This window comes from Balaenoptera acutorostrata, chromosome 10 (assembly GCF_949987535.1).
Source record: "Balaenoptera acutorostrata chromosome 10, mBalAcu1.1, whole genome shotgun sequence".
Taxonomy (NCBI): Eukaryota; Metazoa; Chordata; class Mammalia; order Artiodactyla; family Balaenopteridae; genus Balaenoptera; species Balaenoptera acutorostrata.
Window position 1 is genome coordinate 64,345,431 of NC_080073.1, and position 144,179 is coordinate 64,489,609.

The window sequence follows — 144,179 nt, forward strand, 5'->3', positions numbered from 1 at the left end:
AATATTTGTATATATAGAAATGTAAGGTTTTTTTTTTTTTTTTTCTTTTTTCTTGAGCTTTTCTTCATGTGTTCTCAAATGAGTCACTTGCCACTGGTTCGCTTCAGGAGATGACCCAAGACAAGAGTCAAACCTATTTACCTGTTGGCTAGGGCTGGGCTGGAGAAGGTCAGCGAGGTCTGTAGGGCATGGCAGGCGGTGGGGCGGAGGTTGGCCCTGCTTGGCTAAGGTGGGCCTGGGGGAAGGACAGCAGCCTCAGAAGGGCAAGGCCCAAGAGGTGCTTCGAGAACTTTCCTCTGTTACTTCTTTCCCATTCCTGGCCACTGGCCCCGATGAAAGTGAAGCTGAGTGATCTCTCTTCATGACTCTGGGAGGAGGTTTGGCCAAGCACCTGGTCTGTGAAATGGATCACTCAAAGCAAAAACCCTCGCTGCTAAAACATCTGGTCTTTCCTGGGATTTCACCCTGAAAGTTTCACTTTATGTTTTGAAACCAGCCCACATTCAAATCTTATTTCCCTGGAAGGTGCCAAGCATTGACCTTCCCCAGTTTCTATGGCTCCATTTTGATCAAAGTTAGAAACAACAGTGCTGAATAAAAATGGATTTTTAAATTAAAATCCTTAGCCATTGATTCCACAATTTATCAGAATCATTTAGGTGAATGGAAAGCAGAAAGTATACGTTTTAAAATTTATCAATGAACTTAAAATAGTCTTAAAAGTTTAGATACAATGACCAAGAAAAAAATTGCTTATTTATGTAAATGCCATACTTACTATTCTAATAACAAATTGAAAACCACAAGGTCATCATTTCCTCTAAGTGAAAACAAGACTAAGTAAATCTCTTAACTCAGATAAAACTCCTATATTTAATGCTCTATGTAGGCAGTTTTACATAATTTTTATGAAATATTTATTAATTCTAACCATCTTTATTATAGTACCTGCTCTTAAAAACAACATTAAAAACCTTTTATATCATGATTTTCCCTGGTTATATAAACTTATTGGGAAAAATATTTTGGTCATTAAGTACTGCACCAGAGGGCTTAATTCAATCCTTAACTGCAAAGATTTGACACTAGTTATGAGTGAATATCCAACTTATCTAATGAACAACAGCAAGATTTTTCATACAATAGAGAGGGCAGTGTGAATGTGATTATAGAATTCTCGATATGGTTTTTACTTTAAAACTACCCAAACAGCATCCTTCCGGGTAGTTGGTGTGCAATCGTGTTGGATTGGATAAGAAATTTCTTCTTGAAGACATAGTAAATCAGGCATAAAGAACTTTAAATGTATAAAATAACTGTTAAACAAGTGACATGATGTTACACATGTGGCATACAACAATTATAGAAATACATTTCATGAAAAACTTAAAAGGCGTTCTAACTCCAAAACCTACAAAGAAATTTTGAGATCATAGAAATACGTGGCAAGAGGGCGGGAGTAATTTTCTCCCCCTTTAATTGCAATAGGTCTCTAGAAAATAATCCCCTTTGAACTTGGGGAGATAACAGTGTTTTTCATGCCTTTGCACTTCACTTTCTATGTACATAAGATAATAGAATAGACTTAAATTAACAATATTTTCTGTTTACATATATTGCCTCTAAAAAAAAATCTATAATTTTGCTTCATGCCATTTGAAAGCTAATTGCACATAACCTAATAGAATTTACTCTTTTTTGACTTATAACTTGTAGGAAGTAGAAAAATCTTCTATTGTAAAATTAATTGGAATTGAAAAGTTTTCTAAATTATAATGACTGCCCAGATTGTTTTTGAAATACATTTGATTATTATTATTTATATCAAATGTAAAACATCTATTATTAACTAGCATTAAAATAGTAATAGCCCTCTTCACAATTTGTGTCCAAAAGTATCTATGAGGTTTGTCATTCTGATATTGTCATTCAGGTTTATGTATATTCAGATTACATTTTATAAGCATATTTTCCTTTATCTTCATTAAAACAATGTACACTGGGAGTGAAGCTCAATATCATTGTACCTGACACTTTTGCAATTAACTTATCAATGATTTATAACAGTTATTTAATACCTAAGAAATGTTCCAAGCCTTGGAGAATTTAGAAGCCATTTTCCTCAGAAACTGAGAATCACCTTTTTGCCAAGAATGAATGAATTCGAATATCAACATTATCATAGGTTTGTAGAAATTCAGAAATAATGAAGTTCAAATGGCTTCTATATTAGGTAAAATTATTATCACATTCTTATTGATAACAAAATTTCAGTAAAATTAATGTCGTTTTACATTCAATCTGTGAAATATAGCAAAACAAGAGAGATCCGTATTCTATGTGTAGCATCAAACAGTCACAACACACTGCTTTCAGAAGTCTTCTAATTTGTGTTATTAGCACGTAAGGAGGTACGTAGTTGACCCTTTGTTCCATAAGACTGGCAGGTTTTGGGAACACCTGTTTCTTTCCCATTTGCCCTATGATGGTCAGTACCAAATCCAGACCTCTTAGGAGGATTCCTGTATCCACAAGTTGACAGCAGTGTGCCTGGGCTGCTATTCCATTCCCACAGTTTCTTGTAAGGACTGGTGTGTGTTTGCTTTTTCCTTCCGAGCAATGCTCATTCTTGGCAACTGTCTGCTTCTACAAACTTAGGCTTTTGTAAGGGTAAATAAAACTGGAGATTTGAAGGTTTTAGTTAGAAACTCAGGGACTTCCCTGGTGGTCCAGTGGTTAAGACATTGCCTTCCAATGCAGGGGGTGTGGGTTCGACCCCAGGTCGGGGAGCTAAGATCCCACATGCCTCGGGGTCAAAAAACCAAAACATAAAACGGAAGCAATATTGTAGTAAACTCAATAAAGACTTTAAAAAAATGGTCCACATCAAAAAAAATCTTAAAAAAAAAAAAAGAAAGAAACTCAAATCATCCAAGTAGCCATAAAGCACACCGGGGCTTTAAAACCTGTCTTCTTCCAAACTGCACTTGTAACACAGGGGCACTATTTCATAAGGCATTACCTCTTTGAGTGAGATAATGCTGAGTGACTTTCAGCCTCTTCTTTCTGACCTCCAATCAGGTTGACAGTAGTGATGACGGTGGTCCCTGTTGTAGATACCTGGGCAGTAAAATACTTTATTTCACATGGGCTAGTATGCCAGTGCCAGGTGGTAGTCTCTGGAGCAGTGTTTCTCAAATTTTAAGGCCCTTCAGAATCACCTGTAGGGCTTGTGAACATACAGATTCCTGGGTACCACCCCCAAAGTTTCTGATTTGGCAAATCTGGGATAGGGTGAAGATCTGCCTGTCTAATAAGTTCTCAGGTGATGCTGAAGCTGATGATTCAGGAATCACACTTTGAAAATCATTGATTTAGTGCAAAGGAATTCTGACTTCTTAGTCTGTTCTTCACAAAATCACACAACTACTGCCTCTCTGAGCCTCTCCCTCTGTCTCTCCAGCTCTGGCTCTCACTTTCTTGCTCTCTCTCTCTCAATCTCTCTTCTTAAATGACAAATGACTAGATATATTAGGATCTAAAACATTTAGCTCTTACTCTGATCTCAGAATTTCTGATTCGGCAAATCTACTTAGCTATTAAGGCATATGATCAATATTATTTGACATTATCCTCCCAACAAAAGTGCTAACGTCCATAGCAATGTGAAAATCACAACTCTTCTTTCATGCAGCGTAAATAAGAAAAAAAGCTCTCAGATGTACAAAGGGGAGAAAGCAGAGAGTTACAATACTTTGCTTTCATTGGGATTGTTCTGATAATTAACAATATAATTTCAATAAACCTCATATTTGAGGGTAGTTTTTGCTTTGAGTAGTAAAAAGCACAAAGTAATCCCCAGTTCGAAGACAGAAAAACCATTTGTGGATAATTTGGTTATATTCTTTCCGAAAGTGATGAGTTGGAAAAAAAAAAAGTAAGAAAAGAGCAAGATAATTTTTATGTTCTATGAAAACCTTTCTTAAATATTCTCCATATCTTTTATTTCAATAAAATAAGAATGCCTGCTACTATACTATAAGAAGAAGAGCAACGTTCCATGAACATCTCTTTTACTTTTAAAGTGACTATTTGAATCAGGATAATTTTGCAGAGAAGCAAATTGAAAATATTCGGTTCTTTGAACCCCAGATCTTCCATTTGTACGAAACGTACTGCACTCCTGTTCATTTGTGGGTGAGTAAGAGCAAACCCCTCCATTCTCCTAGTCACCTAGCTCTCAGCCACAGGCCCAGGTAGAATTCACTAACATCAATGGAGTCACTGTAATTAAATAGAAACAAAAAAGTGCAACCTTCCTGTCCGTGTCATGGTGAGGACCACCATCATTGGTTGCTTCCTGCTCTGAGTCTGAATCATCTCCCAGAATGCTTTGCTGCTCTGCAGCCTCTACCAACAGGTCCCCCTCTGTGAACTGGAGCTCTCTTGAAGGCACATTCACACCCTAGCACCTAGCACGGTGGGTGCTTTCTGGGAGGTGTTTGATAGATGTTTACAAAACGTAAATAAATGCAAATATTTACCATCAAATCTCCATGGCATTACCCTGTCCAATATGGGACCCAGATGTGATTTGATACTCTACTACCCTTTTTCTTTGTAAATTGAATTCTTAATTTCATCTACCAAGGCCAGTTACCTCATTTTTATTGGTTAGAAGAATACAATAATGGGATATCTTAGTCTTAAATGTTGAAATCTTTCCTTAGAGATGGAAATTGTGTGTTTATAGTTACTCCACAGTTTTTACATGAATACAGTCTTATTGGTCATATGTTGAAATGATAAATGCTAGCAATGGTAAGGTTACAAACCTAAGAAAACTGTGTAAATGAGTTATAAAATTAATGGAAAATAAAGTTGAATAGTATACATGTTTATATAGTTCTGAAAGATAGCTTTTGAGTTATCTAATATAATATGTTATTTTGTATATAAATATACTCTCAAATGTCACACCATAATGACACTCTTTAGTGATTTTTTTAAAACTATAAAGTCAGCTAACATATCTCTTGTTAATCCAGAGTTAGTAATTGCTACTTCTTTTAGTAGCCAAAAGAAAACCAAAGGATAAGTTTGGGTAACTTTTAGCCACCAATTTGAAGGTAAGATTAAAATAACAATTAGAATTGGAAATGCTCATACATTTACTTGACACAAATCCTAATACATGAAGCTAAAAGTGAAACAGCCTGAAAATAAGTTCAGTGGAAGTTTCAACTTCTAACATATCTCAATCAAAAGTTGAGAAATGATTTTAAACTGACTTTATTTCCAAAGAGCAAGAGATGATTTTCTTTTCTAAAAAAAATGGGTCCACAAAGTAATAAAATTTCTGTGTACAGAGATTTAAAAAAAGAAGAGTGGTACTCAGGCATCCCTGTCCTAGGCATCAATCTTCTACCAGTTTTGGAGTGTCCCCGCACCGTTGGCCGCTGCTGGGAGTGTGCTAATGCTCGTGAGCACGACCTGCTCGGACAGTTTTGATATGTTATCAATGTTGCTGATCTGGGTGGTCAGGGACTTTCGGCTCTCAGTGCTTGTCCGTCCCCGGGCCAGCGGATCCTCCTGGCGGTGATGAACTCCAAGGCAACAGCAAGAAAATGCAGCTTTAAATTCCTCTCGAAATTTTCCTGTCAAACCAGTGAGAATGAAAGGAAAAAGAATTCAATATGTTTTAACCAATCATGAATAAAATACAACTGACTGGATCCTATTTTGGAAAAGGAAATTGGTTATTGGAAGCTTGGTACACCGTTTTTTAATAGTTAATTAATTATTTAACTGAAGTATAGTTGATTTACAATATCATGTTAGTTTCAGGTGTACAGCACAGTGAATGCTATATATATATACACTCACACACATATATATACATATATGCATGCATACGTATATGTATATTCTTTTTTATATTCTTTTCCCTTATAGGTTATTACAAAATACTGAGTATAGTCCCCTGTGATATGCAGTAGGACTTTGTTCTTTATTTATCTTATATATAGTAGCAGTAGTGTATAGGTTAATCCCAACTCCTAATTTATCTTCCCTCCGCCCCTTTCCCCATTGGTAACCATAAGTTTGTTTTCTATGTCTGTCGGTCTCTTTCTGTTTTGTAAATAGGCTCATTTGTATCACTTTTTTTAGATTCCACATATACGTGATATCATATGATATTTGTCTTTCTTTGTCTGACTCACTTTACTTAGTATGATAATCTTTAGGTCCATCCATCTTGCTGCAAATATATACAATGGAATATTACTCAGCCATAAAAAAGAATGAAATAATGCTTGGTACACTCTTGAAAGACTGACACATTTCCATAAAATAGTGAGGCTGCTTTTTATGCCCAATGTTTGGAGTTTGTTTCATGCCTTTAGAAGCAAACCTCCTATACTTGTGAATGTGGGTTATTTTTAACTAGATAACTATAATAAAGCTGAGTATCAGCAGAAAGGTACCCAGAGATATTTAACGATTTAAAAAATGATGAAACCTAAGTTATACATGGCCAAAAGTACACAGAAATTATCCCTGCATTGTACTCTGAAGAAACTGTTCTATTGACACAATCAGTTCAACAAAATATCTAGAAAATTTCGAACGTTTCATAATCTGCATAAGGCAGAACAAACTGAAAGAAAAATAAACAACTTTAGAAGTTTTTCCTTATCTTTAAATTATTGATATGACGTTGGAGATGGATAAGGATTAAACACTGACCTTTTAAGCCTCTAAGGGTAAATGGCAGTGTTGGAAATCACCAGTTCTTTTCTCTGAGCTTTGATTACCTACCTGGGTTGTTGAGTGATTAAAATTGGTGCCCATTGATTATCAGCTGCCTTCTTGCCTCATCTTAACCCCCATCATGGCACTTTGACTTGGTTCTGTGACTTCTACTTCAGATAATTCTCCCTACGACCCTCTAATAGATTTTCCCTGTTTAGTGCAAGCTCAGGGCCTTAGTCATCCCTAAGCCCAGGGCAACTGTCTCCCCACTGCTTTTTAAGCCACAGTTCCTCACGCCCTTCTCCCTTCAAACAGCACTGGGGCGGTGGTATCTGCTTATCCCAGTCTGAATGTAGTCTTTATTTTGGAGACTGGGGTTGAATGTGTCAGGGGAAGGCATGAAAAGGGGCAACTGAATACAAACCACCTCTCACATATACATCACCTGATTCACCAAAAGGTGAAGCAAAGCAGGTATATAGAGGGTACATGCCATGACTGAAAAAAAAAAAGTTATTAAAAAAAAAAAGCCTAATTGACTGGTTGTCTTTTTTAATAACCTATATAACCTGGAAGACCAAAGATGAAGTTAGAAAATGCACACCCTTTATTCAGCATGCAATAAAATGAATTGTTTATTCTTTCATATAAAATCATCATATATTTGGAGATGGAAATAAAAAAGAAATAGCCGGGCTTCCCTGGTGGCATAGTGGTTAAGAATCCGCCTGCCAATGCAGGGGACATGGGTTCGAGCCCTGGTCTGGGAAGATCACACATGCCGCAGAGCAACTAAGCCCATGCGCCACAACAACTGAGCCTGTGCTCTAGAGCCCACGTGCCACAACTACTGAAGCCCGCACACCTAGAGCCCGTGCTCCACAAGAGAAGCCACCTTAATGAGAAGCCTGCGAACCACAACGAAGAGTAGCCCCCGCTCGCCTCAACTAAAAGAAAGCGCGCATGTAGCAATGAAGACCCAACACAGCCAAAAATAAATAATAAATTAATTTAAAAAAAAAAAGAAATAGCCAACCAGTTGGAAAGAAGACAATGTAAAAATATAGCTAATTAAAACACAATTCTAAAACTTAATTAGGCAAAATGTTGGTAGATAAAACAATATTTAGTTAAATGATTTTTATAATTATATTGATTCATAAACAGATGGGTGAAATCAATTGCAGAGGTGTGTATGTGTGGTTTGTTTAGCTTATGTGTTATTTAGGAGGAATATACTTTTTTTTATGGTCATGAGAAATCTTGAGATGAACCCAAGAGATGTTACCCACAAGAGAATTGTAAATACATAGAAATACCTAAAAGTGGAAAGGTTCCAATTCCATTTCAATTAGGCTACAAATGTTGGCAAAGGAAATGATACAAGCAAGGCTGTTTTATTTTCAGATAAAATGATTTTACATCTTTATAAATCGTAAGTTTAATGTATGACAAGCAAGATTCTCTTATTCAGTTCTCACAGTTCTCACCTTCGTCCTATTTCAAATTTTCTTCTAAATTTTATGGAAAAAATTACTTAGATAATTTTTTCTGATGCGTTAGGTAACACATGTTCCCTCTAATAAGGGAAAAAAACTCAAGACCAGTCAGATCAGGGAAAAATATTCTCATTGTATCACAACTAATATCTTCATATTGTTCAAGAGTGTTCAAACCTTCTGGTCATCGATCCTTCACCCTGGGCTGTGGTTTGTACAGAAGAAAGTTGAAAACTCACCACTGAGAAAATTATAAATAATTGGGTTCGCAGCACTATTGGCGTATACAAGCCAGTGTGAAAATGTAAACCAGGCATATACAGTCTCTCTGTCTTCCGTGTGGGTAAACATCCCAAATACTCTGTAGGAAAAGAAACAGTAACATGAAATGTAGTGCGACTCTGGAAAGTACCTTTTAAATAATTAAATTCAAGGGTGAACACAGCCCTTGGTGGCAGTTCCCTGACTCCAGTGCTGCCCTGCAGGACAGACCACTTGCAGGTTTAGGGCACACAGTGGGGCTAGAATAACTTCAGTACCTGAAGGGCACCTCCAAGGCACAATTAGTAAATCAAAAGCCAAATCAAGTCAGAGAAGAAGGGGCTTTCTCTCCTGTAAACAACAACAATAAGAATACAAAGGTTGAATATATATCTATCTCCCTTCTTCCATTTTGTTTCTAAACACAATGGAGCAGCTTTTGTTACTATTTCATTTTGCGTGCATTTTATTTATTTATTTATTTAACAGTGGAGTATAGTTGATTAACAATGTTGTGTTAGTTTCAGGTGTACAACAAAGTAATTCAGTTATACATATACTGAATACTATGTTTTTTCAAGTTCTTTTCCCATTTAGGTTATTACAGAATATTGAGCAGAGTTCCCTGTGCTATACAGTAGGCCCTTGTTGCTTATCTACTTTAAGCATAGCAGTGTGTACAAAAGCACTCCTAAATTGCAGTCTGTAAGCACTACTTCCTACTTTCATTTGTGCATTGATCAATGTTACATTTCTTCAACGCCAATCTTCCAGCCTTGCTGAAATTTGGCTTCTTTGATTTCTTTATACGCAGAGAAGAACTAGTTTTCAATAGGCAAAATTCTGGTAATTTCTTAAAGTTCATGAGTTTTAATTTTTTTTTATTATTTTAAACTCTGAAAAATATGTTATTATTATCTCCTTAAAGGTCATTTTTAAGATTTGTTCTGTACTTCAAAATACCCATTTATCAAATTCTATTCACTAGACAACAGGAGGCAACTTGCAACTACCCGATACATGTATAGGCTGAAGATTATAATGCATTTCCTGCCAGAGGGTCCATCACTGATTGTGGAGTTTGTGCCCGTGATAGAAATACGTTGCCAGAATAAAGTGGTGTTCTATGGAGTACTACAGTTTTACAAAAATATAATATATAGTAAGACAACATGGATAAATAAATTAATATGTTATGATCCTCTACCACAATGTATCTTTGAAATCCTAGACAAACCAGACTTGCTTTAAAGAAGTTGGTTTTGACTAGTCAGGCAAAACACTAAGTTTCAAAGAAAATAATTTTGGACTTTATTTGTAAGAGAAAGAAAACACGAGCATAAAATGCAAGGACAAACAGAGATAAGTATTTGAAGAAAATATGTGTGATAAAGAGAAAAACAATTTTCAAGGTTATTTTGAAATTTTTATTTTGTGACAAAGAGCAGAAATCTCAAAAAATGGAAACTATTTTAAATTTAACATGGACTTTCTCCTTAGAAAGCCATTTATTTTCCTTGGAAAAGGAGGTCTGTAAGTCAGAAGAATAGAGAAATATTATGGAGAAGTAGGTATTTGGAACCAGCTAAAGGGAAGGTAAAAGCGCTGAGATGCAGGAAATCCAAATGAGTCATCCAGAGAGCAGTAAATCCAATTTTCATTGAGTTTAGATTGACTAAAATAAAAGTACAAAAAAAAAAAAAAAAAAGAGAGAGAACCTATCCAGTATCCTGGCATGTTTACAAGGTTCTTAAGAGCAAAAATCATCATCTAGCATCAGACTAGAATACATTTGTATGGGATTTCTGTGGGCAAGAAAAATAAGAAGGGAATTATGAAAAAATACGGAGGGCAAAGTTGCTTTCATTTTCCTGTGAGCCAGTATACATCTGAAGGACCCAAGCTGCCACAAATCTTATACCTTTAAGGCTGTGTCTATACTAAACAACATTTCTGAACAGAAGTTCATTTTCTCTTTCTTTTCCATTGAAAAAGTCATTAAGAATAGATATATGTATAACTGAATCACTTTGTTATACAGCAGAAATGAAGCCAACATTGTAAATCAACATTACTTCAAGAAAAATTTATTTTAAAAAAGTAAAAAAGAAAGAAAGAAAGAAAGAAAAAGCCATTAAACAATCAAAAACAAGGCCCAAAAGAGAATGACAAATCTTTGCAGCTGGTTATACCACCTTTAGACTGTGTGATTCCAGCCAAAGCTGCCTCTCTTCAGAGTCCCCAGCCGTTAGGAATGGGATATTGACTCTGGATCCAGGAAAAATGAGAGAAGCAATCTTAGTTTTAGTTCAAAGTCTCTGATAAACAGAATTAGTATTACCTTGGGACCAGTCTCTGTGCAACTATTACGATAATTCCCGATAAAGATGGTTGGCCAGAAGGTTCCTGGGTACCACTGCCCCTGCATTGGTTGATCATGTTGGTTGTTTTAATAGTGTCTCTGCAGCATTACAAATAACATACCTTCTCTCATTGAAAACTTTTGTACTGATTTTTATTAATATTCACGCTAAACTTGATTCAATGACATCAGGAAATGAATTTTCTTTCTTTCTGTTTAAACATTCAAAACACAGTATGTGCTGTGATTCCATTTGTTTGTGTGTGTGCTCACAAATGCACTTTTTAAGTATAATTAGAAAGCTAAGAAAATTCTTATCTCTTTTTATCCTTTAGATAAAGTTCTGTCACCGTTTCCTATGTCTTTGAGAACAAAGTTTGGAAAACCCATTTGTTCTGATCAAAAAAGAGCTCCGAGCTGTAAATGAGTTTTTTGCATTAGAACTTCTTCTGCATCTAAGGCTTAGCAATTAGCTTGAAGAGGTCAGGGGAACATCTGTTTTATGTCTGCCATTCAATAGAGAATTTGCATGGATAAGAGCATTTAAAATCCCAGCGCTCTAAAAAACTGTGCTCCCTACCTGCTGGTAACAACAACACATTGAGTTATCTGGCCTGACAAGCTATCTAGGCAGACGGTTTCCACTTTTCTCTGGCTTAAAAAAGTCCTTAATTAAGAAACAAGAAAAATGGCAGATCTCTTCATTTTCAAATAATAAGTGAACTTTACCTCTTCAGCACATTGAGGATGCTAATTGGTAGATAGCAAATTGCAAACACCAAAAGCACAACCATCAGCATCCGGGCTGTTTTCCGTCTGGCTCGGATCTGCTTTATTTCAGCGGCCACAGCGCTAATCCTGGATTTGGTCTGCTGTCCTGGCCCCCGAGGCTGTGAAAGAGGCTGCAGGGACTTCCATTTTCTCTGAACTACAGATGATGTTCCAGGAATCTGAAAGGAGCGGATACCCTTTATTGTTATCTGATTTAGGAAAGTTCCACTTTGGAGGAGTAATTGGAAGACACAGTAAGGAGAGTATCCCAGACACCCGTGGTCTAGGAGGTTTGCGAGCCTCTTTCCCCAGAACGTTTGCTGAGTGGAGTGTATCCTTGAGTAATACAGCCGAGTGCCAAATAGGAGTCTGGGTGGAAAAAAAAAAGTTGCAACATCACCATTTTGTCGAGGTCTAAAGAGAGCTGCAAATGGAAACGATATCTCTTTATAAAAAGAGTTGTCCACTCAAAGGAATAATATTCAACACTAAAAAGAAATGAGCTATCAAGCCATGAAAAAATAGAGAGGAAACTTAAATGCATATTACCAAGTGAAAGACGCCAAATTGAGAAGGCTACCTATTATAAAATTCCAACTATATGCTATCCTGGAAAAGATAAAACAATGGAGACAGAAGAATGATCAGTGGTTGCCAGGGGTAGTGGGGGGGAGGGATGAACAGGCATAGCACAGAGGATTTTTAGGGCAGGGAAGATACTACTCTGCATGATACCATAATGATGGATACCTGTCATTACACATTATACAATGTATTTGAATACACCATCCAAACCCATAGAAGGTACAACATCAAGAGTGAACCATAAAGTAAACTGTGAACTTCCAGTGACTATGATGAATCCATGTAGGTTCATCAGTTTTAACAAATGTATCAGTCTGGTAGGGGATGTTGATAATGGGGAGGCTGTTCATGAATGGAGGTTGGGGAGAGATGGGGAATCTCTGTACCTTCCACTTCATTTTTCTGTGAACTTATAACTACTCTAAAAAAATATATGAAACCAAAAAAACCTTCTTAAGTTAAAAGGGAGAGAACTGAAAACTGGGGAAGAAGAGCTCTTGCTAGGAATTCTGATTCAGCTCAGATACCTAGAGTTGAAACAGAAGGAAAACCTAACAGGTAATTGCAAAAGTAACCTGCATAGTTTTTCATGCATCAATACTGCCACCTGCTGCCAGATGGAGAGATAGGACTTAACTACCTATTGCTTTTTATTACGTTTTCTGCTTCTCAGGTTTGGTTAAGGCAAACCTTTGAATAAAAGGAATAAAAATAAAATAAATATTCTCTGTTGCTTGTCATTTGTTGTTATAAAATTGCTTGAAGGCAATTTTGTGGACCGACCCTTTAAAATGCACATAAAAACCTTGAATATCCCTTGTGGTCTTCCATGAACGTTTCAAATAGCTGGAATTTGTAACAACAGTTACACAACTTGTACTTTTCCACTTCTTTTCAAAGTTATTTGATAATAGCAGGGAGTCCCTCCAAGTATAATATTGTCTTAATTATAAGCTCATGAAGATTGATAGGGTTTAGTGAGCAAAACAATAAAATTCAGCATGTGTAATTTTTTGAGTAAAATGTGCCAACAAGCACACCATAAGAACATCCTAGTTCTATTAAGATTATTCAGCTGTTGCTTTTATCTCTGTGCTGCAAGCCAGAACAGACCAATGTGTCTCTCACAGTGGATGTTGGATGGATTCTGTTGCTTTATCCGTAACAAGATCCAAGTCTGTTAGATAATCTTTAATTTGAGAACAGAATTTTACTTTGATTTCCACACAGATGAATTAATGATAATTAATTAATTATGGTGCTCCTTTTGAATATAACTATTCTCTCTCAAAAAGAAGCAAATGATGTTAAGGAAAACCTGTCCTTAAATTGAAAAACACCTGATAAATAATTTCTGCTTTTATTCCAATATCATAAACAAACTTTAAAATCACCTTTGAGGTGAAAATACATCCTGGAAGAGGTATTATCACAGTTATGAATTTGAACTATCATGTAAATGATGTACGTTGAAACCTGTCTTGTCTGAAGAAGTCTTTGTGGCCAAGATAAGAAAATGTGCTGCAAACATTAAAAAGGGGATGAGAGAATATTATGAACAACCAGTAAATTTGAAAACTCAATGAACTTAAATGAAATGGATAAATACCATGAAAAAAAAGATAACCAAAACTGACAATGTCTTTACAAACCCTGTTACAAAAAACAAAACAAAATAAAAAATCTCCAGGCCCCGATAGGTTCATTGATGTAGTATTACACTGACATGTATACACTGATGTGTATAAAATTGATGATTGATTAAAAAAAAAAAAAAAAAAAAAAATAAGGATAAGCTAAAAAAAAAAAAAAAAAGCAGATTTATTCCAGCAATGCAGTAATGGTTTAACATTTAAAAACATCAATCAATGTAATTTATCATATTAACAGAAAAAGCTATGATCATGTCAATAGAGAAAGGAAAAGCATTTGAAAACTTTAACACCCTTGCATATAAACTAGTAATAGAATCTTTCTCAACCTGATAAAAGGCATCCATGAAAAGTCTTTAGGGTATCATCCTACTTAACATGAAAGATGAACACTTTCTTCTAAGATTGGTAACAAGCCAACAAAGATTTCTCTCACCACTTCTACTCAACATTGTACTGGAGATCCTAACCAGCATAAGAAGAAAAGAAAAATAAATAAAAGGCATATAGATTGCTTCTATTGAGAAGACATTATTGCTTATGAAGAAAGTCTTAAGGAATCTACAAAAATGCCACTAGAACTAAACATATGAATTTAGCAATATGCAGGACCCTAAATCAATAAACAAAATCAACTGTATTTCTATATACTAGCAATAAATGATTCTAAATTTAAATTGAAAATAACACATTTCAATAGCAAAATGGATTCTAAGAATACATTTAACAAAATGTGGACAAACTATGTGTACTTAAATTATGAAAATTGCTCAGAGCTATTAAAGAAGACCTAAATAAATGAAGAGATATACCATGTTCATGGATTATAAGATTTAATATTGTTCATATGTCAATTTCCCCAAATTGATCTATAGATTTAATGCAATAAATCCCATTCAAAATAATAGCAATCTTTTAACTTTATCGCTCCTTGACAACTTTTTTTTTTTCCACCTTGGCACTTCTCTTTTAGAATTTAGATGCACATGCTAAGTTCTTATGATCAGGATCATAACTATTTTCTTTGTCTCATTGTAGCAAGAGAATGTACATTTTTATTATTTCAATCACTTAAAATGCTTTGAGGCTTGCTTTATAGCCTATCATAAGATGTAACCTGAAGACTATTCCAAGTGCATTTGAGATGAATGTGTATTCTGCTACTTTTGAAGAGGTATCCCATAGATATATTAGGTCTAGTTGGTTGATAGTTTTCTTCAAGTCTTTTATGTCATTGTTAATGTTCTGCCTAGTTTTTCTATCCATGACTGAAAGATGAGTGTTGAAGTTTTCAATTATTATCATTGAATTTTCTGTTTCTCCACTTAATTCTTCTAGTTTTGCTTCCTGTATTGTGGGCTTCAGTTGTTAAGTGCATATAGGTTTAGAATTTTTATATCTTCTTGATGGAATGATTTATCATTTGAAATATCCCTCTTTACCCATAGTAACACATTTTATTAACATTTCTTTCATCTGATATTAGTACAGCTACTTCAGCTTTCCTTTGGTTACTGTTTGCATAGTACCTCTTTTTCATTATTTTACATTTAATCTATTTGTGTCTTTGAATATGAGATGTGTTTTTTGTAGACATCATACAGTTGAATCAGGTTTTTGTTTGTTTGTTTGTTGTTTGTTTTATCTATTCTGCCAACCTCTAGAGTGTTTCATTCATTTACATTTAATGTAACTATTGAGAAAGTGTAATTTACATGTCTCCCTTTGCTGTTTGTTTATATATGTGTGCATATACATATATATATATATATATATATATATATAGTTTCTATTTTGTTCCTCTATTCCTCAATTGCTTCTTTATTTTGTGTTAAACAGATATTTTCTAGTATAGCATTTTATTTCTGTTTTTGTTTTTTTCGCTACATTTTTTTTGAGTTTTTTTTTAGTGGTTGCCCTGAGGATTATAATTAACAACTTAATCTGTTTGGATTAATGCCAACTTGATTTCAATAGTATACAAAAACTTTGCTCCAATATAGCTTCATTCCTTCCTCCTTTCTTTGAATTACATCTTTATACATTATAAGTTGAAGATTCACAGTTTTATAATTATTGCTTTACAATGTTATCTCAAGTCAAAGAGGAGAAGAAAAGAATTTCAAACAAAAATATATTTATACTCTCTTCTATATTTACCTACATAGTTACTTTTATCTCTCTGTGTGAACTTGTGTTACTGCCATTTGATTCTGCCTCTGCAATTACAATTTGCTGTTTATTTTCTCATACTAAACTGACTTGTTATCATCTAATGTCAATTATTTTAAGTTCTTTTTGAAGAATGTTGAAGAATAAAGGGCAGTAGATGAGAATGTGATAAAAATTGGAACAAGGAAGTTCTTTCAAAGTTTTAGTCCTTGGAAAGTTGAAATTTAGTTCCAGACTCAAGTATCAGTACAGTTCATCCCCAGCTCCTCACACAGTCCCAGACACATAGTAGGTGGTCAATAAATATTTGTGGAATGAATTAATATGAGTTCATATAATGAGTAAGATTGAAGTGTTGAATTAAGAGTTAAGATTTAGTGAGTCTTAAAAAGAGGAGTTCTAGAGAAGATCCTGTAGAATTTCCAGACTGAATGAGTTTTCTGAGACACATTGTCAAATAAAGAGAATATTTAAGTCTTTGATTAGAGCAAAACATTGGATAATTCTTTTCATTGTAACCAAGCAGGACCCTATGGGGCCTTCTAGGGACAGCTTTTCCCCATATCCTGAGTTGTTTTACAGATGTGAAAAACCCCCACCAAATGGAAGAAGTTAACTACTTGATAATCATGAGCACATAGCCCCAGGCCTCCTGGAGTCTATGGTAAGGACTGATAATGTTAAGCTTTGTGACACCACCCTGTTACCTCACCACCAGCCAAACAGAGAATTGTACATGAGCTGATCACATACACTGCCGACACCCCTCCCTCACCTGGCTTTTAAAAATGCTTTGCTGAAACCCTTCAGGAAGTTCAGGGGCTTTGTAGGGCATGAGCCACCCATCTCCTTGCATGGCCTTGCCATAAACTTTCTCTGCTCCAAACTCCAAAGTTTTGGTTTGTTTCACCTCACTGTGCATGGGGCTAATGAACTTGTGCTAACATAATGAGGTTTAAAATTCTTGAGAAAGTCAGACAAGGACAGACACTTTGCTCATTAATAATCTTACACTTAGATATTTCAAAGACTGTAACAGATTCCATGCATCTCCATAATTTTAAGCAAATAAGACAGACCCTCTGTTTGATGGTTCACTTGATGTAGACTGTGACACACATAATGCCTTGGAACTCTGTTTAGAGAAATTAACAGTTGGAATTTGAGAGTTGTTCAAGCAGAATTCTACATAATCACCATTTGGGGTTAATTTACTTTATTGTGGCTGCTAAAGTGAACTCAGATGAACTTGCTGTTTTCTATTGCAATCTGTTTGTAAATGTTTTTAGTTTCACAGCCCAAGCATCTTACTGCAAATCTTCTGGATCATGTGGCTTGTACTAACCAGGACAATTCATCAAAAGAATGTGGATTATTTCTAAACCTGCAATACAATTTTGAGCTTACTTTAGAGTTTGAGAAATGGAGAACTATAAGCTTAAATAATGAAGAAGTAAACTGGTTGGGACTTGGTAGTTATCTAATTATTTAACAAACATTTTTTGAATACTTTTTTGTGCAAGGTAACATGTTAAGTGTTGGGAAGATGATGATGAACAAGACAGATTTATGTACATCCAAGAAATTTTTAAGTTATGCCATTCTGTAAATAAATGAATAAGCAAATATAAACATCTCTTATATTTAATGTACACTACCCAGCAAAAATATGGAAGTAGGAAATGCACTTAACACTGAATATTCTTAGTCAAAATATCAATCTAAATTATCATTATGCCTACATGCTCATCAAAGTTTTTTCTCCTTCAAGAATTTTTCAAATTCTAATTTTTCTATGAACTTTGTTCTGAGTAACTGAGCAATGGATTCCTCTCTTTCCTCTTCTATCTAAACTTTCCCAGCACTTTCTCTTATTCTTCCACTAAATTTTTTCTTATAAAGTATTTATCAAGCAACTGATATGTGCTATGCATGTACTAGCTGGAGGGCTACAAGATCAAGCCTAGTGTGTACTGTCTCCATCTTAGTAGATTAGAGCAGACAGACAAATAAAAAGTCATTATCATGTTACTTAAAAGTACTATGAAAGAAATCTATCTAAGAAAGTAGTCACAGACATCAATTCAACACATGCTTATTATTTTAGAAATATAAGCAGAATGAGGTGAAAGGCCAAATAACAGCATATACTATTAAGATATTTTTTTTTAATGAGCACTTTCCATGCTTGAGGCACTTGAGTTAATTCATCTAATAAGTGTGAGGTAGATGCTATGCACCCCTGCTTGGCACAGAAGTTTAAGTAATTGACAAAACTCCCGCATCTGTTAAATGGCAGGGTTAGAATTTAAACTCATGCAGTCTGGACCTTGAGTCTGTGTTTTTGACTTCTGTATTATATCAGTTCTGGTCATTCACTCCCACTGGCCAGGTGGAGATTGTTGAGGAAACTATCTCTAGGATGTGGAAAATCACCACTCATGGTTTACAGTGATACACATTTGTTATTTTAGTTACAAAGACTGGAGAACAGAATGCATTTATAAGGTCAGAAAAGAAGTGACTTCTTTACAAAAATAGAGGAAATGAAAACATTTGGAATTATGAGACATATGGGGTTGAAAAACACAACTGTTGCTCATATACAAGAAGTAAAAGATGATCTTGAAAATCGCTTTGAATAACAAGGGTTGAAGAAGACCCAGATTAAGACTCATCCTCAGACAAAAACCAAATAAAAGTTTTATGAAATCCTTTAAATGAGTAAAGTGGCCCAGTAAATTCTTTCAGTTGGATAAAATATGTCAGAGCAAACAGACTAAGGGTGTGGCTTTCCACAAGCCTGATAAGCTCAAAATACTGGCAATAAATTTAGGAAAAAAGAGATACATTTCTAAGAAATGTGGCATTTTAAGATACAATTTACAAGTACAAGAAGTTGAGTTATATTCTTTGTCTGTACCTTTACATGTTCATCAATTTCCTTAGAGTCATCATGATTCAGCTTAAATGTCCCCTGGTCTGAATTAGATCCACCTCCACTAAGTTTTTCTCTGATTCCCTGTGCTTATATTTATTAAGGTGATTTTTGTCCTGGAACTGTTTCCTTCCTCTAGACTATGAATTCACTAATGACACAGACTAGAACATTTAGCTTTTTATCAGACATGCATGCAAAAGAAATATAAATATTTGACGAATGAATAACTGAGTGAATGAATATATTCACTGAGTTAATAAATGAGTGAATGAATACATAGCAAAATTATCTAAGATTTCAGTACAAATTAGCATTATAAACAATTTTTAAAATTCTCAATTCTGCCTGATTCTTCTACTGTTCTGAAAAAAAAAATAAAAATAAGATCTTTAAAGTTGGAGATTTAACCCTATAATAAAAATGTATTACATACATCTCATCAAAAATGTATTACATACATCTTTACTTACAGTCTCAGGAAACTTTAAAGGAATTTTTATTTGTTATTTCTCATAAAAAGTAAAATTTACAATATTATTCCTAGACAAAAATCAAGTCGATTAATCACAGAGGTTTAAAATTTAGTCATTAAGGCAGTTCATAAATAACATTCCCTAAACATCACCCTAAAAAATGCCTAGACATATGTTCATGACTAAGGCCTCATTATTTTAGAAGAACACACAATCCTTTGCTAAGCATATTATATTGGTTCAATTCACTCTTAAATTTTGTTTTTAAGGACATCCTAAAGAAAACACAAGAAAGTTATTTGAAATTACTTACCTGTCGGCACCAGAGTTTACGAAATATTTGCAGATAGGCCAACACCATAAGACACAGTGGTGCCATGTAGGTCACCAGAAAGAAACAGATGTGATACATCTTGGGGTAAATTTCACCTGGAATGAAAGTTAAAATAATAAAATATTATAATTCATAGACTTTTTAAAAGTACATCTGTCAATGTTTTGCCTTCAAAATTACCTTCTATATGATTTTACTCTTATGTTATATACACAAAAGGGAAAAATGATTTATAATATTAACTACTTACATTTAAGTACTAAATGCAAAGTCTTAATGTCATATAATCTACTCAGAGAGGAATAACAATTAGCCATTTCTTAATTTGTGCTACTACAGTCTATCCAGTCAAGTGTTCATTTATCAAAAAGCCTTTTTTACTCTTAATTACATCTGGTTAATCAATAAAAATTAGTTTGGATTGTCCTATACTTGGATTCGCAAGGAGGGACATTACTCAATCAAAACTTAATTGCTAATGCTTTTGTTAAAATGGAAAAAGACAGTAAACTAAGTTGATTCCTCTTCATTTCTCTCTTGAGAGATGAGAAAATATTCCCAATTGTATCTCCAAATATGAATTCGGAAAGGTTTTGGAAAAATAAAACAGCAAACATTTGATAATGATTATTTTTATTGACTACTAGAACATATACAAAATTCCTCTTTAAGTAAGTTGTGCATGTGTGTTAATGCATGTACTTTTAATAAAAATGAGATTTTTAGGGTTCTTTAAAGTTAGATTTCAAACCAATATGGGAATATTCTTTTTTTGATATCCATCTTACTTATCAGGCATAAGCACATATAGGATTGTAGTGATTGCTTATTTGTCATTAATTCTATGTGCACAGGTAATACATATCACAGATTAGGGCATTTATAAGGAGTCAATCAATTGAGTGGCACTGTGGCTTAATATTAATTTTTAATTTTTCTAAAATGTATCCATTACTGACTTTTAAAACACTTTAAGGGATATTTCCCTTTAACTCGTATTTGAATATATCACACTGATCAAGCTACTTTTACTTAAATGTAAAACAAGAAACAATATATCCTAAATGGATACCATGGATATTAAATGTCAATAATTTGATACAATTCTAACTAAATGCTAATAAAACAAAGGTTTTTTTAAAATTCTAAAAATTACGTTACTTACTTTGACTTTGCTATTGGCAATGGGATTGGTTCTACACTATTATGGAAGGATAATGCTGTCACTTTCATGGATTTTATTATTTTTGTTACTTCAGAAAATATGTAGAAGCATGAAGACTCAGTTATGTGATCAAACGTGGTAAGAGCAATTTATACTGAGGATTAACCAATAATAATTATGATGATGACCATAATGACTGATAACAATTATTGAACATTCATTGAATTCTTACTGAATATATTTTAAACATATCAACATATCCTCATATCAATATGTGATACATATTACCTGTGCACATAGAATTAATGATAAATAAGCAATCACTACAATCCTATATGTGCTTATCCCTGATAAGTAAGATGGATATCAAAAAAAGAAAATACCCATATTGGTTTGAAATCTAACCTTAAAGAACCCTAAAAATCTCATTTTTATTAAAAGTACATGCATTAACACACATGCACAACTTAGAGAGGAATTTTGTATATGTTCTAGTAAGTCAACATATCCTCCACAGTACTGATTTCATAATCTTGTCTTCTAGAGTTTAATATTCTTATTTTTACTCCTAAAACTGTCTTCTTTCTCAGACAGATGTTTTTCTCCACTACAATCTTTAGAGCACACAGCAGGGTGTGTGTGCTACCAGGAGGTCTAAGAGAACAATCTGATGTGTCATTATTAGCTTCTCTGGGGCCCAGGTGGCTCACATCTAGCTCATCAGCTTCAGTTTCTAACTTCCTTTCAAGTTTATCCTGTAAAACAAGCCAGTTACATAAAAAGTGATAGAATCCGAGCAGCCTGACTGGAGGAAAAGCAAACAGTTTTTCCCTTTGAAGTGCCACAGCATTCAAAGTGCCATGCAGCGTTTGCGGAGCCAATTTCAAAGGAGCTGGAGAGTGACCTCAGCACTTCCCAGGCACCTGAGTGGCTTTGAACTTCTATTTGTTTTGAAGAAAGTGTCGTATAAGCTTCCCACAAAAAAATATACCTTTAAAGCTTACATACCTGTGAATCCCTGATGTCTGCATCAGACAATTAAATTGAGTGAGTGGAGAAAGGTAGATTTGGTAGGTCATTTATTTTTAAACTGCAGAGATGGATACCATCGCTGTGATAACAGTCTGGAGTTTTAAACAGACGGGAAAGAAAGCTCACTCTGCAACCGGTATATTTATAAATAGTTAGAAAAATATGTAATTGGCTGGTAAATGCATATTATGATAATGAACACCAACACAGAGAAAAATTGATCAAGCGAAATTACACTTGCAGGCTAAGATAGATTGTTTTAATAAAGAGATTATTATAGATAATTTGGGAAACATGATCGTCTTAGATTCCTCATTTCATGCTTAGAGTCTAAGCTAATTGAAAACCCAGAAATGCCATTGAAAGTTTAAATTATATGTGTTGAAAATATCTTTGAAGTTTCTCTGCACTTGATAAGCAATATCTTTAATATATTGTAAGACATTCATATGTCTAGAAAGTAGCTACATGAAATTTGTTCACTTAAGCATTCCCTAAATTAGAAAACAGCATTTTAAAGATTGACAACCGTTAAAATTTTGTGTCTCTACTCAACTGATGAATAGGCATAATCTGAATACATTCTTGGATGTATATCAAACCAACAAATAAGGAGCAAATGTGGATCTTTCTTTAGTCTTTGAAATCAGAGATTAAAGAAAAATGTCATATATTAGATAGATAAAGCTTAACTTCTCTTAGGTGAGTTAAGGTACATTGTAGAGCGAACATGTTAATATAATTATCTAAAAATGACAAACATTTTCTCCTTCATGTTACACCTCTCAAGGATTCAATGGAAAATTAAATTAAATATAATTTTCCAAATATTCAATTTGGACAGTCTTTTCCAAGTTCATGTATCCATAAAAGTTTATCTGAATCTTTAATATATTTTATTATCTTCTCCCTAATAAGTGTTTTCAATAAATGTTCCTATTAATAAACACACATATGTATATACTTTCCAAATCTCATAATAGGCCAGATACCATAACTAGCTTGAATATAAGGAAGGGCTCCACTATTATTATTATTTTTCAGACCACCAAAGAATAATTTGGCAGTACAGTCCAAGACGAGGGAGATTATAAATCCCCGGCATCCAAAACAATGTTTGACAAACAGTACATGCTCATTAAAAGTTGGATGAATTACTGGTAAAACATATCTTGGATTGAGTGGGAAAAGAAAGTTAATTTCTTCCAATAGGATCTATCCTGTGAAACTATGCATTTACAAACCAAGCAATCAAGAAAGTATGGTTATAATTCTGGAAGAATTTTAAACTTTCAGAAGTGTGAATTGATGTGATTGATGCAAACAGTGAACAAACACAAAAACATAATTTAAACATCATTAAAATAAATATTAACACATTTTATTTGTTTTTGAGCGTCAAGTGTGTCTGCCAAGAACTGAACAATTTGTGGTCTTTTTTTGAACAAGCCATAGGCAATGATGAACATAATGAGTTGCAGAAGTAATGTATCCATAAAATATTACATATTTGTGGTCTTATTTCCAGTAAGACGGAGTTCTCAGTTATTTTGCACCATGAGTGAGACAGCATTTGCAAGACTTTTCCAAAAGTTATTTGATAGATATGAATCAAGTGACCACATAGTTTACTGACTCTTTCCACATTGTAGTATTGGTTGTAGGACAATAATGATATTTCTGTCTACTTTTATAACCAAATCATTGATTTAACTTAGGATAAAGGTAAGAAATCAGTTTATGAGTTAATCGCAAATAAAAGATATTTCACAACAAATTTTTTAAAATTGGACTAAATGGACTTTCAAGATGTTTGAACTTTAGAGAGCTAACCCTGTAAAATATAATTTTCTATGGTGATTTTAAGTTGTGACTATCACATATGTGTCCAAGCTTTAAAATTTTAAGTTAAACCTAGGTTTATAAATAGCTTATATTAACAAAGCTTATGCTAATGTAAAAATCATTAAAATAAACTAAATGTCTAATGAGCAGAATAATAAGAACCTGCTTTTAATTTTTCATATTCTTCTTAAAAAAATGAAGTTATGATAATTTCATAGATTTTATTGCTTGATTTTGTGGATGATCAACTCAAGTCAGTATCACTTAGCTTTTAAAATCATTTTAAGTAATTATACGCTAATATAAAATCACTTTCAAATAGCTTTCCTAAATGACTTCTGAAGACTGAATTTAGATTTTTAGGTATTTGACAATAATTTCTTTTTTTTAAGGAAAATATCCCTTCTATAGTTAGGTAATAAAATGTGAGAGGTTGGGATGCCTTTTATATATTTATATCTGTTGCTCAAAGTTAATTAGAAAATGATGCAGCTATTAATCATGATGACTAACGGGATTCCCTAGTTCTGCAATCCTTTTGCTCATGGGAGTTAATGCAGCTTGATCATTCAGGGCAACACTAAAAAAAGGACAAGTTTATAAAATCAGTACACAGACTTATAAATGAAATTAATTACCCAAATACTTTAGAGAAAATACTACTGACACATATTGAATAATAGGTGGGAATTTTAATCTAATTACCATCTCCGTAAACTTAAAGAATCCCAGCTTGTGAGTTGAAAGCTTCTGAAAGCAGCTCTTTTGCCCCTTTCTTGTTTTCCCATTTCTGTTCCCCTCTAACCTTAAAAGAATCTAATTATAGGAATGAGATCACTAGGCAATTGAAACTAACTCCTGACTTATGCTCTCCTGAACACACACGGTGCCTTGCCTAACCTGTGGATTCTTTTCCTAGATTAAAAGAAGTAAGAATGAAGAATTAAATAGTTAAAGAATGACTAGCTCTCTACCCCCAACAGCCCCCTTAGCAATCCTGCAGGCAGCCCACATGGGCAAGATAAAGAAGAGAGAGTCAGCCAGCCTGCACTCAATGGAGAATGATGCAGAATCCAAACTCCTGCCTAGATGATTCACTGAGATTCTTCCCCCTTTTTTCCCTTCAAAAACTGTCAGGGCTGAGCAGAATCTTTGGAGGTGGTCTCAGGACATGAGTCCACCTTCTCCCCAGATTGCCAGCTTTTCTGATTAACACACCTTTCCTTTCTACTGACACTTGCCTCTCGAGTATTGACTTCTGAGTGGCGAGCAGCCGAACCTGGGTTCGGTAACACTTAGATTTAAATGTGCTTGTTTGCTTCATAATATTGAGCAAATAATTTAATTTATGGTTCAGTTTCATCATGATTAACTAAAACATTCAGATCAAGAGATCTTTAGGCTCTTTTCCAAATATAACTCATTGCATAGGAATTAGATAATAATAAGAGATATGTCACATTTGGCCCCCAGCCCACCTTTTCCCAAACACAGTTCTTTAGACTGCATTCCAGAAACTACAAGTTTGGACTCTCTTCCTTTCTTCTTCAAGGGATGGTGTCCATTGTGTGAGTTTTCCTGCTTCCTAGGACACCCTTTTCCCTCTTCCTTGTCTGGAAAAGCCCTGCTCATTTTTTTTTTTTTTTTTTTTTGGGTAGATTATCGTCATTTAATTGGCCAAATTATTAAATTGTACATTGAAAGAGAATCTCACTCATGCTAGTGAATCTCCACATTTTTAAAGTCTTTCTTAAACTGAAAAATAAGTGAGATACTTAAACGTTAAGACATAGTCAAATCAAAAGGCAAAACAAGTTCATTCTGAGAGAACAGAGTTCAAACCCTGAGCAAATGAACTGCCCCGTGAGCTTCCTCCCTGCTTATCTTTAATGCTTTGCTGAAATGTTAGCAGATCCTTATAAACTTTTGTTCACATGGCCAGGACTGAGTCTGTCCTCTCACTTGTGCTCCTAGCACTTTGTGTATAAGTATATTAAAATACTAATCACACTATAAACCTTTATTTATTTGCATTTCAGCCTCGCTATATACCACGTGTTCCCTTGGGCAAAGTCTATTTCTCTTCAGGTTGGCACAATTTCTGGCATATCCTAAGTACTCAAGATGTTGTTTGAACATTAAATAAATGGGACCGAAGACACTTAAGAAATATTTCTATCATTCTGGAACTTTCCACTCATCTTGTTTTTGTCTTCATTGTTAATGGGGAAACGGGAAAAACTGGAGAAGATCCAGAAAGAAATACAGCAAAAGAATTGCAATTGAAAGGAAGGATAAATCTCATTTTTTAAAAGGAGTATTTAATATTTACAGTAATAGATAAAGCAAATTTTGAAATTTTAATTATTATAGGTCTTTGGATAACATATGGAATAATCTCAGTGTCTTTTGAGTTTTATCTTGCTGCGGTGAAAACATATGCCTAATTTTTCAGTTCCTGATTTTCCTCTTTTCAGTGTTCCAATAAAAGAATCAAAGTAGGAATTAACATGAATTCAGAGATTCATATGCTTGAAAATACCAGGTCCATGAACAATCCTTGGCATGCACTCCCTCTGTTGATACATCTTTCCAATAAACAAATGCTTTCCTAATGTTTACAGTTTAAATATGAGCCATTGTAATATACTTACCCAGAAGAGAACAGATTGTTTCCTTTAAATTCCGTGTGATAATTTTGTAACTAGTGCTGAAATGCAGGATTATTTTATTTTCTTTCATGCTTCGCTGTGTCCAGATTTGTGCCATCACCAGGCATTGATAAAGGTGTTTCCACTATTACAGAAAAACCTCAAAGACTGTTGCTGAGAGTTTTGAACCAAAGGAGCATAAGGCCTCCAAACTTGATTGTTTAAATTTAACCACTGAACATATCAGATGGGAAACCAAAAAAAGATTCATAATTTCATAATTAGTGTAATTCTTAAGTCAGAAAATAATTATGCCAGTGATAAAATGTATCAGTTTACTATATTATGAATAGAGAAAACGTGTGTAGCTAATCTGACTCAGAGAACAGCATAGGTCCATGGGCAAGACATCCATGTTCCCAGGCCAGACATGGTTTTAAAATGAAAAATCCAGTTGTATTTGAAGCCCATTAGGGAACCTGACACCTGAGGCAATACTATGTTCTACCATGTTATAAAATAAACGATATTAACCCTTGCCAATAAAATACACGAGGCCAGCTTTACAAGGACTGTGCAAATCAGATTTTCAACTTGCAGCTGTCATATAAATGCAAGGGCCACAATGGACTTACCGCCCCAGTGCTCATCACAGACTGTAAAGAGAGTGGTTTTATTGGCTAAGCCAGGGAGCATGGTGCTGCACTCCATGACGATGGCCTGAGGGATCATTATGATGCAGGACACGATCCAGATGATGACGATGCTGTTCCGGGCCCGCTTGGCTGTGCTCTTAAACATCAAAGGGTGACAGATCGCATACCACCGATCCAAGGCAATGCAGCTCAGTGTGAGAACAGACACAGACACTGACACAGTCTAGAGAAGAAAAGAAGGTAGTACAAGGGAAGCACCGGGTGTTACATGGACCACTCTCAGTACTTTTACCCTATCAGAAACATAGGCACACAGATAACCAGATACAAAGTTGTCAAAAAACATTTCACGCAAGTGCTTTCTATTAAAAAAAGAAAAAACTCTGCCAAAAAATACTAGAAATGTATTAGGAAAAAGAATACCTTTTTTCCATCAAACATAAAAATGTACTATACAAGCCTTGCAATCTTTTTTTATGCTAAATGTTTTAATCTATAATATGGCATTCTTTAAATAATGACAATCATGATTTTGTCTTGAAATTTTTCTATTGATAGGGGAAATCTTATCTTGGAATGAAAAAATAGTAAAATATATATGTTTAGTCTGAACTGGAAAATTCTCTGTCACTTATAGAGAATAATACAATGACATGTATTTCTTTTAAATTATCATATAAGAAACTGATTGAAATTGCATTTAATTAGCATTTTTGAATTATAGGTATCTCATTTCCTATTTTTAAATAATCAAGGTTATTTGTACATTAGTTCATTTCCAACATGTTGCACCCAAAGAAAGGCATGAGTCATGATAAAATATAATTCTCTATATGAATCTCCTTACCATAGTTTGCTCATTGCTGGCATAAGCGACCTGCCTCTAAATTTCAAATAGGTTCACCCAATCCAGATTTCTATATAATAGCACCACAAACAATACTTTAACTTGGAACTTTAAGAAAATAGTAAAGAAACATGTCAAGCATGCTTATCCCCACATGATCAGTTTATGTAATTATATTTAGTGTATTCTATACTAGATGATTGGACCATTGGTTCTGACAAAATCAATTATCTCAAAACTCTCTCTTTAAAAACAAGCCTCTTGCTCTTTTCTGTTATTTTTTTTTACAGATTTCTATTTATTTTCTTCTCAAAATTTATAGTACAATTATTTTGTTTAATTCATTAATTTACTGTTTATCTTCTCTATTGGAACAAAGACCAATGGCAGGAGGGACTGTTGTGTTCACAAAACAGTACCTGATGCAGTGCTTGACGTGCTTAATAAATATTTTTTTTGAATTAAGGAATAGTCATAAGCCTCAATCTAAGGTAATATACATGGCACAGTCATCTTTCTATATTTTTCTGTCCTAGTTGTACTGATCCCATAAAATATGAATGAGCAGGTCTCTCTGCTTCTTACATCAGGACCTTCCTTGTCGATGCACTGACTGTAGGTACAGATGAGTGAGAAGGATCTAAGGGCTAGTCCAGCACAGAAGGAAAGGCTCTGGGTTAAGCATTAGGACCACATATCCATTCTCATCTCCTCCCAGCTAGCTGCACAATATGGGTCCCCTACTTAAGAGCTGTAGGTAAAATGTGGATGGGTTATTGTTTGTTCATTTGGTTTTCTATTAAATGAGTGAAATGATAGGATAAGATGCTTGTCAACTCTGATTCTTTTGATCCTCTTTGGAAAAGGCAGCAGAGTGTGGTTGGAGTCAATTCCACTATCAGGTTTCCTGGGTATGTACCCCACTGCACTTGCTAAATGCGTGATCTTGGGTAAGTTACTTAACCTTTCTATGCCTCAGTTTTCTCATCTGTGTGAGAATGCATGATAATCGTAGCTGTCCATGGAATTGTAGGAACTGTCAGTTGAGATGTGAAACACCTAGCCCAGGGCTGGTATAGAAATGCTGTGTAAGTGTTTGTTATTCCTTATTATGATTATGACATGATGATGGTCATTATACTATTAGTATTATTTTCTATTCCTGAGCTTGGAGTTCTAGCTTTTAATAGGAACAGACTGCTTTTTGGTGAAGTGCAGTCATAGAAATTACAAATAAAGGTGTAAACTATGCTAAATTCTTGGAGATTAATTTCATTTTAGGTGTAATCCTAAAGGGATGAACTCTACCAGAGAAGGCTTGGTTGATGGAACCTGGAAATTCCTTGGTGCTGCCTCAGAGAGCATTCACACCTCCTTCTCAAATGTCCCCTTCTCCTCCATTCCTTCCCTGAGAATGTGTCAAGCACCCAGGGCCCTTCCATACCCTTGACAACCTGGGAATAGGACAGTGGTCGTCTAGCTCTGCACAGTTGACCTTTCATAGTTGCTGAGCCAGGGCTATATTTATGCTCTCTAGCAATTAGAAATGTAAAATGCTCATCAAGACCTAGTGTTTTACTTTTCATGAATTCTAATCAACATGGGTGAATGGGATAGAAGTAGTGTGGTTCAAATTCTGAAGTCATTTCTATTAATTCTCTCTACTGTTAGATAGTAATAATCAATTCAAAACAGTGCACTTGAGAGATGGCTGTCCAGTGCCAACAGTGAACCAGGGTGCTGTGCCTTCTCATGAGAGAACATGCTGGTTCAGTTAATCTAGCAGTAGAATCCATTGCATGGACCCTTGACCATCAGTGATTTAATAGTTACTGTTTGAGTACTACATTTGCTGGTGTATAATATACTCTAGTATACAATTATCATCCAATTTACATGATTTTCTTGAAGGGGATATATAATTGCACCTTATCATAAGTGATTATAAATGAGAGTTTTGTTGTTGCTTTTCACTCGTAGGAGTGCACTTCCAGGTGCCTTTTTCATTGAGATTTTGATATTAGCTCAAGTCAACTTGATAATAAATCATTTGAGAAATGAATGTAGTGAGAATCATGAACATTGTGAGTGAAGTGAGATGATGTGAACTTTCTTTTGCTGTCGGTGCTTTATCTTGCACCCATCCTATGAGTACCCTGTGTTCAGAGCAACGTGGGAAGCTTTCTTTGGTAGAGGACTCAGTTTCACACTAACATATAGATGTGACAAAAGGGACTCAGAGATCCATGACAAGTAGAAATGGAAATTTTGCCAAATCACAAGTTTGGATGACAGGCATTAATGGATTGGAAGGTGGAGAAGTGTGACAAAGAGTGAGGGAGTCTGTCCCATCACCCAACACCCAAAACTCAGTTGGCTTTGGTTCTGCTTTTCCTGGCATTTCCTATGCAGAACTTCTTCTGCAGTTACAAAAAAAAGTCACTCTGAAAAAGCAGTCAACTCCGCCTGTACGTGTGAGAAGAAAAGTGAAGTATTTTATATTTTTTCTAGAAATTCATGATAATTATTCAGCAAATAGCCCAATAAATGTTAATGGTAGTGGACCTATGGAGTGATTAAAGATATAAAAGGGACATTTTAATTATTTAACTAAGTTTTATTATATTTGTGAGATTTTTAAGATTGATGAGAGTTTGCTGAAATCTTACAGCATACCACTCATAAATCTAAAAGTTGCACTGAATTGTATTTAGAAGAAAAAGAACATATAAATAATAGGAAATTAGTAAATGTCCAAAGAATCTTAAATGCAACCAAATAACCTTAAAATTTGGCTGGGTGTTTTGCATATGTTTTTAAATACTCAGTAGGACATAAATATCATATGAGGGACCATTGGTTTCAGAACATCACAATTAAGGGGAAAAAAAACTACTCAAATGATTGGCTTATTGCACATTGGCCCTATTCCTTCTATTTGGGAAAATTCTATGGAAAATGGACAATAAATATTGAGAGAATTTGGAGATGTGAGTTATACCAGTGCCTCAATATTTTTGTGCATTTACAACTTTCCATCAAGAAGTAATGTTGAATGAGGTAATGAATGGGTCAGATCTTGTGGTTATCAATAGTTTTGTCCTTGATCTATGGAGAAGAGGATCAACTGTTGATCCTCTGTTGTTTAGTCCAGTTGACTAAACTGGACACTTTATAGAGAAGCAGATAGAAGCTATCAAGAGATGAAGATGTTCTTTCAACTGTAAGACTTGTTAAGTTGTGCTGCTGGAAAGAGTACTGTCATAATGAACATTAAGAGAGACCCATGTCCTGCATCACTCATAGTTGCATATTGCTTTCAATCTGTCCTTGCATCCACATAAGACAATCTGGAATACCTAGTCTATAAGAAGGTATTGCTGTGCATTAGAGCAGGGCTGCACCTATTACAGGATGATGCATCCCTCTCCATCACCCCACTCTCCATCAGGGAAACTTCTGGTTTGCAGAGAGAACAACTCAGTCAACAAAAGATTCTGGGCAACTTAAGCCATCTTAAAACTTAAGAAGATCCCCCAAATTTCCCCCTGGGTGGTTACTGGAACCAAGAGAAATTTAAAAAAAGCTTTCTGGAAACACCACAGAAATGGTGACATATTAGAATTCTCTGCTATTTATGATTTTCCCAGTGTCTCCACATAAACATCATAAGACCCATTGCTTACTGATTTTTTTCTATGGTGATATTTTTCTCTGTTGCTCAATGTACTCTTTCTCTCAAAAAAATTTGCAATAGTTTATTTTTGTAACCCACTCATGATTTTCAGCCAACTGACAAAACTAACCTTGCAGTTAAACTTAATGCTTGCAACGAGGCTTATAACTTTCATGGCATTTCCCACTTAGTAGTCTATCAGTGAGGTCTGACCTAAAAATTTATTATTTCTGTTTATAATGAGTCATTGAAGAACTATTGAGATAAAGATCTCTTTGTAACATTTCAGATCCAAAAGCCTAATTTATATAATTTCTAATAATGAGCTATTTGTGGTCTCTCTCAACTTTTGTTTTTCCTAAGACTTTAGTTTTGGAGTACTTTTAAGACCACAGCAAAACTGAGGAGAAGGTACAAAGATTTCCCTATACCCCCTGTTCTCACATAGCCTCCCGCATGTTCAACATCCCCCACCATAGTGGTACATTTGATATAACTGGTGAACTTATATTGGCACACCATAATCAGTACACTCTTGATGTTGTACATTTGGACAAATGTATAAGGACATGTATCCAACATTATAATATCCTACGTTATACTGCCTTAAAAATCCTCTGTGCTCTGCCTGTTCATCCCTTCCAACGCCTGACAACCACTCATAATTTTTACTATCTCCATAGTTTTGTCTTCTTTCCTAATGTCATATTATTGGAATTATGCAGTACATAGCCTTCTCAGATTGGCTTCTTTCACTTAGTAATAAGTATTTAATGTTCCCCCATGTCTTTTTATTGCTTGATAACTCATTTCTTTTAATCACTGAATAATATTCTATTATTGGGTTGTACCCCAGTTTGTTTACCCATTCATCTACTGAAGGACATCTTGGTTACTTCCAAGTTTTAGTAATGATAGATAAAGCTGCTGTAAACATTTGCATGCAAGTTGTTGTGTGGATGTAAATTTTCAGGAATGCAATTGCTGGATCATATGTTGGGACTATGTTTAATTTTGTAAAAAACAAAAATCAGTCTTCCAAAGTGGCTGTAACATTTTGCAGCATTCCTACTAGCAATGAATGAGTGTTCCTGTTGCTCCACACCCTTGCCAGCTTTTGGTATTATCAGTGTTCCATAGTTTGGCCATTCTAATAGGTGTGCAGTGATATCTCATTATTTTAATTTGCATTTTGCTTATGATATGTGATGAGGGACATCTTTTCATATGTTTCTTTGTTACTTGTATATCTTCTTTGGTGAGTTGTCTGTTAAGGTCTTTGGCCCATATTTTAATTGGGTTGTTTGCTTCCATACTGTTTAGTTTTAACAGCTCTCTGTATATTTTAGATAAAATTCCTTATCATCATGTCTTTTGCAAATATTTTCTCCCAGTCTGTGCCTTGCCTTCGCATTCTCTTTACATTGACTTTTGCAGAGCAGAAGTTTTTAATTTTAATGAATTCAGCTTATCAGTGATTTATTTGAAGCATCAGGCTTTTGGTGTTATATATAAAAAGTCATCAAAACACCCCAGGTCATCTAGGTTTCCTTCTATGGTATCTTCTGGGAGTTTCATAGTTTTGCATTTTACATTTAGGTCTATGATCCATTCTGAGTCCATTTTTCTGAAGAGTGTAAGGTCTGTATCTAGATTCAATTGTTCTAACTGCCCCAACTTGTCATTATCAGGAACATATTGTCATTTCCTCCAAATATTATGAAACCAACTGGGAGCCTGGATGGAATAAATACCGAGGGGTGGAGGGTGGTCAAGGGAACCAGTAGGGAGTGGCCACCATTTCACTCACTATCCAATTGCTAAAGGAAATCTGTGTCTTTTAAAACTGTGGCTCTGGACACCAGCTTGGGAAAATTTTTAAAGATTTTAGAGCTATCAGAATATCAATCATAAAATTATTTTCTGGAAGTGTTCGTTCTTAATTTCTTATAGAGAAACTAGTTATAGCAAAGCTGTTTTCAGAAATGAACAATAAAACATCTAATTCTGATGACCATGACTGATGTTTACTGAGAACATACTATGTTTTTTTTTTTTTAAGGATATTTATTTTACTTTTTTTTTTTTTAAAGGAATTCCTTTATTTTTATTTTTTATTTATTTATTTATTTTTGGCTGTGTTGGGTCTTCGTTTCTGTGTGAAGGCTTTCTCTAGTTGCGGCATGCGGGGGCCACTCTTCATCGCGGTGCGCGGGCCTCTCACCGTCGCGGCCTCTCTTGTTGCGGAGCACAGGCTCCAGACGCGCAGGCTCAGTAGTTGTGGCTCACGGGCCTAGTTGCTCCGCGGCATGTGGGATCTCCCCAGACCAGGGCTCGAACCCGTGTCCCCTGCACCGGCAGGCAGACCCTCAACCACTGCGCCACCAGGGAAGCCCCATACTATGTTTTTATAAGGTCATCATCTTCCAGAGAGTAATCCCTATGCCAAGTGGTTCATATAAATTATCTAAGTAAACTAATCCAACCACCATAGGAGATAGCTATAATTAAAATTTTTAATCTTTTAAAATAAGTGAATCTCAAAGAGCTTACGTATTTAGCTCAATAGCATACAATCAGTGAATGGCAGAATAAAGATTCCAAAGATTCTCTACCAGATTCCTGGTAGTTTAATTCAAAACCTGCACTAAAACATGTTCCCTGTACTGCTTTGATCATATAGCTCTTGATTTCTCAGTAGTAAATGAGACTACTTATAAAAACAGACAGTCCTCAATTACTTGGACTGGGAAAGGCTGAATCATTAATTTGTTCAAGTTCCTTATTTTATAATGAGAAAATTAGAGACCAAAAAGGTAAAAGGTTTGTGCAGGATTTATTGATGACTTGAGAATTCTGACACTTTATTTTTACCCAGAACTTACCTTGTTTACCTGGTATTACTTTCCTTAAGTCTCTGGTATTATTTTCCTTAAGTTTACCAGTTCCTTAAGCAAGTATATTTCTCTCTTAGCTCACTAGGTAATTTACCAAGGGGCCATGACTATAATTGAAAATGACTATACTTTTTCAGTAGTTTCTGAGTTTGGACCCCAAAAGTGTGAATAACAATTACCTGTAAATAAGGAATCACTTTACAGAGGGATTGTCCAAAGAACCAGGTCTCAGTGATGTCCACTACTAAAGTGGCTGGAAGGCAGGTGATGGTCACAAGCACATCAGCCAGAGAAAGGTTGACGATGAAGTAATTGGTCACTGTCCTCATGTGGTGGTTCTTCCACACGGCCACACAAACTAATTTGGAAAGAAAAAGGAATAGTAACTGTTATGGACTGAATGTTTGTGCTCCCCAGAAATTCATATGTTAAGATCCTGACCCCGCCCTAAAGAAGATGTGGTACATATATACAATGGAATATTACTCAGCCATAAAAAATACTGAAATAATGCCATTTCCAACAACATGGATGCAACTAGAGATTATCAAATTAAGTGAAGTAAGTCAGAAAGAGAAAGACAAATACCAAATGATATCAGTTATATGTGGAATCTAAAATATGACACAAATGAAGCTATCTACAAAACAGAAACAGACTCATAGACATAGAGAACAGACTTGTGGTTACCAAAGCGGGTGACATGGGAAGGAATGGACTGGGAGTTTGGGGTTAGCAGATGCAAAGTATTATATATAGAATGGATAAACAACAAGATCCTACTGTATAGCACAGGGAACTATATTCAATATCCTGTAATAAACCATAACAGAAAATAATATAAAAAGAGAATGTATATATATATGTATAACTTAATCATTTTGTTGTATTACAGTAATTAACACAACATTGTAAATCAATTATACCTCAATAAAATAGAAAGATCCTCACCCCCAATGTGATGGTATTAGGAGGTGAGCCTTTGGGAAATGATTTGGTCATGAGAGTGGAGCCCTCATGTCCTTATAAAAGGAACTCCACAGAGATCTTTTGCCCCTTCCACCATGTGATGATACAGCAAAAAAGCTGCTGTTTATGAACCAGGAAATGGACTCTGATCACTGAATCTGCCACAGTCATGATCTTGGACTTCTCAGGCTCCAGAACTGTGAGAAAAAAACTTCTGTTTTGTATTAGCCACTCAGTTCCTGGTACTCGGTTACAGCAGGCTGGACAGACTAAGACAGTAACTAAACAAAGAAAATAACTATTGATGAGGGAACACCATCAAGCTAATTGGTACCCCTGCAAATCCACAAATAAATATTGCCAAGGGAGATAATTTAAGGCTGTCCTGTGTTTTCACCAAAAGGGTCAATATGTGTGAATGCTGAATATATGCTTAAAATCAGTTCATTTACTTTGCAAGACATTTTTCAATGGATCATAAGGCTGTGTTTATTTTTACTTGATTTTGAATTTCATTTTCCAGGAGTTAAAGAACAATCTTTGATTTATCCTTCTACTCCTTCAGTGGTCAGCAAATACTCAAGAAATATTTACTGAGTTGAGATGAATTAGGAGTTCACTAGCTTTCAATGAACTGCAATGTTTGCCTCATCCATGACGTTGACCCCTACCTGCTCCCAAACTCTGCCTTTGGGACGTTTAAGTGATGAAGAGGCTAAAAGACAAAGTCAACAAAAAAAGTCCTTACTATTGCCTTATACTGAAGTGGATGGCTCATATCCTTAGGTCGTTTAACTTCAATGACAATCCCAAGGGAATTTATCATTACCAATGTTTTATACATTATGATGTCAGTGAGACACAGGAGCTTGTTGAGGACAAATGGCTCATAAAACACAGAACCACAGTTACAACTGGCTTATCCACCAAGTGAAGAGCTGGTCTTTCCACCACACTGGCTACCTTCTTTTGTGAAAATGAAGGAGTTATAAAAAAAGCACATATAAATTCTAGAAACTCAATCTCTCTCCTTTCTATTACTCTTGATGGCCTCTAAACATCAACTCAGATGAAACATACTTTCTCAGCCAAGCCTTCCTCCTTTTCCTTCAGTGTATCCCCCTGTGTAAAAGTTGTGCTATCTCATTCATCTTCTCTTTATGGAAAAAACACATAGTTCTTTGATTCTCTGTCCTCCCTCTGATGTATCCAAAGGTTACATAATCACTGGTTCCAGAATTATATAGGTGTAAGCACTGCTACCTACATCTATTGATGGGTTTGCTTCACTGAAAGGAACTGTGAATTTACCTGGGGTATCATTACCCTGTCAGAGCTGTCACTTATGCACCGAAATGATGCAGTGATTAGTAACCTTATGCAGTGAAGATATAAAAGCACATTTGTTAAATTTAAGTCACTGAGTGAGGATTCCTTTTTGACAGTTATGTACCAGTTTATTATGATTTTCATATGCTGAAAAATGCTTTTACTAGTTCCTGAATCTGAAATTACCCTCAGTCATGAACAGATGCCAATTTAATGAAATACCTGAATTTCTGAGGATTTAATTGTGAAAACTTTGCATCTTCCTTTAACTCCAGCACACAAGTACCAAAAACTCAAGTGAGCTTTATTAGGGTAAATCATAGTCTTTATTATCTGAAAATGCTGCTGCTGAATCATTTATTTCTCAGAAACGCTTGAAACGCTCACACACACACACACACACAAACGCATCTTAGCAGTCGACTAACACATTATCACGGCTTGTTATGAGAAAATTGACAAAAAATATCACACTTCTGATACTTGGTCAATAAATGGTCCAAATGGTGCAATTTGGGATCTAGAAAAGAAAACAAGACTTAAAAAATGCAGTCCATTCTAGTTTGACTCCCAATTCTCCCTATTTTGGAGGTGAGGAACAGCAGTGATGGGAGGATAGTGTTAATGAATGATGTCTAAGCAATGCGAGAACAAGTAGGTTCTCAACCAAAACTTCTATAGTATTTACTACGTGCCATGTCCTGTTCTAAGCAACTTAAATTATTAATCTTCATAATAACACTATGAAATGATTACTGCTAATATCCCTGTCTAACATGTGGAAAACTGAGGCTCGGGTGGTTATGGAACCTACCTAAGGATGAATAGCTGGTAAATGCCGAGCTTAGATTTAATCTTATAAACTATGCATGCCATTCTATTATATACCAGCATCTATCGTTGAAGCAGAAGGTGGAAGGCAGCTGCCAGCCTTTCTTTGGCAGGACTTTAACATACATTCATAAAATTCTGGAATTGGAGATCATTCAGTCTAACTTGATGCATAAATCAACTCTGCAGTATTCCTGATTCATTCTACTTGCATATTTTTAATAGTAGGGAATTTACGACTTGCTTAAGCCCTCGACTACATTTTGTGCTGACTTTACCTACCAGCAAGTTCTTGTTCATGTTGAGTTGATATCTGTTTCCCTTTCAGTTCCATTCATGGGTTCTTTATTCTTTCCTGGAACCCAAGGAATAAACCTTATCTATTTTTTTCTGCATTGTACCTGTATTAGTTCCCCAGGGCTGCTTTAACAGAGTACCATAGGTTGGGTGTTTTAAAGCAAAATAAACTTATTGTCCCACAGTTCTGGAGACCAGAAGTCCAAAATCAACGTGTCAGGAGGGCCAAGCTGCCTCTGAAACCTGTAGAGAAATCCTTCCTTGCCTCTCTCGCAGCTTCTGGTGGTTTGCTGGCTATCGTGGCCTTCCCTAGGGTGCAGCTCTGTAACTCCAGTCTCTCTCTCCATCATCATATGGTGTTCTCCTGCCTCTCTGTATTCACATGGCATCTTCTTATAAGGACACCAGTCATATTAGATTAGTGGCCCACTCTACTCCAGTATGACTCATTTTAACTCAAATAATCATATCTGCAATGACCTTATTTCCAAATAAGGTCACATTCTGATATTCGGGAGATTAGCACTTTCACATATTTTTGGGGAGACACAATTCAACTCATAATAGTCTGTACTTTGGCCCCTAAAAATTTGTGTTCTTCCCACATGCAAAATACAATTCACTCCATCTCAACGGTCCCCAAATTCTTAACCCATTTCAGCATCAACTCTAAATCCCAAATCTCACCTAATATTATCTAAGTCAAGAATGGGTGAGATTTGGGGTATAGACTTTCCCAGGGCAAAACTCCTCTCCATTTATGAACCAGTGAAACCTAGAAAACAAGTTATCTACTTCCAAAATGCCATCATGGGATAAGGATAGGGTGATATTCCCATTCTAAAATGGAGAAATCGGAAGAAAAAGCGGGTCACCAGTCTAAAGCAAGTTTTCAAGTCAGCAGGGCAAAGTTCATTAAATTTTAAGGCTTAAGAATAATTCTCTGTGGCTTGATGTTCTGTTCTTCTAGCTCAACCTATAACAGTAGCCATTCAGATATTTAAAGACCACAGCTATTACCATTCCCCAAGCCTCTGCTTACCGAGGCTAAATATCTCCAGAACCTTCATGTGCAATGCACGGTTTCGCATCTCACATCACCCTGATCCCTTTATTCTGAGCATACTACAGATGATCAGTGATGGCTCTAAATGAGCTATCTGCAACTGCACACGTTTCCAGCTATAGTCTAACCAGGACAGAAAAGAACAGGGTGACTGCTTTCATTAATATTTCTCTATTAAGACAGCCTGAGATCTTGTTAGCTTTCTTAATAACCAAGTCACACTTTTTTGGATCATACATGTATACAATTACTAGAAATTGGTTCCCTCGTGTAGATGTTTCTTTACGTCTAAATCTTAGGGAGAAAAAAAGAGAGGGAAAAATTAATATTCTAAAAAACATTATTGGGATAATGGGAGAAGTTTGAATTTGGACTTTATGTTAAGTAATATTACTGTGCCATTTACAATATCTTAAGTATGGTGTTTACATTATGTACATTCAAAATACTAAAGATTATGACTATGCCTGTTCCCCAAGACTTTGTTTCTCTGGGTTAAACATTGGCAGACCCTTCCTACATAATAGCAGGATTACCTCTCTCATGACCCTGGTCTCTTTATTGTGAAAATGCTGCAGATTACCAGCAGATATCTCTGAGCTAGCTATCCAGAACTGAGCACACATCTTCAGGTGCATATCTCCTCAGTTTGGGTTGAATAAATATCCATTAGTTTATTCATTTCCCCATTCAAAATATTAAAGATATAAGGGAAACAAACTTCTCCTGGTAGCATATCAAATTTATGCAGTTATATTCATCATCTTTTCTTATATTCTCTTCCTGGACTTTATATCTCCCTGAAATATAACATTCTTCCTTTTTCTCCCTGATACCTTATGTTTAAAATCCCTCAGATATCTCTTACCTCTATAATTGTCTTTCTATTCCTTTTGCAAATACCTGGTCAGATTGTGGTAATAATTAGCTAGGATGTTGCAATTACCTCCTAATAGTTGGTCCTGCTCCGTGCCTCTCTTTACTCCTATCCATTTTATCCAGTGATACCATTCATTCCAGTTATATTAACTCTTTCATTTCAACAGGAGTCTCTCCTTTTCTTCAGAATTAAGTACAAAATCCTCAGGTGGCCACCCAGTTCTCGTTGAACTTTCTCTCTATGTCTTGCAATGCTGCCCATAAAATACTCAGAGCTGCAGGATAAGTTTGATATCTCACTTTATAGCAAACATTCCATGCCAGGCGATTGCTAATGCCATTCCTCCTTTTGGAAATGGCCACACTCCATTTCAATCCTCTTTTCAACTAATTAAATCCTACCCCCCCCAAAACAAACAAACAACCAAAAAAGCAAAAAACAAACCAATCAAACAAAAAAATTGGTTTCATGAAATTTCTCTTAATTAGCCTAACTCAACATGACTTCTTTCTTTTTTAAAACCATATTACACCATAAAAAAGAATGAAATAATGCCATTTGCAGCAACATAGATGGACCTAGAGATTATCATACTATGTGAAGTAAGTCAAAGACAAATATCATATTATATCACTTATATATGGAATCTAATACAAAATGATATAAATGAACTTATTTTAAAAAACAGAAACAGACTCACAGACTTAGAGAATGAACTAATGGTTACCAGCAGGGAAGGGTGACAGGGAGGGATAGATTGGGATTAATACATACACACTACTATATATAAAATAGTTAAACAACAAGACCTCTGTATAGCACAGGGAACTCTACTCAATATTCCGTAATAAGCTACACACACACACACGTATATATAACTGATTCACTTTGCTGTACACCTGAAACTAACATGACATTTTAAATCAACTATACTCCAATAAAATTTTTTTTAAAAGGAAAAAAAAGTTTAAAACGGGAAAAAAAAACATATTACATGTACCTTTCCTTGTCATGAATCACATTCTAAAATTATTATGGACTATTATGGGTATTTGTATTTTTTTTCTTATTTTCCTACTGGTTCAAAGGCTTTTTTTCATTTTGAGATGGGCTTTTCCTTTCTCTTACTCTTCTTGGTTTTGAAAGCTTTTCTCCCAACACAAACACTGCCTAAAACTTACTTTGCAATAAATAAATATTCATAACATTGATTTGTTCATCCACTTGTAGCATGTTGGTGCCTTTGGTATTATACATTTACCCATGAGGTTCTTTAAAAGAAGAGAAAAAACCCAGAGGCTGAATGGAGCATTTATTTTCCTCATTCTTTTTGAGTAAGGCCTGACATTTGACAGAGAACTTGGCTGCCTGCCAGTTATTTTCTTGGCTCTCAATTCCCCATATACTGCCTTCTGATGAGCCTTGGCAGGATGTGAGACATGAACTTGGTACTATTTTTGAAATCGGTTCTCTGAATTATCATGATCCACCAATGTTAAAGTTAGTTTGTGGTTAGTCTGCACTTACAAGTCTGCCTGCATTAATCAGGAACAAGTGAGGAATGGTTGTGCACATGGGGGTGAAAGGTGATGCCAGAAGGCAGGGATGCAGATTGAATGAAAATCCACCTTGAACACAGATTTTTTGAAAAAAAAAGACTTCTGAGATACAGAGGTGCCAAGAAGATAAAAGTCCATTTAGTCCTTCCTCTTTCACCCCTCATTTGGTTCATCATCTCTTCATCTGTAAGAATCTGATGATGTATAGCTCCCATCTTTGCTCTGCAGGACCGACAGATGGAACCCGACTCCAGCTGTATGACAGCATCTGTAGTCTGTGATGCAGAGAGGGATTTAAAACATAATATAGAGATACAGTCTTTAAAAATAACCTGTTATTGGATGTGCCAAAGATTAAACTGACTTTCAAATAAGAAAATAAAATATTGGTACAATAAAACCCTTTGCAACTTCAATCTGTACTTATGATAAACTGGCTTTTGTTTTAGTATCTAACACACTGCATATGGACAAAGTGAATTTCTCTCTCAAATCAATCCTTGCACTTGGAAAAATTTAAACTAAGATGATATCCTGTTAATCTGTTGATGAGATTGCATCTTTTATTAAACATACACTTAGGTCTTAAAATGTCAACTAATAATTGATATTATAATATCAAGAAGAGTCTGTGCATGGTATATAATTAGCATGTTACTGAACATCTCGAAAGATCTGTACTAAATATATCAAATTATTTTAATCATTTTCACATTTATTTAATTTTTCAACATTAAAACAAGATATAGGTGTTAAGTGGCATAAGCCAGATACAAAAGGACAATGATTATATAATTCCATTTATATGAAGTACTTAGAGTAGCCAAATCCCTTAAGACAGAAAGAAGAATGTGGTTGCCAGGGTCTGGGGGGAGGGGAGAATGGGCTATAATTGCTCAAGAGGAAAGAATTTTAGTTTCGCAAGATGAAAACTGTTACAGAGATACATAGCGCTGATGGTTGTACAACAATGTGAATGTACTTACTGCCAATGAATTGTAAACTTAAGAATGGTTAAAGTGGTAAATTTTAAATTGTGTATACTTTATCACAATTTAAAAAAACACTTTCCATGAAAAAAGGAGCTATAAAATGGGAAGCAAAATTTTTGACCCAACAATAAAGTTCCTCAAAATTCCTAAATACAGAATGAAAATTCCAGGGGATGATCTTAATTGCTCATTTTATGATTTTTAAAAAACTCATGAACAGCTAAAATAATGAAAGAAAACACAATTATTCAGATATACCTCAGTTCTAATGGCAGTGTTAAAGACAGCCAACACATGATTTTTTAATATATAATTTAAATTATTTCTTTGTGAAATCAAAGTGTTGTTTGTAGTAGGTTGTGATATTGTAATTTAGATAGTGTCTTAAATGATTATGCAATGTCTTGATTGTTCTTTATTTAATGTACATATGTATGTATACAGATATGCAAGATGATAATTTCTTGATTGTTATTTGTTATACTACCCATATAAAACATGTCAGAAAACAACTTTAAAAAATACTGTAGTTCCACCTTTTGCCACAAAGTGTCAGTAAAAGACTTTGAAAGTGCTTACCCTGTCACTTAAGAGGTGAGTTTTAATCATTAATGAATTGTAATATTCTTTATAATGTATAAGTAAATACACTTGTTTCAAGTGGGATATTCTAGACCAAAAAGAATCCTTAAGAAAGGACAAATTTGGCTAACATCTTTTAAATTATATACAAATGAATGAGTCAAGATGAAATACAACTATTTTTCTAAATGAAAATCAGCAAAAAAGCCATTGAATACACATAGAAAGTATCCTCTATTTAACTCTTGTGAGGAATCTATCTTGAAAGCAGGAAAGGATTCATCCAGAATCATTACAGTGTGTAGATTTAACACATAGGAAAGTTGACTATTGGTGTGGTCCTCAAAGGGTAAAACAAACTCTCCATGAAATCCCCAGGTATTTTCCTTTTTCTCATCTTCATTGCACCTCACTTCCTTGGCCCCCCTTATTGTTACTTTTGCTTCCTTCTTTTCCTGGGAAAATACACCAATAATTCCTGACTCAGTCTCCCATCTCCACCCACACATCTTGGCAAGGTTGTCTACAAATCTCTCTGTCTGTGCTCAGAAGAGCAGCAGGCAAAGATGCCACTACTTTTCGTGCAAATCTGACAGATGGGACACTGTCAAGAAACACTTCAGTGCTGTGAAATGAACCCCCCGCCCCAAAGGTTATCTAACATTAAGAGAAAGAAAACTTTAGAAAAGTTATTATAGAATCACAGACAACAATGTTCTGAATGCATTTCAGTTTTTGTTTCCTTAAGAAAATATAAAAGTCTGCAGTCTGACAAAAACTTTCTCATTGGCACCTGCTCATTATTTTAACATAGGCAGGAATTCTCATGCTGATACCAATGAGGTAGTATGGGGAATAATTATGATACCACAATTAATAAATCATCTGGGAAGGGATTTTGAAAGACAGGGTCTTCACACAGGCACAAATATACCTGGAGAAACTGCATAGAAGAAGGTTATAAAACAGAAACTCAAGGGAGATGGTGATTCATAGGAATCAAGTCCAAAGGAAATTCTTCAGAAAGGAGAGTGGGAAGGTAGGCTTGACTTCTGCTGTCTGTGAGAGGCAGAGGAGGTCTCAACCACAAATGGTACCAAGGTTCTGAATGGGATCTGCCAGAGACCAGAGCATCACTGATGTTAACAGGTTTCCCCAGGCCTTTGAGGCTGGCCTTTGCGGAAGGTGAGGAGGGAGGAAGTCTCCACAGTCTTAGCATCTGCAGTTCTATTAATGGCTACATCTAGTAGGCATCAACGGAATTTTTCTGGGGTGGGGGGAGTATAAACTTCTTGGTTACCCATGTCTTTTTACTCTTTACAGGTAAATCACTATGAATGTTTGTTCCCAGTGCAGCCTCTCAAAATTCCATCTGGACCTCTATCCTGTTCTCAGAGCTCTTTAGGGACATATGGTCAATCTTTGTCTTGGCCCTTTTGCTTTAATTAGCACATATAAGTGACCTATCCTTCCCCTGGCACTTGACTTCTGTTTATCATACTGCCTGCAATGAACTTAATTTTTTGGCTTCCTTTGTAGGACTATTTTCTCTCTTTCACTCCATGTATATCTTCAATCCTCCTGTCTTTTTCTTCCATGTTCTTTTCTTCTTTGTTATTATCTACTCTCACAACTTCAATTTTCATCTCTAGGAGACTAATTTCCAAAGTTATAACTCTAGTTCTTGCTTCGGTCTTGCTTTCCATAACAAAATTTCAAACTACATTTTTTTCATCTTTTATATATTTTGTCTTTAATTCATACTCAACTCATGATTATAAAATGTATACATACCAAGTTAGAGCATTTTGACATTGTCCTGAAGATTAGGGAGAATCACTGAAAGATTTTAAGCAAGGGAGTGACAAGACCCTGTTTCTATTTTTCAAAGATGACTTGGGAGAATGTGGAAATTATATATGCTCTTAAACTGGAAGCAGGGGAGCCAGTTTTGAGACTTTTCAGAACTCCAAGGAAATAAGGTGAGGACAAAAGAATGGGGAAAAATGAATGAATTCCAGAAATAATAATGAAGTTGAAATACGAAACTGTGGTGAGTGATTAGATATGAAGATGAAGAAGGTAAGAAGAACTGAGGATGATTACCAGGTACATTGCTTGGCAGGTGGGGAGAAGATCCTATTGCTCACTGAGTTATGAAATAAAGGAGAATGAGGCAGCTTCATTTGGAAGTAGGGATAGAAGATGAGAAATTCCATTTTGTATATGTGAGTTTGAAACACTTGTGAGTTACCTCACTGTCAGTATCCATTTGGCATTTGGCATTTGGATTTATACATCTATATTTCAGGAGATATATTTCAGTTACAGGTACATATTTGGGATTCATTGGAATAGCCATAGTGTTTAAAGTCAGTTGAGTGGATGAGATCAACCAGGGATAGATTAGAGTAAGAAAAGAACAACCTAAGTCATTTCCAGAGAACTGTGCAATTTCAGCCAAATAGTCTTGGTTGGCAAATATCCAAAGGTGCCAATTTTCTCTGAAGTACTAAATATTATAGTACTGAATGGTACATTGGTTTTACTATTAGAAAATAGTATACAATTCTGGTTATGACAGATAAGCTTGCTGCAGAGCAAACCTCCCACCCAAAACAACCATGGAGTAGTTGGAGTGTCACACATGTCTTTACAACATTGGAAAGCTTATGAGGGAGTGAGGACTTGAAGGGCCAGTATCCTGGAGAAAAGGAAAGAAGACAGATGTTCACTGACATGCAGCACCTCTTTTCTTCTCAAAGCTTTTGGCAGTTTGCAAGCACCAACTAAGGCCTGAGAGTAAAAAGTAACAGCCAATAATATGAGAAGTTGAGCAGGAACTTGAACAGTCTTGTTGAACAGAGGGCAGTCATTCAATCAACCTGAGGTGAACAACCCTGGCTTTTAGCGGCAACCCCAAAGAGCAAACTCTAGCAGAGATAAGCCTGAAGGAGACATGCTCTCCTAAAGGATGAAGCCCAGCTCCAAATACCTTCACTTACTGACTGGATACAGGTTTTCTGTCTCAATACTAACTGCCTGCCAAAGCAAAAGCAAATTCTCCGTGGAAGAATATACATTATCTAGAGCATCAAATGATTTCATCCAAAGTTTTCATATGAAATGTCACCCATTCAATAGAAAAGTCATCAGGCAGATACAAAGGCAACACCAAAAGACCAAAGCCTACAGGAAAAGAAAAGAAAAGAATAAAACTTTCAGAAATGTTAAAATAATTGGATTAAAAAGTTCAAGAAATTATGTGATATATGTAGACTATTAATGAATAATTGAAAAAATATTTAAGGGGAAACTGTAGACCTCAAAAATGTTTTAACTGGAAACACAACAATGGATTCAGTAGAAGATTAGATAGATAGAGCCAACCAGTAGAACTATCCAAACTAATAGAAAAGTATTCAAACTAAACAATACAGAGAAAAAAATTTGAAAATGCAGAAAATAATATGAATAATACATGCTTTAAATACTAAAATACATGTAATTGGATTCTCAATATGTGAGAAGAGAAAATGAAGCAGAAACAATATTTTATAATATACTATCCAAGGAGACATGTTATCTGATAATTTTTTTAAACTAATTAAAAACCAAAGGTAGAGTCCTGTGACATATCACTAGTGACTTCATTCCAGATTAATATTAGTAATTAATCAATATTACATGTATCTTATTATTCAACCTTTTAGCAATTACTTAAAAGATGAAATAGAAGGGCATATTTGTTAAACTTGAAGATAGCACATAACTGAGAGATATAGTTAATATTTTGGGTTCCACATGACTCAAAAGCTCTTGACAGGCCAGAACAATGGGGGAAATATAATATGAGATATCACAAGAATAAATGTAACCCTGCATTTAAGATCAAAAGCTGTCTCAGGTACATTACATTTTACCAGGAAAAAAATAAAACTAATTAAAGGCAACTATACCCAGATATCTGAAGTGTCACAAATCTCAACAAGGATAAATATAAGAGAAAACTACACACTGTTATATTTTAATAAAGCTTCTGAAAACCAGTAACAAAGAGAAAAATCTTAATTCAGATAAAAATTGTATCACCATCAAAGCATAATACTGGGATTGACAGCTAAATTTTCAAAAGAAAAAAAAAATCTAAAGTATAACAGAATGTCATTTTCATGCTGAGAGTAAGAACAATTTAGAATTGTATAGTCAATGAAAACATACCTGATAAATGAAGATGAAATAAAGTCCTTTTCAGACAAACAGAAGCTGAGAGAATTTGTCAACAACATTCTCAAACCAGAGAAAAACGAAAGGGAGTTAGACAGAAAGAAAATGATCAGTTGGAAGTACAAAAATGAAGAGAGGAATGAAGAATAATGGAAATTATAAATATGTGAATAAATATCAATTATAAATGGCTAAATAAAATAATAGACATCATCATCATCATGTTTTCTGAGGTTTAAATAACTGTAGCAGAAAGGAATCAGTGGTAAACAGAGTTAAGGCAGTGTTCCAAGTTTATTTCAGTGTTCAGGAAGTGTTAAAAATACTAATTTATCAATATATTAAAATGCATTATCAATGACATATGTTTTCATCGCTAGGGAGATCTCTAAAAGAATAGCAAGTGAATATATAAGAAGCTAAGAGGAAATAAATAATAATTTTAAAAGGTAAAAGGCAAGAAAAAAATTGAACAAGGGGAACAAAAAGAAAGCAAATGAGATGATAGGTATAAACACGAATATACCAATAATTACATTAAATACAAAGGAACCTAAAACTTCAATTAAAAGACAAAGGTTATTGGACAGGATTCAAAAAAAGACTCAATCATATTCTTCTTTAACAGGCAACATACTTTTAATAAAATGATGCAACAAAATAGAAAATGCAAGAATGCAAATATTAATTTATAGAATGATGGTGTAGCTAAATTAATTTTAGACCGAATTTTAAAGCAATTTAAAAATTTTAAATTTAAAATTTGGACAAGATGTTGAGGCAAGAAGCATTACTAGAGCTAAAGAGGAAAATTTTATAATGATGAAAGGATCAATTCACTAGGAAGATATAACAATTCTAATACCGCAGCCTCAACAATATATGAAGCAAAAGATGATACAACCAAAGTGGGAATCATAGAGGGATATTATAATAGATCTTTCTAAGTAACTAATAGAATAAACAGACAACAAAATCCATTTCAGATTTATGTAATTAACAAACTTTACCTAATATATTTATAAATCTTAATCTATATCTATCTGGAATATTATACCCCAAACTGAAGAGTACACATTTTTTCAGAGTATGCATAGTACTTGGACAAAAATTTACCATATTCTGGAATATAAGTAAATCCCAACAAACTTTAGAGTATGGAAATCACAATGGATTTTTTAAAATTAATTTTTGTTGGAGTATAGTTGATGTACAATGTTGTGTTAGTTTCTGCTGTACAGCAAAGTGAATTAGTTATACATATATACACTCTTTTTTAGATTCTATTCCCATATACATAATGGATATTTTAACTGAACTTGGTAGAATTAGGCAAAAATTCAACAAAATATTGGGAAAACCCCACAAATGTCTGAATTTTAGGTAATGCACTCCTAAATAACTCATGATACGTAAGCTAAATTACAATACAAATTAAATTATTTTCAACTGAATGATAGTTAAATACAATCAAAAACTATCCAAAAAAAAACTATCAAAATGAAGCTAAAGATTTGCTCAAGAAATATGAATAATCTTAAATGAATCTACTGGAAAACAAAAACTGAAAATCAGTAATATAATTATTTACCTCAAAAAGTTTAAAATAGGAACAAAAATTAAAGCATTAAAACTAGAGGAGGTAGAAAGAAATAAAGGATAGAAATAATGAATTAAAGAAGAATATGCAAGAGCTAGAACCAAAAAGCCAAAATTTGGTTTTTGTGAAAACTAGTAAAATTATTAACTTCATAGTAAGATAAATAAAAAACAGAGAAGTCACAAATATTGAAATCAGAAATAAAATTGGAACTTTACTCACATCTTTTTTTTACTTTTGTTTTTAATTGGGGTATAGTTGTTTTACAATGTTGTGTTAGTTTCTACTATACAGCAAGGTGAAGCAGAGTTTACTCACATCTGATGAACATTAAAGTATAGAGAATATAAGAAAAATGTATGTCATTAAATTAAAAATTTAAATGAAGTAGACAATTTCCCTAAAACTACAGCTCATCACAGCTGATACAAGAAAAAGAAAATCTGAGTTGTCTTATATCAATTTAAAAAGTTGAATCTATAATTGGAAAAAAAAATTTTCCACAAAGAAAACTCCAAGTCCATATGGCTTCTCTGATGAATTCTTCTGAACATTAAAGAAAGACAATTTTTTTCAAAATAACCTATAGAATTAAAGCAAAGTGCACACTTCCCAATCTTTTATGCAGACAGCAAAAGTATTGATACAAGAGACCTGAAAAGGATATTTCCTGATCTAAGGAACTCTTGAAAATAAATGCTAAAAGCTTAACATATGGTCACCTTATTTTTGATAAAGGAGGCAAGAATATACAATGAAGAAAAGACAGCCTCTTCAATAAGTGGTGCTGGGAAAACTGGACAGCTACATGTAAAAGAGAAATTAGAACACTCCCTGTCACCATACACAAAAATAAACTAAAAATGGATTAAAGACCTAAATGTAAGGCCAGACACTATAAAACTCTTAGGGGAAGATATAGGCAGAACACTCTATGACATAAATCACAGCAAGATCCTTTTTGACCCACCTCCTAGAGAAATGGAAATGAAAACAAAAATAAACAAATGGGACCTAATGAAACTTAAAAGCTTTTGCACAGCAAAGGAAACCATAAACAAGATGAAAAGACAACCCTCAGTATGGGAGAAAGTATTTGCAAATGAAGCAACTGACAAAGGATTCATCTCCAAGATTTACAAGCACTTCATGCAGCTCAATATCAAAACAACAAACAACCCAATCCAAAAATGGGCAGAACACCTAAATAGACATTTCTCCAAAGAAGATATACATATTGCCAGCAAACACATGAAAGGATGCTCAACATCACTAATCATTAGAGACATGCAAATCAAAACCACAATGAGGTATCACCTTACACCAGTCAGAATGGCCATCATCAAAAAATCTAGAAACAATAAATGCTGGAGAGGGTGTGGAGAAAAGGGAATCCTCTTGCACTGTTGGTGGGAATGTAAATTGATACAGCCGCTATGGAGAATGGTATGGAGGTTCCTTAAAAAACTAAAAATAGAACTACCACACAACCCAGCAATCCCACTACTGGACATATACCCTAAGAAAACCATAATTCAAAAAGCTACATGTACCACAATGTTCATTCCAGCTCTATGTACAATAGCCAGAACATCGAAGCAACCTAAGTGTCCATTGACAGATGAATGGATCAAGAAGATGTGGCACATATATACAATGGAATATTACTCAGCCATAAAAAGAAACGAAATTGAGTTATTTGTAGTGAGTTGGATGGACCTGGAGTCTATCATACAGAGTGAAGCTAAGTCAGAAAGAGAAAAACAAATACCATATGCTAACACATATATGTGGAATCTAAAAAAAGAAAAAAGAAAAGGTTCTGAAGAACCTAGGGGCAGGACAGGAATAAAGATACAGACATAGAGAATGGACTTGAGGACATGGGGAGAGGGAAGGGTAAGCTGGGACGAAGTGAGAGAGTGGCATGGACTTATATATACTACCAAATGTAAAATAGATAGCTAGTGGGAAGCAGCTGCATAGCACAGGGAGATCAGATCGGTGTTTTGTGACCATGTAGAGGGGTGGGATAGGGAGGGTGGGAGGGAGATGCAAGGGGGAGGAGTTATGGGGATATATGTGTATGTATAGCTGATTCACTTTGTTATAAAGCAGAAACTAACACACTATTGCAAAGCAATTATACTCCAATAAAGATTTTAATTTAAAAAAAAAAGAAAAGAAATGCTAAAGGCTTAAGCAAAATATCAGCAAAACAAATCTAGAGGTATGTGTAATAAGAAAAATCCATCCATCATTACCAACTAGGAGCTTGTTTAAGGAATATAAATTTGGTTTAACATGCAGAAATCACTCAATGTAATTCTCAATATTAACAGAAAAATCCATAAATTCTATATGCTCTCTCAATAAATGGAGGAAAACCATTTGCTATAATTCAGCATCCGCTAATACGTTTGTAGCACACCAGGAATAGAAGATCTCTTCCTTAGTCTGAGAAATACTGGCAATAAAAAATTTCACTAATTCTCATAGTCTCTCGCCCAAAGATCAGAAATGACTAAATGATTCCTCCCAATGTCCATTTCTATTCAACATCGTGCTGGATCCAGTGCAATAAAGTAATAAAAAGAAATAAAAGTCATAGAGGTTAGAAAGAATGCATTAAAACCTATTACTATTCATAGAGGGCATAATTTTGTAAGTAAAAGTGTGGAAAAATCTCCAGATAAATTATTAATCTTACTAAATGAATTCGTCACATTTGCTGGTAGTACACACTATACAAAGTATACAAAATCAATATACAAAGATAACAACACAATATAGAAATCAATTTTTTCCTATAAACAAAAATAACTAGAAAATGCAATTTTAAAAGATACCATTTATAAGAGCATCAAAAATATTGAATATCTAGGAAAATTTTAATGAGAGATGCATATAACTTCTCCATAGAAAATCATAAAATATAGAAATATTGAAAAATAATCTAAATAAATGGAAGGATAAACCATATTCATAGAAGAATGAGTATTATAAAGATGTGAATTTTCTCTAAAATTGTTGTATGTATTCTATGCATTCCCAATCAAAATCTCAGCATCGTTTTGGTGAAGACTGACAAGCTGATTTTAAAATTTATATGAAAATGCAATGGGCCCCAAATAGCCAAGATGATATTGAAGAAGAACAAATTTAAAGGATCACACTCTACCAGCTATCAAATCTTATTGTAAAGCTTCAGTAAATAAAACAGTACAATATTGGCACAAAGAAAAATAGATCAAGAAACCAGAATTAAAAGTTGAAAAACTGACCTACACATATATGGACTCATGATGTATGGAAAAGTGGCCCTTCTGCATTATGAAAGCATTGCCTTTTCTATAAATGGTTCTGAGTAAATTGATATCTACATGGAATAAATGAAATTTGATTGCTACATCACACCATACACAAATATTAAACCCAGGTCAATTATAAATCTAAATATAAAAGATGAAAAATAAATCTCCCATCATTATGACTTTGGGATAGATAAGAATTTCTTGAACAAATTCCCTCAAATATATTAAACATAAATGGAAAGTTAGATAAATTAAACAACCCTAAAGTTAAGGTACATCAAAAGAGTATGAAAATAATGCCACAGAGTGAGAGAAGATATTTCTAATACATTTATTTTTAAAGGTCAGTTTGCATAATTATTTCTTACAGTTGATGGGTTTTGTTGTTGCTTTTAACTTACTTTTTATTGAAGTATCACACATGTAGAAAAATGTACAAATATACCACCAGACAAAATGTACACACCCTCAAGACCAAGTGTATACAACATATACACAACTGTACACGTGGTCTTAAGTAAGACCAAGAAATAGAATATGACCAGAATCTCAACAGCTCTTGTCATGTTTCCTTTCCACCAATGTGTGACCAAAAGGAAACCCGTGTCCTGATTGGTAACACCATAGACTATTATTTACCTCTTCTTAACTTTATTTAAGTGGAATCAAAATGCATGTGTTATTTTGTTTCTGACTTCTTTCTCTCACCATTATGTTCCTGAGTCCTTCCATGTTGTATGTATAGCTGTAGTTCTATAATTTTCCTTCCTGTATAGTGTTCCAATGCATGATTAGATTATGATTTACCTACAATCGATGGACGTTTTTGTTGGTTCTAATTCAAGACTATTGTAAACAATAGCCTATTAACATTTTTGTGTGTGCCTTTTGGTGGACATATGTATGGGTTTCTGGTAGTTATAGATCTGAGACAAATTGCTATCTGAGGTATGCATATGACCACTGTTAATACATAGTTGCCAAAATGTTTTCCAAAGTGCTGGCTGCACCACAGTTCTTAATCTCACCAGCAGATGTTAGTGTCCTAGTTGCTCTATGTATTTGCCAGTACTTGGTAGTGTCAGTCTTTTTTTATGTTAGATATATTATTGAGTCAAGTTTAACATGTTCATTGGCCATTTAGAAATGGAAGAGAACATTACTCTCCAGAATTTTTGTCATTTTAAAGAAGTCTTATTAAAAATTTTATGGGGCAATTTGTTGGCTACTTCAGGATGTGATTTCTTTTGGAAGTAACATGATGATTCTCTGGTTTAAATCTGGACTTGTTTTAAAACTAGGTATTCTTCAAATTAATCCAGCCATTTCTCTCCCTTCTTCCTATAGTAGTTTTAAACAATTTTATATTTTTAACCATCTGATATAATCTCTTGTACCTTAAATTGTACATGTCATGAGTGAATCTAATTTTATCTTTTTTCTTCTAAATTCAGGGCCTCTATTCTGAATATAGAAGATGCCCAGTGAATGATTGCTGAGTGACAGATTGATTATGTGAAATTTGCATGACTCATTTTGTTTTTGACATTAAAGAATTTATCATGACTATTTGATCCTGGAAAGAAAAAAAATTCAATACAGGTAAATCATGCTACCTACTTCTCCTTTGGCACTTTATATCTTTTCTGCTCACGTAAATCCCTGAAATCGTGTCTGAGAGTGTCTTAGATGAAGACTGAAATCAACAGAATGACCTTTTAGATAATAGGATGGACCACATTCAATGTGTTTGCACCTAAGCTTGAGACTGAAGGAAAACCTTTCTGTCTGAGCATAGGTATTACAATTATGAAAAGTTCAATCTTTTACAAACTATGTTGATTTCTATTTTAAGGCAATTTATATTTAATAAACCTAAGTGGATCTACTTATTACTACATGCTTAACTTTACTAAATAATTTTAAATCATATTTTCTTTCCTACCTCTGAATATAGTGGCAATAACTGAGTAAATAAGTATAAGGAAAGGCCATTTGCATCTCCCCCAGATCTTACTAATTTTAGGCTTGTCTAAGATCGTGACATTCCCATGAAGTCTGATAATATTGTACACTAACACTGTTTTAAAAATAGCTTTTTTAATTTTCAAAAATGCATCTTTGTCTCCCACTTGGCCTTATAAAATATATCTCATTTTTCTTGGATCATAAGACATTCAGTTCTTCAAATCACTGTTGACAGCATGGAGGTATAAAAGCATTGTTTTCTGAAAGAAAAATAAAAATTAAAAGGTAGCCTAGTTTTTAAAATCCTTAATTCATTTATATTAAAAATCATTCTCTTCAAACATAAATAGATTTTATAGAAGTAAAGATCATATATTTTAGAATTAGAAAACCTAATTCAGATTTCAGCTTAAATATCCTTGGGCAAGTCACTTAACCTTGCTGTGCTTCAGCTTTGACTGAAGACTGAGATACTTGTACCTATCTCATAGGATTGTTTTAATGAACATAAAAATACTTGGCACAGGGCTTGCAGCAGGAATGCATGATAGATGTTCACTAAAAATTATACATTTTTCAACAGAGTGAAACAGTAAAATTTTCCACAAATTATTTCTGTTGCCCAACAATATAGACTTCTAGTACTGGGTATTTTAAAATTTCACTGGAGACTGTGATCTTTGTTCCTTAGATAAACTTGACCTACAATCTATGATCAATAAACGTGTCCTAGTTTTAGGGCTCACACTGAATAAGGTAAGGTGACATCCTTTCAGAGAGCACGTCAAAGAAAGTGAGACTTTTTATTCTTAATGAAGAGAAAGAAAAAAAAATTTTAAAGAATATGTACCTGGCTCTTCTAGACGAGAAGAGCAATGGCATAAACGGCCACAGCTGTTCAAAATTCCCATCCCATGGATTCAGTGAGAAGTCCCAAGGAAATAGGAATTATGCAGTGCATTTTAATAAGTGAATATGTAAAGACTGTATTAATTAATTGACTATTTGACTAAGTAATATTCATACCCTAGCGAATGAGTATGAAAGTGAATTACATGCAAATGAATGTAAATACTTGCACATTGACAAAGAGAGGATGCTCTTTGAAGCAACTATTAGTATTGTTATGTTTTTAATTATAAGCAGATGCCAAATGTTTGTCAGAATAGATCTTTGAAGTAAAAAAGGAAATAATTTGATATATAAAAATTTGATTAGGAAAATGGGTTAGGACACATATGTTTTGTGGAAGATGGTGGACAATTAACAAAGATGGAGAAATTAATCACAGTAGGAGGAGCAGAGTGGAGGTGAGAAGATTATAATTCCATTTTGAACACATTACATTTGATGTGTTTAAGGAACATTCATCAGAAAATGTGCTGTGATGTAGTTAAATTTAGAGCAACAACAACAGAATGCATGATTAAAGATAGAAACTCACCTAAGGTGATGTAGCATTTATTAAAGGGGAAGCTTGTTATGTTAAAATAGCTCACGATGGCTTGTCTTTAGTTTGTCATTCACCACCTCATAATTTTGCCAGTCTTGGCAATCTTTTTCCTTTAATGGCTGAGCCCTTTGTTTTTTCTTCTTTTCCTTTCATTAATTTTGTTGTTGTTCAAATAATACTTTATGATAAGTGAACCTGCTATAGTAGGGTCATACATTTCTAATTTGAAAAGACAGGAAGTAGACACTTGTTTAGAAATCAACAACCCTGACACTTTTAGTTGTGAAAGTGGGAGTTTCTTTTAATTCTGTTCCCCATTAAAACAAAGAAGTTGATCCACTCTATACTTTTATATGGATAATTTGTCCTTGCTTCTCTTCTTAAAAGAGTATTAGTCTCTCCACACATGTCTAATTTTGTTACAGTAACTTAAAATGTTGAAAATGGATATTTAAATTTTTTCTGGTCAAAGATTAAAAAGTACCCTTAATAGAACATCTAAGTCTATACTTATTATAAATAAAAGTGATTGAAATTTTTAAATTTCATACATTTTTGCTTAGTTACTGAAATATGTGTAGATGACTAGTGTAAGTAGGATATTGACTGGACCTTGTTTTTCAGAAAAAATTGTGTCTTTTTCCCATTGCTAACTCATACCACATCCCAGAATGACACTATTGTCAAGCCTGGGAAAGAGCCTAGGGGCATGGGAGTTATGAGAAGTAGCAATCACTTGGGTTAATAATGGAAAATATTAAATTACCTGATCTTTCTCACTGACTCACAGCTCCCAGTAAGGGATGTTGTACAGAGATGAAGTAAATTCCCTGTTATTCCAGGCATATGCCTTGAAGCTGGGGTAAGGGGTCAGGGGTTGGTTCTGAAGCAGGGAAAGCACAGAGGCTAGTATGTGGTATGGACCTTGGTCTGGTTGGCTAGACATGAACTAGAAAGGAAGTCTTCGAGATGTTTTTTTGGGTAATGACATTCAGATGACTGAGCCACACTTGAGTTTTTGCCTGAATTCTTATTCATTCATTCATTATTTAACATATATTTATTTAAGGTAATATTTGCTTGCAAAAATACCTTACACGTTTTAACATATCATTGTTCATTTTGTGCCAAAATACAAAACTATGTATTGGGGTTTGGATTCTTTTAATCTGTTTCCAAATATCACGTATCCATTCATATTAAGTGGAAACTTATATAGAAATAATATATGTCAGTCACTATGCTAGGTGATGGTGAAAATATTTTGATGTCATTCTTTGAATACTGCCCCCTTTACATGCTGGAATAGATCAATTCAGGAGAAATAATGTAATTTCCCTAACTCATCTTTTTGTTAACTCATATTAGACACTATAAATTCATTTTAATTCATTTAAATGGATTTCATTTAAATTCAAGCATAAACTCTTTTTAATTCATATTATACATTTTGAAAAATATTTTGATGCTTCTGGATTAGATAATTGCTGCTGGTTTATAAATCAAGAGTAATGAGGATCTAAGGATCTCAAATTCTTTTTTCGTTGTTGACTTTGTTATTATTAGTATTACAGAGATATTAGTGCAAATACCACCTATAAAAACAAATCACTTATTAAGTTTACGCTGTTAGTCAAATCTTAGTAGCTGTTTATATCTAGGTCTAAATACTACAGAATTTAAAGTGGAATGAAGAAAATTTAAAAAGCTTTCAGTTGTTTAATTGTTAAAGAAAGTTATTTTAGAAAAAAAAGATAAAGAAATTGAAGTGTTTAATCTAGAAAGATTTAAGAATACAAATGAACTTTTTGTCTAAGAAAGTTTTTTCCACTTCATACAGCAAGTTGAACGAGAAATAGAAAAATGGAATGTAGATGAGCTCTCAGGGGCTATTTGTCTGATGGCTGCAAAACAATGGAACGTGTTATTGGAAAAAAATTTTGGTTCACTTATTATGAACCAAAACATTAACTAGTTATCAATATTATAACTAGTAATTTACTGAGGAAGTCACTGTGGTTCCAATGGAAAAGAATGGATGTAATGAGTATTAGGACCCTGAATTTTCAGTAGTCATGGACTACAAGGTGCAGGATGTCTTACATTTCCATCTACATTGTGAGTTAAGGATGCTATAAAACAGCATCACAGACTGAATTTACAAGCTCAAGGTGACCAAATCCTGTAATACTACACTACACAGTGAACTTTTATATTTTAATTTTTGTTTATAAAACTCATATTCTTTCAAAATTGGAACTAAAAATTCTTTGTTCTGCAAGTTTTAACTTTCTTCTTTGAACTCACATAAAAATTTCAAACATTTTTTTCTGCCTCTATTCTGCTTGAATTATTTCCCCCAGTCTGTCATTCTTCATGTTCTACTGTGAATCCACATGTGTCTCTGCTGTGACTCTGGTATTTATCACTACCCTGGTAATCCTCTCTCTACTTCAACTGTGACTTTTGTCCTGCTCTGAGTCTTAACTGACTCCTCTCTCACTGTCTGTTTGTACCACAATGCCTTAGGCCCAACAAACCAAGCCACTGAATCATCTTCCAGACTCTAACCAGGGCCCAAATAATGTCTTGTCTTCCAACTGTCAAGTAACTACTTATTTGGATAAATATAATTGTTATGTCCATCTTTATACATCTTCTCTGAACTCTCTGTCCCAGGGTATTGATGCCTCCATTATATAGATTTATCTATACTCTTAAATCTCAATTTCATTTTGCTTAGTTCCATTTATCTTTCCTTCTTCTCCTTTCCTTGTTCACAATATAAATTGACTTCTCATTTTTAATTGCCCCTCTTCTCCCCACCAAGTATAACCAAGAACATCTGCTTTGAATCAAGGATTCACACCATAGGGAAACTAGAGAGGAATACAATGCAGCACCTGTCCTCAGAATAATATGGTTTCCATGGGAATACAATACAACTATAGGAACACACAAGGACAGTCTATAGTCAAATATTTAATTCTATGTGATTGGCTAAGTATATGTACAATAATCGCTTTTTATGCAGTACCAAATTCCTCATTCAAACACCGATCTAAAACCATTAATCATGTTACAGAAAATTAGGATGGGTTTTTGTGTGTGTGTGCACACAGACACACACATATACACACATTCAAAAGGTGCAGGAGAGATATTGGAGTCAGATAGAACTGGATTCTAATTCAGGTTCCAACATGTAATAGCTCTGTGACTTGAGTCAACCTATTTCAGTGATACAAAGCTAATGAGGACACTAATTCTTACCCCATGGAATTATTGTAAAAATTAACTGAAATACTCATGTTGATATCTCCATGCCTGACTCCCAGTAAGCAGTCAATAATTATTGCCCAATTGAATGAGTGTCAACCACTTATTACTAGTGTATAACCTTGCTAGTCACTTAAATCTCTCTTAAGCCTACCTGTAACACTGGGATACAAATAGTACTGAGCTCATAGAAAGCTGGAAGAGCTAAGTGAGAAAATCCAAGTAACAGAAAAATGCCTGGCATCTAATGGGTATACTCAGTAAACATCAATTATTATTATTATTAGATTATGCTAATTCCCCCTTGTTTTACTTCATCTGTATCTCAAAATTTAAATTCTATCACTTTTATAAAATACACACATTACATTTGAAATAAGAAAAGTTAGCTTTTTTAATAAAAAAAAACTTCAGTTATCTCCACATCCTGTTTTCTGGGATTTGATATCACTCCACAAGCTCAGATGGCTCAGAGCTTGAACATAAAAGTACAGTGAATTTAAATGTGGCTAAAATTCCCTAATTCCATAAGAATCAATTTTTTTTTTCTTTCATACTCCAACTTAAACAAATAGAAAGCACTTTAGAGCACTTTGATTTATATTATATTGTAATATGAGCTTAACCAAGGCCATGAAGCCACAGTGGGAAAAAGAAAAAGGAGAAGGAAGGAAGGAGAAAATCAAGAAGAAAGGCATGAAGATCAGCACACTCTCTAAAGATATATGCATTGGTGACATTTGACAACTGCTGCTCTACTAAACTGCCCAAGGATTCTGTGACCTGATGTCCCTGAATTTAACACCCGTTAAATCTTGATGGCCCCTCCCATTGCACATCAATGCCCAATTAGGGAAGAAGGGTTGTGGTGGGGACCAAATGAAAATGTTCTGTCAATGATAATCATGCAAAGTAGGGCTTACCAAACATTCCAAGTGCAAATACGCGTATGTAAGGCAAAAAATATCAAAAGCATTTAATAGCAGTTATAGTTAAAAGAAGTTATACTGAACAGAAATTATACTTTTAGTTTCTGTTGATCAAGAAAATACTAATTACAATTTCAATGGATTATCTTAAAATGTTTAAATGTATTTACAGTGTGTTAATTATAACATCATTCTTCATACATCAGAAAAACATATGTATATGGAATTGTATTTAATACACTGCATTGGCATTACCAGGTACTTGAACATGGTTGAATGAATGAATACGAGTGACTGAGCTATGTTCACATTTTTATTCTCCACGTTTTGCACAGGTTCTGGAACATATCATATCAGGAACTTTCCAGAAGCATTTGCTGAGTTATTTCTTTTGCCTACACAGATCAAGCTTGCAACACATGCCTTTGGCTCACCCTTTGGGACTAGAACACTGCACCACTACTCTGGATTATCGTCAATAATTCAACTCATAGAAAGGTAGGAGCAAGAATGAGAAGAGCAAGCTTTATTTTTAAAAAAGTACTGGAGTCAAAAACATAAGGACGGAGACAAAAGAACATGTGCACCATTTGTAAAGTCCCATTTCTGTTTGTATATTTGTATAATAAAGGAAACAAATGCTTATATGAATATGGACCAATAGTATATACACTATAAATAATTTTCACATCCTAATTCCCAAATTCATTTATCTAAAGTAATGTCTAGAAACCAAAATTTACCTCAGAAAATAGAATGCTTTAAATTAAATTTAAATTAAGGCTAAAGAATACTCACAAGATAACTCTAAACCTGAAAAGATACCTCATCATCTAAACAGAGGCTAAGATCACACATTTGAAAAAATGTCAGAACTGTCTCTAAAATGTGAGTTACAGAAAGTGCACCCACTTGGAAATATGCATTTGTTCAACTATAATGCTTAGTAGGTAGAGATTTGGCTTAGAGTTTACTGCTATTAATGGTGCTTAATATGAATAATTTCCTCCTTATCCATAATGAATAAAATTATTTTAAAATGATCAATTAGGTAAAAGTGAGTATGTGATGTGTGTGAATTAAGTGTGATTACATTTTATGCTAGGTGAAATGTTGGAGAATTTTTCCTTAGCTTTCTCCATGACAACCAGATTTTTAGTTAAACTTATAGTTTAGGGACTTCCCTGGCGGTCCAGTGGTTAAGATTTTGCCTTCCAATGCAAGGGATGGGGGTTTGATCCCTGGTCAGGGAGCTAAGATCCCACATGCCTAGCAGCCAAAAAACCAAAACATAAAACAGAAACAATATTGTAACAAATTCAATAAAGACTTTAAAAAAAAATGATCCACATCAATAAATAAATAAATAAATAAATAAACCTATAGTTTATCCTAAATTTGAAAGGGTTACACACCATATAGAAAGTTGAAAAAATATATTATAAAAAGTATTGAAGTGATAAAATATCAACAGTTAACAAACCTAGAGTTAAGTTTAGAAATGAGAGCTAACATATAATATATAAGTAATAAAAGTAGTGACAAACAGTCAAAAAAAGATCTCCCCCCAACCTCCATCAATTAAAAATTAATTAGGGTCAAAGAACACCAAACATATACCATTCCGTGGTGCTAAAAGTTTCTTCAGGAAGTTCACAGGTAATGCTGTATTTTTAATTCATGCTTATGGGATAATGCTAATTCAGAGAAAGCATAAAGGAAAACTGAGTTGGGGCCTGTTCACCAAAGTAACCAGATGGACCATTGTCACAGAACTGACCACGTCTACTAATTGCTTGGCTGCACATAGATACAACTGAAAGGTTCCCAGCTGCTGATAGAGAATTTAGCAAAATGTCAAATATGGTGTCAATAATTTAGGTAAATTAACAGTTCAGTTACAAAAAAATGGGAAATAAACTAGAAAAAATGGGTCATTGGAACAAAAAAATACTTTATATACTTTGCTTCAGTAAAAATTCCCTAAAATGACATTAGAGATATATTGACAAATTAAATAGACTCTAGTCTCTCTTTTTTTAGCAGCATCTCATATGAACTCGTTACTACAAGTACATTTGGCAGATTTTCGAGCAATTGTTTTTTTAATTATTATCGTGATAAACACATGAAAATATGAAACCTATTCACTTAACAAAATTTTAATGTACAGTATTGTTAACGCTATGCTCATAGTTTTACATCAGATATTAAGAATTTTTCATAATGCATGATTGAAACTCTATACCCACTGAAGAGCAACTCCTCATTTTCCCCTTCCACCAGCCCTGGTAATCACTGTTCTACTCTCTGATTTTATGAATTTTTTTAAGAAACATCATATAAGTGGAAGCGTGCAGTATTTGTCTTTCTATGACTGAATTATTTCACTTAGCATAATGTCATCAAATTTCATCCATGTTGTAGCCTATAGTATACTTAAGGCTGAGTAATATCCCATTGTATGTATATGCCATATTTTTTTCTGCCCTTGGCTATTGAAAATAATACTGCAATGAACATGAGAGTGCAAATATCTCTTCTAGATCTTGTTTTCAATTCTTCTGGATAAATACACAGAATTGGGTTTGCTGTATCATATGGCAGTTCTATTTTCAATTATTTGAGGAACCTCCGTACTGTTTTCCATAGCAGCTGCATCATTTTACATTCCAACAACAGTGTACAAGGGTTTCAATTAATCTACAACCTTGCTGACACATTATTTTTTTTTCCTTTTTTAAAAAGTAATGGCCATTGTATCAGGTATGAGGTGATATCATTGTGGTTTTGATTTGCATTTCCCTAATGATTAGTGACGTCGACTATTCTTTTTCATACACCTGTTGGCCAGTTATATGTCTTCCTTGGAAAAATGTCTACTCAGGTCCTTTGCCCATTTAAAAATTTATATATATATATATATATATATATATATATATAGCTACTGAGTTATAGGAGTTCTTTCTATATTTTGTATATGAACCACTTAACAGATATACAGTTTGCAAATATTTTCTCCCACACTTTAAGACAATATTTTTGGGGGGGAGTTTAGGTTCACAACGAAGTTGAGAGAAAGGTACACAGATTTCCCATATATATGCCCTGCACCCACACATGCATAACTTCTCCCACTCCTCAAAATGGTATACTTTTACCAAGAATGAATCTACATTGACACATCATAATCACCCAAAGTCCATAGTACATTTTAGAGCTCACTCTTTTTTTTTTAAACATCTTTATTGAAGTATAATTGCTTCACAATGGTGTGTTAGTTTCTGCTTTATAACAAAGTGAATCAGCTACACATACACACACGTTCCTATATCTCCTCCCTCCCGCATCTCCCTCCCTCCCACCCTCCCCATCCCACCCCCCCAGGCAGTCACAAAGCACCAAGCTGATCTCCCTGTGCTATGTGGATGCTTCCCACTAGGTATCTATTTTACGTTTGGTAGTGTATATATGTCCATGACAATCTCTCACCCTGTCACATCTCACCCCTCCCCCTCCCCATATCCTCAAGTCCATTCTTTACTAGGTCTGTATCTTTATTCCCATCTTGCAACTAGGTTCTTCATGACCTTTTTTTTTTTTTTCGTTAGACTCCATATATATGTGTTAGCATACTGTATCTGTTTTTCTCTTTCTGACTTACTTCACTCTGTATGACAGACTCTAACTCCATCCATCTCATTACAAATACCTCCATTTCATTTCTTTTTATGGCTGAGTAATATTCCATTGTATATATGTGCCACATCTTCTTTATCCATTCATCCGATGATGGACACTTAGATTGCTTCCATGTCCTGGCTATTGTAAATAGAGCTGTAATGAACATTTTGGTACATGACTCTTTTTGAACCATGGTTTTCTCAGGGTATATGCCCAGTAGTGGGATTGCTGGGTCGTATGGTAGTTCTATTTTTAGTTTTTTAAGGAACGTCCATACTGTTCTCCATAGTGGCTGTATCAATTTACATTCCCACCAACAGTGCAAGAGTGTTCCCTTTTCTCCACACCCTCTCCAGCATTTATTGTTTGTAGGTTTTTTGATGATGGCCATTCTGACCGGTGTGAGATGATACCTCATTGTAGTTTTGATTTGCATTTCTCTAATGATTAATGATGTTGAGCATTCTTTCATGTGTCTGTTGGCCATCTGTATATCTTCTTTGGAGAAATGTCTATTTAGGTCTTCTGCCCATTTTTGGATTGGGTTGTTTGTTTTTTTGTTATTGAGCTGCATGAGCTGCTTGTAAATCTTGGAGATTAATCCTTTGTCACTTGCTTCATTTGCAAATATTTTCTCACATTCTGAGGGTTGTCTTTTGGTCTTGTTTATGGTTTCCTTTGCTGTGCAAAAGCTTTTAAGTTTCATTAGGTCCCATTTGTTTATTTGTGTTCTTATTTCCATTTCTCTAGGAGGTGGGTCAAAAAGGATCTTGCTGTGATGTATGTCATAGACTATTATGCCTATGTTTTCCTCTAAGAGTTTTATAGTGTCTGGCTTTAAACTTAGGTCTTTAAACCATTTTGAGTTTATTTTTGTGTATGGTGTCAGGGAGTGTTCTAATTTCATACTTTTACATGGACCTGTCCAATTTTCCCAGCACCACTTATTGAAGAGGCTGTCTTTTCTCCACTGTATATGCTTGCCTCCTTTATCAAAGATAAGGTGACCATATGTGTGTGGGTTTATCTCTGGGCTTTCTATCCTGTTCCATTGATCTATATTTCTGTTTTTGTGAAAGTACCAAACTGTCTTGATTACTGTAGCTTTGTAATATAGTCTGAAGTCAGGGAGCCTGATTCCTCCAGCTCCATTTTTCGTTCTCAAGATTGCTTTGGCTATTTGGGGTCTTTTGTGTCCCCATACAAATTGTGAAAATTTTTGTTCTAGTTCTGTGAAAAATGCCAGTGGTAGTTTGATAGGGATTGCATTGAATCTGTAGATTGCTTTGGGTAGTAGAGTCATTTTCACAATGTTGATTCTTCCAATCCAAGAACATGGTATATCTCTCCATCTATTTGTATCATCTTTAATTTCTTTCATCAGTGTCCTATAATTTTCTGCATACACGTCTTTTGTCTCCTTAGGTAGGTTTATTCCTAGATATTTTATTCTTTTTGTTGCAATGGTAAACGGGAGTGTTTTCTTAATTTCACTTTCAGATTTTTCATCATTAGTATATAGGAATGCAAGAGATTTCTATGCATTAATTTTGTATTCTGCTACTTTACCAAATTCATTGATTAGCTCTAGTAGTTTTCTGGTGGCAGTTTTAGGATTCTCTATGTATAGTATCATCTCATCTGCAAACAGTGACGGCTTTACTTCTTCTTTTCTGATTTGGATTCCTTTTATTTCTTTTTCTTCTCTGATTGCTGTAGCTAACACTGCCAAAACTATGTTGAATAATAGTGGTGAGAGTGGGCAATCTTGTCTTGTTCCTGATCTTAGTGGAAATGGTTTCAGTTTTTCACCATTGAGGATGATGTTGGCTGTGGGTTTGTCATATATGGCCTTTATTATGTTGAGGAAAGTTCCCTCTATGCCTACTTTCTGCAGGGCTTTTAACATAAATGGGTGTTGAATTTTGTCGAAAGCTTTCTCTGCATCTATTGAGATGATCATATGGTTTTTCTCCTTCAATTTGTTAATATGATGAATCACGTTGATTGATTTGTGTATATTGAAGAATCCTTGCATTCCTGGGATAAACCCCACTTGATCATGGTGTATGATCCTTTCAATGTGCTGTTGGATTCTGTTTGCTGGTATTTTGTTGAGGATTTTTGCATCTATGTTCATCAGTGATATTGGCCTGTAGTTTTCTTTCTTTGTGACATCTTTGCCTGGTTTTGGTATCAGGGTGATGGTGGCCTCGTAAAATGAGTTGGAGAGTGTTCCTCCCTCTGCAATATTTTGGAAGAGTTTGAGAAGGATAGGTGTTAGCTCTTCTCTAAATGTTTGATAGAATTCACCTGTGAAGCCATCTGGTCCTGGGCTTTTATTTGTTGGAAGATTTTTAATCACAGTTTCAATTTCAGTGCTTGTGATTGGTCTGTTCATATTTTCTATTTCTTCCTGGTTCAGTGTCGGTAGGTTGTGCATTTGTAAGAATCTGTCCATTTCTTCCATGTTGTCCATTTTATTGGCATAGAGTTGCTTGTAGTAATCTCTCATGATCGTTTGTATTTCTGCAGTGTCAGTGGTTACTTCTCCTATTTCATTTCTAATTCTATTGATTCGAGTCTTCTCCCTTTTTCTCTTGATGAGTCTGGCTAATGGTTTATCAATTTTGTTTATCTTCTCGAAGAACCAGCTTTTAGTTTCATTGATTTTTGCTATTGTTTCCTTCTTTTTCATTTATTTCTGATCTGATCTTTATGATTTCTTTCCTTCTGCTAGCTTTGGGGTTTTTTTGCTCTTCTTTCTCTAATTGCTTTAGGTGCAAGGTTAGGTTGTTTATTTGAGATGTTTCCTGTTTCTTGAGGTAGGCTTGTATTGCTATAAACTTCCCTCTTAGCACTGCTTTTGCTGCATCCCATAGGTTTTGGGTCGTTGTGTCTCCATTGTCATTTGTTTCTAGGTATTTTTTGATTTCCCCTTTGATTTCTTCAGTGATCACTTCGTTATTAAGTACTGTATTGTGTAGCCTCCATGTGTTTGTATTTTTTACAGATCTTTTCCTGTAATTGATATCTAGTCTCATAACGCTGTGATCGGAAAAGGTACTTGATACAATTTCAATTTTCTTAAATTTACCAAGGCTTGATTTGTGACCCAAGATATGATCTATCCTGGAGAATGTTCCATGAGCACTTGAGAAAAATGTGTATTCTCTTGTTTTTGGGTGGAATGTCCTATAAATATCAATTAAGTCCATCTTGTTTAATGTATCATTTAAAGCTTGTGTTTCCTTATTTATTTTCATTTTGGATGATCTGTCCATTGGTGAAAGTGAGGTGTTAAAGTCCCCTACTATGATTGTGTTACTGTCGATTTCTCCTTTTATGGCTGTTAGTATTTGCCTTATGGATTGAGGTGCTCCTATGTTGGGTGCATAAATATTTACAATTGTTATACCTTCCTTTTGGATTGATCCCTTGATCATTATATAGTGTCCTTCTTTGTCTCTTGTAATAGTCTTTATTTTAAAGTCTATTTTTTCTGATATGAGAATTGCTACTCCAGCTTTCTTTTGATTTCCATTTGCATGGAATATCTTTTTCCATCCCCTCACTTGCAGTCTGTATGTGTCTCTAGGTCTGAAGTGGGTCTCTTGTAGACAGCATATATATGGGTCTTGTTTTTGTATCCATTCAGCCAGTCTGTGTCTTTTGGTGGGAGCATTTAATCCATTTACATTTAAGGTAATTATCGATATGTATGTTCCTATTCCCATTTTCTTAAATATTTTGCATTTGTTATTGTAAGTGTTTTCCTTCTCTTGTGTTTCTTGCCTAGAGAAGTTCCTTTAGCATTTGTTGTAAAGCTGGTTTGGTGGTGCTGAACTCTCTCAGCTTTTGCTTGTCTGTAAAGGTTTTAATTTCGCCATCAAATCTGAATGAGATCCTTGCTGGGTAGATTAATCTTGGTTGTAGGTTTTTCTCTTTCATGACTTTAAGTATATCCTGCCACTCCCTTCTGGCTTGCAGAGTTTCTGCTGAAAGATCAGATGTTAACCTTATGGGGAGTCCCTTGTGTGTTGTTTGTTGTTTTTCCCTTGCTGCTTTTAATATTTTTTCTTTATATTTAATTTTTGATAGTTTGATTAATATGTGTCTTGGCGTGTTTCTCCTTGGATTTATCCTGTATGGGACTCTCTGTGCTTCCAGGACTTGATTAACTATTTCCTTTCCCATATTAGGGAAGTTTTCAACTATAATCTCTTCAAATATTGTCTCAGTCCCTTTCTTTTTCTCTTCTTCTTCTGGGAACCCTATAATTTGAATGTTGGTGCGTTTAATGTTGTCCCAGAGGTCTCTGAGACTGTCCTCAGTTCTTTTCATTCTTTTTTCTTTATTCTGTTCCGCAGCAGTGAATTCCACGATTCTGTCTTCCAGGTCACTTATCCGTTCTTCTGCCTCAGTTATTCTCCTATTGATCCCATCTAGAGTATTTTTAATTTCCTTTATTGTGTTTTTCATCATTGCTTGGTTCCTCTTTAGTTCTTCTACATCCTTGTTAAATGTTTCTTGCATTTTGTCTATTCTATTTCCAAGATTTTGGATCATCTTTACTATCATTATTCTGAATTCTTTTTCAGGTAGACTGCCTATTTCCTCTTCATTTGTTAGGTCTGGTGTGTTTTCACCCTGCTCCTTCACCTGCTGAGTGTTTTTTTGTCTTCTCATTTTGCTTATCGTACTGTGTTTGGTGTCTCCTTTTCACAGGCTGCAGGTTCGTAGTTCCCGTTGTTTTTGGTATCTGTCCCCAGTAGCTAAGGTTGGTTCAGTGGGTTGTGTAGGCTTCCTGGTGGAGGGGACTAGTGCCTGTGTTCTGGTGGATGAGGTTGGATCTTGTCTTTCTGGTTGGCACGTCCACGTCTGGTGGTGTGTTTTGGGGTGTCTGTGGCCTTATTATATTTTTAGGCAGCCTCTCTGCTAATGGATGGGGCTGTGTTCCTGTCTTGCTAGTTGTTTGGCATAGGGTGTCCAGCACTGTAGCTTGCTGGTCGTTGAATGAAGCTGGGTCTTGATGTTGAGATGGAGATCTCTAAGAGTTTTTCGCCGTTTGGTATTACGTGGAGCTGGGAGGTCTCTTGTGGACCAGTGTCCTGAAGTTGGCTCTCCCACCTCAGAGGCACAGCCCTGATGCCTGGCTGGAGCACCAAGAGCCTTTCATACACTCGGCTCAGAATAAAAGGGAGAAAAAAATAGAAAGAAATAAAGAAAGAGGATAAAATAAAATAAAATAAATCTATTATAATAAAAAATAAGAAAAAAATTATTAAGAATAAATGTATTCAGAAAAATTCTTTTTTTTAATTTTTAAAAATAGATTTATTAATTTTTATAGTAAAAAATAAGAAAACAATTAATAAGAAAAAATTTATTAAGAAAAAAATATTTTTATTTTTTTAAAATAAAAAATATGAAAAGACTTATTAAATTTTTTTTAATTTCTAAAAATAGAAAATAAGGAAAAAATTATTAAGAAAAAACATTTATTAGGAAAAAAAATTTTTTAAGTAAAAAAAAAAAAAAAAAAACAAAAAAAAACACGGACGGACCTAACCCTAGGACTATTGGTGAAAGCAAAGCTATACGGAGAAAATCTCACCCAGAAGCATACACATATACACTCACAAAAAAAGGAATAGGGGAAAAATTAATATATCCTGCTCCCAAAGTCCACCTCTTGAATTTGGGATGATTCGTTGTCTATTCAGGTATTCAACAGATGCAGGCACATCAAGTTGTTTGTGGAGCTTTAATCCGCTGCTTCTGAGGCTGCTGGGAGAGATTTCCCTTTCTCTTCTTTGTTCGTACAGCTCCTGGGGTTCAGCTTTGGATTTGGACCCGCCTCTGTATGTAGGTCGCCTGAGGGCATCTGTTCCCCACCCAGACAGAGCGGGGTTAGAGGAGCAGCTGCTTCAGGGGCTCTGGCTCACTCAGGCCGAGGGGAGGGAGGGTTACAGAGGATGTGGGGCGAGCCTGCGGTGGCAGAGGCTGGCATGACATTGCACCAGCCCGAGGCGCGCAGTGCATTCTCCCGGGGAAGTTGTCCCTGGATCTCGGGACCCTGGCAGTGGTGAGCTGCACAGGCTCCCGGGAGGGGCGGTGTGGAGAGTGACCTGTGCTCGCACACAGGCTTCTTGGTGGCGGCAGCAGCAGCCTTAGCATCTCCTGCCCGTCTCTGGGGTCCGCGCTGATAGCCGCGGCTCACACCCGTCTCTGGAGTTCATTTAGGCGGCGCTCTGAATCCCCTCTCCTTGCGTGCCGTGAAACAAAGAGGCAAGAAAAAGTCTCCGGCCTCTTCGGCAGCTGCAGACTTTTTCCCGGACTCCCTCCCAGCTAGCACCGAAGCCCGAGCCTCAGCTCCCAGTCCCTGCCCACCCCGGCGGGTGAGCAGACAAGCCTCTCGGGCTGGTGAGCGCTGCTTGGCGCCGAGCCTCTGTGCGGGAATCTCTCCATTTTTCGCTCTGCGCCCCTGTTGCTGTGGGATCCACGCTGATAGCCACGGCTCGCGCCCGTCTCTGGAGTTTGTTTAGGCAGCGCTCTGAATCCCCTCTCCTTGCGCGCCGCGAAACAAAGAGGCAAGAAAAAGTCTCTTGCCTCTTTGGCAGCTGCAGACTTTTTCTCGGACTCCCTCCCGGCTAGCACCAAATCCCGAGCCTCATCTCCCAGCCCCCGCCTGCCCCGGCGGCTGAGCAGACAAGCCTCTCAGGCTGGTGAGTGCTACTCAGCACTGATCCTCGGGGTGGGAATCTCTCCGCTTTGCCCTCCGCACCCCTGTGGCTGCGCTCTCCTCCGTGGCTCCGAAGCTTCCCCCCTCTGCCACCTGCAGTATCTGCCCATGAAGGGGCTTCCTAGTGTGTGGAAACCTTTCCTCCTTCACAGGTCCCTCCCACTGGTGCAGGTCCCGTCCCTATTCTTTTGTCTCTGTTATTTCTTTTTTCTTTTGCCCTACCCAAGTACGTGGGGAGTTTCTTGCCTTTTGGGAGGTCTGACGTCTTCTGCCAGCATTCAGTGGGTGTTCTGTAGGAGCAGTTCCGCGTGTAGATGTATTTCTACTGTATCTGTCAGAGCTCACTCTTGATATTGTACATTCTGTGGTTTTGACAAGTGTATAATGTATCTATCATTATACTATCATACAGAATATTTTCATTGCCCTAAATATTTTCTGTACTCCACCTATTCATCTCTCCTTCGATGCTCCTGGTAACCACTATCTTTTTGCTGTCATCAAAGTTTTACCTTTTCTAGAATTTCATATTATGGAAATCATGATATTTCCAGAATCAAAAAGTATTTAGTCTTCTGGGATTGTCTTCTTTCACTTATAAGTATGCATTTACAATTCCTCCATTTATTTTCATGACTCGATAGCTCCTTTTTTTTTTTAGTGCTGAATAATATTTCATAGTCCAGATATATCACAGTTTATTTATCCATTCACCTACTGAAGGACATCTTGGTTGCTTCCAAATATTGGTAATTATGAATAAAGCTGATATAAGCAATTGTGTGCAAGTTTTTGCATGGGTATAAGTTTTCAGCTCATTTGGGTACATACCAAGGAGTGCAATTACTGTATCATATGGTGGGATATTAACCTCTTATAGACATATCATTTGCAAATATCTTTTCATATTTGGTAAGTTGCCTTTTTGATTTGTCGATGGTTTCCTTTGATGTGCAACAGCTCTTAAGTTCTATTGGGTCACATTTGCTTATTTTTGCTCCTGTTTTCCTTGCCCGAGGAGACATTTCCAAAAAATATTTCTGAGGCAGATGTCAGAGTGAACTGCCCATGTTTTCTACTAGGAGTTTTGTGGTTTCAGGTCTTACATTTAGGTCTTTAATCCATTTGGAGTTTATTTTTTTGTATATAGTGTGAGACGATGTTCTAATTTCATTCTTTTACATATAGCTGTCTAGTTTTCCCAACACCACTTATTGAAGAGACAGTCTTTTCCCCATTGTATATTCTTGCCTCCTTTGTTGTAGATTAATTGAGCACATGTGCATGGGTTTATTTCTGGGTTCTCTATTTTGTTCCATCAATCTACATATCTGTTTTGTGCCAGCACCATACTGTTTTGTACTATAGGTTTTTAATATAGTCTGAAGTTAGAGTGCATGAAGTTTTGTCCTTTTTTCTCAAGATTTCTTTGGCTATTTGGGCTTTCTGTGGTTTCATACATACTGGAGTCTGTGTTTGTATTAATTAACTCTCATTGCGGCGGTGGTGGCACACTTATCTACAGAGATACTTTGTGCTAAATAGGGGACAAAGGAGCCATAATCTCTGTTCTCACAGGACTCACGGGCTAGCTGGTGAGACATCACTGGGCAAATAATAACAATAAAATGAGGTAGGTGTTGTGACAGACAGTCCAGCTTGCTGTGGGACTACATATCCCAGTTCCTTGAGAATCACAGCAAATTTCCCAGAGGAAGTGATGTTCAAACTGAGACCCAAAGGAGAAGTGGGAGTTGGCCAAGCAGCTCCACATCAAGAACACTGTAAGTTCAAAGGCTCAGGGAAAGTGGTGTATTCAGGGAAATAGGGAAATCCAACACGTTCGGAGGGCAGAGTTGGAGAGGAAAGTCATAAAAGATGGGGCTAAGTCATGAAGGGCTTTTAAAAATACCAAGGCGTTTGGAATTTGTCCCCACTCCACAACATATAAAGGCAGGCAACAGATAACTCCTGAATTAAATAAAATACTGAGCAAAATGAAGATTGCAGGAATAGGGGAAAGAAGATCTATATTTTCCTATCAATACAGAGTATTAATTCCAGGTGTTTTAGCAGTGATATGAATTATACTCAATTGATACTTTGTAAAATACTTGTGAGGTCGAAGGTCCAGGACATTCACAGTTTGAAATTTACTGTACCTTTAACAGTTTTACTTATTGTCAGTGACCTCTTGATCAAATGCCATAAAATAAAATAGATTTGATAATATTCTTAAGACATAAAGACGTCAATTGTTGTGCAAAAGTGTTTTTAAATCCAGAAGAACGTGGCAAAGTCAGGTTGTACCGGTCCAGGTCTTTTTGTTGCAAGTAAAAGAAAACAACTCTAGCTTATGAACAGAAATAGAAATATGATGTAAGGATGCAGGTATGCCTTACAGAGCCCAGAGGCAAGTTTATATCTGGCCCTGGCCACAGGAAGGCCATGTGGTCAGGAAATGGAAAACCATCAGGTCATTTCTGTGTGTTGTTCTCTTTCCTGTCCTCACTTAACTATTCCCTTTTGCTCTCTACCTGGGCTGGGTTTCTCAGATCCCCAGTGTGACAGTGTAATATGAGTAACTATCTTGTTCTAATGGAAGTGATGGCAAAGGCAAGTCACAACTTCTCCGTTCACACTATAAATTTCAAGAAGAAAACCTTTGAGTGGCCCCAGGGCAGATGTCCACACTTAGTCTATTCAGTGAGCATCAGAATTACAGGGTTATAGGGTTCATGTCTGCTGGCCATCCAGGCCTATGTATTTGGAGAGCTGGTCCCCTGAAAGGTGTCACTTTGAACTAGGAAGAAACCTCAAAATTCTATACAGCACTAACAAACTAAAGACTTCTCCTATTCTAATAATTGTGCTATTAATTGTATTTAGTAATTTAAAGTGTGCAGCTGTACTATGTCTATTAACATATCTGCCTAAGGTGTAATACATTTTTAATAATCTTCTTTATGTATGTTATCTGTTGACACAAGAGAAGCTATACTGAGTTAGATAGTTTTGAATGATGCCATTCTGAAGGAGAAACCAAAGGATATTTTGTGGGAGAACTGTTCCACTCAGTGAGGTATTCTATAATCTTTCTGTAAGTAAATTTTCTTAATAAAACTTTTTCAATGACACAAATAGCATGATTAAGCCTCCTTTATAATATGACTCATTAGTATGTGAATTTAGGTAACCTAGAGATTGAGTCATATCTTGAGCATGCCAATAACATAATATAACTCCCTTAGGGGGCTTTAATGGATTTAGAAAACAGTCTGGTTTACCTTATCATCATGTTAATATAGCACACAATTTTAATATGCAAAGAGTTAACTTAGAAAATACATCTATAATAAAGGAATCATGGTAAGTACAATAATAATAATTGTTCAACTTGAAAATATTTTTCAGTATTTCACATCTCATTTCTGGGAGATGCCTCAGCAGCACTACCCATATTCGGACCTTGAATTGAGACCCAAAAAACATGATTTAAATTACAATGTAATTCAAGATGGTCCTTATGTTCTAAGTACTGTGCTTAGCTCCATGTGAACTCTAGTAAGTAATACTTTTGCACAGATGTCAACTCAATGCATGATTCTTTCATTTACATAGTTCACCTAAGTCTGATGTTGATTAAAACACAACTCATCATTAAGCTCATCTAAATATACCTATAAATATGTATCATGGCTGAATTCCATTCAGATTTAATCTGGAGGTTCTAAAATGCACATCACAGCAGAAAATGCAAAGAATGACACTAACTTAGGGTGTGAGATGCAACTTCATCCATATGAATCACTGCAGAAATCAATAGATGACATGGGTAACAACCTGGAATAGCTTTCTTGTTCCCATCAAAATGTATATCCCTGAAGGTTTAGATCTAATCAGTAATGAGGCAAATCTATGAGTAACACATTCTTAAATGGGGTTTACAGATAAAATTCAGAATTCTGCTTCTTTGGTTAAACAAAAAATAGCTCTTGTTAAAAAGATTGAATGTTGCCTCATAAAGGTAGCAATTCATGGTTGTTCAAAGTTTTTCCAAACATAAATCTCAAGCCATATCCAAAGACGATGCTATTAAAGCCTAGCTAGATCCAAGGAAGGTGTATTAAACCAAGAAATGGTGGCATCATTTTAAAAGTGAAATTTGTCCTAGGATCACATAGATAAATAGTTTCTTTCAATATCTGGAGTTGTAGCAGATTTTTTTAAATGAATGCAGATATATTGACATTGAGTAGTGGTTTATTAAACCCCACTCTTGATATTAGATACTTATAGAGGATAGAAAAAAAGTGAGTTGTGCTATTTTACTGTTAGAAGAAACTGTATAGGTCACCCTGTCTGACCTCCCACTCAGGCAAAAGCTTTAGTACAATAACCCTGTCACAGTGAATTGTTTAAACATTTGAAGTGTTTAGGAGCTGATGTCATTATTTTAGCCTATTTCATCATTTACAATTCTTAGAAGTTCCTCCCTATTGTAAGCTACAATGTTCTACCTATTGTTTCCACCATTTTGTCCTAATAAAACTTCATAAAAGTATCACTTTCGTCCTAGCCTCCCAGATGCTCATAATCTAATTGGATTTTAAGGTTTATTTCAAATGGCAAGTTTCAAAGAAATTGTATTCATATTTTTCAGACCTGATATGGAAACCATTGAAAAGAAAGATAATAATCATTAAATCCATGGAAAATTCAAATCCTTAACTTAATAATTTCTACATTTAACTGAGTTCAAAACAAAGAAAACATTGTTTTACATATTATATATTTCATTTAGAATGCCAACAAATGCTTTCATAATTGAGTGTTTTTATTTACAAGCTAGGAACCCACACTGGTAAAATAATATTTTCTTATCTTATTAGTGAAATATATTTATTTATTGATGAATATAAGTTGGACCAAATTCAGAATTAATTTTCAACCCTGCTATGAAGCATAGTAAGAGAACTCAATCTCAGTAATCTATGAATTTCCATATGTAATTGCAAGGGTTATTTCATTTATGAGATAATTTGGAAGTTATCTTTAATCTTCCCATTTTCTAGAAAAGCAAACCAAGGCCAGGAAAAATAAGCATATTTTATATGCTCACACATCAATTACTTGTAAAGGCAGAAATATAATAACATCTCCTGTCTTCTAAACAAGTTCTTTTTTTCTTTTTTTCATTGCATGATAAATCCTGAACTTGGAAACTTACCCTAAGTTAGTGATAATACTCACACACAAAAAAATTATTCTAAAATAACTATTCAATTATTTTTGCCTCTTTTGATGTGATCTTTAAAGAGGAATCAGTTATGTTAAAAAGTTTTCAAAATTAATTAAATGATAAAAAATCTTTCTGATGTATAATAATATATACAAAACCTTTTATATTTTCAATAAATGTCACATATCTTATTTTTGCAGCCATTATTTTTGTTTTAGTTAGATGAGCCAAGGACATGAACGTGAATTCTCGGTTTGTTGATATTTTTAACAGCATCAGTGGCTTTACAAATACTAATAGGTAGATGCTATTTTTCATCATATTCCTTGCACTCATTTTTTAAAAAATAAACCAAACACTTATTAAATTCTTAATAGCCTCACACAGTTTCCATTATCTCCAATTTTTGTTTGCAAATCTGTGTCATTTCTCATGCTTTATCTTAGCTCATCTTTTGAATACACAGCTAGATTCAGAAAATACATATTATATAAATAGGAGATTAAATATTTTTCTCTCAAAGAAGATGAAGAAAATATCCAAGTGCAATCTCAGTCATGACATCTTTTCATGTTTATAATTATCTTGCCATTTTACATTTTTATAATTATTCCTTACGGTTCTCTAAGTTTTAAATTATTTCAAATCTTATAAATTCAAATAAATATTTTAATTAAAAACTAATTGGTGATTTGTGTAACTACACCCACACCTATATTAAAACTGTTTGAACCATAACTTAGTTCTGTCTACTATCAAAAAATCTGAAATTTTCTTCAACCAATACTTGGCCTTCTTTTAGTCTTGTTAAAAGCTTCTCAAAGGCTTAGTAAATATTTATTTAGGTCCCAACTTTCTGAAAAGAAAAAGGAATGTTTCCAATAAGTGAAAGAGTTCATAAACATAATTTAACAAATGTAAAAATATCATTAAAATTTTGAAAACCAAGTATAAATATCATGTGTATGAGAAAATCCAGGCTACATAAGCTATAATAGATTAACAATAAATACAGATGTGTTACACCAGGCAGCCTGAGCAAGGATTAAAATATGGATAAGAACACAAATGATGATATTTCTCTCATCTAAAAAACAAACATGAACCAACCAAAATACCAAAAATCAAGAAATCACTTTTGAGGCTATTTTGTTCCAAGCACTTACAAACACTTCTTGTTTTTTTTCCCTCTTTAATTGTAAAACTCATTGAAAGAATTGTCTGTATCAAAGTCTCTAATTCTCCTCCCCCTATTTTTTCTTAAATCCACTCTACTCATCCTCCCCCTACCCCATCACTACACAAAAGCATTCTCCCTAAAGCCATTAATGGTCTTCATAGTGCTAAGTCCCAGGGCACATTCTCACTGCACATCTCCCTTGACTTATCATTAGCATTTGACACAGTAGCTGAGTATTCTCTCTTTAAAACAGGTAAATATCTTGGTTCCCTTAGATTTCTTCTTCATTGGTCATTCTTCTCAGTCTCTTCTCATGTTTTATTGTTTTCCTAATGTCTATTGGAGTACTCCACACCTCAGTCCTTGTGTGTTTTCTCTTCTTTATATACATTCACCTACTTAATGATCTCATCCAAGCTCATCACTTTAAATATCAAGTACCTACTGGAATTTCTCAAATGTCATATATATATATATTCAACCTGGACGTTGCTACCATACTCCACTCTCACATATTTAAGTATCTACTTAGCTTCTCCACTTGGATATCTAATAGACATCTCAAATTCAAATATCCAAAAATAAAGTTTAATATTCTTGAATTTGAACACTCCCAAATCCAAGCTTCTGCTTGCTTAGGACGAAACTTTGGTGACATCCTTGAGTTCTCTCTTTCTTTTTCTAAGTCACTTTCCACAATCCATTTGTCAACAAATATTTTTCACTTTGCTTTCAAAATATGTCTGGAGAATGAGACTTCTCACTGTTTCCATTTCTCACACCTTGATCCAAGCTACTGTGCTCTCTTCTTGTAACATTGCAGTAGCCTATAAAGTATTTCCCTGCTCCCACTCTTGGGTCCAGTCTTAGCTCAGCCCAATCTTCCCTACAAGAAGATTCTAAGTAAAGTATTCAAGCAGATGCAGTTTATTTGGAAGGTGTTCCCCAGAAACACTGTTGAGATAAGGAGAAGTGAGGTGTGAAGGGAAGAAAATTAATAAAACTTATGTCATGAGCAAGATACCACTGGCAGTAATTTGAGCTTAATTAAGAAGGGACCACCATGGTGATTCTGTGAAACACACATCTCAGAGTTATCCCTGTCAAGGAGTGAGAGAGAGCTGGGGTATTTATCCACCAACAACCATGAGCTATAGCTTGAGAGTGCTTCTGACTTGTGCTCTACGGCACTTTTAATTGGCTGAGTATGTGGGCAGGTTATGCTCTCATATCCTTTAAGAGAGGGCATAGAGAAAGACTTTATGGAAAAAGTCACAGGAATTGGAAGTCAAGCTGGTGAGTTCAGCACTGAGCAGGGAGTGCTGATAAGAGTGGAGTCAATACAGCATTTGATATATGCCCTTACAGGTTATTTTAAACCCAGCAACAGTGATCCTGTAAAACATAAATCAGATCATTCACTTCTCTGCTTGAATCCTTCTAATGGATTCCCATCTCACTTGGAGAAAACAAAATCTTAAGCCCACTCAGTGACTTGGAAGACCTTATCAGATATTCCATCTGGTCCCCAACTACATCTCCTTTCCCTGCCATTAACTCCTTGCTTTTCCACACATACCCTAGGTATGATTCTACATCAGGGCTTTTGCCATAGCAGTTTCCTTTGTTGGAAATGTTCTTTCCTGGGGTATCTGTATGGGGTTCTCTCTCCCTTCTAAAGATCTTTGCTCAATTGAAAACTTTCCTGTCCATCCAATTGTAAAATGAACCCATCCTTATCAAGCATTCCCTAACCCACCCCCTGCTGTTTTATTTTTTCCACAGCACTTAACTTCATCTAAATTTTTAATGTATATATTTTACTTATTGCTGTTGTTCATTGTCTCTCAACTCCCAATAGATATGAGCTCCACAAGGACAGGGATTGTTTCTGTCTTGTTCATTTTTCTATCACCTATCCTTCTAACACAACTGGACATAACTTACCCACAAGGAAAAGACAAAAAAGCCAAAAACCCAAACCATGACTACAACATTAAATACCATTGAATATCATTACTTAATAAGAGGAAGAGCAAATAATCAGGAAAAAAATTAACTTTCTCAATCTTTGAACTATGTATGTTATTTTTAAATGAGTTTTTATAAATAGGACAAAGGAAAAATTTATATCCTTCAGAAAATTTTTATTTTATACACTCATACATAGATATTCTCTTTATAAAGCTTAGGGTATACAGTTTGTCTCTTTATACAGGCAATCTTAGAGAAGGGGTTCAGGGTACCTTAACCTAATTATGTTTCCAGTTCTTATTTGGCATATCAATAAAACATGGAGAACTCTGAATAATAAAAGATGACTATTCTTCCTAACCCAGTTGTTTTCACATTTTTAAAGTAACAGAAATATTAAAACCACTTTGATGCAGAACTAAATATGACAGAGATAAAATTTGAGCTGTGTGTGGATGGTTGGCTATTGCCTCCTGCTCCATTTGTCCCTGCCATGCTTTTGACAGGGCCATAACCAGAAAAAAGTCATTCCTTGAAGATAGCTCAGCTCTTGAAGTCAGGCATACATAAGGGAAAGATGATGAAGGCTAGAATTCAGATTGTTTCTTTAATGGTGGTCTATTACCTCCACAAAAAGTAGACCCCTTGGTTATGGATATTCAGTATTTTCCAATGGGATTTAATTTTGTGACAGGCAAAAAAAGAGCAAGAATAGGTGATAGAAAAGAAACAGATCTATGTAGCTATCAAGTATCATTTCCTGCATGAATAGCAAAAATAGAAAATTTTAAAAATCTTTATTTTATATAGATTATCAATGATTTTCTTTAAAATGTAATTTATATATTATTCGATCTGAAAACTTTTTCTACCCTTCTTCCCAAATCTGAGAGCCTATGAGCTCTCATATAACCTTGAATTTACCTCTACTGTGAGTACAGGAACTTTTGTTTAATTTTTCTAATATTGTTTTATCTCAAGTTCTTTTCTAATATTAGATTCTTAACATTGCTTCTTGAATAAATTCATTATTTGGATCTATGGCAAGAAACATTTCAAACCAATACAGTTATCATATCATAAATCTGGGCACTATAAGTAGATGTTAATAGATGATATTTCTGGCTTGCTTTTCTAGATATTTGCTGTAAAATTTCAGTTTGTGGATCTAAATAATTTAGAAAAAAACTAGGTCCACCCAAAATTTTCTTGACGTATAGAATATTAAATTAAGCTACAGCTAGGTGGGAGGTGGAATGTAACTATTAGATTTACATAAATTCCTCCTAAGCATTGTATATGGCATTTATAAGTTCATTTATACTCATGAAAAATCAGTTTCACCTGACTTTTTCTTCTGCTACTAATAAGCCAATGTAGCTAAGCAAGAAAAAGGATAATTTATGTATTGTGTTTACCATTTAATAATATATTTATAAATGCACAAAGAATCACCCAAAAATCACTTCATTTTTTCCCATTGTAAATTAGAATTGTGTCATTAAAATTTACTTTTAGAATCTCATGCACATATGTTTTTGAACTGAACGTATGTGCAACTTGATGTACCGTCTCTAAGCTTTCTATTCTTAGTTGCTAGAATAGTTAGCATGGCCTAAACACAAATAGAGAAAAAAAGAACAGCAAAGGTCTAAGTCTGAATGGAATTTTACTAACTGCATCATTGATGAAGCTGCATGGAAATTCTTGGGCTACATGTGCTTCTTTGTTTAAAGCAGAGTAAGGCACATAACACCAAGGAAGACAGAGGAAGTCTAATATATCTGTTCTACCTGCACCTAACTCCAGATACAAGGAGCTCCAATGACCAAGGGGGAAAAAAAGATGATTATCCTCTAAAATTAGGGAAACCTTACCAAGCATGTCTATCTTAATTGCTATTCTCATCAGCTCAACTCTTTCTATACCCATGCAAGCATGCAATGTGGAGGCAAACAGGAGGGAAATGGGATTCTTATTTAACCAAGTGAAAAATTGCAAATAAAGGTAGAGCAAGAGAGAAAGAGAGGTGGAATCAATAGTTGCTGGATGATTTAATCTTTTTTTAATCTTTTAGGCTCAACTTTATTTCAAGAATTTAAAACTGCAACTAATTCTAGTTGAGTTAGAATAGTTCATAGTTTATAGAGAAAAAACTTCAATATTAGCCCCAAATGCCTACCTTATAAATTTCTTAAATTTAGATAGGTACTGTGCTCATAAGCTTGACCATGTAGATTGAATCTGAGGAGGAAGAGTTGCCAGCACTCAAATGGGCAGCAAGGGAAAGTAAAACCTCTCTGGAATTCACCATTGTGGGGAAGGGAAGGGGTTGGATATCAACCCTCAAATAAAAAATGAATGATCGGGGTGGAGGGAGAACAGATACATGAGTAAAGAAAAAAAAAATTGGATTGAAGACTCAAAAACAGGGCATAGTTTAAAATTATTCTAAAAAGCAGATGAAAATCTTGGGAAAATTATTGCTTGAGATTTTCCTAAAGTGGAAGAGGATGGTGGCCTCTGGAAAAAGCATAAGCACTCATTAATCAGCTAAGACAAAGGCAGAGAACAAAAAGTGGATGAATTAAAAATAAAACAGACACATTCTAAAAAAAAAAAATCTACATTTTCTTACTCCCCTTCCCCACATTTTATGATTTTGATAGCCTATTTTACATCTTCATGTTTATCCTTTTGTTATTTATTGTAGTTATAATTGCTTTCATAATTTTTTCTGATTTAAAAAAAATCTATGTGTTGGCTTATTTAAGTGATCTATCAGTACAATTCTTTTATATATTTGCTTTTCCTATTGTGATATTCCCTTTCCTATAGATTCTTGCTTCTTTTCTATTTAGAGAAAAACTTTCAATATTTCTTTTAGGATAGGTTTAGTATTGCTGTATTGGTTTAGGTTTTTCTGAGAAATTGTTTATTTCTCCTATTCTAAATGATAATCTTGCTGGGTAGAGTATCCTAGGTTGCAGGTTTTTCCCTTTCTGGACTTTGAATATATCTTACCACTTCTTTCTGGCAAGTCCTAAGTCCTCATCTATTAATTATCTTCCTAAATTAAGTGTATTGAATCCACCATTCGAAAGACACTGGATGAAAAAAAAAAAAGTTGCTGGATGAAAAAAAAAAAAGGCTCAACTATATGCTGCCTCCAGGAGACTCACCTCAGTTCTAAAGAAAAACAGAGGCTCCAAGTGAAGGGATGGAAGATGATACTCCAAGTCAATGGTAACCAAATGATAGTGGACATAGCCATACTCATATCAGACAAAACAGACTGTAAGCCAAAAAAGGTGACAAGAGACAAAGATGGTCAGTATGTAATGATAAAGGGGACAATTCATCAGAAAGACATACAGTTATTAATATATATGCACCTAACATAGGAGTATCAGAATATATAAAAATTATTAACAGACCTAAAGGGAGAAATTGAAAGCAACATAATAATAGTAGGGGATTTTAACACCCCACATCAATGAATAGATTATCCAGAAAGAAAGTCAACAAGGAAACAGCCCCTATATATGAAACATTAGACCAGATGGATTTGATAGATTTGTACAGAACATTCCATCCAAATGCAGCAGAATACACATTCTTCTCAAGTGCACATGGAATTTTTTTCAAGGATACACCATACAATGGAATACTACTCAGCCACTAAGAAGATGAAATCTTGCCATTGGTGACAACATAGATGGACCTTGAGTGTAATATACTAAGTGAAATAAGTCAGGCAGAGAAAGACAAATACCATGTAATTTCACTCATACGTGCAATATAAAAAACAAACAACAGCAAAACCCAAAATAAATAAACAAATCAAACCAAACAAAAACAAACATTCTGATACAGGGAACAGATTAGTGGTTACCAGAGGGGAAGGGTTGGGAGGGAGGGTGAAATGGGTAAAAGGATCAACTGTATGTGATGGATGGAAACTAAATTTTTAGTGGTGTATACAGAAGTAGAAACATAATGTTGGACACATGAAATAGATAATGTTATAAACCAATGTTACCTCAATAAAAATAACTTTAAAATAAAATAAAAAATAGAACACTGAAATGAGACTTGAAATTCAAGGGAAGAATTTAAAAACACTCACCAGAGGCACTAGAAACTAGAACCAACACTGAGCTGAGAAATAACCTGGACTTCAGAAGAAAAAGAGAATGAGATAAAATTGTGTAAGGGATGATAATAGCTAGAACAGACACAGGTACAGTTTAAGGATTATATCAACTATTGAAGAAAATTCAGCATTAAGCAGAGAATACAAATATTTTATAAACATGAGACTCAAATCAGATGACATAATTTCATACTATTTTAGATAATATGAGTAACTACCAGGGAGGGAGAAAAACATGCTACTTCTCAAAAAACAAAATATTACATTTGACTAAAATGATTTGTTCACAGAACTAAAGTGCAAAGACCTTTGGAAAAATATGTACAGAATCTTATTTTAAAACTTTACTGCTAAATAATTTTATGTCCAATCAATCTTACATTCACTTGCTAAGCTTGCAAAATTACACTCTCTGCCAGGAAAGAGGAATTTGGATCCACAAAATCAATACACTTATCAAAATCAAGACATCAACACTGGGGAAAAAAAAGTGAGTAACTATAGTTGAATACTAAAATCATTTATATTATACAGTAACAGCAAATAATTTGTAAATATGTATACCGAATTCAAAGGAAATGCTGAAAGCTATTATACAAAATACAATTTATAAATTATACAATAAAATTGTATAAAACATATTGCACCTGCAGTTGTAGACAAGAAGAGTCAGAATTATACTAAGTGTCATCAGTGGCAAAAATCTGAAATTATTCTATGGATTTTAATTTTGAGAATGGTATAAAGGAACTTGTAAAGAGATATATGGAATCATGAAAAATTATAGGCAGGACAGAGGGAGAAACAGCAGTAGACGGCTTTACTAAACAATTGATAGACTTAAAAACAACTGTGGTAGAATTAAGTTTGCAAGTGTCATTTTAAAAATCACTAAAAATGATTTCAGAAAACAAACAAGAACAAAAACATAGTAAAATTAGAAAAAAAAGGACATTTTAAGGATAGAGGTTACATACAATAAAAGAGCATATAGATTCAGCTAAAAATTTTTTACAAAAGACCTTAAATAATGTGCATTTTCATCTTGATTGCTGCAACCAAAGTGAAATTTTCAGGTGGAGAAATCAGATGGGCGGAAATGTTTACCTGTGGCAATGAGTGGCAGAGCCCAGGTTTGTCAGACACCAAATGCCAACCCTTAACCCACTATGCTGTACCGGCATAACTCAAAGATATTGCGGGTTCTGTCCAGACCACTGCAATCAAGCAAATATTGCAATAAAGCAAGTCACGTTATTTTTCAGGTTTCCTAGTGCAGATAAAAAATGTATATTTACTCTAAACTGTATATAGTCTATTAAGTGTGCAATAGCATTATGTGTAAAAAATAATGAATATACATTAATTATTTTGTTGCTAAAAATGCTACCTATCATCTGGGCCTTCAGGGAGTCATAATTTTTTGCTGGCAGAGGGTCTTGCCTCCATGTTGGTGTCTGCTGACTGATCAGCTTGGTGGTTGCTGAAGGCTGGGCTGACTATGGCAATTTCTTAAAATAAGACAACAATGAAGTTTGCCTCATTGATTGACTCTTTCACAAAAGATTTCTTTGTCACGTACAATGCTGTTTGATAGCATTTTACCCACAGTAGAACTTCTTTCAAGATTGGAGTCAATCCTTTCAAACCCTGCCTCTATTTTATCAACTAAGTTTATGTAATATTGTAAATCCTTTGTTGTCATTTCAACAATCCTCATAGCATCTTCACATGAGGAGATCCCATCCAAAGAAACCATTTTCTTTGCTCATCCATAAGAAGCAACTCTTCATCTGTTCAAGTTTATCCTGAGATTGCAGCAATTCAGTCATATCTTAAGGCTTCACTTCTAATTCTAGTTCTCTTGCTATTTCCACCACATCTGCAGTTACTTCCTCCACTGAAGTCTTGAACCCCTCGAAGTCATCTATGAGGATTGGAATCACCTTCTTCCAAACTCTCGTGATGTTGATATTTTGACCTCTTCCTATGAAATCACGAATGTTCTTAATGGCTTCTAGAATGGTGAATTCTTTACAGAAGGTTTCCAATTTACTTTGCCCAGGTCCACCAGAGGAATCATCATCTATGTACAGTAGCTCTAGCCTTATGAAATGTGTTTCTTAAATAAGACTTAAAAGTCAAAATTACTCCTTGATCCATGGGCTGCAGAAAGAATGTTGTGTTAGGCAGGAAAACGACATGAATCTCCTTGTACATCTTCATCAGAACTCTTGAGTGACCAAGTGCATTCTCAGGGAGCAGTAATATTTTGAAAGGAATCATTTTTTCTGAGCAGCAGGTTTCAATAGGGGTTTAAAATATTCAGCAAACCATGTCATAAGCAGGTGTGATGTCATCCCGGATTTTTAGTTCCATTTACAGAGCACAGGCAGAGTAGATTTAGCATAATTCTTAAGGATCCTAGAATTTTCAAATACTAAATAAGCATCGGCTTCAACTTCAAGTGACCACTTGCATTAGCCCCTGAGAAGAGTCAGCCTATCATTTGAAGCCAGGCATTGACTTCTCTTTAGCTATGAAAGTCTTAGATGGCATCTTTTTCCAATAGATGTTTCATCTACATTGAAAATCTATTGTTTAGTGTAGCCATCTTCATTCATTATCTTAGCTAGATCTTCTGGATAACTTGCTGCAGCTTCTACAACAGCACTTGCTGCTTCACTTCACACTTTTACATTATGGAGATGCTTCTTTCCTTAAACTTCATGAACCAACCTCTGCTAGCTTCAAACTTCTTCTGCAGCTTCCTCACCTCTCTCAGCCTTCATAGACTTGAAGAGGGTTAGGCCTTGCTCTGGATTAGACCTTGAATTAAGGGGAATGTTGTGGCTGGTTTGATCTTCTATCCAGAAGCTAAAACTTTCTCCATATCAGCAAACAGGTTGTTTCACTTTCTTATCATTCCTATGTTCACTGGAGCGGCACTTTGAATTTCCTTCAAGAGCTTTCCATTTGCACTCACGGCTTGGATAATAGTTTGGTACAAGAGGCTTAGCTCTTGGCTTATCTCTGCTTTCAACACACCTTCCTCACTAAGCTTAATCATTTCTAGCTTTTGATTTAAAGTGAGAGATGTGCATCTCTTCATTTCACTTGAACACTTAGAGGCCATTGTAAAGTTATTAACTGGCCTAATTTCAATATTTTTGTGTCTCAGGGAATAGGGAGGCCCAAGGAGAGAGAGAGAGATGGGGGATTGGCCTGTCGGTAAACAGTAAGAACTCTCACATTTATTATGTTTACCATCTTACATGCGTGTGGTTCCTGGCACCCCCAAATAATTACAATAGTAACATTAAAGATCACTGATCACAGATCACCATAAAATATAATAATGATAAAAAAGTTTAAAATATTGTGAGAATTACCAAAATGTGACACAGAATATAAATTGTACAAGTGCTGTTAGAAAAATGGTGCTGATAGACTTGCTCAATTCAGGGTTGTCACAAACTTTCAATTTTTTAAAAAAATGCAATATCTGAGAAGTTAATAAAGCAAAGTGCAATAAAACGAGGTATCCCTGTACATTCACATTCATAACACAAAATGTAGATTTTTTTAAATGTAATCATTCAAGCCCCAAACACATTGACAGTATGCAGTGAGTAGTGTTTTGATGGATTTAGATTTCTGACAGACTGATTAAATCCTTCCCTTATGAATTTTTCATTTCATTCACACAAACAGGGGAGAAACCTGGAATTTTAATATAATATTTTTCTGACATCATCGATTATAGTGAATATTTTGTTTCCTAGCTTTAAATTATCCTCAGATTACCTCTTCTTGTTAATTTTTTTCAAAATAAAACAAATGTAATTATTTTAAAGTTTACATAAGAGATATTGAACACTGTTATCCTTAAATGGATAATTGTATTTTGTATTTACTTTCCCATTGCTTGTTTTGATAGATAAAATGTAATACTAGAAAAATCAATTTAGTACATAAATTTGAATATGTTTACTGGGGTGGAGAGATTAGAAGAAGAAAGGAGATAAAGACTAAAAAAAAAAAAAAAAGTATTAAAGAATTAGAGAGAAAACAAAGTCATGAATCAATTTTTCCCAGCAAGCACATACATTGCCCAAGATAGAAGGCCACTGTTTACATTCCTGAAAGTATTCAATCCTTTCCTTTCTAAACATCTTTATTAGTCTCCAAATTTTCAAGAAGGTCACCATCCCTAATTTTGTGATATGTTGCATTAAAAAAATAGTCAAACTTACACTATCCTCATTCCTAAAATTAGAAATTTGAGCTAGTTGATAATCAAGGGGAATTCTTCCTCAAAAATTTTAGTGGACATTTGTGCTTTTTGTCATCCAGCATCCATTTCTCTTTCTCCTGTTGCTAGTAACCTGATTTTTCTTTAGCAGAATTCCCCCCTGCCCAAGGCTCCTGCTTTTCATATAAGTGTATCCAGTGACATTGATCCTGTTCCTGGGAGTAGGCATGAGATTTAGAGCTGGCCAATCAGAACATCATGTCAATTTAATTATGATAGTTACGGATGGAAGTCTGACCCAAGCAAAGTTAACAATGTTCAATTTAAATAAATCCTGGGATTTAGGCTTGAGCAACCAGAAAAAGAGGAGGACTCTTTTCCACTGGAGTTGATCCTAGTGTGTCACAGGAAATTTGAAAACCAATGGAGAAGAGAGAAGAGTCTGGAGTTGGAAAACAGAACAGATCCTGATGGCAGCATTGGGACCTCTAGATCCAGGTATCTGTGAAATGCATCCTGGACTTTTCAGTTCCTCGAACCAATAACTCCCCCTCCCCAATACAACACACACACACACACACACACAAACACACACACATATTTCTTGTTTGTTAGCTGGTTTTCTGGGTTGTGTCACTTGCAGCAGAGAAAATCCTGGATAATGTAATAGTTATCAGACCCTGATTCCACAGTACTCTTTCCTGATTCATTATCAGAACGCAGTGAGGAAAGTCAGAAGATAGTGGAGCAAAGCAGTGGTGCTTAGAGCACTAGTGGATGCTAAGATAATTATGGATCAGGTTTGGAATCATGGTTGGGGTTAGAGGCAGAAATTGGGTTAGTATTAGAGGTAGAGGTAAGTTTGGGGTTAATGTTAGGGTTCGAGTCAGAGATAGTTCTGGGCTTAATTTTAAGGTTAGGGTATAAGAATTGGGTTTGGGTTTAGTTTTACAGTTGGTTTTCAGGTCAGAATCAGAATTAGTTGTGATGTTAATGTTAGATTAGCTTAGAGGTAGGATTGTTGACATTAGTGTGAGGTTAGGGTTCTAGGAAAGGTCAGGTGTATTGGTCATGTTACAGTGTGGTTAGGTGTAAAGGTAGATTTGAAGTTCCTGAGAGAACAGCATACTCCTTGACCTGTTTAGTCAGGGCTTCCTGGAGGACAACCCAGGCTACATGCTTGTGTATCATCTTCATCCTCTACATAAACTTAGATAAGACCAATCTCTGACCAGTGTAAACTATGTCAGAAAATAAAGGTAGTCAGAGCTTCTCACTTTCTTTCTCCTTTTTTTCATTTAACTTTCATTTTCTCTCTCCTTTCTCCTTCTCACTGTCTGTATGATGAGGGTTGGGATTTAAACTTCCTGTTTTAATTAGTACTTTGCAGTCCAACCATCCAAATCTAATGAATGTAAACAAAATAAAGTTCATGCACCTGAGAAGGAGTGGTCTAATTAGGTCTATGGAGTTCAACAAATATCATTAGGGTTCTTTCCATCTCTTGGTCTCTATCTGTAGAAGCTGGTCTAATTCTGCTCTATAAATGATTTTCTTCTATGTGGCCAAGGAAAGATCTTAGGGATCTCTAGGTCTAATCATCCCTAGTAGCAAAATCTTAGATTAAAAGTTCATTTATCTCCCATAAGTGATATGTAAAAATTCAATAGAAAAACTGATTATTTCCATTCGGATCAAATTATTATCCTTTTGCCAAGCATGGTGGTTAGGGAATGGGGAATGACTAGCCCTTTTCTCTCTGATCCTGCAGAGTGGGGATACTTTGATTAGCAGTTTCTTCCCTCTCCCCATCATATTTACTTGGAGTGGGAAAGAATGTTTCCTAAAGGTAGAGCTAGTGCTGATACAGAAAGAAGAAATGTTGCTTCTGGGGAGACAAAAAGCAACAGCTGTCTATTACAGATCTCTATGCTGTAGTGAAATTTTAAATTCTTGACATTTTCTGCATTGTTGAGATATAGAGGATTATGTTTCTTTTTATATCCTGTATTTTTACCATGCCTATTTCAGCTACGCTAATTCTCTCTGATTTTTTTTTTAACTTTTTATTTTATTTTGGAGTATAGTTGATTTACAATGTTGTGGTATATATGTATAGTTTATATTCTTGATGTCAATCATAGACAGCATATGCATTGTGAATATCTTCTGGTGAGTGGCTTCTTTTTTTTTTTTTTTTTTTTTGGCTGCACCACGTGGCATGTGGGATCTTAGTTCCCTGACCAGGGATCAAATCTGCGTCCCCTGCATTGGAGGTGCAGAGTCTTAACCACTGGACCACCAGGGAAGTCCCTCTCTGATTTAAATTTAAGCCATTTCCTCTGGCTTTATCTTCTGTGGGTACCTAGAACAACTTGATACAGCACTTTCCTCATGATACCATCACTTAAGTACATTTCCAAAGTTTTAATTCAGTCTTCAAGTAATTTTGGTATGCTTTTCCTTTCACTATATTATTTTGGGGGTTTTTTGTGTGTGATGTTTGCCTTCCTGAGGTGTCTCATATTGTGAAGTTTCTGTCGTTTAAAAGTCAATATCCTATTGATATTTCATTTTATCTTCATTTACTATTTCTGTTCTATATTGTTATTGGGTATCTTCTCCACTCATTCTTCTCTTCCTGCCCTTTATTCTGAAAGTTAAGAACTTCATAAATATCATTTCCATACTGTTTTTGGTAAAAATTTGTTGGAAAACATGACTAGAGGTAACAATGTGTCTGTGTCTGCATTATTAGATTTTTAAATATTTTATATGAATCACTCCATGTTTACTTTTTCTAATTTTATCTTCCCATATGATTATATTTTCATTAAAAGCCATATTTTTTGTTTTACAGAGATCCAAGAGGCCAAAATCTCTTTCATTAAAAAAGCACCTGATTCGTGATAAAGAACTGTCATTAATATCTCATTGTTTTGGGTCCCAATAGTCATACTTCCAGCCTGCTCGGTGACAAAGATACATAATTAAATACCAAACTTACAGAAATGTAATATTGGGAAGCTGAACAGAACAGAACAGAATCTCCTAAAGTAAATCTCGTCTCTTTCTATGACTTTGCTCATCATGTTTATTATAAAATTGGACTTTAATATTAACATTTTAAGCCCTATAGTGTTCATAGTGAAGTAGGAATAACACATAAGTAGAGGATAGTTACCATCTCAGATATATTTTCTGATTTGGAATTTGAAAAAGAATGCCCATATTTAATTATGTATCGAATCATTTTCAAAATTCCACTAAATGATCAGGGTTTCCAGCTGACAAAATGGGTTATAATATAAAAGCACATGTTTAAAATCAATTCTACTTCTTTTACTATTGTTGTTCAATAATAAAGCTTTAGTCCCTTTTGAAGGGAGGTCACTTAATTACTCAGCAACATAAAATCTTTTCTCCTATTAGAATTTCAAAAAAATGAGTTGCAAATAAATGATGTTTCCAATAATACCATATGCATGCTAAAGCTATTGCAAATAAGTAAAACCCAAACATTTAAGCTAGCTATAGAAACTTCCATTCTAAGATTTGTAAAATTCTACTCCTGTTCCTAATAATGTTAAGTTAATAATACAAATGTAGGAGATACTGTCGTTTTAACTAAACTATCCAGGACCATGGAAAATAAAGAGGATTTAGACAAATGAAATGAAAACTTACTTAGGGCACTATTTTTAAATCTGTTATAAAACTTTTGTGCTACAGAGGCAGATAAACAACTTGAGATTTTTTGCCCATTTATGTCCCATTGCTGAGGTGTTAACAAGTTGAGAACAAGCCTTAAGGCAGGAACAGATGAGGAAAGGACACGCAAAGGTCAGAAGGCCAATGGCATTAACTTACCCATCAAGGGAATTAACTCTGTAGTACTGGAGTCTGACATTGATAAAATTAGTGATGCTAACACTGAAGGATTTATTTTTAAAGATCAATTTAAAAGAAAGTAATAATAAAACAACCAAACTATTATATTGGATGAGAAATTTGGAGATAATGATACTTTGACCAAGTCTCATAAGTAAGCAGGAGGATGGGTTGTGGGCAATGGGAATTCCTCTGTAAACTGTGGTTTGCCAGAGAGGTGAAAAACCCTAAGGTTTGCTACTTGGAGTAGAAGGGAAAACAGTTTCTCAAGGAACAAGACTTTTTTGTGATTCTGAGGACACAAAAACCTGAAGTTAGCAAAAATTTAGTTTGTTTTCACCCTCCCTGCCTCTATAGCAGTTTTTGCTTCATCTTTTGTCCTTCTTGTTATTCACTGCCAGATACACCAACCTCCTGTGTTTATGTTTCCATTAAGCTAATTTTGTACACATATTTTTTATTCAGTACACTGTTCATATCTCTTTAATAGTAGACACCACATGGCCTTTTTCTTCCATACATTGCATTTCTGCTCTTCCTGGGAGACTAGTAACTCCTTGAGGACAATGATGATATCTTTTTCATCTTTGTTTTTCTAGTGTCAAGAAGAATGCCTGCCAATAAATATATGCTCAATAATCATTTAATGAATGAATGAATGAATGAATGTTCTCCCATTACTCAGATTTAATTCATACCCATTCAACAGTAGCTTACCACCCAAACTAGATCTCTGGAGAACATCAGGATCCAGGCTGCAAAATGCTGACCTTCTCTCTCAAGAAAATGGTACTCCATGAACTTCCAAAGGAATCAGTCCTTACCACCTTGCAATCATTATCCGGAAACCTTCAGTAACTTTTTTTCACTCCTTAAACTGAACACAGATCATGTTTTCTTATAATCACATGATGCTAAAAGTAGAACTCTAAGCACTTAACTAAAATGTTGAATAGAAAAATAAGCATAAGAACTACAGCATATATCCTGTCCCTGTGTTATATTCAGGGTACGGAGAGTAGTTAGAGATTGACTGCAAAAGAGGAAGACAGTCAGATTTAATAACAACTGAGTTTTAAAAATGTTATCAATCAATACTTATCTTACATATCAATATTCTAAGTAAACACAAAATAATAACTTGCAGGATCCAGTTGCAGGAAAGTTAAAGATAATGGCTTTCTTAATAAAAGCGAAGATTGATTCTAAATATTTTTCTTGAAATGAAAATGGATGCTTTAAATTTGCGTTGATTGAACTGAATATAAAGAAGACTCAAATTATCTACAACTAATGCCACTAATAACTCCTTAAAATACACGTGAGTCAACACAGTTTTTTTGTGTATATATACAACATGTATGCAATGTACAGGAAAAGAATTAGACTTACATATTCCAAATCTGAATTACTGTAGTCCAAAATAAAAGTCTCTTCTCTAACCTGCTATAGCCAAATATATCTCATGTTTCATAAATCTTTCGCAGTATTTTTGTAATACCTACTCTTCGGAGGTAGAATATTTGCAAACTCCAGTATATTGAAGAAGAGAGTAGGTAACCATCTGTCTGCAGTGATTAGATAGAGCTTGCTAGTGTCTTATTACTTCCTCCTTGTTTCCTTATAGAGGATTAAAGATATTTGCATTTCTAAAATCTTAGTGTGGACAAGTCCTTGGAGGGCAGTTTTTATTCCTTGTCTTAATTCATATCTTTTCAGTGTTTCCATACCTTCAATATTATTGCTGAAAAGTTTTTATGTTTTTAGAGTGTCACATAAACTTAGTATCTATTCTGTGACCAATAACTCCTGACATTTAAAATTTAATAAATCAGCACCACAATATCTAAATCAGAGGCTGACCTTCACATGCTTTTGTGTGGTCAAACACCTTTTATTTTCATACCAGCCATCCAATTCTCTCCATGACATCATTGATTAACCACATTTGTTTAATGGTTTAAGGAATACACAGTAAAAGGAAGTAAATTTTGTTTTAATCCTGAAACAATGACTTCATATAGAAAATCATAAATTAGAAAATATAGAAAAAGGCTTTGCACTACTAATTCTATTTTTGTCTAGAATTTTTCTGTCTTTGCAGTACTAATTTTAAATGCAGTGAATTCTGCTTATCATGCCAGACTTCTGAAATGTCCTTTTCTGGTAAAGTTGTATAACAATGAGTATATACTGGCTACAACAATAATAAACTGAGGCACAGTGCACACCGACACCTTGGCTTAAAATGTTATAACGAAGTACTACTTCAACGTTATCACTGAGAGAAATCTTGGGGCTCCCACACATTTAACCCTTCCTTTTTCTCCTTTAACTCCTCCTCTTGGTCTTTTTGCTGCATTTTCTTGTTTTCCTGCTTAATCCCATTTGAAAGCAGGTCTTTTAATTTTCTCTCCTCTGATAACTCTTTACTGACACAATTGAATTTGTGTCAAATTTAAAAGCACCAGGTTTTCATGTTGGTCTCCAAAAATAGGAGGTCTCAAATCATAAGTGGCTCAGCTTTACTTTTCCTGTGGCAGGAATTCTCATATTCAGTGTAGTGGGGCCCTATTTAAAATGTAGATTCTGGAGACAACACCACTGAAATTCTGACTCAGTGAGTCATGCATGCGCACTGAAATCAAAATGTTTACCATGTCCCCCAGCTTTTTGTTTTCATTTTTGTTTCTAACACACAGTTAGAGGTGATCTTTTTCAAGATTTAAGGAACTATAGCTGTGATGATTTCATACAGGAAAAATCCAAGAGTAAAATAATCTGTAAGAAATAATTTTTTATTCACTATGAAGTTTCTCCTACAGTCTTTCATATCTGTGGGGAATATGTTAAAAGATATGGACATAAAAGATGATATTGGTTATAAAACTCAGGTTTATTTCACCTGGCTTGACTTTTTACTTAAACTCTTGACTGCATATTCAAATGTTCACAATACACCTACCAGTACTATCTCACATTTAGACTGTCTAACATCAAACTTTGGATTCTCTCTCCTTCCCTACATCTAACTAACCTGCACCTCCCCCAGGATCCTGTATCTCAATAAATGGCACCACCACCCTTCTACCTGGCATGAAAATGTTGACTCCCTTCTTTTTCTCACACTCATATGCAATCCATCAATAAATAGTCTTGGTTCTACTGTCAAAATATATCCTGAATATCACCATTAAAATATAAACTTCCTAAAAGAACAAGTCTTGTCTATTTTGTTTGCTGCTATAAGCACACAATAAATATTTTTGAACCAATGAATTTATTCAGTGTTGCATAAAAGTTCTCACCATTTGATGCACCCATTAAGAAATTTACATTCCCTTATAAACTTTAAATTATTCCAGAAGTCTATTCTCACATAAACTGTATACATTGCTTGCACAGTCACAAAGAAAAAAAATCTCTCAGAGTAGCGAACTAATTGTGAGTAGCATGTGAGAGAACCAGCCCTACTTCCTACTGGATAGCTTCATACGTATATTCCTCTAACAATGCAAACTCAACCTGCCTTGGCAGAATTCATCATGACCCCTCTACTCACAATGCTCAATTTTCTTTCTATATATTCTGTCCATCTTAAGAAAAATACAAATAACACAATCATTGTACTTTCTTTGGCCAAAAACTTCTGTTAATCAGAAGATTCTTTTCTGTTCCTATCCATTTCCCACATCTGATGAGTTGTCAATTTCTATTTCCAAAATGTCTCAAATTTTTTTTTTTCATATTCGATTCCACTGCCCTGGTTTTACCCTCATAATCACTTTCCTGAAGAGTCTCAACAGGCTTCCCAGTGTCTGGTCTCATAACTTCAACCCATTCTCACCATTGCCCCAGATTCATCTTCCTCTGGGAAGATCTGATCCATCAGACCTCATTTTAAGATAACTCCAGGGATTTTAAACTTTTAAAATCCAATCCACCATAATATAAAAATACAGGTGAGACTTGGCAAATACCCACAAAAAAAGTAGACCATGAAAGCAATGCAAAGCATCAAAAAAGATTACTTGAGGTCTCTATTCCTTGAAATTTCAAAAAAAAAGTTCACAAAAGCCTATGTTTTACTGGGATTCCCTGAATGATATTTCCAGCATAGCTATGTATACTTGAGAGCAATCATAAATGTACTACTTCATCAACTTGGGTGTAATTTCTTTTCAACCTTTGGAACTTTTCAAAATTATACTTACATGTCAACAAAACCTCAAATGCTACGTCCTCAGGGAAACAGTACTTCCTACCCCAAATCAAATCCAACTTTTATGTTTCTATGTTCTAATACTTAGCATACACCTCTCCAATAACCCTCATGCTATAGACTATTGTCGACATGTCAGTCTCTCTCCCAAGATTAGAAATTCCTTGTAGGTAAGGACCATGCGTCCTTCACTCTGTATTTCCTCCACAGAATGTAATAGAACAGATTACACTTTGTGGGTGCTCAATAAATATTTGCTGAATGAAATAAGAAAAGGAAATAGCTCCAAATTAGATAAGCCCTAGAAAACCAGTGTGTTGGTTCAGGCTGCCTTATTTTTTTGTGTGCCTTTTGCTGCTATAGTTGGACTGAGCCCTCTGCTTCTCTATGTTGCCTTTACCTCCATTTGGATGATAAAAATATATTTCCATGACTTCAAATTTCTACATATACTGTCACTGTTGCTGATGGTGACTCAGCACTCAGAGAAGTCTTATAAACCCTATTTACCAGAAGAGAAAATCCACACTCAGAGAAAATCTTGACTCTTGCTCCTCCCACTCTGATCTCTGTGGCCAGGTACCTATGATGAGTTTTAGAGATTAGTCATTGAAACTCAAGTCCATTTCAGTTGAGTTTACCAAAAAAAAATTTCCATGAGAATTTGTGTTTTTCTTAAATTACAAACATTTTTTTTAAACTTGCTATGCACACTAGCATGGATAAACTAGCAAAGGAAGAATGGAAATGGAGAACAGAGCATTATATTTACTTACAGTTCAGGAATGGAGAGGCCAAGTGATAACATGTAAATCTATTCAAACCCCTAACACAATAACAGCTCTCTCATACTAAATTCCACTACCTTGGAAAAGGAGTGAATAATAGCCCTATCACACAGGTTGTTATAGGAGCTACTTAGATGGCGGATAGCAAATACTGCTGTTGAGGAGTTAGGTAATTACGACAATATAACAACTCCCAAAAGCCTAACATGTAAATTCTACTGTAATTCAGTTGATTCAAAATAATGAGAAATATTGATAATATTGTTTTAACTGGTTACATGTCTGCCAGAATTAGCAATGCCTCCCATCTCTGGGCAAGACTGTACATTGATTTTTCAAAAATTTATAATTTGATTGATATTTCAGGAAATTGAGGACCAGAATTAGTCAATAAGTTTATTGTTTCTCTTATTCCCCATTAAAAGAAGTGTGTAGAACTCTCCAATTATTACCAGCATTGCTCTTGGGCTCCGCCTGAAAATATGTTTTTTTTTTCAATTGTCTGCACAGTATTTTGTAACTGGCAATGGGGGAAAATGACAAAGGATCCCTAAAGCTGAGACTCTGTGGGCATTCCTGAATCATCCTGGACTCATGTGGGGATATGTTTGGCCCTTTTATTTTTGCAGAAATTATGGAGTCGTGATAAAATTGTCTCAGCTCTCTTATCCCATCTGGGACACAAATGGTCAAATATTTCCTTAGACATCTATAAAAACATAAAAAACGACTAAGAATCACTTTGAAACAAAGAAGGCTTAAGTAAGAGTTTTATACATTATATGTTCTCCTCAGTAATTTCAGGAATATAGCATGTTATTTGGAAGCATATTTACGTATCTTCCTTGAAGAAAAAAAATAGTTGCCACAGTTTGTAAATCTCATTTGCTCTTCAAGAGAAGAGCAAATAGTTTCCTGGTAAAGTCAAGGGGATTACAGTGCTGAGGAGAGATTTTACAAATGGTCTCCCATAATCATTACTTTAGTGACTATATATTTATTTTAATGTGTGTGTTGTTTAAGATGTTGAAAAAAGTTATCACAAACATGATTCAAATTATTGAGGTTTTAAGATTTTATATAGAAGAAATTTAAAGCCTGCAATGCCTAATTTTAAAAATGTGCTTATATCTAAAGTATTCCTCCTGGTGGAAATCTAACACTTTAATTCATTTAGTAGCCAAACATTGCTGTATGTCCAGCACTGTTTTAGAAGCTGAGGATGCACCTGCAAAAACAAAAAAATAAAGGAACTACTCCCTTGGAACTTATATGTTACTTAAGGGACACGGCAGTAAAATTAAAAAACAAACCAACAATATCATTTCTAATAGTAATAAGTTTTATGACAGAAACAAAATGGGCTGCTAACATAGCAGGTAGAGATTCAGACTGGCCTCCTTAGAGACTGTCTCTGAATATGTGACAATGTGAGCTGAACAGGAACCAGCCAGGAGAGGGGCAGAGGGGATTAGAATGTGTGAAGACGCTAAAGCAGGAATATATTCAGTCTGTTCAAAGAATATAGATTTTGCTACAAAGATCAATCACCTAAGGGGTGCTCCTTCTTACATGAATGTTAATTCAAGGACATCCTCATCTCTAGTGTATTTATCATTTTGGCTTTCCTAAAGTCTAGTTCATTCACTCAGGGAATAGTTGAAAATATCTCTTGACTTTGGGAAAGTCAAGGCCTTATATCCAGTTTTTTTTGGCATTTTTAAAGTTTGGAAGGTAGCTTCTTAATCCTGCATGAAAAGCTAGGGTGCATTAAAATCATATTATTCATGTAATGCAATCTCCAAAATTGTGTGTGTGTGTGCATGAGTGTGCACATGTTTTTATTTATGTGTTTTTAACTTCTTAAATTCTTATTTTCCCCCTTTTCCACTGAGATAGTTTGGCTTCGTGTCAGTGACCAGTTGCAATGTTCATTATGCCTGGGGAAGAAAAACACATAAATTTATGAACTAGGATAATCTTAGTGACTTTCAGGAATCTATGAGTCACCATCACCATCTCTGATGATTTCAAAGAACAAAGCTTTCTAGGCTTCCCTGTGGCTGAAATATAAATCAATCCCCAGCACATAAATGTCGCAACAATTATGAAGTTCTTTTCCTGCACCAGCTGGTGAGATTTGTTAATGTGTTTGTTTTTCAGCTTTCTAAACTTGGGGAACTTTTGTATTAAGTATTCTAATTGGAGAGATTAAGTTTTAGCTATTTTTTCACAATGAAATGTTGACTCAGTTTCACCCAATGACAAAATGGCTTCATAAGCACTTAACCACATCTCTCTACTTCTGTCCCAGAAAGATTAGCACAATCTGCACATTTTAAGAAAGACAAGTTGGCTTCAAAATGGTATTTATAAGCAATATGGTTCTCTACCAAAGTAGATGACTCATCAAATTTATTCTGAATTTATGAAATAAATTACTATAGACAGTGGTTTTCTGACCCCAATTATGATTTTATAGTAATAAAATCAACCACATGATTGTAAACCACGTGCTTTATAAATTCATCTTAGTGTCACCGAGTAGGAATAAAAACTCACTGAAAGTTTAGAAAAGGATATTACAATTTTTCATCAGTGCTCTATTCCCCTTGTGAGTTAGGAATAGCAAACAAAAATTTTTAAAGTAACCACAGTTTTAGAAATTTTGATGCATTACCATGTCAACTTGCAGAGACATGCTTCCGGTAATTCCCTAAAGGCTGACCTGGGGTCAATGTAATACCTTCAATGATTATTGGAATGATAAACTGCTATATAAGATAAATTTTCAAATGAGCATATTTAGAAGCTTGTAAGAAATCTGGAGTAGAAATTTGGGGATTTAGTTGGAAAATATGAAAAAATTTCCATAAGATCTCAAATTTATCATATTTTGGGTTTTAGTGTGAGGTCAAAATATGATCTAGTTTCAAGTGATGGATGGCTAGGAGCATAGTGACCCATTGAAACCCCAAAAATAAGTTAATACAAAAACAATTTTAGTGAAAAACTGTACAGAATATTGGAAAATATTAATAGAGCTATGACACGTGAGACTAAGTGCATCTTTCAGAAAAGAAATATGAAAAAATATTTTAAAGAGAAATTTCTTCTCAAATTTAAATATTCAGCAAAGCAAGCACAGTAACACTTTTTCTTATATTTTAATCTTCTTTCTTTCACTTATTTTCTTTATTTCTTTGTTTTCATTTTCTCACTTTCTCCTTTTCTCCCTCATGCAGCACGTGGAAAGCCTCCTAGAAGAATTTTGATTGCCTTTTCTTATCGGTTTTTTTCATTAGAGTAGGCTTGATTAAGTGAGCCCCAAACAGGGCACAAACTCCAGTGTGAAAACCTTCCTGAGTCTCCCAGTGACAGCACTCTCCTTGAAGTCTTAGAAGGGCTCCCTTTCAGCTGCAGTGTCAAAGCCAGCTGAGACCCTATCTAATGCCCCAGCTCCATCCCTAGAATATCCTCTTCTGCACTTACCCAATTGCTTAACATTCTCTGCATGGCCCATGCTATTTCACACTTCTTTGATTTTGCTCTTGTTGTTTCCTCTGCCTAGAACACCTTGCTCTATTTTCTTCACCTGTGTGACTTGCATTCATGCATTAAAACTTCGTTTAGGAGTCATCTTCTCCTGGATCTCTCTCTAATCCCCCAAATGGAACTAAGTGTCCTTCTTATATGCTTCCACTACATCCTCTAACTCATCTATCAGAGTACTTGACACATTATATTGAAATTATCTGTTATGTTTGTCTCTTCACCTAAAGTATAGGTTCCTTGGTTTCTATTATCTTTGTACCCTGGATTCTTATTCCAGTAATTGGCACAAAATCTCCCAATATTATAAGTTACTTCTATTGGCAGAGATCCAAAATGTGAAATGGAGATATCTATCAGATTATCTTAGTCGTATGCCATTAAATGCTTGATTCCTCTAAATTCCCTTGTTCTGAGACTATAGTAGTTAAAAATACTTTTAACTATTGTCTGATTCCTGTGACAGAGACAGTGTTCCCTTATACTTTCCAACCCCACTTGTAGTTAAGTTGATACAATGAGATTGGTTTTGGTCAAATGATTACGGGCATGACAGACATGTGTTGCTTTTTGGCAAAGGTAGTTAAGAGCCTGTATATATTTCCCAGTTCACTCCTATCCAGCCATGACAACGTTAGAGGCTGTAACATAACTTATCCCCAAATTGAAAAAAAATTAAAACAACATTTATCCCATCACTTCTAAAGGCTCAGGAATCTGTGAGAAACTTAACTAGATAATTCTGTCTCAGAGCCTGTCATTAAGTCAAGCTGGTGGGGGCAGGGGAGGGTGCTGTTGGCATCATCTCAAGACTCTTTCTGGCCAAAGGATTTGCTTCTAAGATCATACATATGGTTGTTAGCAGGCTACATTTCCTCTATGGTGGTAGGCTGGATATTTTAATTCTTCACCATGTGGGTTGCTCTCAACAAGGAAGCTTACTTTCTCCAGAGCAAGAAATCCAAGAGCAAGAGAGTGAGAACTCAAGGCAGAAACTGTAATCTTTTATAATATAATTTTGAAAGCAACATATTATCACTTCTGCTATATGCTACTGTATGCTGCTATAGACCACTTCTGGCATTATATGGAAAGGAACTAAACAGGATGTGAATACCTGGCGGTGGGGGACACTGAGACCCATCCTGGAAGTTTGTTTCACAGTGGCTGCATGTTGAGGTGGTCCATGAACAGAAAGGACATCTGGACCTTGAGACACAACAGACTCTCCAACCCATATTAGATGTCAAATAGACAAGAAATAAAGTTCTGTGATGCAAAGCCAATGAACATTTAGGGTTTATTTGCATCTATGGCACAGCCTACCTTTTCAGATCAATAAAGCTCTTCACATAGTTATGTCTACAGAAAGAGACAGTGAAGATCAAAAGAGCTTCAAGTATTCTACGACTTTTAAGATTAACTTCTTGGGGGATTCAGGATGGTGGAGGAGTATGAGGACATGGAGTTCATCTCTCTCCACGGATGCATCAGGAATACATCTATAGATGCAACAATTTTCACAGAAGACCAGCTGAAGACCTTGGGCACCGGAAAGGACTATAAAGATCCCTGCATAAGCGGGTAGGATGGAAAAAAGAAGGGAGAAGGAGTAGGAAAGGAAGCGGGACAGGACAGGGCAGGGGAGCTAAAGCAGAGGAGAGATTCCCGAATTTGGGGAAACTCCCTCTCTGATGGGGGAATTGATTGTGACAGAAGGGAAGCATTTGAGGCTGTCAGAAGAGGGTGAAGCAGCCAATCGTTGGCAGATGGGACAGAGTGAGAAATACACAGACGGTCTGTACTGCAGCTCTCTGTGCCCTGGACTGGGATGTGTGTTCACAGGTTTGCAAGGGGGCTGGGAGCTGGAGTGTGGGGATTGGAGAACAGGCCTGGGGCGAGAACTGCTGTTGGCTGTGGGAAGACAGACTGAGGGGACAGGAGGGAGGAAAGCTGCAGCAGGGAATGCCTACAGAAGAAGACTGGACTGCCATGGAAGCAGGTGCTACTGCTGAGTCACACACAGGGGGAGGAGCCACTATTGTAGCCTCTCTCTCCACACACACCAGTGCCTGCCAATGGACAATAAAAGAAGCCCTCTTAGGGCTGGCCCTCACACGCCTGCTGCTGGGTGTCAGAAAAAACCTGGCCAGGGCCGGTCCTCAGGTGCCTTACGTTGGGTGCCAGAAAAGACCCTCACTAGGGCCATATCTCTTGCGCCCATGGCTGCCAGCTTCCCTGCGCATTTGGCACCACTGGGGTTCCCGCCATCCAAGCAGTCATACCACCTTTGCACCCGGTCCTCACTGGGGCAGACCCATGAGCTCCAAGGCATCCTAAGGACCAGACTCCTGTGGGTAGACCACATGCAGAGGTGAGGATAAAACCAAAGCTGAATCCCAGGGATGGGGCAGCTAAGGAAGAAGATCAAAAATCTTTCCATTGGCAGCACAAGCTGCAGATTAAATCCCGGCAATCAGCTAGGTAGACCCTGCATCTGTGGAATATCTTAGTAGACAATGAGTGTTCCCACAAATGAAAATGTTCTAGCTCTGGCAGCTGTGGACTTTGGGGGCAGCACATGCAGCAATTGGGCTAGATCAGAGACTGAGTCATCCCCACAGGGCCCACAGCAGGTCCAGAGACCAGCCCAGGGAGGTGGAGGTGGGCTGTGGCTCACAGTGTGTGCAATGACACTTTCAGCTGAGACTCCAGGGAAACATAATTATTATTATTAATTTTATGTTTTGATTCATTCCATTGTTGGTTCTGGCCTTATTTGTTTGTTTTTTTCCCTTTCTTTTTTTGTCTGTTTTTTTGTTTTTGTTTCAGTATTATTTTTTTTTTTTAATTCAGTCTTTTGGGGTCTTCATGTTCTATAACATATTTTTTATTTTTATTTTTTTACATACTTCTATTTTTACTTTGCTTTTCTGTTGTCCTGTGTTTTTCCCCTTTTTGTTTTATTTTATTATTTTTAAAATCATTTTTATAGGTTTTATCGGTTTCCTTGCTTTATGCCTTAGTTGGCATACTGCTTTGGTTTTGATTTTAGGTTTGTGTTTTTGTTAGTTTTGATCCTAATTGTTTGATTTCGCTTTTGAGTTCTTCTATTTCTCTGGTTGTTCTCTTGTTTTTGATTTGTTTGGTTCTGTTTTTGTTTCTTTTGCATGTGTGGTGCGTTTCCTTGATTGTGTTTTTGTTTGTTGGATTTTGTTTTTACCATTTCTCTGGGGTTTTGTTTGTCTGTTTTGTTTTTTTTCTTTAATATATTTTCTATTTATTTTTCTATTTCTATTTTTATATTGCTTTTCTGTTGTTCTCTCTTCTTTCCCCTTTCTCTTTTTCTTCTTATCATATTTTTCAGTTTGTTTTGTTTCTTTGCTTCCTTCTTCAGTTGGCACTCTGCTTTGGTTTTGTTTTTTAGTATTTTGTTTTTGTCAGTTTTCTTTTTAATTGTTTGATTTCATCCTTGGGTACTTTTGTTTTGCTGGTCTCTTGCTTTTTGATTTATTTGGTTCTGTTTTTGTTTCTTTTGTGTGTGTGCGTGTTTCCTTGTTTCTTTTTCTGTTTGTTTGATTTTACTTTTTACCATTTGTCTGGGGTTTTCTTAGTCTTTTCATTCTTTCTTTCTTTTTTTTTTTTTTTTTTAAATCCCCTTTATTGCTGGGATAAGCAAATTGCAGGGTCTTGATTCCTCGACCAGAAGTCGGGCCTGAGGCTCTGGAGTGGGAAAACAAAGTCCAGGATGCTGGACCACTAAAGAATTCCCAGCCCCAGGGAAGATTAATCTCTGAGAGCTCTCACGGAGACCTCTATCTGAATCCAAGACCCAGCTCCACCCAACTGCCAGCAGCTTCCAGAGCTGGACACCCCACACCAAACAACAAACAAGACAGGAACACAAACCCACTCATCAGCACACAGTCTAATTAAAGTCATACTAAGCTCACAGACACCCCAGAACACACCACCTGACATGGTCCTGCTCATCAGAGGGAAAAGACTCAGCTCCACCCACCAGAATGCAGGCACCAGTCTATCACATCAGGAAGCCTATGCAAACCACTGAACTAACTTCACCACCAGGGGCAGAAAAGAGAAGCAAGAGGAACACAAATACTGTAAATTAGACAAAATGAAAAGAGAGAGAAATATCTTGCAGGCAAAGGAGCAAGAAAAAAACCCCCACAAGAACAAATATATAAAGAGGAAATAGACAAACTACTTGAAAAAGAATTCAAAGTAGTGATAGTAAAGATGATTCAAGATCTTAGAAACAGGATCAAGCAAATACAAGAAAGTTTTAACAAGGACATAGAAGAACTAAAGAGCAAACAAACAGTAATAACAAACAAAATAACGGAAATTAAAAATACTCTAGAAGGAATTAATAGCAGAATAACTGAGGCAGAAAAACAGATAAGTGAGCTGGAAGATAGAATAGTAGAAATAACTGCCACAGAGAAGAATAAAGAAAAAAGAATGGAGGACAGTCTCAGAGACCTCTGGGACAATATTAAGTGTACCAAATTTTGAATAATAGGAGTCCCAGAAGAAGAAGAAAAAAAGAAAGGGTCTGAAAAAATATTTGAGGAGATTATAGTTGAAAACTTCCCCAACATTGGAAAGGAAATAGTCAATCAAGTCCAGGAAGCACAGAGAGTCCTATACAGGATAAATCCAAGGAGAAACACACCGAGACACATATTAATCAAACTAACAAAAATTAAACATAAAGAAAAAATATTAAAAGCAGCAAGGGAAAAGCAAAAAATAACATACAAGGGAATCCCCAAAAGGTTAAGAGCTGATCTTTCAGCAGAAGCTCTACAGGCCAGAAGAGAGTGGCAAGATATATTTAAAGTGATGAAAGGGAAAAACCTACAACCAAGTTTACTTTACCAGCAAGGATCTCATTCAGATTTGATGGAGAAATCAAAAGCTTTACAGACAAGAAAAAGTAAAAACAATTCAGCACCACCAAACCAGCTTTATAACAAATGCTAAAGGAACTTCTCTAGGCAGGAAACACAAGAGAAGGAAAAGACCTACAAAACCAAACTGAAAACAATTAAGAAAATGGTAACAGGAACACACATATCAATAATTACCTTAAATATAAATGGATTAAATGTCCCAACCAAAGGACACAGACTGGCTAAATGGATACAAAAACAAGACCTGTTTATATGCTGTCTACAAGAGACCCACTTCAGAGCTAGGGACACATACAGGCTGAAAGTGAGGGGATGGAAATAGATATTCCATGCAAATGGAAATCAAAAGAAAGCTGGAGTAGCAATACTCAGATCAGACAAAAACGACTTTAAAATAAAGACTATTGCAAGGACACTACATAATGATCAAGGGATCAATCCAAGAAGAAGATATAACAATTGTAAATATTTATGCACCCAACAAATGAGCACCTCAATACATAATGCAAATGCTAACAGCCATAAAATGGGAAATCGACAGTAACATAATAATAGTAAGGGACTTTAACTCACCAATTTCACTAATGGACAAATAAACAAAAATGAAAATAAATAAGGGAACACAAGCTTTAAATGACACATTACACCAAATGGACTTAATTGATATTTATAGGACATTCCATCCAAAAGCAACAGAATACACTATCTTCTCAAGTGCACACAAAACATTCTCCAGGATAGATCATATCTTGGGTTACAAATCAAGCCTCAGTAAATTTAAGAAAATTGAAATCATATCAAGCATCTTTTCTGACCACAACTCTATGAGACTAGATAACAAGTACAGGAAAAAAATCTGTAAAAAATACAAACACATGGAGGCTAAACAATATGCTACTAAACAACAAGGAAGTCACTGAAGAAATCAAAGAGGAAATCAAAAAATACCTAGAAACAAATGACAATGAAAACATGATGGCCCAAAACTAATGGGATGCAGCAAAAGAAGTTCTAAGAGGGAAGTTTATAGCAATACAATGCTACCTCAAGAAACAATAAAAATCTCAAATAAACAGCCTAACCTTATACCTAAAGCAATTAGAGAAAGAAGAACAAAATAACCCCAAAGTTAGCAGAAGGAAGAAAATCATGAAGATCGGATAAGAAATAAATGAAAAAGAAATGAATGAAACAATAGCAAAGATCAATAAAATAAAAGCTGGTTCTTTGAGAAGATAAACAAAATAGATAAACTATTAACTAGACTCATCAGGAAAAAAAGGGAGAAGACTCAACTCAACAGAATTAGAAAGGAAAAAGGAGAAGTAATAACTGACACTGCAGAAATACAAAGGATCATGAGGGACTACATGACAATAAAATGAGCAACCTGGAAGAAATGGACAAATTCCTAGAAATGCACAACCTTCCAAGACTGAACCACGAAGAAATAGAAAATATAAACAGACCAATCACAAGCACTGAAATTGAAACTATGATTAAAAATCTTCCAACAAACTAAACCCCAGGATCTTATGGCTTCACAGGAGAATTCTATCAAACATTTAGAGAAGAGTTAACACCCATCCTTCTCAAACTCTTCCAAAGTATATCAGAGGGAGGAACACTCCCAAACTCATTCTACAAGACCACCATCACCCTGATACCAAAACCAGACAAAGATGCCACAAAGAAAGAAAACTACAGGCCAATATCACTGATGAACATAGATGCAAAAATCCTCAACAAAATACTAGCAAACAGAATCCAACAGCACATTAAAAGGATCATAACCCACGATCAAGTGTGGTTTATCCCAGGAATGCAAGGATTCTTCAATATAGACATATCAATCAATGTGATATACCGTATTGACAAGTTGAAGAATAAAAAGGATACAATCATCTCAATAGATGCAGAAAAAGCTTCTGACAAAATTGAACACCGATTTATGATAAAAACTCTCCAGAAAGTGCACATACAGGGAACCTATATCAAGGTAATAAAGGCCATATATGACAAACCCAGAGCCAACATCATTCTCAATGGTTAAAAACTGAAACCATTTCCTCTAAGATCAGGATCAAGACAAGAGTACCCACTCTCACCACTGTTATTCAACATAGTTTTGGAAGTTTTAGCCACAGCAATCAAAGAAGAAAAATAAATAAAAGGAATCGAAATTGGAAAAGAAGAAGTTAAACTGTCACTGTTTGCAGATGACATGATACTATACAGAGAAAATCCTAAGGATGCCAACAGAAAGCAACTAGAGCTAATCAGTAAATTTGGTAGAGTAGCAGGATACAAAATTAATGCACGGAAATCTCTTGCATTCCTATACTCTAACAACGGAAAATCTGAAAGTGAAATTAAGAAAACACTCCCATTTACCACTGCAACCAAAAGAATAAAGTACTTAGGAATAAACCAACCTAAGGAGGTGAAAGACCTGTATGCAGAAAACTATAAGACACTGATGAAAGAAATAAAGGCAATACAAACACATGGAGAGATATACCATGTTCTTGAATTGGAACAATCAACTTTGTGAAAATGACTACACTATCCAATACAATCTACAGATTCAATGCAATCCCTACCAAATTAGCAATGTCATTTTTCACAGAAGTAGAACAAATAATTTCACAATTTGTATGGAGACACAAAAGACCCCAAATAGCAAAAGCAATCTTGAGAAAGAAAAACAGAGCTGGAGGAATCAGGCTCCAGACTTCAGACTACACTACAAAGCTACAGTAATCAAGACAGTATGTTTCTGGCACAAAAACAGAAGTATAAATAAATGGAACAGGATAGAAAGGCCAGAGATAAACTCACACACATATGGTCACCTTATCTTTGACAAAGGAGGTAAGAATATACAATGGAGGAAAAAACAGCCTCTTCAATAAGTGGTGCTGGGAAACATGGATAGATACATGTAGAAGAATGAAATTAGAACACACCCTAACACCATACACAAAAATAAACTCATAATGGATTAAAGACCTAAATGAAAGGCCAGACACTATAAAACTCTTAGAGGAAAACATAGGAAGAACACTCTTTGACATAAATCACAGCAAGATCCTTTTTTGACTCACCTCCTGGAGAAATGAAAATAAAAACAAAAATAAACAAATGGGACCTAATGAAACTTAAAAGCTTTTGCACAGTAAAGCGAACCATAAACCTGACAAAAAGACAGCCCTCAGAATGGGAGAAAATATTTGCAAATGAAGCAAGTGACAAAGGATTAATCTCCAAAATATAGAAGCAGCTCATGCAGCTCAATGTCAATAAAACCCCAGCCCAATCCAAAAATGTGTGGGAGACCTAAATAGACATTTTTCCAAGGAAGACATACAGATGGCCAACAAACACATGAAAAGATGCTCAACATCACTAATCATTAGAGAAATGCAAATCAAAACCACAGTGAGGTATCACCTCACACCAGTCAGAATGGCCATCATCAAAAAATCTAGAAATAATAAATGCTGGAGAGGGTGTGGAGAAAAGGGAACCCTCTTGCACTTTTGGTCAGAATGTAAATTGATAAAGCCACTATGGAGAACAGTATGGAGGTTCTTTAAAAAACTAAAAATAGAACTACCATACGACCCAGCAATCCCACTACTGGACATATACCCTGAGAAAACCATAATTCAAAAAGAGTCATGTACCACAATGTTCACTGCAGGACTATTTACAATAGACAGGACATGGAAGCAACCTAAGTGTCCATCGACAGATGCGTGGATAAAGAAGATGTGGCACATATATACAATGGAATATTACTCAGCCATAAAATGGAAAGAAATTGAGTTCTTTGTAATGAGGTGGATGGACCTAGAGTCTGTCATACAGAGTGAAGTAAGTCAGAAAGAGAAAAACAAATACTGTATGCTAATGCATATATATGGAGTCTGAAAAAACAGTACTGATGAACCTAGTGGCAGGGCAGGAATAAAGATACAGACATGGAGAACGGACTTGAGGATATGGGGCGGGGAAAGGGAAGCTGGGAAGAAGTGAGAGGGTAGCACTGACATATAAACACTACCAAATGTAAAATGGATGGCTAGTGGGAAGCTCCTGCATAGCACAGGGAAACCAGCTCAATGCTTTGTGATGACCTAGAGGGTAGGATGTGGAGGGTGGGAGGGAGGCTTAAGAGGGAGGGGATATGGGTATATATGTATACATGTAGCTGATTCACTTTGTTGTACAGCAGAAACTAACACAACATTGTAAAGCAATTATACTCCAGTAAAGATGAAGAAAAAAAGGTAAGACATCGAAAAAAAGATAAAACATCAAAAAAAAAAAAAAAAGAATTAACTTCTTATTTTAAATTAAAACATTGGATTTATTTATTTATTTATTTATTTACTTATATGCCAATTTTGTAAATCTGGTTAATGTGCGTCTGTACTCAGAATGTTGACAAAATCAGGTACCAAAGACATTGTAGCCAAAGGTCAGACAAAGGGAGTTAGTATCCTTACCCTGACTTCTTGGAATATAGGATGCTCGTAAGGTTTTCCAAAGCAGACACACAATCCCTGGATATTTCTATGTAGTCAAACTTTTCTTTTAAATTGATTTCAAATCATTTCAGGCACGTAAATTTTTACACTAAATACAACCTACTTCATTAGATTGTTCTGAAGAATAAATGAGGCAATGTATGTAACAATGTCTTCTGAAGAGTAACATAATATTTAAACATTAAATATTGTTCATATGCATGTGATATTGAAAGCAAATTACTGGAAAAGACTCAGTGATAGTAATCCAAAAGTATTTTCAAGAATAGAGTACATATTTATTCTGAATAGCTTTGATTTTTTGTTTATGGGGAAACAGTTCAAATGGAAAAAAAAAATTAATAGTATTTAAATATACATTCAACCCGTTTACTTGGTCAAGATATGATCTCTCATTGGGAACAAAGATGAAATGAATAAATTCAGTCCTAAGAGTCAGCTATCCAAAAGATTGGTCATATATGTCATATATTTCATCCAATAGCCTCTCAAAGTGTTCCACTGTCAGTGTCTAAAGTTCATTTCATTTATGGTGTTATGGGTAATGCCTCTTTGGACATATAAAATACCATTATGCTCCAGGAGCAGTATTATGTGATATAATGATTAACCTATGCAGTCAAATCAATAGAAACTTATGATTTTTTAAAAAGTTAACATTAATTCCATCAGAGAAAGAAAAAAAATGTGAGTAGGTTTGGAAGCCAAAGGAGGAACAAAACAATCTTTAGGTTATCTGAGATAATAAATGTTTACGTCCTCAGTCTTTAATGGTCTCTAAAGACAGCACCTTCAGTAACAAAATAATCCTTGGCCACAATTATCTAACATTTATCCAGAGAGTCACCCCCCTGAACAGGCAAAAGCCTTTTTGGCAACACCTATTTTTACCTTGAAATTTTCTCTTGTAAAGTAACTCTAGCCTGACCTTGATTAACTTATCAAATGAGCTCATTCTCCAAGCTGAAGGACTATAGTCTATCAGAGGAATAGCATGGCAACCGGCCAGCACAGCTCCATAGATCGTCTGGAGGGCACACCTCAGTAACATTCCCATTCTCTCTTTTCTTTCCTTTTTCTTGGTCAGGATTAGAAGCATGGGACAGAGTCAGGATGACAAAGGTGGGCCATGGAACCAGATAAATCCATATTAGAAACCTAGTGCTGGTACTTACAGTCTGACTAAACTTTGGAACTAGTCAAAATAGCTTTTTGAATTTCATGTTTCTCATTTGTAAATCAAAGCTATTAATCTCCTTGTTATAAGTTTGTCATGAGGCATCAAGGAAACATATATATTCATCATGGAACCTAGCTTCCAAGACCTGGCATATAGTACTCCATAAATATTCTTCATTTTCCTTTGCAGCAAGAAGAGGAGTTGGAGATGAATAACTACCCTTTGTTTCACCCATCACATGTCATTAACTGGACCTCACCAGTGAGACGTTATTCAACAGAGCCAGCATCCCTAATGTTGGGGAGTATGTCAGAATTCTACAAGAAGAAGGATGGAAAGGTCGTCTCTCACCAGTGAAATAACACCAGTGGTGGATACTCCTGAAATCTGAGGAGCTGAGTAAGAATTCAGGGACTTTGGAATGCTAACGTAACTGTAGTATGTGATGATTTGCAAATATGTTCTGAAATATGAACTAATAAAACTTCACATAAACATATAAAACACATATGTATGCCCTAATAAAGTCAATAAAATTTCTAAAAACTTCATGTATTTGTATTTGAGTGTTAGATTTTGCCTGTCTTATACATTGGTAACATTTTCATTTATTTCACTTTCCTCATTTTTTTTCAAATATAGAAAAAACCCATTCCGTTTAAATTATCAGTAGCACATGTTATTTCATTATTGTCTTCCCATGGTAAATGTTGCTGTTATCTATGAGACAGCCATTTAAAAAGTTATCACTGAGATTCTGTTCAAGTCGAAAACATGATTTATTTTACCCGGAAAAACTAAGCAGCTATGATTTGCTAAAAATGTGGAGGTGTCAGTTTAACTCTTATTCAGGTAAGCATGCTTTGCATTCTGTAACTAAAATCATACAAGTTTAAAGCTTAGTGGCTAATCTTACCTTTTACGGTTACTGTTCATGACTTCTATCGGGTCTTGGCAGAGATCAGTAATGTATTATCTCTAACCTCTTTCTGCTTCCTGTGTAGGAAAGGGTGGGTTTTAAAAGACCCACAGAGCTGAGATGGGCTTTGGGACAAGTAGAAAAGAAAGGTCTCAGACTTAGGAGCAGCGGGAACTTGCAACTCTGCCATTGCCATGTCTGGGGCATACGATTAGCTCTGTAAGAAGCAACCCTATTCCAGGTATTCCCCCCATCCCACCTACCCAGTTTAGTTTAACTCTTATTGGATGCATTTATTAATGGGCAGTGTGCTTTAACTGAGTTAAATCAACATATTATCTCTATGTGTGTGTACGGGCACGCTGTTTAAAACATCAATAGTGATAGACTGACCAGCTAACATTTCAGAAACTCTGAGTTAATGGAACCTAGAGCAGGCAAATGTAAACTGAGAGAAAGAGAGAAAATCATCATGATGGTTAGGAATGACTTACACATAGAGGTGGGAAGGCAATGTTAAGTAGTCAGTATGATGCGCTAAACATCTGATTGTGGTGAGTGGGTGGAGCTGGTATGGAAAAGAAGAGTAACAGGTGCCAACACCATGTTACTAACAGCTTTTATGAAAACACTTAATTGAGAAAAATGCCAGAGTAGAGGCCATAAAGAGCTACAGAGCTACAGACTGGCCATGGAGGAACAGGATGGCTACCAACCACATCAAGAAGGGATTTCAATAGTGGGAATGAAGAGATAGAAATTGGCATTCCGTGTCTACTGTGTCAAGAAAAGAAAAAATTATATATATTTGTGTGTACTCCTCTAAATATCTCTGTAGAGGATTTCATATATATATCCTCATAGGATTTCTATAAGGCAGGCTTTATTTTTTTTATTTTTTCAATTTATTTGATTCAAGTATAGTTGATTTACAATGTTGTGTTTATTTCTGCTGTACAGCAAAGTGATTCAGTTATAGACATATAGATGTTCTTTTTCATATTCTTTTCCACTATGGTTTATCACAAGATATTGAATATTGTTCCGTGTGCTGTACAGTAGGACCTTGTTTTCTATCCATTCTCTATATAATAGTTTGCATCTGTTAACCCCAAACTCCCATTAATCCGTCCCTCCCCCACCACCTCTCCCCCTTGGCAACCACAAGTCTATTCTCTGTGTCTGTGAGTCAAGACAGGCATTATTAACCATAACTTTCAGTTGGAAAAAACAGGCTCAGAGAGTTTGTTAACTTGCTAATGCCACATAAGAAGTGAGAAGCACAGCTGGACTGATGTCATTTGTTGACTGCTCTCCTCATTTTTTCGTATGAAGATGACAACAGGGAAGATAGAAGCATTCCAGGTGGAAATCATATATTTGAATGTGGAAGTAAGAGAAGCAGAGAATTGTTAATTTTGTCCAGATGTTTAACACTTGAACTGACTAGACCCATCTCTCCATCCAGTTTCTACTCAAGGAATAGTAGGAATGACATCAAACATATTTCCTTGAGTGTCCCCAAGAATTTTCCCCCTACACACATTAATTTTAAAAACATAACATTGCTCAAAATGTACTGGTCAAATAACTGAATGCATCTACTTGGCTAAAGTACAAGACATACTTAGGAATAGGTTATATGTGACATAATTTTGAAGATACTGGAAAAACACTGTTTCCAGAAAGAACCTGTCCCATCTTCCTTCCTAGGATTTAAAATTCTATAATTAGACGTGTATATGTTTTTATTAGGATGCATATAATCATGAAATTGCATGTAATTTTTTGCCTTATTTTGAATGACTTTTATCAACATTTTTTCCAATAAACTGCTTTCTAGCTTGGGAAAGAAGCATCTGATAATGGGGAGGGTATATAATGAGAGAGGCACCATAGAGAGCAGAAGAATAGGTGGGTATAATCAAGACCTTGTCATTCTGCTCACAAAAGGACATTGTGGGAGTAATGACTTCTAACTGATTACACTATATTTGTAAGTTCAACAAGGTTGAGATTTTCCAAGCAGTCAGTTACATGAAAGTACAAGTGGTAAGCGGACCTGAAGGATCAGTGATTACATCCACTGCTTACACGGTGGTATTTCACCTTCATACCCAATGTTGACTCTTTTATCTTGCATAAATAATGTGATTTCTTGTCCTGCCATTCTCTGCATAAAATGACATACCAGGGGGGCAAAAAAGAAATTCTCAATCTAATCTGTTTTGCAAATTTGACAGTGACTTCAAAGAGCAGGAAGTTGTCTGTGAGTAATGACACTGCTTATTTGTTTAAATGTCAAACTTAAACCTCATCAACTTTCAGGGAAAATGTCCACAAAGAGTATGGGTTTCAGTTCAGCCAGAGAGGATTTCAGTGTCATTCAGTTTTGAGGAAAACAGCTGTCAGTTTCATGAAAACAAAGAGCTTTGAGTATATCTTTTTTTTTTTTTTTTAAGCTGAATAAAATTGGACATTTCAGCACTTGGGGCTGTGGACAGTGCTCTCTCACTTGACATTATGAAACATCTACTCTAGAGATGTTTCTTTCTTGAGACTAAAACACTCCTCAGGCTAGCAAACATGCACCCCTAAACTATGCAATTAGGATATGAAGACCATGCATCACAGGTCTGTGCAAGCCAGAATAAAATAACAGCAAAAAGGAGCAAATTTTATCACAGAGGTTAAGTCTAAAATACGATTAGGGAAGGAAAATAATTATGATTTGTAGCTATTCCTGCAAAACACGTCAAAATTTTACTGCAATGCAATAACGTTCCTCCCTCAGTGGGTTTTTGTTGTAAAGAATCACAGAACCATTAACCCCTCATGGTACTTTATTAATAGTGGGCATAGATGCAAGGGAGAAAGGAAATGCATTTAATAGGCTTGCAGACACTGGGAACAAAGAATTAATTTTCTATATGCTTTCTAAATCTAGAGTGGAATATCAGTGAAGAATTCTGGACCTGAGGTCAGAAGAAATGGAACTGAATCTGAATGATGTTCCTTAATAAGTCATTTCATTTCTCCAAGTCTTGCTTCTTCTGTCAAATGTGGGTTACTCTGAGGTTAAGTGAGAGAGTGTATGGTAAGGAGTCTGGCACAGAGTAGGTATTCATAGATGTTCAATTTTGATTATTCACTTATCATTAAGTATTAGCATAATGCAATGAAATGTTGCTATGCTAGTAGCCATGTATCTTAATTATTGTAACTCTAAGCATGGATGACAAGGAGAAGGGAAACAAGAAAAGCATTGTGATTAACAGACTTATCCTTACAACTGGTCCTAACTATGCGTATTTCCACTTTTCACCTTGTCTGCCTCCTCAAAAGATTTCCTTTATGTTTGCCTTAAAAAAAAACAGCAACAAAATTAAAATATCCTGAAAAAAATATAGACAGAGCCAACTACAGTTCTCAGAGGATTCTTATCTTTCTTGTCAAATAATATTCTACCAGCTCTCTCAGGAATGCCTTTCAGTCACATACTACCAACTATTCTGCCTCCTGAATTGGCGAGGGACTACTTTGAATGCCTCTTACCCAGACTGACACATATGGGGAGAGAAGGTAAAAATCAGGCTAGCGCTGAGAGCCTGATAAGTCTCTTATCATCTTCCACTGCAGCTACAAAGTCTTTACTTTGGACTTCAACACCTCCCAGCCTATTCCACCTCACTCATCTTCTCCCCCTTTTTGTAACTGAAAATCAAGAGCGTCTTCTCCTAGCCTCCCCCTATCTCCTGTCATTTTCCACAGAGATTCCCTCCACACTGCCCTCTGCATTTAAACGCCTCCTACTCTCCATTCATCAAGGTGCATGATCCTTCCATTCACAATTTATGTTCAATCGTCCCTCCCTTCCAAAGCCCCTGGTTTTTTGTGTGTGTTTGTTTGTTTGTTTTTAAGTGGATTTCCCAGCTGCCCTAATACACTCCATCACCACAGCCACCATCTAGCCACGGCACCGCTTCTTCAACCCTCAGAAATTGTGCAGAGGTGGGGAGTGGGAGAGGAAATTTATGTTTGCATACCAACCTAGACAGGGACAAATAGTGAGAACCTAGCACAAAGCTTGGTCTGGTCTTTGGAAAATAAGAAATCAGCTGCAAATATTTCCCGAGCCTGGAAACAAGCATGCTCTGGAAAATACATGGGTACAGTGGATAAATGAGTGAATGGACGGAGGGATGAATGATTGCGATCTCCTTGGTACTTTTCTCAGAGGCCCCTCCTCCTTGCTCGCTCCCGGCATGGCTCCTGTTTAATTCAGTTTCAGTGCATGAGTGCACCTCCCTGCTTTGCCTCTCCTCCCACTCCCTGCCCTTTCATTACCACCTCTGGACACAGCCTCAACCCCTCGCCAAAGGGCACTGTACCGGGCTCACAAATCCTTTGTGACTTCCACAGCTCAGGAGAGCTTGCTCCTAAGGGGCACAGCTTCTCATCCTGCCAGCCTGACCTCTCCCCACCCCCGAAACACTCGGCCACGTTACACAAAAGGATGACTAATTCCCCCGCACTCCAGCAAATCCACCTGGAGAGCCCTGCCTCTGCCCCTTGCCCCGCGCTTGGAACCTTGATGCTCCCAAAGGCAACGCGGCTCCCCGCGGCTCCCTGCAGAAAAAGGGATCACCATTCCAGGGCTCGGTCCTGGTTCGTAAAATCAGAAAACTTTTTTTTTTTTTTTTTTTTAATATAACCCCACCCCGAGAGCAGCCACCTCTTTGTGTGCATCCCTGGGGGGAGGAGGGGTCTTGGCAGCCAGGGGTGCGTGGACTTGGCAGCCCCTGCCTGAGGCTGCCCGGCGGACACTCACCCAGGACGTTCCCGATGAGAGCCACCACGAACACGATGATGTAGCCGGCGATCAGGACCCACTCGTATTCTTTGGGGTGGAGGTATTCCCTCCACAGGTACCGCAGGAATTCCTCGTCGTCATAGTCGGTGGGGTTTAAAAAGGGCTCTTGAGTTTCATTCAGCTCCGGAGCAGATGACCAGTTGCGACAAGGGGGGGAGTCCTCCAATTTGGTGCCGGACATCACGGGCTCCAGTCCGGGTCGGCTCAGTGCTGCAAGCGGCTCGGCCCCTGCCCCATGGGCGCCGCGGTCTGCGGCGTGAGGAGGCGCGGACAGGCGACCAGGGGCTCAGGAGCAGAAAATGACGTGAAAAGTTACGGAGCCAATGCCTCCGAGTCTCCCGCCCGCCGGGCAACTCGTACGCCGGCGGGGCTGTGTCTGCAGGCGATGTTGCACCGGGAGGCGAGGAGGCTGAACATCCAGGGACCGGGCACCGGAGGCTGCAGGAGGGACACCGGGAGGGGTAACTGCTACCTCGGCTCCGGCTCAATGACTCCTCATTCCAGCGCGGAGTTCGCAGCCCACAGCCTCCTCCCGCGCCCGGGAGAGCTGGGGCTGAAGAAGGAAAAAAAAAAAAAAAAAAAAAAAGTCTTGAAAATGATATTAACCTGTTTCTCCGTGGGTTCCATCTCCCTCTTTTCTACTTCTTTCTTGTTCCTGCATTTCTCAAGTGCAGTTTCTGTAAACACAGACTTGTGTAGGTCTGTGGACATGGCAAGCCTGGCAACACAGGATTAATATAGGATTTGCGGATGCTTTTGTCTGGGACAGGTAAATAGAAAGTAATGAGGGGCAGCCACTGTGTTCCTCAAGCAGGACGATGCAAAAGTCATTTCAGGCAAGTCATTTAACATTTGCTTGGCTTTGCCAACTTAACTTAGCTAGTACTTGCTGAATCTTTAAGGCATCTCCTCCTCCCCTCTTCCCAAACTGGAGAAGGAGATATATATCTATATCTATCTATATCTATATCTATATCTATATCTGTATCTATATCTATATCTGTATCTATATCTATATCTGTATCTATATCTATATACAGCTGGAATTTGTATTTGCAACAGCAAGTGTCATGTGAAATACAGCAGCAAATCCTTGAAGGACACTAAGGGTAAAAAATGTGATCATAGTTAATGTTGTCCAGCAGAGGCGGCACTGACATTACCCCACAGCATTAAACGGATTCTCAGTAGGAGGTACACAAGCAGAGGGGCTCTCTCTGGGGAAGCCCACACCACGCTGGTCTTTCTTCTCATTGACTCAGGACTGATGTCACCTGCTGTTCTCTCATGGATTGATTTTGTCTCTAAGGATAGCATTTTGGGATTTGTTAGAGTGTGAGTTCATGATCCTTTCACTTTCAATAACCATGATAGGAGCATTGTATTTTATTGATTACAATCCTGGACATGGGAAGGGCCTTGGAATCATCTAGCTTAAACTTCAGCTTAATATTAGAAGCCTTCTGATAATATTGTTAATGTGTTTGCACCTAGTTTGGATGTGACCACAATTCACTCCCTCCACCATCATGGGACTGCTCTAGAGGTTAGAAAACTCTACATTAAAATAAGGTCTTAAACCAGCATCTGTCTTTCTCAGTCTTTTAGCCTCAATTCCTAGTTTACATCTTGATGCTACATGCAATAAATCCTCCACGTGACAATCCTTCACATAAGCATCACAATTCCCCCCACCCACTTCCGTGCTTCCTACGTTCACTGTTTCCCCAATTATTTCCATTGTTTTTCAAATGACACTATCTTCACAACCTACCTTCACTTGGTCTTCCTTTAGACAGTTGTCAATACCCTGCAGGGTATACAGCTAGGCGGAAATACAGTGATCTGGTTTGCCAGTACAAATGTAAACTACTCTTTGGATGCAACCAATGTTTGTATCTAATTATTTTTTCAAAAGTCACAAGATGCTGTTGATTCATACTGAGTCTTTATTTAAGATCCCTCCCCCACCCCCAATCATAATTCTTCACATTTGTTTTGCTCTTTACAGTTTACAAAATTCTTTCACGCACCTTACATTAAAACTCCCTGAGAGTTTGGCCCAGTTTTGCAGATGAGGAAACTGTTCCTGGAGAAATTAAGTGTTTACCAAAGGTCAAGTGAGGAATCAGTGGCAAAACCTTCAGTTCTTCTGACTCCACCCTGATGCTTCCATCATTCGACGGTGTCATGTTTCACAAGAAACACTATTGTGGTATTTTCCCAATCCACACTAGTCAAATTTCTTTTTAAGAGAAGGGAATAAATAGGCATTTTATTTTTAGACACATATTTACTTAGTGCTCTTATTTCACTCAGAGATACAAGTTAAACAAGGTTACTGCTTTCATGCATTTTACTTTCTACTGAAGTTAGAAACAAGTCAACTAATAACTACTTAAGAAGAATATGAAGAAGGGACAAATGCTATGATGAAAGCCAAACAGGTGAAGTGAGTGGAGAATTCCAAAGGCCATATTAGAAATAGATGGTCAAAAAGACTTGGGTGAAGAGGTGGCATGTACGTAGAGATACCCAAATGGTAAATGCACATATTAATTTAATTTTGTTAATTTGAGGCTTAACCAAATCATCCTAAATACTGATGTTCTTTCCAAAGCATTAGCCATTTCTCTAGACCTCCTGTCATCAGTAAATTTGATAAGCAGGCCTTCTGTGTCTTCATTCATGGTCATTAATACAAATCTGCTAACGTTATCCTGTGGTATAATATGTTCCTCTGATTTATTAATATTTGTATTTTCCGCTTCCCTGTACTATTCTTTTCAAAATGGGGGAAGTTGTTGCAACTTTAGTTCCAACCTGCATTCATTAACCTCTGCAAATTCCTTGCCGTTGACAATCCATAAATATGGACCCCGTGTGCTATTCCTATGTACTCAGTGCCATTAGCTTTCATTTGGTGGCACTTCAACTTGTCAGTACTTCCATCTTTTTAAGCTTTCTACCTGCAATTAATCATCACTCTTTCCTAAAAGTGTCAATAAGGAGAAATGAGAATATTTTCAAGATATTGTTCTGATATCTGCTTTATGCTGTGACAAGCCTAGATTTGTCTTGATCCTGCAAGGATTCCATTTCTGTAATACTGCTGTCTAGGATTTATCAGGTGATTTATTTTAAATATGCTACTCCAATGCCATACAAAAATTCACTCAAATATTCAAATTATTATTTGTTTTACATTTTATAAGCACATTAGAGAGAGATGATAAATATTGCAGGACTCATTTTGATATGATCTCCTTCATTAGATCTTTTATACCTTTTAGGACATTTGAAAAGAATTTTTTGTTCTGTAGATATTATTCTCTTCAATTCCAAATCTTTCTGCTGGATGTAGGGAGAAAGAGCCAGCCCAATATCATGAGACAGTAAAGAAAGTTCCAAATTTGTCGTGATGACCTCTTAAGGATGTTATAAGAATTAAATGAATTGATATTTTTAGAACAGTGTCTGCTACATAGAAAGTGATCTGAAAATGTTTGTTGAATAAAATTTTAAGCTATATGATCTCGTGATGTGAATATTATTTGCTTTACATACTAATTACTCTAAGTGTTAATATATTTCCTTAAAAAAAGAAATGTAGCTCACAATAGTCTGAGTAGTTCTGTTTAACTACCCAGATTAATTTTTTTGTCACTTTTATTTTAGCTCCCCCAGTAGCCTGAATATTAAAACTGAGAAAGAAAAGGAAAATAAATCTCTAAATCAGATTTTTTGGTTCTCTCAGTGGTTGTAGTTAGGTTGCTCAGAGATCTCAGATTGTATGGGTTGTCCCAGATTTTCCATACTTTTTGCAGCCTTATAATAACACTATGGGTTCATTTCAAAAATGTTTCTGAGTATCTCCTTTGTCCCCAGGAGCACATAACTAAGAGCTGGGGACATAATGATCAACAAGACATAGTCCAGCCTCAATGATAGTCAGCCTCTCACAGTCCAATGGTGAATTAGAAGTGTTATCATTACAGAATCACTCTGTGAGTTTCTAGGGTAGAGGGATGTACAGAGTGTCATGAGTACATGAAAGAACACCTAATTTAGCCTGGAGAGAACTGAATGGATGGCTCCCCCACAGGGAAAGCCACTCTTGAGCTGACCCCTTGGAGAGAAGGAGGCAATGTCTAAGTGGTTAAGGATAGGAGGTGTCCAGGCAGAGGGAACAGCACTGAGTGAAGACTTGGAAACAGGAGAAAACATGGAGTATGTGGGCAAAAGCAGGTGAAAAGTCAGGCTTGTGTAACTATCCCTGGCAGTGATGTGGAGAATGAGTTGGAGAAAGGTGAGTCTGAAGGTAAGGGCTGGTAGGAGACTAGTAGGGTAATCCGGCTGTCCAAAGGAAGGTGGTAGTTTTGGGGATTGAAGGGAGCTGGGTATTATTAAAAAAATTAATTGTCTGAATAGACATCATCCAGGATGCAAATATTTTGCTTAATACTGCCTTGAGGAGGGCTGACTACACAATAATAGTACGTTTGAAGTTTACGTCTCTGTTTCTCTGTAAATTTTGAAGATTAAACTAAAGAAAAGAACAAAGAGTTGTCCTACTGTCGAATTTCCGGTATTTGAAAAGAAGTTGTTTTCCTTCCGTCTTTTCTGTTAGAATGAAAATTTTTATTTTACCTCAAGAAATGAAAATTCATTATTTCAAGTTGGAGCACTCTCAGTAATGACTGTACTGATCTGACAGATTCACAGAAAAAAATGCATTAGTTTTTCAGGACGTTATCTGACATCTGTAGGCTTCAAAAACCACATTTTCTTACAATATGGCCTTGAGCTAGATATTTCTGGAAAAGTCCCTGCATCACAAGGGGCCTAGAAATATATTTTTCATATAAAAAGGAGGAAAGAGACTTCTGATGACTTGTTACTACTAGGAGTAACTCTGGAGTGGGTTCTTGAGAATGAAATCACCTCTTGCCCTAAAAGACTCCGACATTAACAAAATCATTTGTCACCAATTACTACAAAACATTTATGTCTCCTCTGTTTCTTTTTCTTCCCATCCTTCTTTTACCCCTTGCCCTCTTTTAATTAAGTTTTATTTCAGACAAGGTTCTCTGCATTCCTTCATCCCTCCTATCCTGAGTTATCAGGTCTGACATTTTACCCTCATGGTTTTTATGTTCAACAATATCTGAAACTTTTGCTCTATTCCTATCCCACGTCAAGCGTGAATAGACACTGTTCCTCTCTTATTAAGTTTTTGTCTCCTTAAAAGCATAGATGAGTAAACAAGTAATTTAATTTAGTAAAGCAAATGTCCTTAGGAGTACACCCACAAAAGTCTGAAAAGGCAAGAAGAAACATGTACTCTCTCAAAGTAGGGTCAAGACTATCCAAAGGAGATATTACCTGCACTCAGAACTGAAGGATGAAGAGTGATAACCAGATTATGGGAGATTTGAGAGAGACAGTTGGGACCAGATGGAAGCAAGTGACTTGTCTGTGAGACCATGTGAACTGCATGCTTTCATCCGTGTTTACATCGGCCAAGCTTTCTGCCAAGTGCTCTGCCAAGCGCATTACATGCACCATCTCAATTTATCCTCAGAACTCTAGGAGGTAGGTCTTAGGAATTATTATACTAAATTTACAGATGAATAAAATGAGACACAGAGAGGTTAAGTAACTTGCCAAAGGTCACACAGCTAGAAAGTAGCAGAGTCCTACAGCACAGTTGTCATGATCCAATTCCAGAAACATATATGTTTTTCCCATTACTCTATACTGTTTCCACAGTAAAGAATCAAGAACTTTTCAGTATGATCAGCTGTTTCCTTTATTAGTATTCATAATATGGAAAGTTTTGATTCTTAAAATACATATTTGTAAAATTATATACATTTCATATATTTTAAATATTCCCATTCTGTAAGATGGGAAAAGCCCAAAGGAACTTTTCAGCCAACACAATATTTTTAAGGGTAGTGTTGAAGAGCAGAATTGCAGGGGAAACTCCTGCAATTATACTCCTCAGGGTGATGTTTCCCCCAAAGTAACTCAATCTCCTTCTATATTCTCCCAGGTATAAACGTTTTTGTCTATACTATGCACATAAGGGCATAAATATTGTTTAATTCTTTGTTGTCACCCCAGACAACAGCAGCAGGTTGTATGCAGCTACTGGCAATCACTACCTGATGATCAGGGTTGAACTGAAGGGAGCAATTCCTTTTCAAAAGCACATATTTTGTGAAAAATTGTACATATGTGTCACCTTGGTTGATATAAAACCATGAATATGTAAGTATACCATTGCCTATTACTAAATCATTAGTCTGGAAAGGACTTAATCATTTTGTCTAATATGCTACTCGATTAATTCACTTCCTCTTTCTGTAAACTAAAGGTTTTTATTTTTCTTTTTACCATGGAAAATGATTAAAATGGAAAAAAATAATGACAAAGAGTAGAAAAAAAGATCATGAGTTTCAATGAAATCCTATGGTAAAGTGCAGACTGTAACTTTTGGGGTGCTTCTCCACTCTAGGCAGTACCCTTCTCCGAGAACAGTCCATTACCTGCAACCACTCTGGAGATTGGCTTCCCAGAAGGAGACTGCCAGTGCAATACCTGCCTTTCTAAAGTGTACAACTCAGTGGTTTTTAATGTATTTCTCCTCTTGTGCAACCATCACCATTACCTAATTCCAGAATGTTTCCCTCACCCCAAAAAGAAACCCTATGACTTCCCATTCACTTATCTTCCCAGATGCTGGCAACTGGATTTAACTATTCTGGAAATTTCCTATAAATGGAGTCATAAAATATGTGGACCTTTGTTTCTGCCTTGTTTCACTTAGCATAATATTTTCAAGGTTCATCCATATTGTAGCATATATCAGTATTTTTTAACGGCTGAATAATATTCCATTGTATGGATAGATCACATTTTATTTATTCAGCAGTTGATTGTTTCCTCTTTTTGGCTGTTATATGTAATGCTGTTATGAACATCCATGTACAAGTTTTTGTGTCAATTTATGTTTTCAGTTCTCTTAGGTATATACCTAGGAGTGGAATTACTGTTTCACATGGTGATTCTATATTTAACTTTTTGAGGAATTGCCAGACTGTTTTCCAAAGTGGTTATACTCTTCTACATTACATCTAGCAATGTGTAAGTTTACTAATTACTTCACATCCTTACCAATAATTGCTTTTTCCCACACTTTAGGAAAAAAAAAAATTATAACTGTCCTGGTGGGTATTAAGTGGTAACTCATTGTGGGTTAGATTTCTATTCCCCTAATGACTAATGATGTTGAGCATTCTTTCATGTTCTTATTGGCCATTTGTGTATCTTCTTTGGCAAAATATCTATTTGAATTATTTGCCTATTTGAAAATTTGTATTTTTATTATTGACTTGTAAGTTTTTAAAAATATATTCTGGTTACTAGACCCTTATCAAAAGCTTGATTTGCAAAAATTTGTTTCTCATTCTGTGGGTCGTATTTTCACACTCTTGATAGTGTCCTTTGATGGAAAAAGTTTTTAATTTTGATGAAGTCCAATTTATCTATGTTTTCTTTTGTTATTTTGCTTTTGGTATAATATTTAAGAAACTGCAGACTAATCTAAGTCCCTAAAGATTTACACCTTGTTTCCTTTTGAGATTTTTATTGTTTTAGTCTTTACATATAGGTCTTTGATCTATTTTGAGTTAATTTTCATATATGGTATAAGAAAGGGGTCCAAATTCTTTTCTTATTTTTTTTTTTTTTCTACATGTGGATATCCAGTTGTCCCAGCACCATTTGTTGAAAAAGCTCTTTTTACCCATTAAATGATTTTGGCACCCTTGTTGAAAAGCAATTAGCCATAGATGTGTGGGTTCATTTTTGGCCTTTCAATTATATTCCATTGATCTGCATGTCTATCCTTATACCAATATAAAAATGTTTTGATTCCTGTAGCTTCATAGTGTGTTTCAAAATTGAGAAGTGTGAGTCCGCAAATTTTGTTCTTTTTCAAGATTGTTTTGGCTATTGAGGATCCCTTGCAATTCCATATGACTTTTAGGATCAATTTCTCCATGTCTGAAAAAAAAGACAGTTGAAATTTTTATAGAGATTGTGTTGGAATTGAATTTGTAGGTCAGTTTGCAGAATATTGTCATCTTAACAGTATTAAGTTTTCTAATTTATAAGCATGGGTTATCTTTTAACTTATTTAGGTCTTCTTTAATTATTGTCAACAATATTTTATATTTTTCAGTCAATACAACTTGCATGTCCTTGGTAAAATTTATTCCTAAGCATTTTATTCCTACTAATGCTATTTTAAATGGAATTGTTTTGTTAATTCCATTTCCAGATTGTTCAATGATAGTGTATAAAATACAACAGATTTTTGCATATTGATTTTATATCCTGCAACTTTGCAGAACTCCTCATTAGCTCTAGTAGTTTTGTGTGTGTAAAATCTTTGGAGTTTTCTATATATAAGATGATGTCATCTGCCATAGATAGTTTTACTTCTTCCTTTCCAATCTGGATGTCTTTTACTTCCTTTTCTTGTCTAATTAGCTAGAACTTGCTGTACAGTGTTGACTAGAATAGGTGAAAGTGGACCTCCTTGTCTTTTTCCTAATTTTAAGGGGAAAGCTTTCAGTCTTTCAGCATTATGTACGATGCTACCCACGGGTTTTCATAGATGCTCTTTGTGAAACTGAGGTATTTCCCTTTTATTCCTACCTTGTTGAGTATTTTTATCATGAAAATGTGTTAGATTTGGTCGACTTATTCTACATTTATTGAGATGACCATGTGTGGAATTTTTTCCCCTTTATGCTATTGCTGTGGTGTATTACAATGGTTGATTAACCAATCTTATATTCCTGGGGCTAATCCCACTTGTCCATGGTATATAATCTTCTTAATATATTGCTGGATTCAGTTTGCTAATATTTTGTTGAGGATTTTTGCATATGCGTTCATGAGAAATACTGACTTGTAGTTTTCTTTCTTGTGATATCTTTGTCTGGCTTTGAAATGAGAATACTACCAGCCTCATAGAGGGACTCTGGTTTTGATTTTAGTTTTACCATTCACTATGATTCAACGTGAGGTAATCACTCAATAACTTAAAGGTTTGTATTCCTCAGCTCTAGATTAATAATAACTTTATGCATACAAATTGTTGTGAGGGCTAAATGAGATTATTATGTATGCTTTGTAAACTGTCAATCACAGTATTTATATCGTATTACAAGTGTTGGTGTGGGTGGGTGTTAAGAATAATAGCAGCAATCCGGGTTGGGATAGAATTAGAAACATATGTACCTTCACTAAGATTATTATACTTTGTCTCTCTTGGTCTTTATTATGGCTTGTACAAAATGAGTCACAATCATCCTAGTTGTATTGAAATAGTCACATTAATAATAGTAATAATATAACTATAATAATATAACAATAAAATATATTAGCACTACTATATATACATTGAGTGCATATTGCCCCAAGCATTTGACATATATTAACTTATTTCATCCTCACAACACCATGATGAAGGTGCTGTTACCTTTCTTCATATTCTAAGTGAAAATTGTACCTGAAGTTTGGATAACTTGTTCAAGGTCACACAGCTCAGAAGTTGCAGATAATCAGTAAAATCTGTGACATAATAATACTCATAAAGTTAGTCATTTTTCACTCTTGTTCAAGAGTTGCTCTCATGTTTATGTAAATAAAATGAATCAATTTTTACTCAAATATTTTTCAGAACTATATACATTTTCTGAAATAGCCAATGGATTTAAATGAAAGTAAAATAAGAATGACTCAGTCTATTTTTTTCTATCACCTTGATAGCTAACTTCTTTACAAACTTTTTTCTATAATGCTGGAATAAATTATTATGCACATTGAGAACATCTAACAGCCACACTCACACATCTCTGCAGTGAATAGCTCTGAGGCCTTGGCAATTCAGACAAGTGTTTCTGAAATAAAGCACTATACATTTATAGAAAACATTTAATACCATGGCTGAATATCTTCCTCTAAAGACAACAAGAAAGCTATCATCTTATTTTTTTAGATCTCTAGTAAATATGTGAATTGGGGTTGATTTAAAAATCCTTGACTGGTTTTTGTCCTAACACATAAAACAGTATTTAAATAAAAGTTTTAGCAATTGCAAAGAGGCTCAGAGTTCTAAAATATTTCTGTCCTTTAACTGGGTTTGTTATTTGGTATTTCACATAAAAAGTAGGGACAAGGCTTTGAAATTTAGTAGGGGCAAATCAGAAACAAACAAACAAAACCATTATAACCTGGTATGGTTTGATTTAATAGGTTTAAACATATAGCATTAAATCAATAATATAATGTATTGCCAATAGGATATGAGTGAGTTGATAAATATGTTTTGGGATTGCATCTTGAACACTGAGGTTGACCTGAGTGGGCATAATGGCAGGTCATGCCCTTGGTGCATCTATCAAAGACAGGGTCCTTATTAGGTTACAATTACTCTTTTGTATTTTTTATGAAAGTCAGTGCTCAGAATTAAGAAATATAAAGTTTAGTGAAGCGCCACGTTGAAGTGTTTTAACTGTATCAAACTTTCTAAATAACTTTCAATTAGAAGTTCTAAGAACCAAGTGCATTTGTCTTGTTTAAATACTATATTCCAACCAATTCTTGAAAATAAGTATCCAAATTTGATGTAAATATAATTAAATGTAGATAGAGATTCAGGGCAGGTAATTTCCCTCCTCTCTTAGAATATACCTTAAATCTTATTGAAGTATAGTTTTTTACATTTACAATGTTGTGTTAATTTCTTCTGTGCAGCAAAGTGACTCAGTTATACATATATATATTCTTTTTCATATTCTTTTCCATTATGGTTTATCACAGGATATTGAATATAGTTCCCTGTGCTATACAGCAGGACCTTTCTTATCCATTCTGTATATACTAGTTTGCCTCTGCTAATCCCAAACTACCAGTCCTTCCCTCCCCCACACCCCCTATCTCCTTGGCGACTACAAGTTTGTTCTTTTTATCTGTGAGTTTGTTTTTGTTTTGTAGATCTGTTGATTCATATCATATTTTAGATTCCAATAAATTTTTTTAAAAAGAATGAAAGAAAGAATATACCTTAAGTCATTTAAATTCATTTTCAACTTCCAGTTATAGAATAAATAAGCCACAGGTATGTAATATACAGCATCTATCAATAATATTGTAATAACTTGTATCAGGACAAAGAGTTACTAGACTTATCATGGTGATAATTTTGTAATGTATGTCAAACGTCAAATCACTGCAATAAACCTGAAACTAACATAATATTGTATGTCAACTGTATTTCAATAAACGTAAATACATGAATAAATAAAAAGCCAAACCTCCATTTACAACAAAAACTCTCAGCAACTTAAGTATAGAAGGGACCTTCCTTAACCTTATAAAGGACACATAAATAAATAAATAAATAATAAAGTGTTTTAATACATTTATTTGTATCATTACAATTTTTAAAAATTATTTATGTGTTTGTGACGTTGATATCATAATGTAAAGTATGAATGATGGCTGGTACACTTTATTTGAAATGTGTTTAAACGGTTTATATTTAATTTCTAATTTATTGTTCATTGGATTTGTCAAGATGTTTTGATATGTCCTCATTTGATCTTTCTTGAATTCATGCTTGATAAAAAGTGGAGAACAGAAAGCACAGCTAAAATTAATAATAGCAATTTCCCCACCTCACTTTCTACCCTCAGTTGGGTCCATTTGCATTTATTGGTAAGATCCTGAAAAAGAGTAGCCTCATATGCCCTATTCCAGACAAAAGCCCCGCTGTGTGGTATTAAAGCCTGTTAGGTGTCCACACTAGTCTAAATATTAAATGCATTGATGACCTCTTTTGAAATAGAATAACAATTATGAGCAAGCAGATTTTGGACTCTTAGCATTAATGTTTTTTTTTTTTTTTCCTACAAAATAAATTCTGTATGTGGTTGAAAGAAAACAAAGCAGAACTTAGAAGAATTACAAAGATAGGAAATGACAGGAGGATAAAAACTATTTGAAGGTCTAGGTAAGAGGGAAGTTCGTTTTTTTATGAGGTCCTCTGTCTCTGTTCAGACTAATCAACTAGATAATTGTCCATAGGCTATAAGTATTCATGCAAATAGTTTTGAATAAAAGATATTAACTTTCCTCACTCCTGACAATAGCTAAGTTAACCACTCAAGGATAAAGTAGGAAAAAAAAAATGTATCTACCAGAAGTGGCCATTTTGTTTTCTCATGCTTCAGGGTCTCCGTCTGTAAAATGGCACTTGAATGCAGTTATCCCTCTAAAGGGGTGGTTCTTAAAATTCAGTGATTCCCATACACATTTAAGTATGTAATGAGTTGTGATGTCTTCTATTCCCTTTAAATTGTTTGTATAAACATACTTACCTACTACCAGGAACTCATCCATGGATTTCCAAGTTCAGAACCCCAGCCCTGTAAAGTCTTAGCAATTGGAAGCATCTCAGAGATATGTCATTTTCCTGCCATAAATTAAGGAGCACCCATAAACTAAAACTGCATAGGAGGAGAGAATTGGCTTTCTGTCACAACCCAGTATTAGGTTTCCCTAGCAACCGTCCTGCAAGCCACTCTAGCCATCTGCTTCTGGAACAGTTGTTCCACTCCAGTTTGATGTAAACACCTGAAGAAGACGGTGTAGGTGGGGAAAAGGTGAGGTTGTCAATGCCTGAGAGTCACCTGATATAAAAGGAATGTCTTTCCCTATAATTTCCAGTCAATAACCATTATTCTGGTTAATAATTATTTGTGTGTACATGTGTATGTGCTGACATAATATTTTTAGTAAGCCACAACTTTATTTATTAGTCAAATTGACGTGTATTTCCCTGTATATTCACTACAAGAGAGACACCATATAATGTGTATTTTCATCACTTATGTACATTTTTGGTGAAATATCATGGATTAATTGATATCTTATAGTTTTATCCAAATATTGTTTCATATACATACTACAAATATATGGAAATAACCACAATAAAGAATTAACTTACATTTTGTGAGAAAATAAGTATGCAATGGTTTTAAACATCTCCTAGACTAGTGCTTTCCCCAATTGGCTCTCTATTGGAAACATCTGGGAGTTTTAAACAATCACAATGTTCAGGTAACATCTCACACTGATTAAATCAAAGTGTCTTGCAAGGAGAGCCAGGCACCAGCAGGTATTTTCAAAAATTTAATTAGTAAATATTTTATTTAGGATTTCTATATCTACGTTTACAATTGAAATTGACCCATTTTAAATTTAATATATTTGACATATAGCATCGTGTAAATTTAAAGTGTATAAAGTGTTAATTTGATACATTTATATGTTACAATATGATTGCTGTTGTAGCAAAATTTAACACCTCTATCACATTACATAATTATCCTTTCTTGTTAGTGGTTGGAATAATTAAGTTTCAGTCTCTTAGCAAGTTTGGTGATTATAGTACAACATTGTTGCCTATATTCATTATACTGTGCATTAGATCTCTATGGCTTATTTACTACTTATTGAAAGTTTGTACCTTTAAACACATTAATCAATCCCTCCACCCTCCATCCCCTGGTAACCACCATTTTTCTCTCTGCTTTTTATGAGTTTGATACTTTTAGATTCCACAGATAAGTGATATCATATCACCTGTCTTTCTCAGTCTGACTTATCTCACTTAGCATAATGTGCTCAAGGTTCATCCATGTTGTCACAAATGGCAGAATATCCTTCTTTCTTATGACTGAATAATATTCCATTGTATGTATATATATATATATATATATATATATATATATATATATATATATATATGCCACATGTTTTTTATCCATTTTTCTGTTGATGAGCATTTAGGTTGTTTCCATATCTTGCCTATTGTGAATAATGTTGCAATAAACATGAAAGTGTATATATCTCTTCAAAATCTGATTTTCATTTCTTTTGGGTATATACTCAAAAGTGTAATTGTTGGATCATATGGTAGATCTACTTTTAATTTTTTGAGTAACCTTCATATTGTTTTCCATAGTGGTTGGACCAATTTGCATTCCCGTGAAAAGTGTATAAGGCTTCCATTTTCTCCACATCCTCACCAGCCCCTGTTGTCTCTTGTCTTCTTGACAATAGCCATTCTAACAGGTGTGAGGTGATGTCTCATTGTGGTTTTTATTTGCAATTCCCTGATGCTTTGTGATGTTGAGCATCTTTTCATGTGCCTGCAGGTCATTTTGAGGTCCTCTTTGGAAAAATGTCTATTTAGTTCTTCTGCTCATTTTTTTAATCAGATTGTTTTTCTGTTGTTATTATTTAATTTGTATGAGTTGTTTATATATCTTAGATATAACCCCTTATCTGATACATGGTTTGCAAAATTTTTCTCCCATTCAGTAAGTTGCCTTTTCATTTTGTTAATTGTTTCTTTTGCTCTGCAAAAGCTTTTGACTTAGATGTAGTCTCATTTGTTGATTTTTGCTTTTGTTGTTCAGGCACCAGTAGTTTTTAAAAATCAGCTGGTTATACTAATGTGCAACAACATTTGGAACCATTGCCCTAAATCCTCTCTATTCAAAGTGTAGTCCTCCAACCACCAGCATTGGAATCACCTAAGAGACTACTAGAAATGCAGAAACCTGGGCTCTACCTCATACCTACTAAATCAGACTCTATATTACTAGCAATATCTCCAGGTGACTCATATGTATTCTGAAGTTTGAAAAACACTGATTAAAATTTAAAAGATAAATTAAACAAAATTCCTAACCAGACTAATATGTATAGAAAATAGTCTGGGAAAAAATATTTGTATCAAAAGTGTGCATGACAGTAATGTTAAGGAGAAAATTCTTTTTTTTTTTCCACTAACCTTTACCCTAACCTGATATTCTGATTTTATTAATCAAACATCAGATACTTTATCTGCAGGATTAATTATTCCAACAAGGCATCTTGCATTTACCCAAGGCTCAATTAGCATTTTTGACCTCAGAATGTCAGTTTTGTTATAAATCCATACTGTGAAAATTAATTTCTACATGTCTTTTTCAGTATGGTAATAAGAATTTTATAACAGTGTAACTTGTCCTTGCTATTATGTGAGTAAATGATTGCTTTTGCATTAAAGCAAGTGTCTTTTTTACAGATTTTATGGCCTCCAAACTAGGTAACTTATACTGTATATTGTTGCTTTCTGAGATAAATTTTGAATATATGCCAATTCCATGCAAATCTTATTATTATTCTCTACTATAAAATCATTTATTAGCTTGGTGATATTTGCTGCTAGTCTACTATGTATCAAAAATTATTAAAGGGGAAGTTTTTACAAAGTGTATACAACTAATAACATATACTGTTCATTTTGAAACTTAGGTTTATATAAAGTACACATTAACAGATCTAAAGGGAGAAATAGAAAGCAATACAATAATAGTAAGAGACATCAATACCCTACTTTCATCAATGAATAGATCATCTGGATAGAAAATCAATAAGGAAACCTTTGACTTGAACAACACATTAGACCAGGCAGACTTAACAGGCACTTACAGGCCTTCCATCCAAAAGCAGCAGAATACACATTCTTCTCAAGCACACATGGAAAGTTGTTCAGGATAGATCATATATTAGGTCACAAAACAAGTCAATAAATTTAAGAAGATTGAAATTATACCAAGCATCTTTTCTAACCACAATGGTATGAAACTAGAAATCAATTACAAAAAAACTGGAAAATTCACAAATATGTGAAGATTAAACAGCATGCTACTAAACAACTAAGAAGTCAAAGAAGAAAGAGAAATTTAAAAAATATCTGGAGAGAAACGAAAATGGAAATGCAGCAGACCAAAACTTATGAGATGCAGCAAAATCAGTTCTAAGAGGGAGTTAATAGCATAGCAATAAATGCCTACATTCAGAAACAAGAAAGATCTCAAATAAACAACCTAACTTTAAACCTCAAGGAACTAAAAAAAGAAGAACAAACTAAGCTCAAAGTTAGTAGAAGGAAGGAAACAACAAAGATCAGAGTGAAAATAAATGAAATAGAGACTAAAAAGACAACAGAAACGATGAATGAAATTAAGAGCTGGTTTTTTGAAAAGATTAAAAAAAAAAAAAATAGAGGACACTTTAGCTAGACTCACCAAGAAAAGGAGAGGACTCAGATAAATAAAATCAGAAATGTGTACCTGATACCACAGAAATACAAAGGATCATGGGAAATACAAAGGACCATATTAACAATTGTACACCAACAAGTTGTACAACCTAGAAGAAATGGATAAATGTCTAGAAACATACAACCTACCAAGAGTGAATCATGAAGAAATAAAAAATCTGAACAAATTACTAGTAAAGACATTGAATCAGTAACTAAATATCTCCCAATAAACAAAAGTCCAGCACTAGATGGTTTTGCTGGTGAATTCTACTAAACCTTTAAAGAAAAATTAATACCAGTTGTTTTCAAACTCTTCCCCAAAAAGTAGAAGAGGAGGGAAAAACTCTCACATTCATATTATGAGGCTATGATTACCCTGATACCAAAACCAGACGTGAACACTACAAGAAAAGAAAATTATAGGTCAATATCCCTGATAAATATAGAAAAAAGTGAAAAAAAGAAACATAGGTTGGAAAACCAATAAATTAAGGAAAATAAAATTCAGCATGCCAACTGCAATAGTAGATAGAAGAACGGAAAGAAGGAATAATCTCCCTACCAATGACTGTTGTATGGAGGGGTTGCAATTTATATCATAAGTAAAAGGATTATTCTGATTCCAGTAAATGGGGGCAGAGAGCTCAGAGAGATTGGATACCAGTTTTTTGTTGTTGTTTTTTGGTTTTGGTTTTTTTTTTTTTTAATGAGAAAAAGATATCACATTTAGGGAATAGAAAGAAATTTAGTGTAACTATGGAATAGCATGAGGAGACATGAGGTGAAGAAGGTGGAAAGGAGGCTGGGCAAGATTGTTGAGATTTTATTTGCCACATCAGAGAGCAAAGTCATTTCCCTGGGCATGTGCAATTATTGTTGCATGTAAGCAACAACAAGAAAAGTGGTTTTCATTTTTTTTTTTTTTTTTGGAAAGGACACTGGGTTTCAAATGGAAAATGGAACAAGTTGAGGGAAAAAAAGAATCATTGAAGACCAAGTAAGGGTTTATTACAGCAGTTTACATATCAGATTATGAAGCCAAATCTGGTCTCTGTACCCCGACACTGAATTAATTCTTGGAGACAGAGTTTTAGGTGGAATAGAAAAGAATATCTTTATTGCTTTGCCAGGCAAATGGGGCCACAGTGGGCTTATGCCCTCAAAACTGTGTGTCCCAATCTGGACGGGGTAGTGAGGAGTTTTATAGTAATGGTTCAAAGAGGGCATGATCTGCTCCTGAACATTCTTCTGATTGGTTGGTGGTGAGGTAAGTGGGAGTCAGCATCATCAACCTTCTGGTTCCAACCAGTCTGGGGTCTACATGCTTGTGGGCAGCATACAGTTAACTTCTCCCACCTGGTGGGGGTTTCAGTATCTGCAAAACAGCCCAAAGATATTGTTATGTGTATCCCTTGATGGGGAACGAGGGCCCTGCCCCAAGGCTGCACTATTGTTTGTTTTTTTTGACTGTTTCTACCTTGTCTCTTCATCCCCTACTTTCCCTGATTATCAACTGTTTGAACCTGCTCGTTGAAGGTCAAGGAGGCTGAAATGAAGCCTAATTCCTGTAATCAAGAAATGAGGGACACAGAAAGGCTTTTGTGTCCAGGAGCCCCAGAGGGTCCTGCTCGGTATTAATTATAAAGACATAAAGTACATCAGTAATAAAAGGAATGGGAGAGGGAACACATTTAAAACACCACTTGGGAAGTAAAATTTACAGGGCTTAATGACTGGGAGAATATAAAAGGGAAAGGTAATGAGATAGGCAGCAAAGTATACATGTGGCTTTTCTTTGGGGTAATATGCTAATGATGAGGCTAATCACTGAAAAAGAGAAAAATAGGGAAAAAAATGCAATTTGGTTAGGGAGGACATTGGTGAGTTTAATTCTGGCATCTTACCCATGTGGAAGATCTTATCATTGTTCTTAAGAAGACTATATACTATATACTAATCCAGAGCTCACAGCAAAGCATGGTCTAGTCAAGAAAATTCACAAGTCATTAATCAACACAGATGCTGAATAGCTCATATCACTCAGAAATTGATGACAAGGAGACCAGAGCCTCAGATGTTATAGACCACCAATATCTGAAGGACACATGAAAGAAAATGATTCTGCAGATGATGTTGAGAAAGGGCTGTGATTAAGTGAGACAGACAGGAGAGGAAAGAGTAATGTCACAAATGAATGTTTATGAGAACTTAAAGGAAATAAATGCCAGCCAAGGTCTGCTGCTGTTCAGTTTTCCCAAACATGATCCATGACCAAAGAGTGGATTCTGTTCCTTTTTGAAGGGCCTGATAATGACATAAAACTAGTACAAAAGCTTAGATGTGATAACGAAAACTGTTGATGACTAGTATAATGTTGCTTGAAACTTAGCATTAATGCATTTCACAGAACAGACTGAGTCTGTTAGCAAGAAGGTTGGCACCAGACTACCCAGGTTCATAGCTTGGCTCTATCTATTGTACATAAGTGATCTTGAGTATGATGCTTGCCTCCCTCTACATCTCATTTCCCCAAGTATTAAGTGGATATCATTGTTACCCACCCTCATACAATTACTGTGTTGGTTAAATGAGATTTTAAAGATTAAGAATTTAGAAATAGCTGGCACAAAGCAGATGCGCTAAATAAATGTTACCTATTATTATAAACAAAGTATTTCTTTAGCTTGGCAAAGATCATCCAAGATTATATCAGTCACAATTACAATTCCAAATAAGACAGAAAACAAACAAAAAGAAATAGAAATCATTTTCTAAGCAAGTCAATAAGTTTCTGACAAACCTTCCTTTTGAACAAATTATAATTTTTTTAACACTGCATTAAGAAAGGCAGAAACATTTGGGATGAAACTGTCTGCAGACCCAAATGGTGGGTCTGTGGACTCCATCGTACTCAAATAACTATATAATTAAAAGCATTATATTCTGTGTTCTAAGGAAAAACACAAAAGAAGACATGGTGGATAAAGATGTCAGAATTCCTAAACTAAAACACCAAATGTCTAGAACTATACCATAAGAAGCCAAGAGATTTAAGCTCATTAAATTGTATACATCAAATATGTACAGTTCTTTGTATGACAATAATACCTCAATAAAGCAAGAGTTTGAGTGATGACTTTTCAAGCTATCTAGAACATTTTTAATTATATGGTAATTGATAAATACTGGAAACTGCTATTCTACTAACTTAAAAAAAAGTATTTTTAAGTGGCAGTGTTTTACCCAATAGTTTAAAACTCCATCTGACTATCTAGAAATAATAGTTTTTTTACCTAATGTTTTACATATAATACCAGGACCTCCTTATCTGTCTACCCACCCACCTACCTAAGTAACATCTTTCAATATCCATTTTTTTGTAGATTGTGCCCAGGTTCTGAGATGTTACAGGAATAGAAGTGCATTTCCAAAATGTCATCTTCTTACTCAAAATATTCTTACTGTTGACTACTTTTAATGGGCTTGAATCATAGGTCTTTCCTTGAAATAGGGAAAATGTGGATGACTCAGAAATTATGGGTCTGGTAACACACACAACTGGAAAAATATTCATTATTATTAAATCTCAGTGTGTCCATTTTAGCTCAGTGCTACTTCTTTCATTTAAAAAAAGCAAAATCAAACATCAAACATTTGCCCTCCCCAAAAAGAAAAATAATATATTTGTCCTCTATCAACTACTTATTTTTTGAGGTTTCTAAAAGTCTTTGATAGGTTTGTGTCCAATAAAATAAATATGGCATTAATGTTACTTTAAAAAAATGTGTTCAGTTGAAATGTATTCTAAAAAAGTCATCATTTTTCTTAAAGATTCTTTAACTATCTTTATGAAATTGTTTAAGATTTGGCAAAGATAAATCTCACTATTTAATTTGCTTTATGTACTGTTTTGACATCCATCACATCTTGATTTTACTCTTTAATTAATCACATTGGAATTTACCGTCCTTTTTTTATGATTATAATGTGAAATTTTACTGACATAGTTTTACAGTGCATTTCCCTTTTCTTGGTATTCTATGTCCTGTTAGTTAATGAAGAAAAAATCCTTGAATGTATTTTATATGTTTTTGATAGCTTTCATTCTTGTTTTTGGCAATAGTTTTTTATATATATTTGTGATGTTCTAAATATGTATGTATCATTTAATAGTCACCACTAATTTGTTATCTGTTAAAATAATTTTTTATTTATTTGTTCAACTTCTGTCTACTTGTGGTTGTTTTAAGAATAGATGTTTCTTTGGAAAGAGATGTTATAGATTTTAAAACATCTAACAGGTAGGTCTAAACATCCATAAACTATTTTATCCATTTGAAATACCTCTTCCTTTAATGAAATAATAAGCTCTTCCAGAGAAGTAATTTTTTTTGCAAAAGTCATATTCTTTAAAAAAAATAAAATCAGTATATTTATTAGCAATTGGAGAACAGTATGACATAATGGACAGATAATTAAACTGCAGTCAGGAGTATTTTCTTCTCCTGTCTTCCCTTTGTAAATTTAGGTACTTTGCTTCTCTTTCCTGGTTTTCTCATCTAGAAAATGAGAGCCTTAACTGTTTCTGGCATATGTGTCTGTCACAGTGCCCATCACTCGATAAGTGATCAATAAACACTTGTTGAATAAATGTTAAAAAGCTAATGAGGGAAGGGGCAGGAATTCCAAGCCAGGGACAACCACCTCTGAAAACCCTTCTTTCCTCTGTGCTCCTAATCTCTGTCGGAGCAGATTCCCTGTATCTGATCTAAAATATTAAATTCCTTGCGGGTATACATTTGCAAGACAATTCTAACATAGTCTTTCTAGGCAACTATGAGTCTGTAGAAGAAAACTGGAATTAAAGTGGAAAGACATAGGTTAATGTCCTAGTTCTACAACTTACTTTTGTGTGTGCTTCTGGTTCTACATTATAAAATTATGGTTTCTTTCACAGTGTCTGTGTATGTGTCTTTTTTTAAAGAGCAGATAATATATAAAATGCATTTTGTAAAACCTAAATCTCTATAAGTACTTCCTAGGATTGCAAATAGTGTGTTGTTATGCTATCCAAAAAGGGCTTGATGGGAAGGAAGGCAACATTTTTAAAAATGTTTTTCTCTTTTCTCTCTTCCTCACCTGTATGTGTTCCTTAAAAAAAAAAAAAAGAAAAAAAAAGGAGTCATTGTGGAGTCATCTCCCAGGAAACCATGGCAAGAAGATCGGCATGAAGAGGTTGGAGGAAAGTGTGAATCCACTTATGAGGAAACTATTAGTCAAATACAGAGCAAGGGACTCCCTAATTGACTAGAACTCTTCAAAACCAGGCTGGAACTCCCTAACCACTCATTTCAAGTTTTCTGTAGGCCTTAATATTTTCAATATCATGAGAGAAAAAGGAGAGTGGGCAAGAAAGGATGCAGAGATTGTGGGAGACCTCCTGCTGGTTCTCTGGTCACTCAGAAAGAGTCAGATTAGATTAAATTCTACAAAACTCAGGAGCACCATTTCATAATGCTTTGTGGTTTGTCTGGACAGGAGTCAGCATGCACAGACAGAGATAGGTACCTGAGTGTCCTGAGATGCAGCAGTAATATTTAATAGAGTTAATTAAACCCTCTTGGTTCACTTTCATAATGAAAACAATGACATTTCACAGATATATAGTTTTAAAATTACCCCACCAGCTTTAAATATGTCAAATTGGTCAATTTTATGCCTCCAAATTTCAAAGAAAAACACCCTTTCTAAAAAAATCTTAAATGATCCTCTTTAGATTCCACTTACTTTACTTGGGGTACTAGGTAGCAAGATTTATTTGTAGTTTAGAATGATGTTTGGCTCTTCTTTGACCAATATAGAGAAAACAAAGAGTTCTTTGCTAAAAATCAAATCAGGACCAATAATTATGCCTAATAGTACCTGGTATTTGCAGAGCACCATGCTTTGAAGTTTGTGGTTTTCCCAGTGCTTTTATTACACATGATCTCCTTTGATCCTGCCACCATTATGTGTGTAAGGAAAGTCAGGTACCATTCTATTGTACTGATAAGTGCAACTGAGACTTTAAAGATTACAGAACTTGTCAACTTCCTTAAGGAGTACTAAACAAGTAACCAAACAGAGTCACAAAGTTCAGCCATATCAAAGCTGGGCTTCTTGAGCTTCCAGTCTTTAGTTAATTTCGTATATTAATCTGCCCCTTAAATAACAGTCATTAAATATCTCTGGTATATGGAGGTGGGTTTCTGGCTTGCTGCAGTTGTCTCCTAACTGACTTTCCTATCTGCACTCGAATCCCCTTCAGTCTAGTCTTCAGATCTGGCCAGGGTAGGCTTTAAAACACAAATTCAGTCACGTTCTTCTCTCCTACAGCAAAACCTTCAATGGCTGCCATCATATCTAAAAGTGAATCCATGATTCTCATTCTGACCTCGGAGGTCCTCCAGGATCTAGGTTCAAGGATCAAGGACCCTTCTTTCACTTCACATGTGAGCTTTTTTTTTTCCCTCGGCCACCCCCACGTCTTGCGGGATCTCAGTTCCCTGCCCAGGGATAGAACCCCTGGCCACAGCAGTGAAAGTGGGAATCCTAACCACTGGACTGCCAGGGAATTCCCTGCTTCTTAAACACACCAAGGGCACTGTGACCTTGGGCTTTTGGTGGAACACTCTCCTTCCAAATGAAAATGCAATTTGTGCTTCTAAAACCACACTTCCAATTTTGTCTGGATGATTGATTTAGGTCTCTGCTTCCTCTCAACTCCTCAGAGAGTTCCTCTATCTTTACAGAGCCCCCCACTCCCATCCTCACCACCTATCCCTCTTACCTGCTGCATTCCCAGCACCTGGAAGGGTACCTAGCAAAAGTGAGTCTCAACAAATATATGTTGAATGAGGAATGAACAAATGAATGGATGAATACAGTTGAGATGGAACAGATCCAGCAAGGTTGGGTTTTTGCCCATGTTAGCTGCCCATATGGAAATACTCATCAATGTCTTGGAGATGTGACTTAACTGCCTACTTTTGGAAGCAATCTCTTTCCAGGAAATCTCTAACCATCTGGCTGTTTAGTCAGTTTAACATGACACATGTTAAACTTTTATCTCTAGAAAAAATTTAAAGATGAGGATTATATTTCAGAAGGAATTAGTTCACATAAAGCAGTGTTTATAGCCAAAAAAACAGAGTTTTTTTTAACATCTATTCCTCAATCTATTAGCACCATGGCAGCAAAGGCACATTGCTTTGCAACACCAGCCACATATTTCAACAAGGAGAGATTTCATTTTAATGAATTATTACTTTCTTCAGTTATTTGATTAATTTATTCATTGATCTGATCAAATTCACATTTACAGTTTACATTGCAGGATCTCACCTACACACATTTTGTTTAAAGGAGCTCATGTTACTTGCTGGAGACAAATATGCAAACTACTTCTGCCTTAAATTGGATTGTCTCATCAACTGTATCATATGAAATATCTTTATAGGCAAATGTTTCAGGACAAAAGAACTTTAACAATTTCATCTTTTCAGTATGCTTGAAAACTTAAAGCTTCTTTTTTTTTTTCTTTTTTACTGATCATATAAAATAGATTTAGAAAAAAATAATTATAAAAGCGAGCACTGTTCTTAACCATGAAATGAACACCAAGCTTCTTATACCTGTGTGGAGGAAAGTAGGGCAGAGTGTACCATGTTTAGAATATCAGCACTAAGAACTAGGAAAGGAAGAGACTTGAAAGCACAAAGTTCCTATGGCCACATTTTTAATGGCCAGACTCTGGTTCTTATATTTCATAGGATTTGGTTTTTTGTTTCCTCTATATCAACCCAACAAATCATCAGTAACAACTCACTTTTATTTTAGTGCTTGACAGTCTAGAGAGCACTTTCATAAAAAAATTATCCAATTGGTTCCTCACAATTACCCAGTAAGACAGTTGTAATATTTATATATTTTTACATTCAACCAGTCTGAGGCTCAATGAATGCCACAATCAAGAACCAAAGCAAGGATATTTGACTCTGCAGTCCACCTTTTTTCCATTAAATCATACCGTTGCTTTGATTTCTAAGATTTAAAATTGTCCCGGTTATTTACCTAGCTGCTCTCTCAAGCTTCCTGAGTTCAGAGCAATACTGAATGAAAATCCTTCCTTACAATTGCCTGATGCTTCTAGCTACGAAAAAATATCACAGCTCTATCTATCTGAAGTAATACAGTAGATCTTGGAAGTTTTTAATGCCTTGTTATCAGGAAAAAAATAATTAATAAGCAAACTTGCAGGTATATTTATTCCTTCTCCCTGTTCTGACATTAAGTTGGATGCACCTAAAATCTCAGTTCCTAAACCAGAATTGTCAGTAATCTCAGAACAATAGAGGCTGTTGTTTTCACAGAGCGTTGAAAGGTTTTAGCTGGCTACCTTTCAGGCTGTTGACACATTAAATGTGGCTAGCATACATGATGTGTTTGGGGTTAATTTAAATGTATTTTATTCCTTGATTCAGTCATTTGTATAAATAGAAATTAATTGCAAAAAACCCAGGTATAGGAAATTTCTTCATAATGATTTCTAGTGCTCTTTTTCATTCCTGTGAACATTGTTCATCTAAGGTCAGCATAGCAGGAGATTTTCTAGTGCTTACTCACATCCACTTCTCCTCGTCTTCTGGGCTCACAGAAGGCTAAACCTTCCCACCATGTGACTATTCCTGGATAATGGTTTGTGAGAAGAAATGATGAAGTAGTTAATTGCTGGTATGAGACCCTTCAGTGCTCTCTTCCTCTGCCTGAGCAACTAAGGAGACATCAAGTTCCAGATGGCATAGCTGCCAGATAGAGAGGCTCCATCACTAGGGTCTCCACTTGGAGTAGGACCTCCTGCCAAATCATGCAGGCCATGAAAGCAAGAGTGAGAAAGGAATTTTGAGGGGATCGGCTACTGAGGTATCCTACTTTAATATCCAAAGGTTATAGTCAAAGGAGCATAGTAATCGGATTCAGAAAATCTGGATAACATCCCATTTAATCGCTTTGTCAACTTGGAGAAGTCACGGAATTTGTTGTTTCATATTCTTCCTTTCTAAAGTAGAGATGATAAAATATTTCCTATCGACTTGGAAGAGTGACTATGAAAATCAAATTGCATAGTATAGGTTGAGTCACTCTGCAATTTATGTTCATAAATGTGGTGACATATTTTTGATTCCTTTGAATTGTGATTTTCTGATTAAAGGAATTTCTCTTCCCAGTCTCCTCATTCCATTCCTATAGAAAAAGTAGACAAGAAGACCAAAGTTAGAGTGTGGGAAAGAACAGGATGCCTTTGATATGGCATGCCTTTGCCATGATATCCAGTGTTTCAAATTGGTTTATATGGTTTTCCACTTTCACTAGCTTTGCACTTCAGAGAACCAAGACACTCCCTTACACTTCTTTTACTACAATGTGGAGCACAAAGTAAACTAGGTGTTGAGAGAGCATCAAAGCGTATTTGGTGTGACCAAGATGGTAGGGTAGGAAGACCCTGAGCTCATCTCGCCCCATGGGCACGCTAAGATTACAACTCTTTACAGAGTAACTATCGACAATGATGACATGAAGACTAGGAGAAAGAATTTTCCACAAAACAAAAAATATAAAGAAGGAACCACAGTGAGATGCATAGGAGGAGCAGAGATGTGTTCTAGTTAAGACCCACACCCCCAGGTAGGTGACCACAAATGAGAGGATAACCACAATTGCAGAGTCTTTCTACAAGGACTGAGCAGTTGGGCATCACATCAGCCATCCAGCCCAAGAGTTCTGCACCAGGATGTCAAGACAGGCTCTCAGAACATCTAACTTTGAAGGCCAGCAGAGCTTGCATACAAGAGAGACAAAGGCTGTGGGAGACTCCAGTCTTATAGGGCTCGCACAAAATCTCACAGAGAGATTTTGGGTCCCAGCACAGAGGCAGGCAGTCATTTGAAAGGAGCCTTGTCAGACCCAATTGCTCATCTTAGACAGCCTCCCAGAGAGACAGGAGGCAACTGGGACTCCCCTGGGTATACAGATGCAGGTGGCAGCCATTTGGGGGAGCTCATTCTACCATGCGAACAATGATGATGGCAAGCATCATTTTGGAGTCCTCCCTCAGCCCATTAGTTCTGGGGGCTTACTCTCCCACCAGCAGGCCAGTTAAATCACAAATAATCAAAGAAATGCAAATCAAAACCACAATGAGACATCACCGCACACCTGTCAGAATGGCTATTGTCAAAAGACAACAAATATCAAGCAAGTGTTGATGAGGGTGTGGAGAAAGGGAACCCTCAGGCACTGTTGGTGGGCATGTAAATTGGTTCAGACACTGTGGAAAACAGTATGACGATTCCTCAAAATAAAAACTAAAACTATCATACAATCCAGCAATACCAATTCTGGGCATTTTTTCTGAAGAAAACAAAGACACCAATTTGGAACAGTATATACACCTGTATGTTCATTGTGGTATTATATATGGTAGTCAAGATATGGAAATATCCTAAGTGCCCATCAATAATTAATGGATAAGGGCTTCCCTGGTGGCGCAGTGGTTGAGAATCTGCCTGCTAATGCAGGGGACACGGGTTCGAGCCCTGGTCTGGGAAGATCCCACATGCCACGGAGCAGCTGGGCCCGTGAGCCACAATTGCTGAGCCTGCGCGTCTGGAGCCTGTGCCCCGCGACGGGAGGGGCCGCGATAGAGAAAGGCCCGTGCACCACGATGAAGAGCGGTCCCCGCACCGCGATGAAGAGTGGCCCCCGCTTGCCGCAACTGGAGAAAGCCCTCGCACGAACCGAAGACCCAACACAGCCAAAAATAAATAAATAAATAAATAAATAAATAAGAAAATCCTTTAAAAAAAAAAAAAATAATTAATGGATAAAGAAGATGTGGTGTATATATATATATGTGTGTGTGTGTGTGTGTATGTGTTTATGTATATCCAAGATGTGATATACACAATGGAATATTACTGAGCCATAAAAAGTGTGATATCTTGCTATTTGCAACAGCAGGAATGGACCCAGAGGGCATTATGCTAAGTGAAATAAGTCAGATGGAGAAAAACTAATACAGTATGATTTCATTTATATGCAGAATCTAAAAAACAAAACAAACGAACAAACAGAAAACAGAAACAGACTCATAGATACAGAGAAGTAACTGGTAGTTGCCAAAATGGGTAGGGGTGGGGAATGAGTGGAATAGGTGTGGGAGATTAAGAGCAACAAACTTCCAGCTGTAAAATGAGTCAGGTAGATGTAATATACAGCATAGGAAATACAGTAGTAACTTTGAAAAGTGACAAATGGTAATTAGACTTAACAGGGATATCATCTTGTAGTTGATACTCTCTTGTACACTTGAAACATAAGTAAGTCAATTATACTTCAATAAAAAAGAAAATTTTAAATATATAAATAAATGACAAAAAATATATATAGAAGTAAAAAGAGAGTATTAAGTCAGTTTATACTATTCCTTGGATTCTTAAACTCAATTGTCCAGTCTAGCAAAGCAAGAAGACCAGCAAGACCAGTAAGTACTCCTTGTGTATCTCCTTTACTGAGTGAACAGGCACAGCTGAGTAGCGAAACAGGCATACAACTAACTTTCCACATTTGAGCCATGAAATTTGACCATGGTTTGTGTCCTCCAAACATAAGATATGATGGGGATATGGTGTAACTCTTCAAGCTCTCATCTAATCCTCTCTCCACTGAAGAAACAAAAACAGTGCAGTCATTAGAGAAACACTCTAGGTAGTAATTAAAAGCGGGCTCTCTGAAGCCAGGCTGAATTCCAGCTCCGCTACTTACCGAGTTACCCTGAGCATGTAACTTCTTCATGCCTCAGATTTTTCATCTATAAAGTAGGTATAATAAT

General features: G+C 35.5%; 1 protein-coding gene across 1 annotated transcript; it reads right to left on the reverse strand.

The window, feature by feature from the left end:
* Positions 1–3,077: 3,077 nt before the first annotated feature.
* Positions 3,078–116,188, reverse strand: HCRTR2 (hypocretin receptor 2). The gene is made up of 8 exons (XM_028167648.2): positions 115,966–116,188; positions 34,755–34,933; positions 27,135–27,378; positions 19,786–19,901; positions 11,608–11,828; positions 8,495–8,616; positions 5,429–5,657; positions 3,078–3,120 (listed from the first exon to the last, which is right to left on the reverse strand). Exons 1-8 carry the CDS (start codon positions 116,186–116,188, stop codon positions 3,078–3,080), a joined length of 1,377 nt encoding a protein of 458 aa, XP_028023449.2.
* Between the last annotated feature and the right edge of the window lie 27,991 nt (positions 116,189–144,179).

Excerpts from the sequence above, each read along its gene's own strand:
- HCRTR2 (XM_028167648.2), bottom strand. The coding sequence starts at position 116,188 with ATGTCCGGCACCAAATTGGAGGACTCCCCCCCTTGTCGCAACTGGTCA. Across the intron at positions 11,829-19,785 it reads GTAAACTCTGGTGCCGACAG|ATTCCTGGAACATCATCTGT; the intron begins GTAAGTAATTTC and ends CGCTCCTTTCAG. Across the intron at positions 5,658-8,494 it reads TATTTATAATTTTCTCAGTG|GAAAATTTCGAGAGGAATTT; the intron begins GTGAGTTTTCAA and ends CTGGTTTGACAG.